The 144,179-nt window shown below is 44.5% G+C and overlaps 2 protein-coding genes across 2 annotated transcripts; one reads left to right on the top strand and one right to left on the bottom strand.

Annotated features, from left to right (window-relative positions):
* The first annotated feature begins 3,577 nt into the window (after nucleotides 1-3,577).
* rnaseh2b (ribonuclease H2, subunit B) lies at nucleotides 3,578-48,117 on the top strand. The gene is made up of 11 exons (XM_043700431.2): nucleotides 3,578-3,813; nucleotides 12,668-12,739; nucleotides 14,180-14,287; nucleotides 19,389-19,465; nucleotides 22,082-22,199; nucleotides 23,855-23,919; nucleotides 25,569-25,674; nucleotides 29,753-29,834; nucleotides 31,645-31,693; nucleotides 32,551-32,628; nucleotides 47,954-48,117. Exons 1-11 carry the CDS (start codon nucleotides 3,600-3,602, stop codon nucleotides 48,065-48,067), a joined length of 1,083 nt encoding a protein of 360 aa, XP_043556366.2. The 5' UTR covers nucleotides 3,578-3,599; the 3' UTR covers nucleotides 48,068-48,117.
* An 18,398-nt stretch (nucleotides 48,118-66,515) lies between these two features.
* Nucleotides 66,516-124,780, bottom strand: LOC122555485 (guanylate cyclase soluble subunit beta-2-like). The gene is made up of 17 exons (XM_087992315.1): nucleotides 124,745-124,780; nucleotides 123,976-124,104; nucleotides 114,029-114,102; nucleotides 103,150-103,244; nucleotides 100,657-100,817; nucleotides 93,887-93,986; nucleotides 92,546-92,742; nucleotides 90,722-90,833; nucleotides 85,484-85,587; nucleotides 82,927-83,143; nucleotides 81,830-82,150; nucleotides 79,136-79,284; nucleotides 77,029-77,175; nucleotides 73,313-73,467; nucleotides 70,743-70,948; nucleotides 68,755-68,844; nucleotides 66,516-66,718 (listed from the first exon to the last, which is right to left on the bottom strand). The coding sequence occupies exons 1-17, from the start codon at nucleotides 124,778-124,780 to the stop codon at nucleotides 66,516-66,518; spliced, it is 2,496 nt and encodes an 831-aa protein (XP_087848441.1).
* Nucleotides 124,781-144,179: the final 19,399 nt, after the last annotated feature.

Raw genomic sequence — 144,179 nt, 5'->3', positions numbered from 1 at the left:
CTCTTTATTAGATTTTTAGGCATCTGCTGCTGGTTCATAAAACTTCCCAATCCTCTGGCCTACCACTAGGTTTTTATCGATTTTTAAATCTTTGTTTTTGACTGGATACTCTCCTTGACCACCTGTGTTTAGAATGGGTGATTCTTCCTTCTCATCGAGTTTTTTTTTGATTGGAATAAATTTTTGCACAGCATAATAAATATCTGCTTAAATGTCTCTCAATGCTCATCCACTGAATTTCCCATTAGTCCATTTTCCCAGCCACTTTGGATAACATTTTCTTCATATCGATGTCAGTGTTCTTATTTAACTTGTGGATACTGGTTTGAGACCCATGTAACTCTCCCTCAAACTAAATTTTAAATTCTTCAATTTTTTGATTGCTATCCCCTCTAAGACCCTTAACTATGAGATCTGTTATTAATCTCACCTCATTATACATTGTTAGATCTAAAATGGCATGTTCCTAGACAGCTTCTGCAAGGTATTGTTCTGAGAAATAACCCCTGAGGCACTCTTCAAGTTCATCACAGAATTTTTACAGCACAGAAGGAGACCATTCAGCCCATTGTGCCTGCCCTGGCACTTCAAATGAGCTTAATTACCTTGTGTCAATCTCCTGCTTTTTCCCAATACCCTTGCAGATTGCTGCTACCCAAGTAATCAACCAAAGCCCTCTTGAGTACCTCAATTGAACCTGCCTTCATGCATTTCCAGACAGTGCATTCCGTAACTACTCGCAGTGAAAAAGGTATTTCTCACATAGCACTTGCTTCTTTTGTACATCACTTTTAATCTATGCCCACAGGTTCTTTTTCTTTTTATGAGCAGGAACAGCTTCTCTCTACCTAAACTAACCAGTCCACTCATGACTCTGCAAACCTCCATCAAATCTCCTCTCTGCCTTCTTCTCTCCAAGGCAAAAAGTCCCAATTTCTTCAGCCCATCCTCCTAACTGAAGTTCCTCATTCCTGGAAACATTCTTGTAAACCGCTTCTGGACTCTCTCCAATGTATTCGCTCTTTTTCTATAACATGGCACCTACAAATGTACCCAATACTCCAGCTGAGGTCTAACAAGTGTCTTAGACAAGTTCACCTCCTTGCTCTTGTAGTCTATGCCCCTATTATTACAGCTGAGAACACTGCATGCCTTATTAACTTCGCTCTCTACCTATCCTGACACTTTCAATGATCTGTGCTCATATACACCCAGGCCTCCTCTGCTCTTGCACCCTCATGAGAATTGTACGACCTCTTTATATTGTCTTTCAATACTCTTTCTACCAAAATGCCACACCTCACACTTCTCTGCATTAAACCCCATCTGTCACCTATCCACTCACTCCATCAACTTGTCAATGTCCTTTTGGAGTTCCACATTGTCCTCACAATTTACAATTCTCCCACGTTTGTGACATTTGCAAATTTTGAAATTGTTCCCTGCACACCACGATCCAGGTAATTAATATATATCAGAAAAAGCAAAGCTCCCAATGCTGATCCTTGGGCACCTCCACTACAAATCTCCCTCCAGTCCAATAAATATCCATTGGATGCTACTCTCTATTTACTATCACTCAGTCAATTTTGTATTGACCCTTTTATACCATGACATTTAATTTTTCTCAAATGTCTGTTGTGTGGCACTGTCAAACATCTTCTGGAAATCCATGCACATCACATCAATGTTATCCTCATCAAGCCTTTATGATACCTCTCAAAAAACTCCAGCAAGTTACTTAAATGCTCTTCCCCTTTAGAAATCTGTGCTGATTCTGCGTAATCAACCCATCCTTTCCATTATGACTGCTGACGTTATCCAAAATAATTGTTTCTAGAAGCTTCTTCCTCATTAGATTTGTAGCATGTATTTACTGGGATTACCTTTACAACCTTTCTTGAACAAATCTGTAATATTTGCTCTGAAAACAAAAAATGCTGGAAATCACAGTAGGTCAGGGACCATTCATGGAGAAAGAGCAAGCTCATATTTCCAATCCAGATAACTCTGAGTCAAAGCTGATATAGAACATAGAAGAATACAGCGCAGTACAGGCCCTTTGGCCCTCGATGTTGCGCCGATCCAAGCCCACCTAACCTATACTAACCCACTATCCTCCATATACCTATCCAATGCCCGCTTAAATGCCCATAAAGAGGGAGAGTCCACCACTGCTACTGGCAGGGCATTCCATGAACTTACGATATGAAGTGTGGAGGATCAGAATTTATGCAACATTGGGGAGGGGACCGGTGCAGGAGTGCTGTGGAGTGCTGGAGTAGAAAGGGTGTTGATAGAGTAGATTAAGTAATCAGAATATGAGAATGACAGAACAATGGTGTGTCTAACTGCCAGACTGTCCCACTGGAGTGGAGGGAGGGAGAGAAGACGTGGTGACATAGAATGTAACAAGTAAAGCTAAAAGGGGAAGGATTGGGAGTGAGATATTTTTAATATTTGCAATTCCCTAACCTTCTAGCACCTCCCCTGAATCCAGGAAAGACTGAAAAATTATTGCCAGTATTTATCATCAGTGTTACCTTTTCCCATCTAATTTTGGTTGTTAATATGACCCGTGCCAATTCTAGTGCCCTTGTCACACATCCCTACTGTGTTCCAATTTATACTTTGTCCTACAGTGGGTTAACTTCCACCTGTGATTTCTTTCCCCTGCTTTTCCTTATTTCCACTCAAACTGATTCCAATCTAGTGCACCCATACTACAGAGTTTTGAAGAAGATTCATACTGGATTAGAAACATTAACTCTGTTTCTCTGTCCAGAAATCCTACCACACCCACTGAGTTTCACCAGTAGTTTCTGTGTATGTTTTAGATTTCCAGTATCTGCAGTGTTTTGCTTTCATTCATTGATTTCCTTTTGTGCTGTCTCCTCACCTATGTTCGATAGGTGTATTCAGATAAAGACCTTTAAGCTTTTTAACCATTATTACTCACGCTAATTCTAGTTTATGCTACACTCTTCTGCCCATATTTTCTACCCCTCATCACTATCGCTGCATTTTCACTACCCCAGCACCTCTCCTCTCGTTTGTTTTTCCCCAGTTTTAAAACTCCCCTTCATATGAACCCTCCCACCTACTGATTGGTTTAAATCCCTATCTGCAACCTTAGTTCCGCGAATCGTCATGACATCTGCCCCATCACATCTCGACGTATGGAGGAGCTTTCATCAAGATTGGACTTCAGTAATGTAAAGGGAGAAGGATTGTTTAAAGTTCCGAGGCTTAAAGGTGCAAAACCGATGTAGCTACTAACTTTCACATTCCATAGATTAACAACTAGAATCATCAATTAATTAATACATAGTTTGTTGTCAATTGTCTTCTTGGACTGCTCCTTGAAAACCCAATGCTTTAACTGAGTTTTGCACTGGCGTGTGTTTTGGATGCAGGGTCCCTTTAATTAGGATTGTACCACCTCATGCACAGAAGAGGGTGTGTGGTTGGTTTCATTCAATTGCCGTCATTGCTGGCTCTTTGATTGTTTAACCCCTCGATATGACCAACTCGGTACTATAGTCATGTGAAGTCTCCCTGCATCTCTGCTGCCCAAGACTTTCCGGTTTTTCTTTTAAATGAATGTACTGGGTTCACTTTCCCCCTTTCTGCTGTTGTCCGCTGAGCTGGGTCTGGTTGGCGCCATTCAGAGTGAGGAAGGATTGTCACAATTTGGGAGCTGCAACATTGTATCACTGAGTAGATACTACATTGACATCAGGTCTGCCATGCCCAACAAGCGGAACACAAAGAAGGACTTGCACTCTAACCAGTGGGTCCTGTTGGCACAAGGTAATCAGAAAATGGCATTGGCCAAACATGAAGGTTTTAATCAGTTATTGGCGCTCTTTCCTCAGAGTCTGGTTCTGAGCTCAAGTCCCACAACAGAGTTTTGGGCACAAAATTCCAGAGTGGGTGCTGCATTCACCGTCAGAGGTGCAGTATTTTCAAGGTCCTGCCGGGGAACTTAAATAAAACTTCAGCGCCTCCAATTTGTAAAACAAAAGAAAGCAGGAACATTCTCCCCGGTGTCCTGTCCAATCTCTCTTAAAAACAGGTTTTCCGGTACTTCTCTCATTGCTGTGTATGGGATCTTGCTGTGTGGGAATTGGCTACCGAATTCTCTTCACTACAATAGTGACTACATTTCCAAAGTTGCTTCGTTAATCGTAAAGACCAGCTTGAGATGGGGAAGGGTCCTGTATTAATGCAAATACTATCAGTATTTTCATTTGGGAGATTTTTAGAAAGTGTGTTGGTTTGGTTTTCTCCTTTTTTTTGCTATATGCAGTTAAAAACTCCTCTTGTGCCTAGTCACTGCAGGTTACAGCATTAATTCTGACTGCTCGTCATAAAATATACAATCATAGACTCTGGAACAGTGTGAGGATCAAAGGGAGCGAATACCCCTTTTTCTCGTGATTAAGGAACTGAATGTCCAACCTTGATCCAATATTCTCTGCCAGTGACTCAGGCAGGATGTTGAGGAAAGGGTTCATTTCTTTGAAACCGGGGAACTGGGAATTCAGCAAAATTTAACATTTCGTATTAAGTTTCTTGTGTACACTAAAAAGCTCCAAAGTGTGTTAATATATCTGAATGACATTGATTTTACGCATTGTAATATAGTCCCTAATGTAGCTATTGAAATGTAGTTTCTCCTAAATATAGATCTACTCATAAATTCTAATGTATTTCAGAATTATAGAAATTAGATGTAAGTGCAACATGGGAAATGTATACAAATATAAGAAAGCGAATGTTTTCAGCAGAACAGAAATGTCTAAACAATAGTGGCAAAATCAAGTTTAACAACAGTAATGCTGTAAAGTATTGTATAAATTTAAAGTTTTACGGTGAGCAAAGGCCTTCATCAGTTCCTGTGCAAACATGTGCCTGTGGCAGACATCTGTCTTGTCAGATGATGGGGCAAAATTGAGAACTGCAAATGCTGGAAACCAGAGTTTAGATCAGAGTGGTGCTGGAAAAGCACAGCAGGTCAGGCAGCATCTGAGGAGCAGGAAAATAGACATTTCGGGCAAAAGCCCTTCATCAGGAATAGAGGCAGGAAGCCTCAAGGGTGGAGAGATAAAGGTCTGTACTGGTCAACTCCGTAAGCCTCTCCTAGTATACAGCCACGCACAGTTTGGAATAGCAAAGTGATGTATTTAATGGAGGTTGAAACTTACATTAGGGATGTGATTTTCAGAGGGAATGAATATTTAGTTCAGTTTGTTCTTGGGAGGACTGGAATTTATTGCCTTATCTTTAACTGCTCTTGAAGAGGTGTCGACCACCTTCAGTTGCTTCTTGGTGGAAGTTAATACCATATTACCAATATTGCTGCAATCATATATGTAAATTTTATTTTAATGTATATTTTACACAAAGTTGTAAAACCATCTTTGAGGAGCAACTGGCTGTTGTCAAATGTGAGCCGCTCTCATTTCCAAATCGGATTAATTCCTGCGTGGTAAGTTGAAGTTTTTGAGGAACGAACCAAGAAGATTGATGAGGGCAGAATGGTTGACATTGTTTACTTGTACTTTAGTAAAGCCTTTGACAAAGTTTGCATGATAGATTGATTAGTAAAGTTAGATCACATGGGATTCAGAATGAGCTTGCCAATTGGATTCAAAATTTGCTTAATGGCAGAAGACAATGATGGTACAGGGTTATTTTTCAGAGTGGAGGCCGATGACCAGCAGTGTTCCACAGGGATTGGTGCTATGTCCACCTTTTATCATTTATATAAATGATTTGGATGAGAATTTAGGAGTCATGGTTTGTAAGCTTGTGGATGACAACAAAATTGGTGCTATAGTTGACAGTGAAGGAAGTTATCTAAGATTACAAAGAGATCTCCATCAATTGGGTCAATGGGCTGAAGAGTGGCAGATGGAATTTAATTTGGATAAATTGGAGGTGTTGCATTTTGTTCGAACAAACAAGGACAGGATTTGTACAATCAAAAGTAGGTTTCTGGGTAGTGTTCCCAGCCAGTCCCAACCAGTACCCTTCCACTGACACCCTCATCCACCATGCTGAACTGGTCCTCACCCTTTAACAACTTCTCCTTCCAATCCTCCCACTTCCTCCAAACCAAAGGGCTGGCCGTGGGACCCAGCTCTGCCTGCCTCTTCGTTAGGTACGTGGAACAGTTCATCTTCCGTAGCTACACCAGCACCACTCCCCACCTTTTTCTCCGGTACATCGATGACTGTATCAGCACCACCTCATGCTCCCACGAGGAGGTTCATCAACTTCACTAACATCTTTCACTCCAACCTTAAATTCACCTGGACCATTTCAGACACCTCCCTCCCCTTCCTGGACCTCTCCATCTCCATGTCCAGCAACTGACTAACCACAGATATCTATTACAGACTCATGGACCAGCATGGCTATCTAGACTGTATCTCCTCTCGCCTTGCCTCTTGTAAAAATGCCATCACTTATTCCCAACTCCTCTGCTTCTGTTGCATCTGTTCCCAGGATGACCAATTCCACCATAGAAATTCCCAGATGGCCTCCTCCTTCAAAGACCACAATTTCCCCTCCCATGTATTCGTGATGGCCTCCAGCACATCTCCTCCACTTACCGAACCCCACCCCTCCTAACAAACAAAGACAGAGCCTCCCCCCCTCAGTCCTCATCTTCCACCCCACCAAACACCATATACATCGCATCATCCTCTGCTACTTCCGCCACCTACAAACAGACCCCACCACCACGGATATATTTCCCTCCCCACCCCTATCAGCATTCCAGAGAGACCATTCCCTCCGCCACTCCCTTGACAGATCCTCACCCCCCCCACCAGCTCTCAACCCACTCCCAGCACCTTCCCCTGCCACCAGAGAAAGTGCAAAAGCTGCGCCCAAATCCCCCCCCCCAACCTCACCTCTGTCCAAGTCCCCAACAGATCCTTCCACATCCTTTCGGTGGCTCAGTGGTTAGCTATGCTGCCTCACAGCGCCAGAGACCCGGGTTCAATTCCCGCCTCAGGCAACTGTCTGTGAAGTTTGCACATTCTCCCCTTGTCTGCGTGGGTTTCCTCTGGATGCTCCGGTTTCCTCCCACAGTCCAAAAATGTGCAGGTTAGGTGAATTGGCCATGCTAAATTGTCTGTAGTGTTGGGTAAAGGGGTAAATACAGGGGAATGGGTCTGGGTGGGTTGCTCTTCGGAGGGTCGGCGTGGACTTGTTGGGCCGAAGAGCTTGTTTCCACACTGTAAGTGATCTAATCTAATCTAATCCGACAGAAATTTACCTGTACCTCCACAACTATCATCTACTGTATCCGTTGCACCCAATGTGGTCCCCTCTACATCGGGACACAGGACACCAACTTGCGAATCATTCAGAGAACATTAATTGAATTGAATTTGTTGTCACGTGTACCAAGGCACAGTGTAAAGCTTTGTCTTGCAAGCGATACAGGCAGATCACATAGTTAAATAACATAGATAGTAAATAATAGGTAAACAGCGGGAAAAACAAAAACACAGGTACAGGCGAGTGTTAAGAGTTTGTGAGTCCATTCAGGATTCTAACAACAGTAGGGTAGAAACTATTTCGAAACCGGCTGGTGCATGTGTTCAGGCTTCTGTATCTTCTCCCTAATGATAAAGGTTGTAGAAAAATATTGCCAGGGTGGGATGGATCTTTGAGAATGCTGGCGGCCTTTCCTTGACAACGGGCCTGGTAGATGGATTCTATAGGTAGGAGGTTGGCCTTTGTGGTTGTCCAGGCCGAGTTCACCACTCTCTAACCCTCTCCGATCTTGAATAGTACAGTTACCATGCCAGGCAGTGATCTATCCAGACAGAATGCTCTCGAGGACGCACTTATAAAAATTGGCCAGGGTATTCGCCATCATGCCAAATTTTCTCAGCTGCCTGAGGAAGAAGAGACGTTGTTGGGCCTTTGTAACCAGTGCGTCCACATGAAGAGTCCAAGAAATCTTGTTGTGGGTGACCACACCCAGGAGCTTGACACTCTCCAATCGTTCTAACTCTGTGCTGTTAATGTGTAGGGGGGGGAAATGAGTAAAATCCCGTCAAAAGTCAATAGTGAGTTCCTTGGTTTTGCCGTCATTGAGAGCTAGGTTGTTCTCAGTGCACCATTTTTTCAGGTCTTCCACCTCCCACGTGTAGTCTGTTTTGTCGCCATCTGAGATTTGACCGACTATGATGGTGTCATCAGCGAACTTGCAAATGGCATTAGTCTGGTATTTGGTGATGCAGTCATGGGTATACAGTAGGGGGCTGAGTATGCATCCCTGGGGGTTCCAGTGTTGATTGTTAGTGAGGATGAACTATTGTCCCCAACCTTCACTGATTGTGGCCTGTGCGTCAGGAAACTGAGGATCCAGTTGAAAAGAGTGAGGCTGAGTCCGAGATTCTGGGACACCTGCACCAAGCAGCTCCACTGCCCTGTGGCTATACACTTCAATTCCCCCTCCCACTCTGCCAAGGACATGCAGGTCCTGGGCCTCCTCTCTTGCCAAACTCTAACCACCTGACACCTGGAGGAAGAATACCTCCTCTTCCACCTTGGGATTCTACAACCCCACGGGATTAATGTCGATTTCACTACTTTCCTCATTTCCCATCCCCCCAATTTATCCCAATCCCAAGCCTCTAACTCAGCACCACCCTCTTGACCTGTTCATGTCTTTCCCATCTATCCGCTCCACCCTTCCCTCCAACCTATCACCTTCTTCCCACCTTCATCTACATATCGCATTCTCAGTTACCTTCACCCCCACCCAACCCCACCACCCTCCCATTTATCTCTCAGCCCCCGGCCTACAAGCCTCATTCCTGATGAAGGGCTTTTGCCCAAAATGTCGATTCTGCTGCACCTCAGATGCTGCCTGACCATGCTATTGACTCTGGGTAGTGCTGTAGAGCAGAGAGACGTAGGGGGTGGTAAATAATTTTTTAAAGTTTGCATATAGATAGGGTGGTTAAGAAGGCATTTAGCACGCTTTCCTTCATTGCTCAGATCTTTGAATAAAGGAGCTGGGACATTACATTGAGGTTGTATAGGATGTTGGTTGGGCCTCTTCTGGAGTACTGTGTTCAGTTCTGGTCTCCAGTTATAAGAAGAATGTTAAGCTGAAGAAAGTTCAAAAAGGTTTTACCAGAGTATTGTGGGGAATGGGGGCTTTGAGTTATAAGAAGAGGCTGGATAGGCTGGGGCTTTTTTCAGTGGGGCAATAGTTGGTTAAGAGCTGACCTTAATGGAGGTTTATAAAATCATGAGTGGTTATAGATAAGACGAATGGCAGGTGTCTTTACCCTTGTGTGAAGGATTTCAAGATTAGAGGGTCATACTATTAAGGTGAGAGGAGAAAGATTTAAAAAGACATGAGGGACAACATTTTTACACAGAGTCGTTCATGTATAGAATGAACTTCCAAATGAAGCGATGGATGTGGGTACAGTTACAATGTTTAAAAGACATTTAGATAAGTTCATGAATAAGAGAGGTTTGGAGGGATATAGGCCAAGTGCAGGCAGGTAGGACGAGTTTAATTTGGGATTATGGTCGGCATGGATTGTTTGGACTGAAGGGTCTGTTTCCGTGCTGTATAACTATAAATCCACTCAATACATCTTTAGCAGGCGTGTCTCATTGTTTTCTGATCGTGCCGATTGTATTTTGATTTTGTTGCTCCTGCCTTGCTCTACAGGAAGCAACTGCCACTGTTTTAATTTCATAAATTCACATGCAGAGGGAGTGACGTACAACCAGTGAAAAGCTGGTACTGATATTTTGCCAGAATGGATGTCTCTATTCTGGGTTAGCCCACAAACTGACCTATGGAACAGATGGCTCCTGTGCATCAGTTGGAGACATTCTGGTGAGATTGTTTAACAATGGGTCTCTGCTGACTGTAAGAACACAGAAACCTGGCACTGTCTCCTATGAGGAATCCCATAATGTGCCACACTTGGGAGATCTTCAAATGGTTCACTCTGTTTGTCCCGAGTGAAGTTGAGCTGTGCATGCCAGCACGGTCACAGGTTTGACCTGTCATCTTTGGTTGGTCAGTTGAGGTTTGGATGCCAATGTGAGGTGACTGTCCCTAGATCCTTGTCCATGTGTTTTCCATTTTTGAATCTCTGTGGGGATTTGTTGAAGGTGGAGTTGACCTTGACTGCGATGACCTTTGTGGCAGATTGCCTGCTGACACATTGAGACTGTCACATGAACACAGTCACTGGGGCCTGATCCCAGACAGAGGCTGGGAGACTGTGCTTCTCAACATGACTTTGTGATTTGTGATGTTCTTTCTAATCGTAAATCTCACTTCTGCTATTCAGCCTCGTTAATAACTTAATTTAAAATCTAAAGTCATATAAACATCTCATCTTACAGAATCTTCCCTTACCACCTTTTCATTCGTTTGAATTCTGGTGGTTCACCTTTAGTACGTGAAATATGCACTATTGATGAACCACACTTGGTGAAATGTGCACCAACATGAGACCAGCTGTTTTACTCTGTTCATGCAAGTGCCGAACTTGAGGGAAAACATGAGCATTTCTCATTGTTAGGATGTTCTTGGATACTGTGGTATTCAAACCGTAGCTTCCTATTGCTCGGGAATCACCGAGCCAAACATCACCGGAGAGCACAGGATCCAAAATTGGCTTGGAGACAGTGGGTGGTGTTAGAAGGCTGAATGTGTGACTGGAGCCCTGTGTGCAGTGGCATGTAGTAGGGGTCATTGTAGGTCCGTGATTGTTTGTGATATTCATAAGTGATGTAGGTGAGAATGTGGAGGGTGGTGGTATATGATAAGTTTATGGATGACACAAAGATTAGCTGGATGGGTGACGGTGAGGTGGAAGGTGTTAGATCATAGGAAGATATAAATAGATTAGGCAGATAGTAGCAGATGGAGCTTAAACCTGATAGGTGTGAGGTGGAAGAGGGAGCAAGACAAAGGGGTACCCATGAATAGCAAGACATTAGGAAGCTCAGAGGGATCTTGGAGTGTTTGTCCACAAATGTCTGCAAGTGTTAGGACTGGTTGATAGTGTAGTTAGGAAGGCATACAGGACACTTGCCTTTATCAGTCATGGCATTGATTATAAGAGCAGGAAGGTCATGAGAGAGCTGTACAGAACTCTGGTTGAGCCACAGTTGGAGAACTGTGTGTTTTTGGCCCCTGCACTTTAGGAAGGATTTGATTTTATGCAGTGGGTGCTGAGGAGCTTCACCAGGATGTTGCCAGAGTGGAGCCTTTCAGCGATGAAGAGAGGCTGGATAAGCTCAGGTTGTTTTCCTTGGAGCAGGGAAGGTTGGAGGTGAACCTGATAGATGTGTATAAGATTACAAGGAAAAGGGGAATAGAAAGCAGCTGTTCCTCTTAGTTGAAGGGTCAGCAAGAAGGGGCCATGATTATAAAGTGAACGGCAGGAGGTTTAGAGGGTATTTCAGGAGAAGAAATTTCACCCAGAGGGTGGTATGAATCTTGAATATACTACGCAAGAGGGAAATTGAAGTGGGAAACCTCACAATGTTTTAAAAAGTACTTGGATGAACACTTAACATATCATAACATTCAAATCAGTGGGCCTAGAGTGAGAGAGTGGGGCCAGTGTAGGTAGTAGTATATTTTTGGCCATACAGACTTGATGAGCTGAAGGGCCTCTTCTGTATTGTATGATTCTATAACTATCTGACCTATAATGGCTATGCTTGTGTTTTTTTTTAGAAAAGCTATCCCATCAGTATCAGTTTCATTTCCCAGATCATTTCCTTTGGTCATGAAGTTATTTTCTCCCTGTCTACATTTATAACTCCCGTTTGAAATTTGCTGTTGCATCTCTTGCCACCACTTCTTCAGGCAGTTTGTTCTGGGTCTTAGTAAGTTGCGGTGTAAAAACAAGTTCCTCTCATCTTCCCTCTGGTCCTTTTTGCCATTCTGTGTCCGGTGACCCTGCAACCCGTCAGAAGTTTCTTCAGAATTTCTTCTGTCAAACCGACTTGGTAATTTTGAATGTCTTTATTTGATCTCCTTTCAATGTTCACTAATGTATGGAAAACAATTTTCAGCTTCTCCACTCTCTGCACAGAACTGGTCCCTCATCACTGGTGCCATCCTTGGGAGTCTCCTTTGCATTGTTTTTATCGCCCAAGACTTGGGATCAAGACTAATGGCAGTGCATCTTTCTTAGGTGGTCTAGTGGTTTCTGTGACATTTGTTTGCTGTGTTAAAGATGCTATGCAAATGCAATTATTGTGGTGAATTTAAACTGTAATTTGGGACACTCATACCATTGCAAGGTACCTTGCAGGAGGTATATGACCTACCTCAGAGGAGCTTTTGTGCACTGGGTCATTACCTGAGTGACAGGATTGTTTTATATTAAGGTGCAGTCCAAAGTGCTTTGCATCAACTCCGTGATAATAGAAATCCAATCCTGGGCAAGGTCATATCATGGTTTTCCCTGCACAGCAAAACAGGTTGAACATGCTGACCAATTAACTGTAGAGATCTGATCATTTTTCAGAGGTGAAGCCAAAGTGTGAAGATGGTGTGTATAGAAAGCTTTTGACACTTGTTCTGTTTACTGGACTGATTTCTATTAATTTCTTTTCTACCCCAACCTTCCTGTTTCAGAGTCTGTCATTGATGTACCAGACAAGGCTGCCTGTGGACCTGTTTTCACCCGGCTAAGGAATCCCAAAACAGGTAAGTGTGTTATTTACGTGATCAGGTGTCACCTATGATATATGTCAGATGTGCTGGTAATGGTTTGTTGGTACTAAGGATATGGAGTCCATGATTGAGCTAGATGGATGCTAAGTTACCTCTGATGAATAAGGAAACCCAGCCACCTGGTACATGCAGTGTAATTCGGTGCTGGGCATGTTGGAGCCAGTGTACTGTAGTACTGTCAGTTACTGACAATTTATTTGTAACTACACTTTAAACAGTTCTTTTTCCCAAAAGGCTGTGGATGGCAATTGTAGCTTTCAGTCTGAGATTGGTACATCTTTTGTTGGTTATGGGTAATGAGGGAAAAGGAGCCAAGTTGAGTAAATGGGGTAAGTTATAGATCAGCGATGATCTACGAGGTGAATGGTTGGCCTAGTCCTGTTCCTATTAGGCCATCATTGATTGCATAGAATTTACAGCACAGCGCAAGCCGTTCAGCTGAACTGGTCCTTAATGCGCCACACAGCCCTCCCATCCCTCTTCATCAAACCCTATCAGCATGTCTTTTGATTTCTTTCTCCCACACGTTTACCTAGCTTCCTTTAAATACTTCTATCAACAAATCATATTTGTGGGACTCTTACCTTTCAGAGTTTTCTGCCCAAAGGCAGGGACCAACCCCCAGTGCTACAACTACCACCATGACCAGGTTGAAGAGGCAGGTCTTGAATCCATGAGAACCCATTAGAGAGAGAGAGAGAGAGAGATTGAGAGTCCTTCATGCTAACCTTAACTGGAGTGGGAATAGCACCCATTCTGCATCACAAATCAACCAAACAGCCAAGTGGCCCCAAATTTACGGGTACAGGTTGGTTGTTTGGATAGTGAATCAAACAGATAACTGTCCAGTATAGAAGCAAAACACTGCAAATGCTGCAAATCTGATGAAACCTCATCAGCCTGAAATGTTAACCCTGTTTCTCTGGCTCTATATTCCTCAATAAATTTTACTAGTAAAGTATCTATTGACTTTGGGTTTAAAATTATTATTGAGTTCACGTTTGTGGTTATAAGAGAGTTCAATACAGCTACCGATCTTTATGTTAAGTGTATTTACTGATTTATCTCATGAATGGCCTGACTGATTTTTATCGGTCTATTACAATCCAGCATCACTCTTTCCTCCTAACCCTGCAAATTATCCCGTTACCTGTGGAAATCAAATTCCCTTTTGAAAGTTCCATTTGAATTATCTTCCCCTGCCCTTTCAGGCAGTGCATTTTAGAGCATAACAATTCTCTGTCTGAAAAGAATTCTCAATTGGCATTGGAACTAAGGCAGAGTTATCTTAAAACTGTATGTGGGTTGAATTACCTGTACATTAAAATTGCTTGGTATTTCTAATCTCTCACACTGTTCTGTATAATTGTAGAATGGACTTACATAATATTAATTATTCCCCCTCTTCTCCAGGCACTGCTGCTTTGTACCTTTTTAATAGTGGGGCCAGTCAAGTGTATGAAGTGAAAGCTTTTGATGAAGAGTATCGTTCATGGTTTATTGGTCAGTCGGTTCAGCATGGTGAGTACTCTGGTTATTTGAGTATCTGTGATACCATTCACTAATTTGTCACACTTGATAAACAGTGGCATGAAGTACGGGTACACAATCCTTTATCCAAAACCCTCGGGACCAGCTGGTTTTCGGAATTCGGAATTTTTCGGATTTCAGAATAAGTGACAGTTTAACGGTGAAATTAGAAAAAGAACCGAACAACAGACACACCTGTGAGTATTACGGGCGCCTGAGACAGAATTGACACCTGCCAGTACCGGGTCATGCCCCCACGTCGCATCTGAGTGATGTGGGTCAAGTGGATGTGGAATTGGATTAACTGTTTGCACACCAAACAATCTTGTTAATGAGGAAAAAATATTCCAGGAAGATATTTTCGGATTTCAGGACTTCGGGTGAAGAATTGTCTACCTGTACTTGTGAGATGCATTATTACAATTATTCACACTGACTGAATTTTTCTTCTTATAATATGTTTTTCAGTTCTGAAGAACAGCTTTCTTATTAAACTCAGTTAACTCTCTTTCTCTTGCCACTAACTCTGCTAGCCCACCTGAGCTTTTCCAGTACTTTGTTTTGATTTCAGATTTGTGTTTGAAGAATTTTGCTCTTATTTAAAAAATATGCTGACTCTGTTTTCTTATTGTTTGCTTATTCTTTCTGGCATGCTGCTTCGCTGTACTGCTGCCTCTCACTAGCCACATGGAATCATTTGAGATGTACAGCACGGAAACAGACCTTTCGGTCCAACTCGTCCATGCGCACCAGATACCCCAACCCAATCTAGTCCCACCTGCCAGCACCAGGCCCACATCCCTCCAAACCCTTCCAATTCATATACCCATCCAGATGCCTTTTAAATGTTGTAATTGTACCAGCCTCCACCACTTCCTCTGGCAACTCATTCCATACGCGCACCACCTTCTGCATGAAAAAGTTGCGCCTTCAGTCTCTTCTATATCTTTCCCCTCTCACCGTAAACCTATGCCCTCTAGTTCTGGAATCCCCCACCCCAGGGAAAAGCCTTTGTCTATTTATCCTATCCATGCCCCTCATGATTTTATAAATCTCTATAGGGTCACCTCAGCCTCCGACGCTCCAGGGAAAACAGCCCTCGCCTATTCAACCTCTCCCTACAGCTCAAATCCTCCAACCCTGGCAACGTCCTTATAAATCTTTTCTGAACCCTTTTTCAAGTTTCACAGCATCTTTCTCATAGAAAGGAGACCAGAATTGCATGCAGTATTCCAAAAGTGGCCTAAACATTGTCCTGTACAGCCGCAACATGACCTTCCAACTCCTGCACTCGATATTCTGACCGATAAAGGACAGCGTACCAAACACCTTCTTCACTATCCTATCTACCTGCGACTCCACTTTCAAGGAGCTATGAACCTGCACTCCATGGTCTGTCCCTTTTTCCCAGGGTGGAGGGGTCAAGTACTAGGGGACACATGTTCTAGGTGCGGCAGCGGGGGAAAGTTTAAAAGAGATGTGTGAGGCAGGTTTTTTCACACAAAGGGTGGTGAGAGCCTGGAAGGTACTGCCAGAGGAAGTGGTGGAAGCAGACACAATAGCGGTATTCAAGATGCCCCTGGATGAATACATGAATAGGAAGGAAATAGAGGGATACGGATCCTGTAAGTGAAGACCGTTTTAGTATGGAAGGGCAAAATGTGACAGCGCAGGCTTGGAGGGCCAAAGGGCCTGTTCCTGTGTTGTATTGTTGTTTGTTCTACTACCTTCCCCCAAACAAATCCTGTGAAAGAGGGCTTAAGATAAGGGTGCCAAGTGACAGAGAAACTGAGCAAGAATAACTACATGTGGAAGATTTGGGGCAGTTTGTAGTGAGCAGAATAAGCACGGAGATAGGCAATGGTGGAGTTGGCTCCAAAATGGCACTGATTGGGTCATGTTCAACTGCATTGACCCAATGCGAAATGGCATCAAAATGGAAATTCCAGTGCTGAGTCTTATCCTGACCTCCTCATAGCTGCAATGTTAAAGAGGAACAACTTAAAGCAAGGACTTACAGTAATGCCCTTCATGAAGAAAACCTGCTCCTCCCATTGGAGGCCTGTGACCAGTGCAGGGATCATTGCTGTGTCTAACTGCTGTTTGTTATTCATAGAAACAACTTGGATGAGAATTTAGGAGTTATGGTTAGTAAGTTTGCAAATGACACCAAAATTGGTGCTATAGCAGTCAGTGAAGAAGGTTATCTAAGATTACAAAGGAATCCTGATCATTTGGATGAATGGGCTGAGGAGTGACAGATGGAGTTTAGAGTCATGGAGACCTACTGCACAAAGACAGGCCCTTTGGCCTAAACTGGTCCATGCCGACCAAATTTAAATCCACACTAACCCCATTTCCCTGGCCTTGGCCTATATTTTTCTAAACCTTTCTTATCCATGTATTTGTCGACAAAACTTTTAAATGCCATTAATGTACTTGCTTGAACCACTTCCGCTGGCAGCTCATTCCATATGTGCATCACCCTCTGTGTAAAACAAAAAAGTTGCCCCTCAGGCTCCCCTTTATTATTTCCCCACTGACCTTAAACTGATGCACTGTAGTCCTCTCTTCCTAATCCTGGGAAAAATATTGAGTGTGTTCACCCTATCCATGCCTCTCATGATCTTATGCACTTCCATAAGATCCCCGTCAGTCTCCTAGGCTCAAAAGAAAAAAGTCCTAGCTTGTCTAACCTGTCCGGATAACTCAGACCATTGAATCCAAGCAACATCCTTGTAAATTTCTTCTGCACCCTTTCCAATTTAATAACATCCTTACTAACAAACTTACTAACTATGCCTTGTACATTTTCATCCAAAGCATTGATATACATAACAAATAACAATGAGCCCAGCACCAACACCTGAGGCACTCTGCTAGTCACAGGTCTCCAGTCTGACAAGCATCCTTCCACTATTACCCTCTGCTTCCTACCATCAAGCCAATTTTGTATCCAATTTGCCAGCTCAATCTGGGTTCCATGCAATCTAACCTTACAGAGCAGCCTATCATGTGGAATCTTATCAAAGGCCTTACTGAAATCCATATAGACTGTGATGAAGTGACGTGAAAGGTTGATGAAGGCAGGGCGGTAGACAAAGAACTCTTGACAAATTTGTGATGCATGATCTCCCACTCACAAAGCCACGCTAACTACTCCTTATCAAACCCTGCCTTTCCGAATGCATGTATATCCTTTCCCTCAGCATCTTCTCTAATACCTTACCCACCACAGTTGTTAAGCTTACTGGTCTGCAGTTCCCAGGCTTTTCTTTGCAGCCCTTCTTGAATAATGACGCAGCATTCGCTGCCCTCCAGTCTTCCAGGACCTCATCCGTGGCTAACGATGATGCAAAAATATCAGCCAGGGCCTCGCAATTTTTTCTCTAGCCTCTTGCAGTGTTCTTGGCTATATCCAGTCAGGACCAGGAAATTTATCCACCGTCATACATTCGACACCACCTCTACTGTGATATGGACTGTCCTCAAGATGTCACCAGTAACCTCCCCAAGTTCCCAAGTCTTCATGTCTTCCTCCATGATAAATACAGAGGAGAAGTATTCATTGAGGACCTCGCCCATCTCCTGTGGTTCTACACATACATGGCCACTTTGGTTCTTGAAGGGCTCTATTCTCTCTCTAGTTATTATTTTTCCTTTTAATATACTTACCAACCTCTTTGGATTCACTCCAACAATCTCAGCCAAAGCTCTCTCATGCCCCCTTTTCACCCTCCCGATTTCCTTCTTGACTAATTTGGATAAATATAGAGTAATGCATATTGGTAAAACAAACAAGGGCAGGACTTGCACAGTTAATGGTCAGGCCCTGGGTAGTGTTGACAAACAGAGAGACCTAGTGGTTCAGGTTCATCATTCTTTGAAATTTGTGTCACTGGTAGACAGAGTGATTAAGGAGGTGATTTACACGCTTGCCTTCATTGCTCAGATTGTTGAGTGCAGGAGTAGGGATGTCATGTTGATGTTGTACACTACGTTGGTGGAGCTACTTTTGTAAGACTGTGTACAATTCTGGTCACCCTGCTATAAGATTGATATTATTAAATCGGAGAGGGTTCAGAAAATATTTACCAGAATGTTGCTGGGAATAGAAGGTTTGAGTTGTAACAAGAGGCTAGATAGGCTGGGTCGTTTTTCACTGGAGCATAGGAGATTGAGGGGTGACCATATAGAGGTTTATAAAATCACAAGGGATGTAGATAAGGTGAATAGCAAAGGTATTTTCCCTGGTGTAGGGGAGTTCAAAACTAGGTAGCATATTCTCAAGTTGAGAGGCGAATGATTTAAAAAGAACCTGAGGGGCAACTTTTATTCACAGAAGGCGGTTCGTATGTGAAACGAACATTTAAAAGACATTTGGTCAGCTACATGAATAGGAAAGGTTTAAAGGGATATGGGCTAAACCCAGGCAAGTGGAACTGGTTTATTTTGGGAAACATGGTTGGCTTGGATGAGTTGGACCGTAGGGTCTGTTTCCATGCTGTATGACTCTGTGATTCCCGTGTCTTATTAAAATGGTTGATACTTCACTGACCCCTGAAATAGCTTGTTGTCAGGGCAGCTGAGTATGTACAATGAATATGAGCTTTGCCAGTGGCGCCAAAATCCAAAGAATGGATTTAAAAATTCCACAAACAGCAATAATTTGCTTTCAGTGGCTCTAATAGAGGGATAACTGAGGGCACCAAGAGATCTTCCCTGTGCCATCTGACAGGACGGGCAGTGCCTCTGTTTATTACCTAACCCATGAGGCATCACCTTTGATGTTAATGCACTTCCCCAGCACATGCTGCAGCCTGAGGAATGGGAGCACCACTTTTCATTTTGTGGGGCAGTGCATTGTGTGCCAGTTGCTTTTGCAGGCATGGTGAGGTTTTCAACGGGATATGCAAATGAGCAGCTCCCAGCCTCCACCCATACTCTCAGCATAACTTGGAGTGTTTGTACTTTTTCAAAAAGGTCTGGCATTTTTTTGTTTAAGTTATATTTAGCTGTAGCTGGGAATACTTGAAAAAGTAACTGTATGAGAACTTGCCTTAATTCCTAATCCCCCCTCTCTTTTATTAAGATGGAAGGCTTCTGTTTGTTACTCCCCTGGATCCATTATTTTTGATACTTCCATACCTTATACAGGCCAATGAGAAGGTGAGTGAAATGTTTTCCTGTAGTCAATGCTCAGTTTACATACACTTGGAACTTGAAATACTGAATTAACCTAAGCTTAATATGATATTCATTCCTTATACTTGTGCTGACTCCTGTCCAGCTTAGATTAGAGTGGTGCTGGAAAAGCACAGTAGGTCAGGCAGCATCCGAGGAGCAGGAAAATCGACATTTCAGGCAAAAGCCCTTCATCAGGAATGAAGGCCTTCAGTCCTGATGAAGGGCTTTTGCCTGAAACGTTGATTTTCCTGCTCGTTGGATGCTGCCTGACCTACTGTGCTTTTCCAGCACCACTCTAATCTGGACTCTGATTTCCAGCATCTGCAGTCCTCACTTTTGTCCTGTCCAGCTTAGCATATGCATTGATGGTGTGTCTTCTATTGCCAAATGTGTACCACAGACAATAATAAAAAGGCAACCCTGCCACACAAAGGCCATCTCAGATGTAGAGATAACCTGTTTTGACCAAAAAAACCTGGATGGCAGGTAACTTGCTGCATCGACGATGGTAACTGAGACCCAGGGAATGAGAAATGAGCAATTCTAATGATAACACCAGCGGATCTGAGCTACATACCGTGCAGATGTGTAGGGGACAGGTTGTTAGAGCTCACAAAGGCCAGCCCTGGATTGGTGGAGTTCAACACCTGAGTCACCACAGTGGAAACATTGGAACAATCTCAGAGCCGACAGTGTCAGAATGGGCAAGTTGATTTGGTCTTGACTGACTCATAGTTTATTTCCATTGAAGCAAAGTAAGAGATGTTGATGCTTCCATTGTCAGGATGGAGCATTAAGAATGCAACTTGTGTTTTATATAGCACCTTTAAGACAGTAATATGTTACAGGCACTTGATGAGAGCATAATCTAGCCAAAGTCTAGTACAGAATTGAAAAAGCTTAAGGGGGAGAGTGTAAAGCGTGTTGAACTCACTCCACCATTCAATATGATTGTGGTTCATCTTTAGCTTTAATTACATTTTCCGGCTTGCCCTCCCCCCACATCTCTTGATTTCCTCAGGGACTGAAATCCATCTGTCAAACATAAAAAACATCTTGCAACCATTAATACAGGTGATCAAAAGCTTGATCAAATAGACAGATTTTCAGGACCATCTTAAAGAAAGAGAGGGATGTAGGGAAGGATGTTGCAGAGGCTAGACAGCTGAAGGCGTGCTCACCAATGATGAGGCAGAGGGACTGGGGAAGGCTCAAGGCAGGAATTGGAGGTATTCAAGTTCCCTCAGAGTTGTCGATAGAAGGAGGTTACAGTGATAGGAGTGTGTGAGATCATGAAAGGATTCAAACACTGGGGTCAATATAGGAAGAGGAGTCAGCCATTCCACAAGACTATATATATATATATATATATATATATATATATATATAGGAGCAGAATTAGACTATTCAGCCCATCGTGTGTGCTCTGCCATTTGATTCTGACTGATATGTTTCTCAACCCCATTTTCCTGCCTTCTCCCTTGATCCCCCCTACTAATCAATAATATTGCTATCCCACTGTTAAATACGCTCAACGACCTGGCTGAAGAAATTCCCCCTTATCTCAGTTCTAAAGGGCTGTCCATTCTCTCTCAGGCTGTGCCTCAACTCCTTGTCCATCCTTCCAGTGGAAACATCTTCTCCACATCCACTCTATCTAGGTTTCCCAATATTGTGTAAGTTTCAATCAGACCTCCTTCATCTTTCTGAACTCTGAGTACAGACCCAGAGACCTCAACTGTTCTTCATATGGCAAGCCCTGCATTCCTGGGATTATTCTTCCAAAACTCTTCAGGACTACTTCTGGGGCCAGCATGTCCTTCCTTAGATACGGGGCCCAAACATTCAGGCCCTCAAACCTGATCTGTCATTTGTTTCAATTATAACTGATTTTTATTTTGACTATATTTACCCAACATTGTTTCATATTCCTTAACATCTTTACATAACAAAACAAATCATCAAGTTCACTCAAAGTTTTTAATTGACCCAGTCTTGGCAGTTCTTTGTTTTCACTGTCTTTTCGTATGAACGTGTTTCCTTATGTCACCCCTGAACAGCCTATTTCAAAGTGGATTCAATCTCCATCTGTTTATTTAATTCCTTTTCATTTTAAACTCAATAAAATTGCCTGTAATCTTCACAACCTTCAGTCTTCCATATTCAGGGTAATACTCAAAGATAAAGCTATTAAAGGCGCGAGGGACTAAATGGTACACCCTGTTCTGTATTTAAATGTTGGATAAACCATCGGTAAGAACAGCAAGATTTGAGATTCATCCAAATCTATGGGAAATCAATCTATAATTCATATCTGCAACTTCCCCAAAAGTAGCATGGTATACAGATATTCAGCTGAAAAAAGGAGATGGTTTGGAGACCATTGCACTAAGTTATTCCAAAATCTTCTGGAAGCTATGTGAAGCTGAAATATTGGTGAAAATGAAATCCAAATGCTGAGATTTAGCCAGAGTATGCATGCCATCTCCCAATTGATGGAAATTCAAAGTTAGCAGCTGTTAATTTCTTGGGGAATTTGTTGACTTGTTTAATTATTTTGTCACTTATAGTTTTTTGTTAAAACTCTTTCTTTCCCAGCAAGGAAAGTTTCAGCCAGTGGATCAGGTAATAAAGGATGAAGATTTTCCCGGGTGCAGCAACGTACTGAATTGTACAAGGACTTTGCAATCACTCCACCACATCACTGATGAAAAAGGTACCATGTTAGAGCTCAGGAACTGCTTATGAATCCCTAAGCTGTTCTCTTTCTTACCTTCACCACCCACAGAGGTGATTCTTAATCGGCAGTGGTGCCATCTTATCCCTCATTCCAAAACCAGCTTCACAAAGCTCAGTAAAAGGTTTATCTCATGGATCGAACTGCAGCAAACTGGATTTAAACTGGGCCTCAGTGATCAAAGGTTGAAAGTTCTCTTTGTGGGAATTTTAAATTTCTGATGCCTTCGGTACGATCAGAATGCTGTGACCTCTGTGAGCATGCCTTGGTTCAGTTTGTGTTTCAAGTCCAGCGCATCACGCAATTGGCAACACATGGTTTATATGTGATGCCGTATCTGGAAACTATATATGAAGTAAGGACACGAAGGATACACTCTGTTATCTTGACACAAAAATTATGGGCACCAATCCCACATCAAAGATTTGAGCTGCCATTTCAGTGCACTACTGACAGAGTGCTACACTGTCAGAGATGCTTCCTTTTCAGGTGAAATGTTGAGTAGAGGTCCTTTCTGCACTTGATGTAAAATATCCAATGGCAATACTTTGAAGAGTGCAGGGAGCACTTCTCTCCCCTCCCCAACATAGTGTTCTGTCCAATACCTATCCTCCACAAAAATCACTAATTCAGATGGTCTGTTGGGTATCATGTCTTTGTTCCTGGGACTTGTTTCTGTGAGGAAATTGACCATTGAGTGCAGTAACTGCACTCCAAAAATATGTGATGTAAAACAAGAGTCAAAGTGACAGAAAATGTTGAGAGCATGGTTAACAAAGCAGAGTATCTTAGACTATATTAATATGGGCACAGAATACAACAGCAACCAAGTTATCTTGCCTTGTATAAGATACTCATTCAACACCAACTGGAGTTATTCCTAGCTCTGGATATTGCACTATAGGATGGATGCAAAGGTATTGGAAAGAGCACAGAAGTTTGAGAGAATGGTTCCCCAGATGATGAACTTCAATATCTGAAGATAGATGAGAGATGCTAGGGCTATTTTCCTTAGAGAAAAGAAAGATGAGAGGAGGTTTAATAAAGGCATTCAAAATCTTGAGGAATTTGGACAGAATAAATAAGGAGAAACTTTTCTTGCTCACAAATGCATTGCGAACAAGAGGGCATGGTAATTGGCAAACCAAGCAAAAGTGGCATGAGAAATACCTCTTTCACAAAGTGAGAGGGTAAGGTCTGACAACTTCAACTGAAGCAGCCAAAACAAAATTAAACTGTTGTCCAAAAAGGAGGAATGTTCTCAGGGCAAGGGAGGGGAATAGCACAAACTGAACTACTCACTTAGAAAGCCAGTGCAGATATGATGGGCTGAATGGCCTCGTGTGCGGTGACAATTGAGATTCGGTACTCATGGGGAGGATCTATCTGTTGGCAAATAATTATTTCAGGCAGTTACAAACACCACATGGGTGCTGAACACGGGCAGGTACTCAACTTGTTCATGTTGTGTCCTGGACAAAATGGAGCAAGCTTTGTCCTGGACATGTTGATTTTTGTCACTGGAAATAGCTTTATTTCCAGCATTTATTTTGTTGACATATTTGCAATCGTCTTCTAATGGCATGGTACCCAATTACCAATTCATTTATAGCCTTTCTTCCTTCAACCTTCAGAAATTGGTAATCGGAAGTTTTATAAATATAATCAAGAGAAAACACTTGGGTGGCTAAAGAAAAAGGTAACTTTTTCATTATGTAAGTTAAATTTCTATAAAAATGGTCACATGCATTACTTTTGACCGGCTCAAGGCTAGAACTATCAGTTTTGATTTTTAATTTGTTCATGGGTCGGAGATGTTGGCATTCATTGTCCATCCCTAATTGTCCCGAAATACTGGTGGTGAGCTGCCTTCGTGAACAACTCTTATCTTTGAGGAGTAAATACACCCACTGTGCTGTAAGTTGGGGATTTTCAGGATTTTGATCCAGCGATAGAAAAGGGACACCAATAATCAGGATGATGAGTGGTTTGGAGGAGGAGGCGCAGGTAGTGCTACTCCCCTGTGGCTGCTGCTTTTGTTCTCTTTTGGCTTAGAGGTCATGACGGTTTGGAAGTTGCTATCAAAGGAGCCTTTGAGAGTTGCTGTAGTGCATTATATAGACAATATACATTGCTGACACTGTGGTGGTGAAAGGATTCAACGTTGAAGATTGTAGTTGGGGTGTCAATGAAGCAGACTGTGTTGTCCTGGATAATGTTGAAATCCTACAGTGTTGTCCAATTTGCAACCATTTAGTCAAATGGGCAGCATGTCATAATCCTTCCAAAACATGCACCTTGTAGAGTTAGACAGGCTTTGGTGAGGCTAGAGGTAACATATTTGCTGCAGGATTCCTGGCCATGGTATTTGTATGCCTGTTCTAGTTCTGTTTCTGGTTAGTGGTTACCCCCATGCTGTTGATAGTGGGGGATAAAATGACGATAATGCTATTTAATGTCAATGAACAATGGGTAGACTCTCTCCTGTTGGAAATGGTCAGTGTCTACCACTTTTGCAACATAAATGTTACTTGCTACAAATCAGCCAATTAGGGACGTTGTCCAAGTCTTCCTGTAAATGGGCACTGAAACAAACACAGAGAATGCTGGAGAAACTCAGCAGGTCTGGCAGAATTTGAGGAAAGAGAAAATCTGTTAATATTTTGAGTCCAGTCCCGACTGTTTGAAACTGTAGAAAAGTAATTGAATTGAAAAGTTAACACTGATTGCTTCTGGCTTACCATTTATCATTTCAAACTTGATCTCTGCATTTTTTTTTCGAGATTATTGTTACTACTTACTCTGCATGGCCAGAACCAGAAACAGCAACGCCTCCTTCCTTATAGAAATTCCAGGCATTGCACACCCTGAAAGGCACCAACTTTAGTATCTTGCTTGTTTGAAAGGTTTGCTTTAATATTAATTTCCTGTGTGTTCTGTGATTCCGCTGGTGCAGTTGGTTAAGTTTGTTTGGAAAAGTATTGACTGTATCCTATAGGTTGTATTGGGGATAGTGACCTGATTGTGTTCAATGGAGAAATGATTTTGGAATATTCTTTTATGGTGTAGGATTCAGTCTGCCAAGGTTAGCTTTTAAATATCTTTTATTCTCACAGCAGGGTATATGCAGAAGAATATTTTTCTCAGTCCAAGAATCTTTGTTATTGATTGCTTTTATTTCAGATGTTTATCATCTGCATAACTTTGTTGTTATTTGTGCTTTTCTTTGTTTTATTTGCAGTAGTGATTATACAGAGTTTAAGCATTTACGTTCGCTTGACCTTTAAGTTAGCCCACACTCTTCGTGGAACCTTACAATGCTTTGGTTGTGTTTCTTGTTCCAAACAGGCTGAGCAGACTGTCAAAGCACTGAAGAACACCAGTATTTCTGTTGGTGGAGGTGTGCAGTCCAGTATGCTGATCAGAAATAAACCAGTTACAGAAGTGACTGAAGGTTAGTACGTATATGTTGATTAATACACTAATTTATTTTTTTGGTTGAAATAATGGATGAAACAGTGCGTTAATCAAGTTATAGTTTTGCTGAATGAAGAATGAGTAATCGATACTGTTGTTGGTCGTGTGAGTTGAATACTCGTGTTCATGATGTATACCATGGAAATTTAGCTTTTTTTTGATTGTTGTGCTCTGCTATTCTGGTTGTTGGTTAGCTGCTAAAAATGGTGTGGAACACAGAAATCACTAGGTATAGAAAGGAGAGCTGTCTTCTTGGTCAGCTCAGTTAATCAGGATGACCAATCCAAGCCAGCAGATGAGAATCCAGCCAATGACTATGAGCTCCAACAAGACGAATGACACGTGGCAGAGAAGTGCACTGTGAAGGGAGAAGAGTGGGGTGTTGGGGGAGGGAGGGGGGGGAGAGGTGGTGGTGGTGGGGTGGGTAGAAGAATGGGCATTCACGTCGACAAACAGGAATCTTAGGGTGTGGGGAGGGGTCAATGGAAAGTTTTGATGGAAAGTAGAGATGAGCAGAAGGTAAAGATCTCTTGGGGTAGGGCTGTGGGGTGCACAACAATCATAGAGTTCCTACAGGATGACAAATTTGTTCTGATAGTTCTGCTCTTATACCCTCTTTGAAGATGTGCATACACTTAAGTGCCACAAGAGTTCCCCATACTTGTTTATTTCAATGTCAAATGCTTTCATTCAAGCCCAAATAAAGCCTTTAAATGTGCTATGGGAAGCCATATAAATTCAACTGTGTTTATTTACTTCCTAATTGTCCAGTTTGAACCATCCTTCTTGATTTTTTGCAAAGACAAGTACTGCATTTGTTGCCAGTCACACTAAGACTGAAAGCGGAGTTGTGTTGGTAGAAAATAATAGAAGGACTAGTTCTATTGATGTTTGGAAACTGAATGGTTTTAAACCTTCATTTGAGCTTGAAAATAGGCATTGATGTAGATGTTGTTTTAAATCATTGGATGGCTGTCAAGTTATCCAGTGACTGTGGCACAGATGACAGGAATGCAAAGTTAGTAGCTTGATTGAGAGGCCAAAAGGAATGATTTCGTATCTTTAGAAGCTGGTTAAAAATAGAGTCAAAAGCATGAGAATAATGTTAAAGGTTTTCAACATTTTCTCACGGGTATCTTTCTAGCTCCCCTTTTTTCCCTTACCATCATTGTGATGCCATATCCTACTCCAACTTCTTGTTTCATTTCAGGCACTTCCAATTTTTCTTATTCGCTTAAGGAATGCATGTAAACAATGTACATTTTTTTTGAGTGAGTGGGCAGTTTGTTTAAGTGCACTGCCTACTTTAAATATTTTTGCGTAGCTATACAAGTGGTAATGTAAAGCAACACAACTTTGAAACTGGCAAATGGCTCTGCAGCTGTGAGGAAACTAGGCCAATGTTCATTGCCATCCTAATTGTTCTTGCTAAGGTGGTGTCAAGTCACCTTGAACTGCTACAGTCTGTGTGGTGAGTGCTGTTGAGGAGGGAGATGCAGGGTTTTGACCCAGAGGCAATGTATAAACAGTGATGTGGATCAAGATCACAAGTGACTTTGAGGGGAAACCTGCAGATGACACTGTTCTGTGCATCTACTGTCCTTGTCCATCTGGATGGTGGAGATCATGGATTTGGAAGATGTCATGGCAAGTAAGTATATAGATTGTACACAATTCAGATGCACTGTTTTGTGGATAAATTTGCTTGCAGTACAAAGAAAATTAGGAAAGTGAGTTGTGATGAGGCCCACAACTGGTTCAATGAGTGGGAAAGAAGCTGGCAGATGGAGTGCGATAATGTGATATTTACCAGGAAGAATAGAGGAGTAGAATATTATTTTTAAATGGACAGAGTTTGCAGAGTGCTTCAGTATAAAGCAATCTGGGAGTCTCTAAATACTCCACAATAGGTTAGCACATAGGCACAGCATGAAATTAAAAAGAGAAATGGCATTTGGCCTTTTATCCACAAACAGTAACCAGTTAAAATTTGCAATTGTTGAGAAAGCATTGGAATTACTGTGCACAGAACTGATCCTTTTTACTTGGGGAGGGGCAGTTGGTATTATTGAAGGCAGTTGGTTTACTCCCCTGATTCCTGGGGTGAAGAGGTAATGAGGGAAGATTGAGCAGGTCAGTGGCTTCACTTGTTGAAACTTAGAAAAGTATGTGGTCATCTTATTGAAATACATAACATACTTGATGGGGGCTGGATCCAGATGATGGGAGAATGTTTCCTCTTGTGGGGAATTGCTGAACCAGGGAATACCATTTAAGGTGATGACACAGAGTTCCTTCTCAGGATTGTTACTTTGGATATCTCGAAAACAGAGAGCAGTGGTTTACTTTCTAACTTGGTCTTGGAAATATGTTCACACTTTTGATTAAGAGGGAAGTTTTGTTGTTTCTAGGAACAAGCAGCAAAGTGAATTCAAAGCTCTAATCAGATCTGCCATCATCTTCTCAAATGGCAAAGTGGGCTTTGTCCATTGAATGGCTTGCACACGTGATAGTTTGTGATCATATGATGCAATGATGGTGGATGGGTTGAATGTTTAAGATGGTAGTGTTGGAGCTGTGCTTAAAATAGTGTTCCATCTTGTTTCTCTCTTGTAGATGATGGACAGGCTTTGGGAAGTATGACTCATCACAGAATTACCAGCCTCTGAGCTGAGTCAGTGTCTAAGTCTCTGATCTAGTTAAATGTCTGGTCATTAGTAACCCAAGATATTGATGGTGAGGAATTCCGTGACAATAATGGCATTAAGTGTAAAGAGGAAGCAGGGAGAGCTCCCTCAGCTGGAAAAGGTCATTTTTATTATCTGAAACCTGAATGTTGCTAGGGTGTTATGCAGACAGACTGCTTTATTATCTGAAGAATTATGAATGAAACTGAACACTATACTCATCAGCAATATGATCACTTTTTTAAAAATTTTATGATGGAGGGAACAGCTGAAAATAGTTGGACCTTGGAAACTGCCCTTAGGAGCTACTGCAGTGTTATTCTGAAACTTAGATTATTAATGTCCAGTAAACACAACTGTTTTCCTTCATGTTAGAGTTTTTCCAATGGTTTGTGTTTGATATCGGCCAGACTTCTTGATGCCATATTCAGTCAAATGCTGTTTTGATGTCAATGTCTTTTGGAGCGCCGCTCCTTTGTCAGGATGGAGGAGCAGCGCTCTGAAAGCTGGTACTTCCAGATAAACCTGTTGGACTATAACCCTGTGTTGTGTGATTTTTAACTTTGTTCACCCCAGTCAGACACCGGCTCCTCCACATCATGGATGTCAATGGCAACAGTTTGCACTTGACTTCTCAAACCTCCCTCCTTTGTCCATGTTTGGTCAAGCCAGGATGTTGTTGATGTCTAGAACCCTAGCAGTCTCCAGTGCACGCACCATTTTTGCATATCATGTGGAATGAATGTAATTGGCTGCAGCCCGGCACCTAACATGATGGTGATTTCAGGAAGATGATCTCCTCTCGTCTGCCTGGGAATCAAACGCTATCTCCTCCTGAATTCTCAATAGCTGCTGCATTACCATCTTCTGATATACATTTCCCACCTAACTCTCACCTTCCCAAGTCCGCAGTAATGATGTCAGACACCTCTCATGCTCAGCAGTGCTAGGTTCCATTGCAATCGCTGGCAACACTTCATGTATGTCTAGTTTTTCAGGACACCAGTTCTGGAGTTCCTCCTTTGAACAGGATATGCACGATATTGGATTCGGTTTTCCTGCCATGTCAACGACTGGTTATTCCAACCCTGGTTTTCTTTGTTGTTATTTAGGCCTCTAGACTGTGTTACTTGTGCTGACAACAACTCAAAATCACAGACCTCTTTTAAAAATAGAACCCCTAACAACTACTGAATATGCTAATCAAGAATCAAAATAATCCACTAACCTAACGCTAACCACCAAAAACCCGATTAATGATTTAATTACCTGCTTGTAATTTGCTCCCATTGCTGCTCTGTGTGTTGTGACATCACCACCTTTTTTGAATATTTTGTCTGAATATTGATCTGATTTTGTTTTCTTCAGAGGATTACTTACGTTACGCGCATGGTTTGCTGTCAGATTATATTCCTGCAGATCTAAGCATAGAGCTACGTAAGTTCTTGGAGTAAGTATCAAAGAATAAAGCATTGATATATTGTTAAACATTATTCAGTCTTTACACCATGAATTTATTTCTTCAAAAACAAGTTGGTTGCTAATTTGATTGTTATGCTAATAGAAAACATTCACCACCACCTTCAATGTACACATTTGCTTGGGTAAATCATTGTCAATTATAAAGGCGCCACTTATAACTTATTGTACTGTTCTGGAAGGTACAGTAAGTGTTGGAACTACATGGTAGGTTTAAATAGCACCTTGGATGTTGAAATGTGTCTCATAGGGCTATGTCAACAAACTCTGACAAAGTCGACAGTAAGGCAGACGACCAAAGCTTGGTAAAGGGGTCAATTTTGAGCAGCATTTTGGAGGCAGTGATGAGCAGTGGAAAGATTTATAGAGAGAGTTCCTGAGCCTACAACACATACAGCTGAAGGACAGCTGCCAGTAGTGATATTATTGAAAAGAACAGAGATTTACTGGGGGCGGGGGGAGAGAGGAGCACAGAGATCTTGGAGTGGTTTAGGGCAGGGGAAAGTTAAAAAGGTGGGGATTGGGAAACCCTGGAGATAAGTGAAAACAAGGATGAAAATTTTCAGGCATTTGAGAACTGTGAAGTAGTATAGGCCAACAAACCTTGGTGATGGTGAGCAGAGCTTGGTATAAACTGGAAGGAAGGCAACATTGTTTTCGAGGAGCTCTAATTTATGGAGGAGGAAACCTCTCCAGTAGCAGTTAAAGTTAAGGGGCACAGTTAATATTTGCAGCAGCAGTTTTATTGAGACCATGATATAGCCAAGTAATGTTCCATTGGTCGAAGTAGACAGTCATTGTGATGGTGAAGTGTGTGGTCTGAGCCATTTTGGGATAGGACCGTGGCCTTCAAACAATTGCCAGGGCAAGGAATACAGTTTATTGGTTCGGAAATTGAGTTTCTCGCGGGAACCAAAGACTGTAGTTTTGATTCCTCAAAAGGAGGAAATTTCTGCTTATCCAACACTAGATGTCAGACAAGCTGTCTGGCAGACCCAGGACAGTGGAAGGATTGAGAATGGCAGTGGTGGGCTCATGCTAGGTACCATCAACCTACACTGAAAACTAAAATTATGTTTTTAGATGATTCTAAGGGACAACATGTAGATGAGAAATTGGTGACAGTAAGGATAAGTCCTTGGTGGACCCCCAAGAGTGGTAGTTTGGTAGCACAAAGAGAAGCTATTGAATAGTATGGCAATGATTACATTGAGAGAATGGATCTAAATGAGTGCAGTCTCGACTAATGGAAATTTATTGGAAAGAGGATGGTTGGATCAATGCCATTAAAGACTGTAAGCAGCTCATGAGTTATGAGGAGGGATATCTTGCTACATTCAGTCATGTTGGGTATCACTTGTGATGCAAAAACAGATGTTGTGGGTGATAGAATCTGAATTAGAGACAAATAGTGCCAGAAATACTCAGCAGGTCTGGCAGCGTCTGTAAATGCAGCAACAGATTTCATGTTTCAGCACTGTGGTGCATTCTGACGGAACATCACAGATGTGAAAAATGAACTCTCTTTCCATCTTCACAGATGCTACCAGGCCAGCTAAGTATTTCCAAAGTTTCCTGTTTTAGAACAATAACTGCACTAATGTCTTAAATTGACTGTGAAGCTCTTTGAGACATCCAGAAATCAGGAAAGATGGTTTGTTTAATTCTTGCTTTAACAAAACTGCTAAACCACCTTTGAACTACAGCTGCACACATGGTGTTAATATTTGCAACATCTGTGTATTTGCTTTTATATTAATATTTATATTTCTGTTTGTTAGGTTACCAGCTGTTCCAACAAAAACAGCAGTGGGTGAGCCACCATCAAAGGTTTGTTTCTGTTTTTTTAGTCACTGTTTTTACTGTTGAAGGCATTTTATAAAAATCCTACAGTAGTATCTTTTATTTTCTCACTCCTTCATTTCCTACCGTCATGACATCTGAACAAGTAAAGGCACCAATCCCAAATCTACCCCATGATACAAATACAGCTAAACTGGTAGTGAATTAACATACAATGGAAAAAGGCTGCAGAGAAGTGTGGTCTGGTCTCTTATTTCACTTGTTTGTGAAAATATCCATAAAAAGGATCTGTTTGCTACACTCATTTTCATGCGTATTAAAGATTGTGTTCCCCACTGTGTAACAAATTTACTTTCTGACTAGCATTAATAGAAAATGTGCCCAGTAGTATGTAAATGAGAAATCTCTGACTAGCACAAACACTAGAACTGTTCCCTATTTTTAAAAAACATTCATCCCTATACTGATGTAACTCTGACTTAAATGTTTGGTAATGACCATATTATGGTAAAATTTAGTGCTCAATATTTAAGTATTGAAGGATTTTTGTAAGCATTTGAAGAGGTTGCATGCGCACTGCTGATCTTATGTTCTTGTATAACACCAATTTGTGTTGTTTGGAGGAGGAAAAAGTGGTTTCCACAGCAGGAAAAAGCACTGCTTCATTGTAAGCTATTGCTGGTTGTGTAGACGAGACTTCTGTCTGTGAGACTGTTTCATTGAATATCTGCTCAGAGTTTGCTGAGGCATGAATTGTCTGAAATACAGCCATCGCATGTTTTAGAGATTGTTTTGGCAAAGAGCTTTTCTTTTCCTGAATTGAAGCTCGCATCATGTCAATGTGGCACAACTTGTTGAACAAAAACCTCAAACTGCCATTACAGAAAAGGAAAATATCTGACAAACCAGTGGAGGCTGAAGAGGACTATACCAAGTTCAACTCCGATTCCAAAGAGAAAAAGGTGAGGGGCTTCCTCATTTTGCACTCTCAGCTGTGTTATTGTTTTAACTGCATTTAACATCAGGATCTGAATGCAAGTTGAATCTCAAGTATTAGAATGTATTCTGTCTGTTTTGAGAAGCTAGTGTGCACTACTGAGCAACACAGTCCAAATTCCTAGATTCCTTTCCCTTAAAAAAAAAGTAGAAAATTGAATATTCAGCTCATCAAGTCTGCTACTTCCTGAGGTATGATTATTAGCTAATCCAGTTTCTCAACAACATATCCCATCTCTCTCCATATACCCGTAGATTTCGAGGCATTAGAGATGTCAATCATTTTCTTAAATATATTCAGTAACTTGACCTCCACAGTCTGTTGCAGTGGCAAATTCCACAGATTCACCACCATCTTCTGCATGAAGGTGTTTCTCCTCGTCTCAGTCAGAAATGGTCTACTGCGTAACCTAATAACATGGTAGATCACTACCACCACCCCCTACTCTCTCACAGCCAGGGAGAGGACATCAGCCCTGCAAGCAGTCAGTGGGATCACAGTGGGTCAGGCCGCATCCATGGAGAGAAAGCAAGCGAATGTTTTGAGTCTAGATGACTCTTCAGCTGCTTGATGTACCTGACTCTTGCTTCCAATGACCATTGAACAAAGGCACCCAGGTCCCTTTGTACATCAACATCTCCCAATCTCTGACCATTTAAATAATACTCTGCCATTTGTTTGCCCTACTGAAGTGGGCAATATTACACTTCTCCGTGTTATACTGCACCTGTCATATCTTCACCAACTCACACAATGTATCTAAGTCACCTTGAATTCTTTACTTCGCCTTCAACCTTCTCAATTTCACTAGTTCTGTGGCATTGTCAAACTTGTAAATATTACATTTGATTCCTTCTTCTGAATTGTGGTATAAATAATGACTAACTGGAGCCCAAGCACTGATTCTTGTGGTGTCCCACTAGTCACTACCTTCCATTCTAAAAGTTACCCATCTATTCTTTCTCTGTTATTTGCTAACTAATTATCAGTCCATGCCAGTATATTGCCCCCCAATTCCATGTGCTTTAAACCTGCACACTAACCTCTTACTAGGGCCTTTATCAGAAGTCTTTTGAGAATCCAAGAATGCCACATCCCATTGATTCTCACTTCTTTACTCTACTAGTGTCCTCTTTTTAAAAGAAAACTCCCAGTAGTCAGGCATGATGTCTCTTTCATAAATCGTTGTGGACTTTGTTGATATTTTCTAAGAATCCAGTGTTAGACAAAGATCCCAGGTTCCCTTTCCAGTCAGTGCTGAGGTAAACTCAGTCTGGAATCAATTAGTATGAGTACCTGAACCAATGAGGCCATTGGTCATTGACCAGTTTTAAATTCAAACTCTATTCAAATGGTTTGCAATCTCTTAAAGAATTTGTAAAACTCTTGATATTTAGGAGTAGAAGCTTATAAAGGAAAACAGCAGACTTTAAAAGTACAATACAATCCTCCATGAAGTTTTCTGCAAGCTAAATTGTAGCCGTGTTTTTTTTTGGTAAAACGATGATCTGCATAATCTCAGCTCTTGGACAATGATGGCTAACGAAAGTCGGAAATGCAATCTTTAGTTTAACTAAACATTAAGAGGTCACCCAGAACTGAATTGGCGTATCGACTAGAAATGTTCTAAATTTGAAACCTACTAATTATCTCTTTCAATGTGTCACAAGTTGTCTGCCGATACCCTTGTCTGAAGTTGCAAAAGGTGAAATAAATTGTGGAAAGCTTAGGCTAGGGAGTGTGTTGGCTGCGGGGTGGTGATGGTTAATGCCAGTAGATACTAAAGAGGATCTTCTCACCCACAAAGAGGAGAATGGCAGTGGAGCAGGTTTTGGAGGCTTTAGGAACTAGGTTACTAAAGCTAGCCAGATGGTGTGCAGCAACAAATAAGATATTGGGCTGTATTGCCAGAAGAAGAGTCTAAAAGTGGTGATAATTTGTATGGAGCCCCAACTGGAGTACCAGATAGAGTCCTGGACTCTACTTTAAATATTATTGGAGTGGCTGCAGTGAAGGGCAACTCAACTGATGAATGGGATTGAACATCTGATTAATGAGGCAGTACTATAGATGTTGGAGCTATTTCACTTTTATATGTTGATAGATTTTATTTCACTTTTCTTGCCTGTACGTTGAAGGTAACAGTTTTCATAGCCAAACAAAAACAATCTGCAATGCCCCCATGTGGGATGTTACACAATGACATTATTTCATCCCCTCAGGAAATATGAGCTTTCATGAAAAAAAGCAACTTCAGATGGATCGCATGTTTACTTGCAATCCTGGATTTTCTTTTTAAAATTAAGACAAAGTAAAAGAACACTACCCTCAGAAAGAGATACATTTTTATACATTAAATTCTACATGAGAGTTCCCTTCTGAAAGATGTCCTGAATACGATCATATAGTTGTCACCATGGTGGAAATGGTGAACTGCAGAAGAGTGAGGGTGCTTAAACATCATTTCCTCCTTGAGTATGTGATATCTGCACAATTTGCACATCCTTGGAGATGCAGGAGCAAGAAAATAATTTTCTGGAATTGCATCTGGGTACGCGACCTTCCTTTTGTGTGGATAACTTGGCACATTTAAACTAGTGTAAAGTGAAGCCGCAGTTCAAGAATATGTTCATAAACAAGTTGTAATCCACTGCTTTCAAAGTCAAGTCAATCATGCTGTCAAAATAAATGAAGAGATTCAAGTTTGCTCATGCTGCAACACAAATATTTAGAAGTGCTGCTTAAGTCACGAAGTACAGCAAAATGTTAAGTGCCCTGCACGGAGAACTTTGTTTGATTCTGTGATGGTGGAGAAGAGCTGGTGCTAACCATGCTGTCACTGGATCGTGGAAGAACTTCCAGAATTAGAAGTTGGGCCTATTGATCTTTGGTACCCTTCCACCTTTAGAAAAACTGTATGAGTTTCATACCTCTGTACATGAAACTAGGATCCCAAATATCTGCCAGATGATACAGAAATTCCTTATTTAGTTTGGCTTCACCTATGTGCACGATCAAACATTTTCTGTGCTGAAATACATCAAATCTCACTATAGATCCCAGATAGCTGACCAATGTCAAAGCTAATTTATTCCGTATTTTTACAACAAGAATTACATTGGTCCTTGAAGCCATTGTAAAGAGGGCTGACAATATGCATTGTTCATATTAAGCAAGAAGTGCATGAAATAGGGAGTAGGCTTGGTTTCATTATTGTAATGTGTCATTATGATGGTATGGTACAATAAGATTTTATGTTTATTTCTATGAAAACTTAATTTAGCACTTGGAATAAATTTTGATAATTGTCAGTCAAATGGAGAATTACTGATGAGTCAGCAAAGCTAATAATATTTAAATGCAAAGAAGTTATCTAGGAATTTATGTAAATGATTTGGATGTGAACATTAGGAGGTATAGTCAGTAAGTTTGCAGGTGACACCAGAATTGGAGGTATAATGGACAGCGAAGAACGGGATCTTGGTCAGTTGGGCCAGTGGGCCAAGGAGTGGAGATGGAGTTTAATTTAGATAAATGAGAGATGCTGCATTTTGGAAAGGCAAATCAGGGCAGGACATTTACACTTAATGGTAAGGTCCTGGGGAGTGTTGCTGAACACTCAGATCTTGGCGTGCAGCTTCATGGTTCTTTGAAAGTAAATTTGCAGGTAGATAGGATAGTGAAAAGGTGTTTGGTATGCTTTTCTTTACTGATCAGAGGATTCGGGAGGTCATGTTGCAGCTGTACAGGACATTGGTCAGGAATATTGTGTGCAATTATGGTCTCCCTGCTACAGGAAGGATGTCGTCAAACTTGAAGGGGTTCAGAAAATATTCACACGGATGTTGTCAGGGTTGGAGGGTTTGAGCTATAGGGTGAGGCTGAATAGGATGGGATTGTTTTCCCTGGAACATCAGAGGCTGAGGGGTGACCTTAGAGAGATTTATAAAATCATGAGGGGCATGGATAGGGTAAATAGACAAGATCTTTTCCCTGGGCTGGGGGAGGCCAGCACTACAGGGCATATGTTTAGGGTGAGAGGGGAAAGAAAGGGGCAACTTTTTCCTGCGGAGGGTGGTGCATGTATGGAATGAGCTGCCAGAGGGAGTGGTGGAGGTTAGTGCAATTGCAACATTTAAAATGCATCTTGATATATGAATCGGCATATGAATAGGAAGGGTTTGGAGGGCTATGGGCCAAGTGCTGGCAGGAGGGACTAGATTGGGTTGGAATATCTGGTCGACATGAACGAGTTGGAGCTAAGGGTGTTTCCGTGTTGTACATCTCTGACTCTAAATGAGCACATTTTTATATAGTGCAGTTCACCGAAAAGTTTTAGATATATAACTTTTTTCCAACGGAAACAACATATTCATTTGGTTAAAATCAACAAACACCCAATGCTGCAGTTTTCCCTCGGTGCTTGTTGAATGTGAAAAGTAAATTTGTCATCTTTGTTTGATCATGCATGCTTCAATTCGTGGCCATTTATGGCACCTTTGCCAGAGCTAGATGTGGGCCTCAAGCCAAAAAGGTGCGCCCTGCCGTGGATTAAAGAGACGATGGCGGTGTGACTGGAAGATTGGCTATGGGACAGAAAGCAGAACTTTGTAAACCAGAGTTCAACCTTCTTCAGAAGCTGAAAGCAGGGCCACTGGTCTTTTTGATGTATAGTAATGAAGTAGACATGGGTAAAAAGGAAATAAGTTCAAAGTTTGCAGTTGATACAGACCCTGGAAAATGTAGCAAGCAATGAAGAGGGTAGTAATAGATTTATAAGGATGTAGACAATCAAAATGAGAGGGCGGTGGGAGACCTGATTTAATAAAGGATTGTAAAGTGATAAAGTCTGAACAACAAGAGGCAATATAAACTAAATGGTACAGGCACAGACATGCTTGAGGATGTTTGCAAACAAATCTTTGAATGTAGCAGCAGACCTCTGTTACAAAAGCAAGTGGGATTCTTTGCATTATTAAAGAGGCATAAGAGTGAATAAAGTAAGAAAATGAGCGAAACTTTTTTTTTAAAAAAGAAAAGCTAAGAACTCTGGTCAGGCCTTACCTTTTGCTCTGTTCTGAACACAATACATTCAGGCTTTGGAGAAAATCTTCACTGAAATGGTACTGGGAAGGAGCCCTCAGTTATATACAGAGACTAGAGAATCTGGAGTTGTTCTCAACCTTCTGGACTTGGGAGGAAATTTGAAAGATGTATTGAAAATCCTGAATGGATTTGAGCAAACAGTGACAGATTGGTCAGATCCGAGACCGTTGGTTTTAAGGTGGTGGATTAAAAGAAGTGGAGGTGACATCAGTAAAACAAAACATTGCGTATGAAAATGTTGTGGTCTGGGATTATTGTTGCCTGAACAGGTGGAAGCAGGTTGTAATTTATTTTTATTCTATCTGTCGAGCCGCATTTTAACAGACCCCTCGGGCAAGTGGGACTTTAACCCAGACCTTCTGACCCAGAGGTATGGATTCTACCACTGTCGCAAGACATGCTGGAAGCATATTCAGTTTCAAAAGTTTCAAATATTCATTTCAAAAGTGAATAGTATATTTATATCAGTGAGACTGAAAGAATCAAGATATGTTGGGGTGGGGGAGAAATACAGGGATGTAAAAGTAATGAATAGCTCTTACAAAGAGCCAGCTTAAGCACAAAGGAGTGAATGGCCTCAGTGTCATCCAGCCACCTGCCTTTGCTCCTAAATATTACCATGAGGATATGATGCTTCAGGACTTTTCATTTTCATCCTCCTTAATTTCAAATTTCATTCTTGGACTGCTTTCATACCACATTAAAAATTGATAACACCCCTTGTTTTAAAAAATTCTCAAGGTCAAGGACCAGGCTCGCAGGAAAGTAGTCTGACACAGAACAAACAGCCAAGAGGCGAGTCTGCTAGAATATAAGTGTTTTATTCCCCGCAGTGTCCCCACAACCAGTCTCGTACTTACAACGGGTCTGGCTTATACTCACTCTACATGTTACCAAAACTGGGAGCCGTCAGTTCTCGTAGAGCGGTTGCCAACAACCCACGCTCGGCGGTTAAACGTAACCCCGGAGCAGACTCTACCGAACTGGAGACTTCTCCAGCTGATATACCCTTTTCCAGATATAAACATTCATGTGAACAGCAGAGCAAGGCTAAAAAACACATTCCATTCTGGTTACATACAGATAAGAAGATTCACACGGGAAGGTGTATAACAAGATTCACACGGGACTAAGCGACACCTTCCATTTTCGGTTAGATTCACACATGTATTGGGACACAATTTTAACCCTTTCACCACATTCCACTGCTTGGCCCAATACATGTGTTGCATAATGATTCACACATGTATTGGGACATAATTTTACACCACATTCCACTGCTTGACCCAATACATGTGTTACATTATGCCCATATGTATTCTTTCTAACAAGCGCCTACGTACACGCCAAATATACAAGCAAGTCAGGACATTACAGCATGTTAAAATCACCAGGACCGCTACCAGGATCGACAAGGGTGGGAACAGGAATGTCCCCGCAGTGGAGGACATACCACTCAATATGTCCCACCAATGATGAGCTGACTCCACGTCCACTACACGGGCAGCATGTACTACCTCCTGTCCATGTATAAAGGTAGACACCGTAACCTTGGTGACATTGGTTTGATGCTTTCGTAATATCTGCTTAAGCTCCTCGGATCGGTCCAATGCCCGCTTAAACCGATCCAGGGAAATGTTCCAGGGATTCCTCAGCACTTTCCACTGCACCTTGGTAAAGTGGCGAGCACTGCTATAAGTGGTCAACAAATAGGTGTGATTCTGCCAGTGCCACTGATAGACATTTGAGAGGCATCCCGAGAACGGTGCTGAGGGAAGCATAGGATGTGGATTATTGGTAGCCACACAGAGCGTGTGTGGCCCAATCTGCCACATCATGTCCCTTGGAGTCTCAACAGTCCATTCGCACAGGGCCGTTCCCTTAGTCAAGCAAGGGTCCCGATACCTGTCCATCAGTAGGCAAGTTTTCCCCTGATCAGTCTGTTCACAAGCGGACAGATCATAGGTAATATTGGTATCTGGGCTAAACCACTGTCCCCTTGTCTTCAGAAAATAATATCCAGAAGATGTAATCACTGGTAATACATAATATCGACAGACCGTAACAGTGTGGGTTACATTCATGGTAACAAAGTATCCGTTACACATAGTTGCGTTACACCATGTTCGCTCTGGATGGGTTATCATCCACAATTTCTCAGATACATTCCATAGTCCCCTCCACGCCTGTACATTGGGGGATGTTACCACACGCAAAAAGCGTTCTTTCTGTATTTGAGCATGCAACATTTGAATATGACAGGCAGTCCAATTTAACTGAGCCGTAATGTTCTCAAACAGTTCCTGAGTGGCGCCCCAGACATCCAGTTCCCATTGCAGAGATCGTATCATTATTTCAGCTGTCTCTCCTTGAGTCATCATTACGGATGGCATCCACCTTCCAATAGTATGTAGTCCTTGTGAGGTGGCCTGTCCCGTGTTAGATAATTTAGTACGGGTTACCTCAGAGTCAATGGCATTCGAGATACCCATAACAGTTCCTGCGCCTCCCAGCAGGGTGTCGTACCACGCTCGTCGCCGCCTCTTGGTATGACACTCGGGTATGAGGGGCAACTGTACCCGCCAATGAACATCAGTGTGCAGTACCGCCCGGGCCATCTGTTGACAAGTTGACATAATAGGGGCCAACTGTGTTCGATGCGACCGCACGCCCCCCGTGGCACCCCTCTTCGGTGCTGGCCCGCCCCGCGTGGGGTTTAATAACGCCTCAGACGGGCCGTTCGTCGAGGGCAGTACCATTATTAACCACATGAATCGATGACGATTCCGAATATCGGTGGCATTGCGCAGCCACAGATCTTCCCCCCCGAGCTGTGACGCTCCAATGAGTCCCCGTTGTCCCGCATGTCTGGGTGCGTCGGTCCCACAAACACGTCTTGACTTGGGCATTTACCACCAGGGTGCAATTAGGCGGTATGAACGATATGTCATATTTTTCCCCATCCCGGCGCATGTAGCACTGTGCACACGTGTACAATTGATAGTCGCTGGTGAGAGTCAGAACAACGCACTGCTGACCGGGTTCACATGTAAAGTCGTCCTGCGTCCGTCGCTGGCTACTGGCCTCCCACCGCACCTCATGGCGGGCGACCGGTACCAGCGTCCAGGCCGTGATACCGATGCCCTGGAGTGGCCATCCGATCGCGAACATCGCCAATAGGAGTCGCAATCCCCATGACCACCCCATGTTCAAGGCGGAGGGTCAGCCTGCGGGTGCATAGCAATTACAACATTATTTAGGTCTCACGTAAGTAGCACTGGTTCGCCGGGACGTTTGCCCAGGTCGGGTCTCCGGGGTACATAATGGTGACCAGACTGTCCTTCCCCTGTGCTATGATTTCGGCCGGCCTGGGGGGGCCGGTCGTCTGGCGCACCCATACCTTGGCCCCCTTAGTGTCAGTAGACCCAAATCCCCCCGTCCCACGCTCAGTAACCGTAACGGGAGCTCCCATCTCTTCCACCGTTGTAAGGTTACATGGCTTAATGACCAATTGCGCTATTCTGTCCCCCTTCTGTATCACGTAAGGTTCAGCGGTGATGTTGACCAGGATCACCCCCAACTCCCCTTGGTAGTCTGCGTCAATTACGCCTGCCATCACATCAATCCCCTTTAGTGACAGTCCCGACCGCGGGAGGATATGCCCATAGGTTCCAGGGGGACAAATCAACCCTAACCCGGTCTTAATCACCGTAGGTTTCTGTTGGATCAAAGTCTGGGCAGTTAGTGCTCGTAGGTCCAGTCCAGCCGAAGCCGGCGTGGCCCTTACGGGAATATCAGCTTCCTCAGCGAACTTCCACATTTTAATAGGCTGAGTCTTTGGGGTATCACATACTCGTATCATCCTATTCAAGGGTGTTACCCCATTTCCTAATGGGCGGTTATTAATTTGTTTCACCACCCGAATTAGTTGCTTCCTCCAACCCGTTAAGTCATTGCAACCTCCTGCTTTTCGTAGTGAGGACTTCAGAAGCCCATTCATTCGTTCTATAAGTCCCGCAGCTTGTGGGTGATAGGGTACATGATAAACCCATTCCACGTGGTTATCGTGACCCCACTGCTTTACCGCCCTTCCTGTGAAATGGGAGCCATTGTCACTCTGGACCTGTATGGGCAATCCATAAAATTGTTCAATCAAATCTAAACATCGCAAGGTAGCCTGTTGATTGTTGTGACGACAGGGATGGGCTACCAAAACCCCAGACATAGTGTCCACAGCTGTACATATGTGGTTACATCCTTGTGAGGAGGGTAAGGGACCCACAAAGTCCATTTGCCAGCTCTGTCCCGGACCATCCCCCCGATGGATATGTCCCATCATGTGTTGGGGCACTCCCTGCCGCTGATGTTGACACTGCTCACACTGGTTTACTGCAGTCTTAACATCATCTACCATAAGATCTATTCCTCGGTCTCGAGCCCAGTGCAAGGTTCCTTGCACTCCCCAGTGCCCAGCCTTAAGGTGTGCCCATCTAGCTAGGTCCACTGAGGTGCCCCTTTGCACCATCATGGTTCGGACGATACCATCCACATATCGGTTATGTAGAGCTTCCACATCATTTCGAGAGGTATGGGCATCTACGTGGGTGATGTATATGACCAGGTATTGAGCTTTCTCCCATATATCTTCCCATAACTGTTTACCCCACACTTCCCTATTCTGGATCATCCACTGATTGGCCTGCCAAGTTGGCATCCATTGTGTCATGCCGTTAACCACTGACCACGAGTCAGAGAACAAACAAACTCCCATGACCCCTGCTTGCATGACTACCATATGCACTGCCTTTAATTCTGCCCACTGACTACTTTTTCCCTCCCCTAATTCTTCTAGGGTAGTGCCTTGTTTTGGGTTAAAGGCGGCAGCTTTCCATCTACGCTGTCCCGCTTTCCATTGGGCTGACCCATCTACGAACCAAGCCGTGGCTTGTTCATCCGGGGTCAGTTCATCATACCGTTTTCCCATCTTAACGGGTGATTCCTTGTATTCAATCACCTCAAACCGCTTTTCCCCTTCCTCAGGGGCCTCCGCCACTTGCTCATGTAGGACTGACACTCCTTTCTGTCCAGTCCGCACTCTCTCCAACACATACCATTTCCATTTAATGATGCTGCTCTCTTGGGCAGTTCCTATTCGGTGGGTAGTGGGGTCACTAAGTACCCACGGAAGAATAGGGATAGCTGTTCTCATGATCACTTCATGTCCAATGGTCAGGGCTTCGGTTTCCACCAAGCCCCAGTAGCATGCTAATAACTGTTTCTCAAAGGGGGTATACCGTTCCCCTGCCGGGGGTAATTTTCGGGACCAAAATCCCAGTGGCTTACGGGTCCTTTCCTGTTTTTGCCATAAGCTCCAATTGGCATAATCCCCCTGTGCTGAGACTTGCAGTTCTACAGGTCCTGACTGTATCTTTCCCAAGGATACAGCTTGCTGCATCGCTTGCTTGGCCATTTCAAATGCAGTTTGATGGACCTCCGTCCATTCGAACGCTGCCTTTTTCCTCGTAACTCGATACAAAGGTTTTAAAATTTGTCCTAAATGGGGAATATGCTGTCTCCAGAATCCGAATAACCCAATAAATTGCTGCACGTCCTTCTGGGTGTGAGGGACGGCAAAGACCTGAATCTTATTTTTAGCTTTCGCAGTGATTTCCCTTTCCCCCTTGTTCCACACGATTCCTAAGAATTTTACCGTTTGTGAGGGACCCTGGATTTTGGCTGGGTTGATCTCCCACCCATATCCTCGCATATGTTGAACCAGTTGGTCCAGCAATTCCTGAACCTGCTTCTGACTTGTCCCCTGTATCATCATATCGTCAATATAGTGCGAGATCATCACTTCGTCAGGCACTTTAAAGGCAGCCAAGTGTTCTGCAACTATCCGGTGGCAGATAGTAGGGCTATGCAGATATCCTTGGGGCAGTCGTGTGAACGTGAATTGTCTACCCTCCCAAGTGAATGCGAACTGTTCCTGCCTATCTTCGGGAATAGGAATTGTGAAGAAGGCATTAGCCAAATCAATTACTCCGTACCACACCCCTGGATGATGTTGGATTCGTCCTATAATAGTGACGGCATCCGGGACCGCTGCCGTCAAGGCCGGAGTGTGACGGTTTAGTTGCCGATAATCTACCGTCATCCGCCATGACCCATCGGCTTTATGTACGGGCCATAAGGGGTTATTCCACGCCGTGGTGCATGTCCTAAGCACTCCCGCTTCCAAATAATCCTTAATTGTGGCGGATATTTCTTTATGTCCGCCGGGAATCCTATACTGTCTAAGACTTATTACGCGATCGGCGATCGGGATGGGGAAGGGGTCCATCTTAACCTTTCCCACTAACACCGTCCTACAGCGCAAAGCCATTTTCGTGATTCCAAATTCAAACTTCCCTTGTTGGAGGTGAAGTGTTAAACCGGCCAGAATGTCCATTCCCAGGATCCATTCTCTAACCGGTGTAATGATAATTGAATAAGTTTTAATGGGCATTGTACCTATCTTTAGGGGCAATTGTACTGTTCTTCCTTCAATCAGATTACCTCCCAGCCCAACCAGCGTGACTGGGGTTCCTTTAAACTTATGGGGCGTCCCATAGATTAAGGTGGCCTCCGCCCCTGTGTCCACTAGAGCCATAACGGTTTGGACGGATTTGCGCCAATAGATAGTCAATGATACATGAGGTCGAATGTCGTCTGCTGACCATTGGCTCGTTTGTGGGCAAACCCTTGGGGCTTGGCCCGATTCCTATTGTTCCTCCCATTCATCTTCCCCAGACAGCACTGGGTAAAGACGTTTGCCTCGCCCTTCTTTGTTCTTGCCTTTCTTACTAGGTTTCCGGCCACGCCTATCCACTTTATAACACTCTCGGAGGGGAGGCCGTACCTCCTCCTCCTCCTCGTCCTCCGAGGATTCCCACCGCTGGGAAGTGGAAGTTCTACCCCTTCGAGGCTCATTAACAACCGGACCCCGTGTCTGACATTTTTGTGTTAGTAATTCCACTAGGTCTTCCATAGTGGGTCGGGACTCCGTCTCTACCCGGGACACCTTCAGTCCCTTTCGTCTGCATAAGTCTTTTAATTCCGGTGTAGGTAGGCCATCAATCTCCGATGCTGGGACCTGCGCCCGTATCAAAGCTTGCCACAAAGCACGCCGTGAGGGGCCTTGGTTACTTCCTTGATTAGGGTTTACTTTTCCCCCTGCCCGAGCCTCAGGGCGACGCCCCTCCGTGCCCCCCTGAGAAGCACGGGTTGTGGGTCCCCAATCCCCCAAACCACCCATCTCCCTCATCATACTACGGGCATCTCCTAGGGTTTCTCCCCGTCCACTCAACATTATGGTTAATAACAGTGGTTTATAATGGGGGGGGGCAGTCTTCACTAGATGGTCTCTAGTCTGTCTACTAACATTTGTGTTATCTACCTCGTCCAGCACTCCCAGCAACAGGGCATCCCGCACACACAAACGGGTTAGCCTCTGAACCCCTTCCTTAATCGTTGTCCAAGTTCCTTCCAAGGGGGGCCAATCGGACGGGAAGGGATACTGTTCGGCCACTGCCCTGGCATACATCCCAAATAGGGTCCCCATACTGCGATCTATTACCATATCCTTGGCTTGGTTGCGGTACCCCAGGTCTATGGCAGCATCCTTTGCTAATCCACCGAACTTGGGAGCATCCTGATAGTCTACCTGCACTTGTTGCCCCCCTTCCTCGAGGAGCCGAATTAGCCATAGCTCTAACGGCTCCCCAGGATTACGTCGGGTTTTCTGGGTGATAAACAGCACCTCATCGGTAGTGAAGTCTTCCGTTAATTCAGAGAATTCTGCGGGAGGCTGAGCCCGCGGTAATTCATGCATAATTGCCTCCCCTTGTTCATTCCGTATAGGGTTTCCTTTCTCATCTAACATTACCTCCCGTTGCACTGGGAGACGTCTCTGAACCTGCTTTCTCCTAACCACTGGTTTAGCTTGGAGTACGGGTGGGTCCTCTTCGTACTGATCATCTAAATCTCCCCAAATGTTCCCATCCCAATGATCGATATCCCACCGATCCCCGTTATTTAACTGGGCTACAAACGCCCGTACTTGTACCGGGTCCGGGGTTCGAGGGACCTTCCTTTTCTCTTTCCGTTTCTTAGCAGACAAATACATAATAGTTCGTCCTGCTAGTTCAGTTAATGCTGTCAATTCAGCTTTTAACTTCATAATTTCCTGCCTCAACATAGAGGCATCTCCCGAACTGAGTCCCTGCTCATGTTTCAGGAGGGCTAATTCTGCTTCAGCTTTTTGGCGCTTGTCTGACTGTTGTCTACAAGCCGCCGCACAGGCCCACATCCTCCGCTGTACCCCAGGCAATGGGTTCTTCGGCAGGACTGGGATCCTCTCAAGGGTGGACAGCAGCGACCCTGGGGTTCCTACGCCCTCGGCCTCCCAGTCCTCCGGTCGCCCCCCACCATTTCTCAAACAAACTGCCACGCCATGCCACGGCCCATGCCATCCCGGGACGGTCAGGACCTCCACAGTTTGTTCCTCTGGTTTCTTAGCCTTTTTCCAAAACATTGTTCTGTATCAAAATCTTTCCTCAATTGCGATTGATCCTGCCGGCTACGCCAAAATGTTTTAAAAAATTCTCAAGGTCAAGGACCAGGCTCGCAGGAAAGTAGTCTGACACAGAACAAACAGCCAAGAGGCGAGTCTGCTAGAATATAAGTGTTTTATTCCCCGCAGTGTCCCCACAACCAGTCTCGTACTTACAACGGGTCTGGCTTATACTCACTCTACATGTTACCAAAACTGGGAGCCGTCAGTTCTCGTAGAGCGGTTGCCAACAACCCACGCTCGGCGGTTAAACGTAACCCCGGAGCAGACTCTACCGAACTGGAGACTTCTCCAGCTGATATACCCTTTTCCAGATATAAACATTCATGTGAACAGCAGAGCAAGGCTAAAAAACACATTCCATTCTGGTTACATACAGATAAGAAGATTCACACGGGAAGGTGTATAACAAGATTCACACGGGACTAAGCGACACCTTCCATTTTCGGTTAGATTCACACATGTATTGGGACACAATTTTAACCCTTTCACCACATTCCACTGCTTGGCCCAATACATGTGTTGCATAATGATTCACACATGTATTGGGACATAATTTTACACCACACCCCTGCAATAAATTACAGATTCTAAACCCTTTTGTTCAGTAAAGATCAGATCGTCAAGTTATGACTTGTATGATTGTGAGAGTTGTTTGAAACTATGATGGGGTATAACATGAACGGTCATCAGGAAAGAAATGAGATGATTGAGAGAATGGGTTTAGAAGGTATCTGTCATCTTTGATCAATTTCCTGGAAACCTGTACTGAAAAAGTAACGAGGTAAAATGGATGATGTATTGGCCATCACTTCCCAATGGTATAAAAGAACATGGAGTATGTTCAGTAGTATTGTACTGGAATGATAATATAGCTGAAAGGGTTAAATTGTGAAGGTAGGTTGCAGAAACTATGGTTGTGTTACAATGAGTTTAGAATATTAAGGTATAATATTGTAGGAATTTGTTAGAGTAGCTACACAGAACCCCTCTTCTATTGTGGGGAAATCTAGGAAATGATCGCCATAAAAAGATGACAGTGACGACTCACAAGAGTGAAAGTTTGAACAGAAGGGGGAAAAGTGGTTTTAAAAATTCCTTTGTAATAGAAAGTTAAAGGAGGTTAAATATAGTTTTTGAAAACTATGACAGATTTGAAGATGCCAAATATTGAATTATTTTCTTTGCCAAAATCTTAACCAAGAAGATAGAGACTAGGTTTATCAATGAGAATTTTCCTTTTGCAAACAGTGCAGGAAGAGTATTCAAAGCTTTCTCATCGTTAGCTATTATGGCAGATACCTTCCTGTAACTTTATAGAAGGAAGTTAAGTATTTGAAAGGGGAGAGTATAAAATGATGTCGAAAATGGATGGGGTGACCGGATTGGAATGGTCAGTTCTGCAGTACGTGCTATAGCAAATATTTCCAAGAGCTGTGTTATGCAGAATACTTCCACTGACCCAGAAAACCCAGCATCAGCTGTTTGGTGTAATTCGATAAATAAAATCAACATTATTCTGAGCAGTTTGTTTTTTATTGTAGTACTGACTGTTGCTTTTTCTCCTCAGCCCTCCAAGATGACAGCTGCACAAAAATCTTTGGCAAAGGTTGACAAGAGTGGAATGAAAAATATCTCGGCTTTCTTTGCTTCAAAGAACAAAGCAGCTACAAAATCTACATAATGTTTTAGTGTATATTTCTTGTACGTTTTAAATAAAATTTAAAAAATGTTTTTGTTAAGTGTTTTTTTGTAAATTATTGCAGTGCCTGGCATTTTTGTATTTGAAAATAATAGAGACTGGTTTATTATTATTACCTAAATTTTACGATATTCCAGCTCGGGCAGATTTGTATACACAAAGCCCCTTCTTAGTGATTTGATTATATAGTATTAAAATATTCATGCCTTTTGAAGTGTCTCACGTAATCTCATTGTAACTCTCTGATAGTCGTAGTGTATGATTATAAACTGGGTTTTCACCTTACCTTACTGTTTTGAAGTCAGACAACTGGAGCACTACCTTGATTTTGCTCCCAGGAACCACGCGCCCATTTTTGTGACAGTGAATTTACATAATTTCTGATAAATCTTCAGTTTTACTGCATTTTCAAGAATATCCTGATTATGATGGGTGGGTTCCATTACCAAATGATCCACTCCCATGCATTGAAGCTTTCCCAATGCATTGCCAATAGTCGCTCCCATCCCTTGTTTATGTTGAGCTGATACTCAGTTCTCCTCCTCTTAATGGTTGAATATTTATCCACCTGTTTGAGCTGCTGGTGTAATAGCATTTACCACTGATTGAGTACATTTTAAAAAAAAGTATTGATTATTGGAAAATTGGATAGAAGTGCCCCTGTTTTCAAAATAGCATGATATACCCACCACCACCCACATTCCTATATTCCCCATTTTCCAGATTACGAGGTAGTAGTTCTAGATTCTCACATGAGGAAACATCCTTTTTTTGATCTACCTTCTGAAGCCATCTTGTAGTTTTCAATCAAGTTGTGCCTTATTTTTCTAAACACAGTGGAGACAAACCTAGCCTGTGAAGCCTTTCATCATAAGGCAGCACATTCATTTTAGGATTAGTCTAACACCCCTTTTCTGAATTCCTTCCAATGCATGTGGTCACTCCTATTAAATGAGTTGACCAAAACTGTGTACGGGACTCTACCACTATCTGTATAACTGAAGTATAACCTCCCAATGTTTTCCGTCCAATTCATCTTGCAATAAGTGATAACATTATTCACTTTCCTAGTTACAAATTGTACTTGCATGGTAAACTTTTATAATTCCTTGTACACCTAGTTCCTCTGGCCATTGCATCTCGGAGCTTGACAATCTTGTATCCTTTAGATAATATTTTTTTAAATTTTTCCTGCCAGAATGGACAATCTCATGTTTTCCTGTGTTACACTCCATTTGCAGTCTCCTGGGCCTCTTGCTTTTTCTATTATAGACTCCCAGGCCTTTTGGCCATAATCATCCATGCTAACCAGGTTTCCTAAACTGAACTAGTCCTATTTGGTTTTGCCCATATCCCTCTGAACCTTTCCTGTCCATGTACTTGTCCAAATGCCTGAAATGTTAACCTGTCTATATTATTTTGTAACCTCCTTATGTACTCTTAGCCACTATTTATCTTTGTCATCAGCAAACCAAGCAACCATATATTGGTCCCCTTCATCCAAATTGTTCATATAAATCGTAAAATGTTTTAAAGTTTTGCAGTGATCCCTGCGGCAACTGCTTATTGCATCTTGCCAGTCGGGAAATGATGCATTTATGCTGACTGGCTAGCCAACAGGAAACAATCTTCTATCCACGTCAATATGTAAACCCCCTTTACTAAGAGCCCTTAAAAGTTCTGTAATAACCTTTGATGTGGTATCTGATAATGCCTTTTGGAAAACCATGTACAGTATATTTCCCAATTCTTCCTTATCCACAGCCCTGTGTTACTTATCCAAAGTAATGCAGCACATTAGGTTAAGTGTGATTTTCCTGTATTGCCTGATTACCATGAACTTTTCTAAGTGTTGTGGTATTAATTCTGTAACAATTGGATCTAACATTTTTAGCTTTCTCTTGTACTCTTAATATTTTTCTCATTAATTTTTTAATCATTCTGTATTCTTTTTATTCCATCCAGTCTTCTAACCTGCTACCTGTCATTGCACAAAGACGTGCTTTTTCTTTAAGTTTGATACTATCTTTAAGTGTTTTGGTTGACCATTGATGTTGTTGAACCCCTTCAAACGCTCCCTTCTCACTGGAATCCATATATTTTGGGTAGTCTGGCACTGAACCTCAAATTGCCAAATCCAGAGATTATTGCCTTTGAGTTCTCTTCTTAATTTGGTGCCTAGATCATTATTCTGACCAAGCAGAACCTCTTTGCTTATCCTGCCTATTCTGTCAGTGTTTACAGGGACCAAACAATCAAATTTTCCCTTGCGCACTTTCAATCTCTTTCACTTCCAAGAGAAAGCATATTTGATCATGGTGGCAAGAAATTAACCATCTCACACAATGACAGCGGAGACTTGATAAACTTACTGAAGAAAATATTTTCCACAAATGGGATTCCAGATGACATTGTTTCAGATAATAGTGTGGTGAATGAAAGCTTTAAAAAATTCATAACAGAATCTGGCATGGATTGTATAATTATTAGTTCTGCTTTTCATCCATATTCCAGTGAAGAAGCTGGTCAGACCAAATTACTGCAGATGTTGAAATCTGTACTGAAAACAAAAAGTGCTGGGGATCATAGCTGGTCAGGCAGCATCCATGGAGAGAGAGCAAAGTAACGTTTCAAATTTAAATGACCTTTCATCACAGCTCTGATGAAGAGTCATCTAGACTCCAACCGTTAGTTTGCTGTCTCTCTGAAGAAGCTGGTAGAGTAGTGAAAACCACAAAATGTTAGGGACTGAGAGGAGTGATCAGTTTCATTGATGTACAGCATAACACCCTTGGGTAATGTATATTTGCCAGCAGACAGATTTGTGCCCAAAGGCTAAAAACTCAAATTCCGTTTACAGCAAAACCTCAAACCAAATGCCACATCTCAAGACCACAAGGGAATAAGAATAATGGGAATGATCAAAAGAGAGGAACCGGTGTAATTCCAGGCATAAAACAAAGGCTTTTTATCAACTTTGGTAACAGTTCCAAAGGTGTGGATCAGGGATAAGTCTCAGTCCTCAAATGGAAGAGCAGCTATGTTTTTGTATTGTTGAACTGTATTAGAAACATTCAGAAGGAACAGAAAAACCTTATTATTACTCGATGCAGCAAGGGTGAGTAAGTTATAACAATGACAAACTTTAGGCTAGTGAAAAAAGGACTAGTTGACTTCCCCAATCTCCTCCGACACCATGCACACCATGATTGGCCCTAATCTTTCTCTAGTCATTCTTTTATTCCTGATATACCTATAGAAAGCTTGAGGATTTTCCTTGATCGTATCTCCCAATGACTTCTCATGTCCCCTCCTGGCTCTTCTTAGCTCTCTCTTTAGGTCTTTCCTGGCTAACTTGTAACTCTTAAGCGCCCTAACTGAGCCTTCACATCTCATCCTAACATAAGCCTCCTTCCTCTTGACAAGAAATTCAACTTCTTTAGTAAACCACAGCTCCCTCACTCGACCACTTCCTCCCTGCCTAACAGGTTGTCAAGGGCACATAGTAGCTGTTCCTTAAATAAGCTCCATATTTCAATTGTACCCATCCCCTACAGTTTCCTTCCCCATCCTATTCATACTAAATCTTGCGTAATCACACCATAATTACCTTTCCCCCAGCAATAACTCTTGCCCTGAGTTATATACTTATCCCTTTCCATTACTAAAGTAAACACAACCGAATTGTATTCACTATCACCAAAGTGCTCGCCTACCTCCAAATCTAACACTCAGCCAGGTTCATTACCCAGTACCAAGTCCATTGTGGCCTCGCCCCTTGTTGGCTTGTCCACATACTGTGTCATCCTGCACACATGGGACAAAAACTGACTCATCTAAAGTACTCGAACTATTATATTTCCAGTCAATATTTGGAAAGTTAAAGTCCCCCATAACAACTACCCTGTTACTCTCGCTCCTATTCAGAATAATCTTTGCTATCCTTTCCTCTACATCCCTGGAACTATTCAGAGGCCTATAGAAAACTCCTAACAGGATGATCTCTCCTTTCCTATTTCTAACCTCAGCCCATAATACCTCAGTAGATGAGTCCTTAAATATCCTTTCTGCCACCGTAATACTGTCCTTGACTAACAATGCCCCATCTCTCCCTCTTTTACCATCTTCTCTGTTCTTACTAAAACATCTAAATCCCAGAACCTGCAACAGCAATTCCTGTCCCTGCTCTATCCATGTCTCTGAAATGGCCACAACATCAAAGTCCCAGGTACCAACCCACGCTGCAAGTTCACTCACCTTATTCCAGATGCTCTTGATGTTGGAGTAGATACATTTCAAACAACTTTCCTGCTTGCTGGTGAACTCTTGCGACCTTGAAACCTCCTTTCGGACCTTACCACACTCAACCTCCAGAATACTGGAACAACAATTTAAGTTCCCATCCCCCTGCTGAATTAGTTTAAACCCTCCTGAAGAGCATTAGCAAATACCCTCGGGATATTGGTGCCACTCTGGTTCAGGTGTAGACTATCCTGTTTGTAAGTATATCAGGAATAAAAGAATGACTGGAGAAGGATTAGGGCCAATCAAGGATAGTAGTGGGAAGTTGTGTGTGGAGTCCGAGGAGGTAGGGTAGGCGCTAAATGAATATTATTTCATCAGTATTCACACTGGAAAAAGACAACATTGTCAAGGAGAATACTGAGATACAGGCTACTAGACTAGACAGGATTGAGGTTCACAAGGAAGAGGTGTTAGAAATTCTGGAGGGTGTGAAAATAGATAATTCCCCTGGGCCGGACGGGATTTATCCTAAGATTCTCTGGGAAGCCAGGGAGGAGATTTCAGAGCCTTTGGCTTTGATCTTCATGTCATCATTGTCTACAGGAATAGTGCCAGAAGACTGGAGGATAGCAAATGTTGTTCCCTTGTTCAAGAAGGGGAGTGGAGACAACCCTGGTAATTATAGACCAGTGAGCCTTACTTTGGTTGTAGGTAAAGTGTTGAAAAAGGTTGTAGGAGAAAGGATTTATAATCATCTAGCAAAGAATAAGTTGATTAGGGATAGTCAACAAGGTTTTGTGAAGGGTATGTCGTGCCTCACAAATCTTATTGAGTTCTTTGAGATGGTGACCAAACAAGTGAATGAGGGTAAAGGGTTGATGTGGTGTATATCTGCAGGCTCCCTGCCTCTATTCCTGATGAAGGGCTTTTGCCCGAAACGTCGATTTTCCTGCTCCTCGGGCGCTGCCTGACCTGCTGTGCTTTTCCAGCACCGCTCTAATCTAAACTCTGGTTTCCAGCATCTGCAGTCCTTGTTTTTACCTATAGATTTCAGTAAGGCATATGATAAGGTGCCCCACGATGGGCTATTGCATAAAACATGGAGGCGTGGCTTGAGGGTGATTTAGAAGCTTGGATCAGAAATTGGCTGTTTTGTTAGAGAGAAGGTTGAGAGGTGACTTAATTGAGACATTTAAGATAATCAGAGGGTTGGATAGGGTTGACAGTGAGAGCATTTTTATTCAGATGGTGATGACTAGCATGAGGAGACATAGCTTTAATTTGAGGGGCAATAGATATAGGACAGATGTCAGAGGTGGCTTCTTTACTCAGAGTAGTAGGTGCGTGGAATGCACTGCCCGCATCAGTAGTAGACTTGCCAAGTTTAAGGGTATTTAAATGGTCAATTGATAAACATATAGATGAAAATGAAAGAGTGTAGGTTAGATAGGCTTCAGATTGGTTCCACAGGTCGGTGCACCATTGAGGGCCTGTGCTGTGCTGTAATGTTCTATGGTCCAGTTCTGCATTTTTCCCTTCCATGTATCGAGACAATTCTGTTTTGAAAGACACTGAGCGATACAGGCAGCAAATTGTGCTCAGAGGTTTCCTCAATCCTTTCATTCCTAAGGATTAATTTAGAAGTTGCATTCTAAAAAGAGTCTATATTACTGTAAGCCTCCTCTACTTGAGTAGTAATACCAATTCTATGATCTTGTTGTGTTCCTACATCCCTTCAACCCCTAATCTTCAACTACCTTTCTAACCTTTTCTTAAATGTTGGCATGCCTTTTGGTTCAAGTACTATTTGTAGCAATGCGTTCCACAGCCTCTCAGTTCTTTTAAAAATGTATCTCCTGTGCTCAGATGATACCTCTTATAATAACCAAAAACTAACATACACGCTATTGGCTTTGCCTGTCTAGATTTGTCAGTTTTGCTGCAAACTAATTTTCTTGTAAGTATTGATTTACCATATTATGTGTTGCCCTTAGATGGTATTTGTGTTTTTAAATCTCAATACCTTGTGGTTTTATATTTTACCAGAACATCTGTCTAGAAGATTAGTGGTTGAAGGGATGTAGGAACACAACAAGATCATAGAATTAGTGTTACGACTCAAGTACAGGAGGACTACAGTAATATGGACTCTCTTTAGAATGCAACTTTTAAGCTCTGGAGTTACCTCCCTTATCCTCCATGTCTACATTTTCTAGTTTATAATGATCTTTTAAAACCTAATTAATTGGATAGTCATTTCATGCAAAAACTGAGTGAGAGGCAGTGGTTGTGAGTCGTGCATTCTGTTTTCGAGCTCTGATGAATGCCTGAGGATCTGAAATGATTTCTTTTCAGTCTCATTCAATCCTGTGTTCTTATGAAATTGAGAATTTAGAGCACCTTTGGACTCTCTGAAAGGAAACACCAGTTTTCCCAAGTAGTAGTATTTGGCAACTGTCTCTATCTGTTGCTCCATTGTACCAAGGTCTTTTCCCCAAGCTTTTGCCACCTGTCCTAATATCTCCTTATACAGCCATGTGGCAATTGTTGCCCTGAATGTGCTCCTATGAAGCTGTTTGGGTCATTATAATATCTTAAGGGAGTTATGCAATTATAAGTTGTTGCTGTAAAATAGTTTCGAAGGTCACCACAAAAATTCGTCAACACTAATTTTTTTTAAATTGGGCTGCTTTGAATCGTGGTCTCCAGCTAATTCTTCTTACATTTGTTGTGTTTCCCTCTAGATGGCAGTGCAGAGCCGTCTTCAAAAGAAAGTGCAATGCTGAGCTGGAGCATTGATTTTAATATGATGCAGGATCTGCATTAACAGACTTAAAGCAATGACAGAATCATTTCTCTGGTTACTCTTCACTTTCAGAGGGATTTCCTAAATTTCCTCTGGCTTGTTGACTGTCACGTTCCAGTTTTCATCTCAATGTTGAAACAATTCTGACTTTCTGAGTGATCTACCACCTGATGTGTGACAGTGCTGCATTGACTAACTATAGCAGTCGTGTCGTAGAGTCATAGAGATGTACTACACGGAAACAGACCCTTCGTTCTAACTTGTCCATGCCAACCAGATATCCCAACCCAATTTAGTCCCACCTGCCAGCACCCACCCCATATCCTTCCAAACCCTTCGTATTCATATACCCATCCAGATGCCTTTTAAATGTTGCAATTGTACCAGCCTCCACCACTTCCTCTGGCAGCTCATTCCATACATGCACCACCCTCTGCGTGAAAAAGTTGCCCCTTAGGTCTCTTTTATATCTTTTCCCTCTCACCCTAAACCTATGCCCTCTAGTTCTGCACTCCCCCACCCCAGAGAACAGACCTTGTCTAATTACCCTATCCATGCCCCTCATGACTTAATAAACTTCTATAAGGTCACCCCTCACCCTCCGACGCTCCAGGGAAAACAGCCCCAGCTTACTCAACCTCTCCCTATAACTCAAATCCTCCAACCCTGGCAACATCCTTGTAAATCTTTTCTGAACCCTTTCAAGTTTCACAACATCTTTCTGATAGGATGGAGACCAGAATTGCACACAATATTCCAACAGTGACCTAACCAACTCCTGTACTCAGTATTCTGACCAATAAAGGAAAGCATACCAAACGCCTTCTTCACTATCCTATCTACCTGTGACTCTTCTTTCAAGGAGCTATGAACCTGCACTCCAAGGTCTTTTTGTTCAGCAACACTCCTGCTTAAGAAGGGTGGTAAGGACAAGGCAGGGAATTATAGACCAGTGAGCCTGATGTCAGTGCTGGGCAACTTGTTGGAGGGAATCCTGAGGGACAGGATGTACATGTATTTGGAAAGGCAAGGACTGATTAGGGATAGTCAACATGGCTTGGTGCGTGGGAAATCATGTCTCACAAACTTGATTGAGTTTTTGAAGAAGTAACAAAGAGGATTGATGAGGGCAGAACGGTAGACGTAATCTATATAGACTTCAGTAAGATGTTCAGCAAGGCTCCCCATGGGAGACCAGTTAGCAAGGTTAGATCTCTCGGACTACAGGGAGAACTAGCCATTTGGTACATAACTGGCTCAAAGGTAGAAGACAGAGGGTGGTGGTGGAGAGTTGTTTTTCAGACTGGAGACCTGTGACCAGTGGAGTGCCACAAGGATCGGTACTGGGTCCGCTACTTTTCATCATTTATATAAATGATTTGGATGTGAGCATAAGAGATATAGTTAGTAAGATTGCAGATGACACCAAGATTGGAGCTGTAGTGGACAGTGAAGTGGGTTACCTCAGATTACAACGGGATTTTGATCAGATGGGCCAATGGACTGAGAAGTGGCAGATGGTGTTTAATTTAGATGAATGCGAGATACTGCATTTTGGAAAAGCAAATCTTAGCAGGACTTATACACTTAATGGTAAGGTCCTAGGGAGTGTTGCTGAACAAAGAGACCTTGGAGTGCAGGTTCATAGCTCCTTGAAAGTGGAGTCGCAGGTAGATAGGATAGTGAAGAAGGCGTTTGGTATGCTTTCCTTTATTGGTCAGAGTATTGAGTACAGGAGTTGGGAGGTCATGTTGCCATAGAGATGTACAGCATGGAAACAGACCCTTCGGTCCAACTCATCATGGTAAACATATATCCTAAGTTATTCTAGTCCCATTTGCCAGTAATTGCCCGATATCCCACTAAACCCTTCCTATTCATGTACCCATCCAGATGCCTTTAAATGTTGTAATTGTACCAGCCTTCATCACTTCCTCTGGCAGCTCATTCCATGCACATACCACCCTCTGCATGAAAACGTTGCCCCTTAGATCTCTTTTATATCTTTCCCCTGTCTCACCCTAAACTTATGCCCTCTGGATCTGGACTCCCAATCCAGGGAAAAGACCTTGTCTATTTATCCTTTCCATGCCCGTCATGATTTAATAAACCTCCATAAGGTCACCCCTCAGTCTCTGACGCTCCAGGGAAAATAGCCCCAGCTTATTCAGCCTCACCCTATAGGTCAAACCCTCCAACCCTGGCAGCATCCTTGTAAATCTTTTCTGAACCCTTTCAATTTTCACAGCATCCTTCCAATACGTTGCTAGGTTTATAGAAACTAAGACCAGGAGTAGGTAATTCAAGCCTGATCCACCATTCAATATGGTCTTAGCTGGTCCTTGTCTCAGTGGTATATTCTCACTTTCATCTCATACCCATTGACGCATTTAAAATCTAAATATTTATTGTTTCTCTTTCCTGAATATATTTAGTGACTTGGCCTCCACAGCCTTCTGTAGTACAGAGCTCTAGAGGTTCACCAACACTGAATAAATGTTTCCAGATCTCTGTCCAAAATGGCCTACCCTGTATCCTAAGACTATGTTCCCTGGTTGTAGACTCCCCAATCAGGGAAACATCCTCCCTGCATGTAGTCTATTCCAGCATTATTAGGGCTTTATACATTTCAATCGGATCCCCTTTCATCCTTCTAATCCCAGGCCCAGTCCATCTCCCCTCATCGGGCAGTCCTGCCATTCCCAATATGAGCCGAGTAAACCTATGCTCCACACAGTCCATAAGAAGTATATCCTTTAAGGGTGAGTTATAGTCTCTATCAATAGTCCTGCCTGAAACTGATAACATGTGGATGCAGTGTTGCAGTAGAATCCATATTAATTTTAATGAGGAACTGAATAAATATTTTTAAAAGAAAAATCACTTAGGGTGTACAGACAGAGGAAAGGAGCTGTGTTGGTATGGATTTAACAGTGACCCCTTTCTGTACTGTAAAATTGGATGATTAGTTTTGGAGAATATATTTTTGTTTCATACTTGCTTTAAATTTAAATAAAAGCTTTTAATGTTTTGATGACGATAACAAATGATAATATTTTTGTGTAGCTACTTGTTGTGATATAGAATACACTACCTCAAGGCTGATGGAAGCAGATTCAATCGATGTATTTAAAATGGAATGCGACCTGTATGGAAACAGGGAAGAATGGGCCCTGCTATAAGGAAAGAGTAGGGGGCGGAAGTAATTGAATAATTATCTCGAAGAATTGGTGTGAGCACTATGGGCTGATGGATTTATTCCTGTGATTTCATGGTAGTGTTTTTTATCTGCACAAGAAGATTGTTGGTGGAAACCCTTCAGTATAAATAATGAGTTAGTGAAGGTTATGAAACGGTAAAGGAGCTGGGGAAGAATTAGTCCCAATTTTCATAGAATCTTAGAATCCCTACAGTGTGGAAGCAGGCCATTCAGGTCATCGAATCCACACATTGACCCTCTGAAGAGCATCCCACCTAGAGCCAGCCCTCTACCCTATCCCTGTAACCCTGCATTTCCCAGGATTAATCCATGTGGCCTGTAAACCCCTGGACACTATGAGCAATTAAACATGGCCAATCCACCTAACGTGCATATCCTTGGACCGTGGAAGGAACCCAGAGGAAACCCATGCAGACACGGGGAGAACATGTGCATTCCACACAGACAGTCACCCAAAGCTGAAATCACACTAGGGCCCCTGATGCTGTGAGGTAGCAGTACTAACCACTGGGCCACCATGCCACCCAATTTTAAAACGTGATGACAGAGCTGGTTGGAAGATATTGAACAAAACCTGCTCCTTGCAGCCCATCTCAAATCACTTTACACGATAGGGATGGCTTGATTCATTCCCATGTACAGACAAAGCTGGACTGTGAAGACTATTTAGTCCATCTAGCCTAACCTATATAACTATGATACTTGGTACATTGAGATATATGAACTTCCAACTCCACCCAAAATTTGCGACTTCCTTGGAAAAGATAGGAAAAAAATACAGACCAATTTGGGGAAAATATTCTGGGAACTTGCGCTCCCTTCAGTGGTCAACAAGGCTAATCTGACGCAGTTTAACTTGGGGGCTAAGGTGAACTTGAGTTCACTGCATGAGCCAGCAGGATAACTGGTTGGCATTAATGAGTTGGACCGAAGGGTCTGTTTCCATGCTGTACATTCCATCCCATAGTTCAAGTGTCTGTTGCTAAAGAGCAACCTTCTGATATTTAATTGGAATCTGACCTCAGACATCTTGAAATTCTGACACCTGGTCCTCAGTAATTGATGGAATTGGAGCAAATTGCCAAATGGAGCATCAGCCTTCCTCACAATAAACCACAATGAGATTTCACTGATAACTGAAAAGTGTAGAACCTCAGCTCTTTTGAGCTACCTTGACAATTTAAGACGTTTTAAACTGGAAACAAATATAGTGGACTCCATCTTTTCTGAAGACTGTAAAGGAGTGATGAATGCAAAAAAAAAATCATCTTTTTCGTTAATCAAGAGGAATGGATATCGGATATTCAGCAGATTTGGATAGATGTTGTACTAGTGTGGAAAAGTTTCAGAAGATACACTTTGATTGGAATCATTCTAAGTGCAGTGTTTTTTGGTTGTCTGTGAGGGTGTAGTTAGTCTTACCTGAACAAATAATGGCATTTACAGCTCGGAGCTGCTGTGGAGAGTTATGACAATATGTTTGTGTGATTCCCAGCGGATATTTTGACAAAGAGATAAATTTTGCTGCACGGAACCCAAACACAGAAGGGTTTAATGAGCTCTACAGATGCCAATAAGTGCGAAGAAAATTAATTTCCTAGCGTTGGTGTTTTTACATTCTGTCAGGCTTTACAAAATGCTCTTCTACTGTGCAGGCATTTCAGGGCCTAAGTGCTCTGGGCTAATCAACCACGGAGCTATCACAGAATGATATTGATTCCCCTTAACCATCCACTTTCTGCAGGTGGGAGTGGACAGATCAATAGTCAGAGATTAGGATTGAGTTTCCTTTTCTGAACACGGAGACCTTCCCCAGCAGATACCTGGGAGCAGAACTGCCTGAAAGTTCCTCTGCTAGCCATTCACCATCCTGACTTTGAAATATATCGCCGTTCCTTCAGTGCCACTGGGTCAAAATCCTGGAATTGTGGGTCAACCCACATTGCACGGACCGCAGCAGTTCAAGAAGGCAGCTCACCACCACCTTTTCAAGGGTGACTAGAGGTGGGCAATAAATATGGGCCCAGCCAGTGGCACCCACATTCCTGAATAAATTTAAAAAAAGCTCCTCAGAAGTTCCAGCCCAGAAATATCCATTCACAGTTCAAGGGTGGATGTGAGAGTAAAGGGAGAACAAATTGGGTCAGTACTACCCTTCCTTTAAAATTTCATTAGTGGGTCTGTAGTCACTGGATCAACAGAACTTTTCAAGGCTAATACTGATAGCTTTGTGTAAGTTAAGAGTATTAAAGGATCTAGGGAAATAGTGGATAAGTTAATCAGAGGTATAGATCAACTTTGAATGGTGGAACAGGTTGGAGGGGCTGAACGAGCCGGATCTATTGCATAAAGGTTAGCCTAAAGTTAATGGTGAGAGCTTACCTTTGTTGAAATGTGGAGTGGAAGATTTTCTGTTACTCTTGTCCATACAGAATGTGTTTACAGATTTCATACCCCATTAATGGTGCACAGCCTCCCAGTACAAAGCATTAATAATTGGAAAACAAAAGAAAATAGAGCAAAGCTCCAGAGGAAACAGTGATAAGCACAGGAACAAGCCAGTATTGATTGCCCATTACAGAAGCGTCCCTGAAGACGTCTTGGAACTTTGTTCAATTTAGCTGCTGGTTTGAATAGTTGGGGTCGAATTGACCTCAATGCTGGGTTTGGACTTTGTTACCCTCAGTGTGGGTTTTAAATTCCTCACATAGAGTCACAGAGTCATAGAGATGTACAGCATGGAAACAGACCTTTCGGTTCAACCCGTCCATGCTGACCAGATATCCCAACCCAATCTAGTCCCACCTGCCAGCACCCGGCCCATATCCCTCCAAACCCTTCCTATTCACATAACATCCAAATGCCTCTTAAATGTAGCAATTGTACCAGCCTCCACCACTTCCTCTGGCAGCTCATTCCATACACATACCACCCTCTGCATGAAAATGTTGCCCCTTAGGTCCCTTTTTGTCTTTCTCCTCTCACTCTAAATCTATTCCCTCTAGTTCTGGACTGCCCCACCCCAGGGAAAAGACCTTGTCTATTCACCCTATCCATGCCCCTCATGATTTTATAAACCAACATAAGGTCAGCGCTCAGCCTCCGACGCTCCGGGGAAAACAGTCCCAGCCTAATCAGCCTCTCCATCTACCTCAAACCCATTAGCCCTGCCAACATCCTTGTAAATCTTTTGTGAATCCTTTTAAGTTTCCCAACATCCTTCCTAAAGGAGGGAGACCAGAATTGCACATAATTCCAAAAGTGGCCTAACCAATGTTCTGTACAGCCATTACCTCCCACCTCCTATACTCAATGCTCTGACCAATAAAGGAAAGCATACCAAACGCCTTCTTCACTACCTTATTTACCTGCGACTCCACGTTCAAGGAACTATGAACCTACATTCCAAGGTCTTTTTGTTCAGCAACACCCCCCAGGACCTTACCATTAAGTGTATAAGTCCTGCCCTGATTTGCTTTTCCAAAATGCGGCATCTCACATTTATCAAAATTAAGCCCCATCTGCCACTCCTCAGTCCATTGGCCCATCTGATCAAGATCCTGTTGTAATCTGAGGTAACCTTCTTCGCTGTCCACTGCACCTCCAATTTTGGTGTCATCTGCAAACTTGCTAACTATACCCTTTATGATCACATCCAAATCATTTATAGAAATGACAAAAAGCAGTGGACCCAGCACCGATCCTTATGGCACACCACTGGTCACAGGCCTCCAGTCTGAAAAACAGCCTTCCACCATCATCACCCTCTGTCTTCTACCATTTGGAGCCAGTTCTGTATCCAAATGGCTAGTTCTCCCTGTATTCCATGTGATCTAACCTTGCTAACCAGTCTCCCATGGGGAACCTTGTCGAACGCCTTACTGAAGCCCATATAGCTCGCCTCCACCAATCTGCCCTCATCAATCCTCTTCGTTTCTTCTTCAAAAGACTCAATCAAGTTTGTGAGACATGATTTCCCATGCACAAAGCCATGTTAACTATCCCTAATCAGTCCTTGCCTTTCCAAATACATGTACATCCTGTCCCTCAGGATTCCCTCCAACAACCTGCCCACCACCGGCGTCAGGATCACCGGTCTATAATTCTGTGATTTTTCCTTACCACCTTTCTTAAATAGTGGCACCATGTTAGTCAATCTCCAGTCTTCTGGCACCTCACCTGTGACTATCAATGATCCAAATATCTCAGCAAAGGGCCTAACAATCATTTCCCTAGCTTCCCAAAGAGATCTGGGGTACACCTGAACAGGTCCTGGGGATTTATCCACCTTTATGCGTTTTAAGACATCTAGACCTCCTCCTTTGTAATACAGATTTTTCAAGATGTCACCATCGATTTCCTTACATTCTATATCTTCCATGTCCTTCTCCACAGTAAGCAATGATACAAAATACTCATTTTGTATCTTCCCCATCTCCTACATTTCCAAACATAGGCTGCCTTGCTGATCTTTGAGGGGTCCAATTCTCTCCCTAGTTATCCTTTTGTCCTTAATGTATTCATAAAATCCCTTTGGATTCTCCTTGCCCCTATTTGCCAAAGCTATTTCATGTCCCCTTTTGGCCCTCCTGATTTCCCTCTTAAGTATACTCCTACTGCCTTTACACTCATCTAAAGATTCATTCGATCTATCCTGTCTATATCCGACATATGCTTCCTTCTTTTTCTTAATCAAGACCTCAATTTCTCTGGTCATCCAGCATTCCCTACACCTACCAGCCTTTCTAGATTTTTTTTTAGATTACTTACAGTGTGGAAACAGGCCCTTCGGCCCAACAAGTCCACACCGCCCCGCCGAAGCGCAACCCACCCATACCCCTGCATTTACCCCTTACCTAACACTACGGGCAATTTAGCGTGGCCAATTTACCTGGCCTGCACATCTTTGGACTGTGGGAGGAAACCGGAGCACCCGGAGGAAACCCACGCCGACACGGGAAGAATGTGCAAACTCCACACAGTCAGTCACCTGAGGCGGGAATTGAACCTGGGTCTCTGGCGATGTGCCACCGTGCCGCCCTTAACAAAAAATATACTGTCTTTGGACTCCCGTTATCTCATTGGGATGTTTACAGTCCTCCACTATGAAGATCAACTCAAATTATTGGTTGAACTTATCTGCCATTTCTCTGCTCCCTGTAATCAATTCCCCAAGTGCTTCCTCCAAGGGTCTCAAATGTTTTAGCTATTCTCTTTTCATATACTATAGGAAACGTTTGTTTATAATATTATTGACAGTTTTCTCTCCTTCAGCTTTTTTTTTCGGCCATCTGTTGATGGTTCCTAAAAAATTCCCAATCCTCTAGGCTCCTTATGTTCCTTAACTTTTGATCAGATATTGCCTTGATTGCCTTTGCTAACTATGGGTGGTTCATCCTCCTCACCAAGTCCTTTTGATTGGAATAAATTTATTGCTGAGCATTCTGAAATATTTGCTTGGATGTCTGCCACTGCTCATCTACTCACCTTACCCTTGGTCTATTTTCCCAGCCACCTTTTAGACAGCTCTGTAAGTGTTCTCAGATAAGTTGTCAACACCGGTGTGAGAGCCACGCTGTTCTCCTTCGAGCTATGTGTGAAGTTCTGCCATGTTGTGATTGCTATCCTCTCTAGGAGCCGTAACTATGAAATCCCTTATTAATCTTACCTGATTACACATGACTAACTCTAAATAGCATGGTATTAGGTAGTTCTGCAATGTACCCCTCCAAGAAACAATCCCTGATGCACTCTACAAATGTGTCTTCCATTATTATTCTTGCCCATTTGATTTGTCCAGTCAATATGCACATTCAAATCACTCATGACAATTGAAGCACCCTTCATAAACCCTCACATTATTTTTCAATTTATACTTTGTATACTTCATACTACAGTGAGGCAACTCTTCTGGAGCCCACCCGTGACCTCTTTCCCTTCTTATCCCATTCAAACTACTTCCACATCACAATCTATTGCACCTATAATTATTACTCACCACCACACTGATGCTTTATTATCAAAGCTACCATTCCTCTTTTTCATTTTTGCCGATTCATCCAGAACATTAAATACCTTCAATATCGAGTTCCCAGTCTTGGTCACCCTACAGCCATATCTCTGCAGTAGTTCTGAAGTCACATTCATTTATTTTTATGGTATGCCATCATTTATTTACTCATCAGCATTACAAATGTGGGCATTCAGATTTTTAAAAATTGATTGATTGTTGTTACATGTACCGAGATACAGTGAAAAGTGTTACTGTGTGCTATACAAGTAGATCATACCTTACAAAGTGCATCATTGTGGCAGAACAGAGTGCAGAATACAGTGTTACAGCCACAGAGAAGGTGCACAGAGACAGAAAGGGAGAGATCAGCATTAACATTTGAGAGGTCCATTCAAAGTCTGATAATAGCCGGGAAGAAGCTGTACTTGAATCTATTTGTACATGAATACAAACTTTTATACCCTCTGCCTGCCAGACAAGTGTGGAAGGGAGTATAACTGGGGTGAGAAGGGCCATTGATTGTGTTGGTTACTTTCCCAAGACAGCAGCAAGTATAGTTGGAGTCAGTGGATCGAAGGCTGGTTTGTGTGATGGACTGGGCTGTGTTCATGACTCTCTGTAGTTTCTTGTGGTCTTCGAAAGAGCAGCTACCAAACCACACTGTGATGCATCCAGACAAGATGCTTTCTATGGTGCATCTATAAAAATTGGTAAGAGTCCTTGTGAATATGCTGAATTTCCTGAGCTTCCTGAGGAAGTAGAGACGCTGTTGTGCTTTCTTGACCATAGTGTCGATGTGGGTGGACCAGGACAGATTATAGGTGAACTTGACATTCTCGACCATCTCCACCTTCACACCAGTGATGCAGACAGGGGCATGTCCTCTGCTTCCTGGGGGCAATGACCTGCTACTTTGATTTGCTTACGTTGATGGAGAAATTGTTGTCTTTACACCATGCCGCTAAACACTCAACCTCTTTCCTGTATTCTGTTTTGTCCTTAATCCTATTACTTATTCTGGATCTAATTTTTGCTACACTCTTCTGTTTACATTTTATGCCCCTCCCTGTCACGTCTGGATTATCATTCAACTCTTCACTGTCCTACATCTCTGTTCTCTCATTGATTTTTTAAAATTTCCCTTCAACTGAACCTTCCCCCCACCCACACTTCAGGACCAGCACTCACATTACTTAGGTGAAAGTGAGGACTGCAAATGTTAGAGATTAAAGTCGAAAGTGTGATGCTGGAAAAGCACAGCGGGTCAGGCAGCATCCCAACCTGCTGTGCTTTTCCTGAAACTACTGCCCGAAACGTGGATTCTTCTGCTCCTCGGATGCTATGCTTTTCCAGCACCACATTCTTGACTCACATTACTTACCCTTTTCCTTTTCAAATACTTGTAGAAATTCTTGCTATCCATTTTTTGCATTTCTAGCTATCTTCCTTTCACCCCTTTAATGCTTCATGCTAATTTACCTTTTGTTAGTATCTGCCTTTCTTTATACTTTGACAAATCATCTGAGCTTCCACTCATCTTTGCACAGTTATATGTTTTTTTGTTAAGTTTGATGTTTCCCCCAACTTTAATTAGCCATGGACAGTGGATGCAACATTGCAGAAATTTATGAATATTTTGAAAGTAGAATTTTTAGAATAGAATCCCTACAATGGGGAAACAGGCCCTTCAGCCCAACAAGTCCACACCAACCCCTCAAAGAGTGTCCCTCCCAGACCTATTACTTTACCTTTACCCCTGACTAATGCACCTAACCTACACATCCCTGAACAGTATGGGCAATTTAACAAGGCCAATCCACCTTAACCTGCACATCTTTGGATTGTGGGAGGAAACCAGAGCACCCGGAGGAAACCCATGCAGACACGGGGAGAATGTGCAATTTCCACACAGACAGTCGCCCGAGGCTGGAATCGAACCCGGGTCCCTGATGCTGTGAGGCAGCAGTGCTAACCACTGAGCCACCGTGCCACAAAAAAGTATTTGAAGAAATACAGTAGAAATGTTTCTGAGGGAAACTCATTCAAAAGTGGCAACATTTCAAACAATGTAAAACTAATGTTTGTCTTTTCAAGAAAATATAGCTAACTCAGGTGCAGCTTGAGTTGGTTATACACAGCACTCTGTTTACAATAGAATACAAAATTCTGACTTTCCATCTTCATTACTGAGAGGCTTATTATTCAGGTCCAGTCTTGACTTTGTTCTATCTTCCTCCTTGGAGATCATTGTACTCTCTGGACACTTGGAGATCATTGGTCTCTCTGGACACTTGGAGATCATTGTTCTCTCTGGACACTTGTTAAGCTCAGCTCTGTTGATTTCCCTGTCTTCGTGGCAAAGAAAGAGCTAGTATTAATACAGTCAACTGATTAAGTTATGCAGTCAAAATTTAAAATCAATAGCCATGTGTTACATGCACTGAATTGCTTAATCACTGTGCATCAATGATGTATTATATCCCACCAAAACCAATGTATAAGTTACACAAGACTAAACAATTAGAATAAATGGAATAAACTCCATTATATTTAAATGTGACAATGTTTATTATTTGTTTTATACCGATGTGTCTACGAGCTGAGGATTGGAAATACGTGTAAAGTAGTGAAGTGATAAAATATATAAAATTTCATTTCAATGTCAAGCAACAGTAATTTGCATTTATATAAAACTTGTGGTCTCAGCCCAACTCCCCAGTTGTCCAACGCTCTGCTGTACGGATGTTCATCCTCCCTCTCTCCTCTGTAAACTTCAGTTCATCAAAAAGGTTGCTGGCTGCACCGAAGCCTCATCGGCTAATAATCTACACCTAAGCCTCATCGGCCATTCATCGACACCTCAGCCTCATTGGCCATTACCCCTGCTCTGGTTGACCTGCAGGTATGTCTTTTAGTCTTGCTTAAAAATTTCCTCAAGTCTTCAATCTTTAAGGAAAGTAATTGATTAAGTATCCAAACTGATCAATCCAATGTAATACTAATTTCAGTGGCAGGGTGATGCAGATATGTACACCATGCAGTTCCACGTCTGATGCATCATATCAAACAGGAGGTCTCTTTCAATTGTCCACACCAGGCAAACTGCAGACCATTCTCAAAAAGCTCACGCCTGCAAGCACAAATCATCGGGTTCATAGTTAGATGTCATTCTGCAAGTGGGCATCACTTACTGAACAATCTGGAGTGTGTCAAGGTTGATGCTGAATGACACATATCACAGAGTTAAATAGATTTTACAGCATAGAAAGATGATCTTTGGCCCATCTTGTCACACTGGTCATCAAACATCTATTGGAATCTGTGATAGTATTTAAGAGGCTCAATTGTTGAAATGGGATTCACAGCTATTCCCTGATCCTAAAGGTACTCAGATTGTATCCTGCTTTGAAATCATAGACCCTACAAGCATAAAGATCAATAAGTCAGATTCCAGCCTCCTCTCTGGAAGCCTTGACTTTCCAAGCTTTTTGACTTCTCTCAGTAAATTGTGGACATTGCATCCTAAAAGCAGGTTACCAACCAGTCAAGCTTCCTTACGGGATCATCCTCATGACTATGATTAGATTTTTCATCTTCAATGTGCACCTCATTACATTTCTTTGAAGCTGGTATCACAACACTGGAGTATTAAATCTCATCTAACAGCACAATTCATTTCTGGGCAGAACAGATTTATGGTTGTAAACTCTCCGAGAAGTGACCTGGATTCCCCAAGAATTGCTTTCTAACCTCCAGGTCACTGCTGAGGGTGACCCTGGAGAAAAGTCAGCAGAAAATATAAAAGAAGTGTTTTTTTTTAAAATAATTAAACATTCTGGAGGTAGGCAAAGGCTTTTCATGGTCTTTGCACTTCTCACTTGGAATGGAAACAATGATCTGAGAGAATAACCTCCCACCCCATTTATAGAATCCCCATAGTGAGATACAGGCTATTCCACCCATTGAGTCTACACCGACCCTCAGAAGAGCATCCCACCCTATCCCTGTAACTCTGCATTTCCCGTGGCTAATCCACCTAACCTGCACACCGCTGGACACTACGGGCAATCTAGCATGGCCATTCCACCTAACCTGCACATCTTTGGACTGTGGGAGAAAACCAGAGCAAATCCACACACAGGAGAACGTGCAAATCCAGACGGTCACCTGAGGCTGGAATCAAACCCAGGTCCCTGGCACTGTGAGGTGCCATGTTAACATCGCAATGTTAACCACTGAGCCACCGTACCACCCACAAAGGACCACTTGTGGGAAAATGCAGTTGGGGACATACAGTCATGTGACATAACCTCCAGAAATACATTCAACAACTTCGGGAATATGTATTAACCGTGAGCAGATCCTAAAGTATTCATCCAACTTACCAGAGGAGTTGTCCGAGGGTGTCTGTTCCCTATCAACATATTTCATGGCAACCACAGGCTTGTAATCCTGATCTTCATCATTATTTTGCTCTGCAAATTGAAGAGCAGATTAGCCATCTATTGAGGAATGATTTGCCGAAGATCTGCATTAACTCTGAGATTAGAGCAGGACACATTTGCAAATAATATTTCATCTCAGTTAACTAGTGATTCAGGACAATCAAACCTTTATCTCAATATCTCAAGTATTCATTTGGTAAATTGAATTTTTAATAATTAGTTACAATTATTGGATGAAATTGTGTTGTACTATCTGAGTAACAAAGGTGTTAAAATGTTAATAAAACTATGTTGCCTTTGCTTTACATGAAAGTATACTAACCATTTCTTTTGACTGGCACCAGTAAGGTTGATTACATAGAGAATTGCAAAGGAAATTGCAAATGGATGCATCAACACAATCTTTAACAATACTGCAGAATAACATTAGGCTGTTAAAGGTGTCCTTTGATCAGTGATATTTCTTGAACAAAATTGACAAGGCCTGCTCTCATCTGAATATAGTCAATATGAATATGGATCTATGCATGCTACCTTTGGGCCTAAGAAATGCCCAGTGTATCTCAGGTTACTCTGGAAGGGGTATGGTGTCGCCAGCATTTGAATAATAGGTGAAGGTAGCTACTCTTGTGTCATTCCCCACCAATAAGTTGTCACTCAAGTCAAATAACATGCTGAGTACCACACCTATAAGCAATGTAATACTAATTTCAGTGGCAGGGTGATGCTAGGTATGTACACCATGCAGTTCCACGTCTGATGCACCATATCAAACAGGAAGTCTCTTTCAATTGTCCACACCAGGCAAACTGCAGACCATTCTCAAAAAGCTCACGCCTGCAAACACAAATCATCGGGTTCAAGGTTAGATGTCATTCTGCAAGTGGGCGTCACTTACTGAACAATCTGGAGTGTGTCAAGGTTCATCAATTGGGCTCACTTGTGATTACTATAAGCTAGATGTATTCATATGCAGGGGACAGGTCCTTTGCAGGAAAATGGAATTTGATCAGTTATTGCACCTTTACAATTCACCAAAAACTTTGGGACAGTACTTCATGGTGCATTCCCCATGGCATGTTATCATCAACCTGTCTTTCTTGAATTTAAATAAAAGCTTTAGGGTAACTGTTCCAATGGCACATTTCCTGTGGCAATATCTCAGACCACTCAGAAACCACTTTGCAGCCAACCAGTGCACTGTTTCACGTTCAATATAAATAGTTGCACCCTCAGAAATTTGGTACTCTTGCACCTGTCCTGATGAGTCCATGATAAATTGTTTGACAGTATGCCTCTTAGATTAACTATGCTCAGGTTCTGTGCTATCAAGTTCACTACATTGACAATGTTAACTGCAATTATCACCTTTGAACTTGGGTTACAGACAATTCCATATTGAGTGAATTACAGAATTGCAGAATTACATTTTATTTTGCTCAAAAACTGCATAAATCCATATAAGATTCTGTAATTCCCACTTTAGAAATTAAATCAGTCTGACCTAACATTGGGACACAGACAGACTTTAATTCACACTTTCAATGCATAACCTGAGCTGAGATGGCATCTATTGTTCAAGCTATCTTGAGAATGTAACTTAAAAAAAGTTTGGAATTTACATATGAAGGAACTGAAACTAACATGATCATTCTAAAAGGTGAAAGTCTTAAGCTAAACCTGTTTAATATTACATTCCATGACACTGCAATCCTGTTGCTATAAATTCTGTGTCTTATGGTCCTGCTCCACAACCACCTGATGAAGGAGCAGCACTCCGAAAGCTAGTGCTTCCAAATAAACCTGTTGGACTATAACCTGGTGTTGTGTGATTTTTAACTTTGTCCACCCCAGTCCAACACCGGCACCTCCACATCATGACAATTCCATGTAATTGTCAGAGTTGTATTCCGTGCTGTAAAACTCACCGTGTTGCTTACACTGGTCACTTTTCCCCTTGCTGCCATCATTGTCCTGGTTGGGATCTCTCCCACTTCCTTGTGACGACCTACCAAAGATGTCATCTTCAGTGGCATGCAGGTTCTGAACAAGAAAGTAGGTGACCATTTGCCCTTTGCCTTTCACGTTGATTGCTCCCCTCTCCACAATTTCGAAACCTTTGTTCTGTAGGGCTCTGTATGATGAGAAGATGATTCTATTGGAATATACTTCTAAATCATATTGAAAGAGACTGCAGCCCTTGTTAATATTGCCGCATATTTAGTGCCTTAGTGTTTTAAATGCACTCAGTAGGTTTGATATCTAGTCACTCAGATAATGTAGGAATTGCAACAGGGAATTTGTGTACTGTAAGGTCCCAGAAACTGTTAAACCAGGTAATCTGTTTCAATAATATGTTCACTTAGGACAGTAGACTCGTCCTTGCTTTAATGCTTCATCTGAAAGCTAGCATTTCCAACAGTCCAACATTCCCTCAGTATACACTTCAACGCCAGCCTGGAATATCTGTGTTCAAGTCAATGCAATGGAATTTCAAACCAAAAGCTTCTAGCTCAGAGGTATGTGCTACCATTGAGTCGCAGTTGACATACTTAAGAGTTCTGACCAGCAGGAATCGAATACTTGCAGGTTCGTTAAGGGCTGAGTAAACGCAAATCCTCAGAGTGGATGGTGAGAATACAAAGAATGCCTAAAAGAACATATGTTGCAGCTTCTTCAGCTCAACCTTCGAGATCATGTCCCTATAGCGAAAAGACTTTGCATGGACACTGGCAAAGTGAGAACTGTAGCCAACAGCTGTGAAAACAGTGAGGGGCTTTGTTCAACTTGTGAACTTCTTCCCTACTTTATCATCAGAACGTTGAACATCTCTGCACACTCACTGCTGTAGCTGTGCAGTAGTGTTGTGGTGTAGAACAAGAAACTAGCAAGAACAGCTTTGTTCTGTAATTCATCAATCTCATAGAAGCAAGTGTCTTGCTCTGATCCAGCATTCAGCACATGAACGCCACTCCCCAGGGGAGGACCATCATCCTAGGAACAAGCGGATACCAATTCAACTGACAACTCATTCAAAGATCTGAATGCCTCTGAAACAATGGGTGAAACGCATGTTCAGAGACTGATGAAAGTGGGACAGACTAGAACGATCAAATGAATCATCATTCTCATTATTGATCACTTACATTGGGTGACCTGGGTGACCTGCAACTTTTATTTTGTGTTTAATGAGAAGGGGGATGGTTGGACAAATGCATCTGTACATGGTGTACCAACTAGCTTGCCGTAATCAGATTACCTCTACCTCTGCTGTAACATGCTTTCCCTTTAGCATGAGTGACCATTACACACTTTACCTGAAAGAGGCATCTAGTGAAAAAGAGTTAAGACAGGTAAACTGAAATCCTGGCCAAAGAGATAGGTGTTAAGGAGCATCTTAAAAGGTGGAGAGCGAGATGGTGGGTCAGAGAGAGGAGGGAATTCCAGAAGCTAGGACACATTGGCGGACAATGTAGTGGTAGTGATTGGAATGAGGTGAGCCAGGTGGATCTTATAGAATATGAGTTCCCAGATTGGGGCTGTTATTTTGGTCCAATCTGGGAACCCTGGCTGACAGATGAAAAGAGGAGTGTCCCATAAACAGGTCCAGGCAGCGGGCTGTGGAGGGGCTCGTTAGGGCCGACTGCCTGCCCTTCTTCCGCGGTTATGTTAGAGCCCGGGTGTCCTTGGAGAAGGAGCACGCGGTGTCGACCAACACCCTGGAGTTGTTCAGGGAGAGGTGGGTGCCGCAGGGAGTGGAATGCATTATTTCCCCCTTCAACTCTATTTTGATTTAACCCCTGCTCTCCCCTTCACTGTCTGATCACACAGCATTACCCTTTGATGTGAAGGGCACTGCTTGTCATTGGCCACTCGGGTGTTTCCTTTCTTCCTGGTGGTGGAAATTTGAATAAAGATTTGTGCACCTTGTATCTTTCACTGTGTCTCACACCTGCACACACACAACATGGGTGCTGGGGGAAAAAATAAGCAGTTAGGTAGTAGTGTGAGGGTAATTAGAAAAAAAAGAAAAAATAAATAAACAGGAGTGTCAGGGGCTCTGCTTACTCTTGGAGGTGGCTCTGAGCCAGCTGGATCAGTGTCATGCACTTTGCATGTGTAAATAAAGGGTGGACTTGGTGACAGGATACCAGCCTCTGTGAAGTTATTTCTGAGGTGTGCAACAGGTTAGCATTAGAGGAGTACGCCAATCTTGGACAGTCGCAGGGGTGGAGGTGATGACAGAGATCGGGAGAGCTAGGCCGGTGGGATTTGAGAACCAGCACGGGAATCTTAAAACGAGACGTTGGCAAATCTGGAGATTTTGTAGGTCAGCGAGCACAGGAGTGATGGGTGAGTAGAATTCCGTGTGAGTTAGGATATAGACGGCAGAGTTTTCACTGGGTCTAAAGGAGAGGCATCAAAATACTCAACTCCAATGTAGCAAAAGCATGAGGTAGCAGTTTAGCACAGGTAGAGTCAGGTCAGATTTACCTACCTGTTTGCTGTTGGACTGAGATGGATCTTGCCTGGTACTCCATGGCTCTCCATCCTTGAGGCAGTATTAACAGTGTCTCCAAATAGACAGTATCTTGGCATCTTCTCACCAACCACTCCAGCCAACACTGGACCAGAGTGTATGCCAACTCGGATCTGATTGTGGAAAAGAATTGACATTCTTTAATCGCAAGAACCCACCTTCTCAAAGGTCAGGTGCTGGGTGAAGAATGATCTTTTGCAGGGCCCGCACACTAAGCATGGATTGTCCTGGCAATTTCCACGTGCGATTGGAGGATCTCCACTATCTCATATCTCACCCCCTCATGCCCAAAATTACTGTGTGAAAAATGGAAACAGCCATCTAAACTGGTTCCACAGTGGGCTCTGCAGTTGAATTTTAAGTCGGGAGATTGTGAGAACCTCCTGGAGCCTCAGAGCTAACTTTTTATCATCTTACTGTAAAATTGGTGGTAGATATTTCTATTAAAATTAGTGGAGCCAAGGGAAGCAACCAATCAAAGCTCAGAATTTGAACGGCTTGAGTGTCTCATATTTATCTGGGTGATGCTACTGCTCCATCACGTTTTCCAATGTAATATTAATCACATTCGGGGGCAAATATTCCTGAGTGATCATGATTTGAAAGAACCACTAGGCTCAGATCAGATTAACTCAAGCAAGACCCATTCTCAGTTATTGAACCTATACTCCACTTAGAACCTCTAATTTAGTTATGGGGCTATCATTTCAATTGCAACATTATAGAGGCATTTGGATGGGTATATGAATAGGAAGGAGAAAGTGAGGTCTGCAGATGCTGGAGATCAGAGCTGGAAATGTGTTGCTGGAAAAGCGCAGCAGGTCAGGCAGCATCCAGGGAACAGGAGAATCGACGAAGGGCTTATGCCCGAAACGTCGATTCTCCTGTTCCCTGGATGCTGCCTGACCTGCTGCGCTTTTTCAGCAACACATATGAATAGGAAGGGTTAGGAGGGATATGGGCCGGGTGTTGGCACGTGGGACTTGATTGGGTTGGGATATCTGGTCGGTATGGACGGGTTGGACCGAAGAGTCTGTTTCCATGCTGTACATCTCTATGACTCTATCTAGAAGTTGGCCCTGATCACCCAGAATCCCTCTCTCAATGACTTTCAAAGCTCCTTGTCAGAACGCAGGCATCATAAGCAGGGTCAGCATTAATTGGCCATTTTGAGTCAATCAGAGAAGATTCTGCTAGTCCTCCTCTTGAGACTGATTGGAGAACTTCCTCCAGGGTTACCATGGCAACAAATGATTGTTAGTCCAATGAAAATAACTGAGCTTGTGACTCATGCCCGTATTTCTTTTTGCAATCAAAAAAGCTTCATTACGTTGAATAATATACCATGAGATTATATTACTGCTCTCCAGTCACATAGTCACGAAATCATACCTTACTGATAATGTCCTACACTCCTCTATCACCAGGAGGGCAGTTGATTGGGAATACTCAATACAGACTGCAGACCCCATAATGTCTCATGACATCGGGTCAAACATGGGTAAGGATAACCTCGAGCAGATTACTACCTACCACCCCTCCTCAACTGATGAATTGTCACTCCTCCACATTGAACTTCATTTGGAAAGAGCACTAAGGGAGGCAAGGGCCCTGAATGTACCTGGATGGGGGATTGCAATACCCATCACTGAGACTGGCTCAGTTATGCCACTACTGATTGAACTGGCCATGCCCTGTAGGCTAGGTCTGTCATACTGGGCTTGCTGCAAGTTGTAATGGAAAAGAGGGAAAAACTTACTTGATCTCACCGTCATCATGGACAGATGTGATGCATCCATCCATGACAGTAGTGGCAAGAGTGACCAGCACATAGTCTCTGTGGAGGTTAAGTTTTCACAATGAGGAGAGCATTCATTGTGTTGTGTGACGCCATCACCATGCTAACTGGGAACATATCAGAACAGACATGGTATATCAACCATGGCATTCATCCAGCACACTGGGCTATGTTTTATATTACACAAAAAAATGATTAAACTCATGGCCCAGTATATCCCCTACTCTACCATTGCAAACCTGGTGATCAATACTGGTTTAATGGCCACTGCAGGAGGGCATGCCAGGAGCAGACATACCAGGCATACCGAGAAATGAGGTGCTCTATACTAAACTACCCAGGCGGCATGCTATACACAGAAGTCCTCAACTCCACAGCCAATGAGTTCAATCTTTGCTCTGCAGTTTACCACATATATCGGTAAAGCTGACAGACAATTCAGCAACTCACAGGAGAAGGATTCTCCATGAATATGCCCATCACCAGGTGATGGGGAGCCCAGTTCACCAGTGCAAATGACAATGCTGCAGGATATGTACCAATCGTCAGTCTCTTCCTGAGGACCCCCACATCTCAGATGCCAGCCTTCAACTAATTCAATTCATTCGGTGAAATTTCAAGAAATGGCTGAAGCCACTTGCTATTGCAAAGGCTGTAGGTCCTGAAAACCTAGCTGAGCCATTCAAGTGCAATACAACATTGGCATTCATTCAAAAATATAGTTAGGTCCTGATCCACAGAAAGTAGAGGTCCTATCTGGTCAGTTACTGCCCCATTTCAATCATCAGCAAAATGATGATGATGGCGTCATCAACAGTGCAGTCAAGATGCACTTATTCAGTAATGAACTTGCTCACTGATGCTCAGTTTGAGAGCTGCCAAGGTCACACTGCTCCAGACCTCTGCACACCCATGACCCAAACAAGAGCTGAACTCCAGGGGTGAGGTGAGAGTGACTACCCGAGAAATCAAAGCTGCATTACAACTGAGTGCAGCAACAAGAAGTCCGAGCAAAGATGGAGTTTATGGGAAGCAGGGGGCAAATTCTCCACTGGTCATAGTCGTCCCTGGCACATAGGAAGATGGCTATCACGTTGGAAGCCAATCATGTCAGCAGTTAGTGCCCACCAACTTTGGGCATGGTTCCCCAGCTGAAAGTCTATGCTAGGGACACTGAAATGGTAACACAATGTCTAAAAGCGATCTCCTGTGAGTAGGGAAGGGTAAATTGAATTCTTGATTGGGAGAGCCATCTCAGCGAGCAGGTGACCAACCCAGAACAATTGAAGGCGCTATTGGCCTCAACGGCTGGGCTCATTCGCATGTGCCTGGCTGCTTTACCAACCGCAAACTCGAGAAACAAATGCAGGAGTCCTAGTAGCCATTGAAATCTGGCACTTTTATCAGGAGACCCCAGCAGGAACTAGAGACAGTGGAGACAGTGAATTCTGCAAGGGCCTGTGGTCGGGAAGGATGTGAAGTCTAGGCAGGAGCCCTTCCCATCTGGGACCTCTAGGAACAGCCTTTCTCTCCCCCCCCATAAAGGAAACAAAAATGAGACTGCTTTTTCCCTGCCCCTCTTCTCACCAGCTACCTCCCATCAGGCAAGACGCACCTGTCTCAACTTAAAACAACTCCTCAATCCCACTGGTGTTTATAGGCCCAGGTCTAAAAATCTGAAGGACCCTACACCCACCATCCCTGCCTTTGACGGAGTGTACTATTTGCCTGCGATTTAGGCCGGGGTTAAGGCTTCAGCCTATATGATCAACCTCAACTATTCCTTACTCATCAACCTTATGCCTTCTGGATGTAATTATGGTAGGCAATCATAACCCCAGTATTCTGTCTGTGGGGAATCAGAGAGAAGCTGTACCTGAATAGGATCTCCGGTCACTGGATTCTTCACACTTCTTGCAGCCATCCTCATTCCCAAGGCAAAGTTGGCGACTCTCTCCGCATGGCTTGCAACAGGAATGGGCACACCTCCAACAACCATGTAGGCATCTCCAATAGTCTCAACCTGCACACGGTCCAAACCAGAAACAAGAGGTCTGTATCATAATCCTTATGAAACCGGATCTCATGGACACTGCCAGCTTGACCCAATTTCCTGGTCCTGATCGTGCTCCTGCCAAGGATTTGCTTTTGCCACAATCAAAACCTTTTCCCAAACTTGTGGACCGCTCTGATACTGGGCTGAAAACAAAACTTAATGGTACCAAATACTGGCATCGTTAGCGTGATGGAGGTGTATGCATTTAAAATTTCTCATTTTATTTCAATTATTATTAAGTTGGTGTCAAACACACAGACATAATCTCATGCAAAGACCAGTTCACCGACTGCTAAGGGGTCAACTCTTAACAATATGCCACATCCTTTCACTGGAGTCACTTGTCACCCTTCATTGCCATGGGTTGATGGCACCCTTGTGCCCACCCTGACAGCTAACACTCCATTCATCAAATTAAATAACAAGACTATAGATGCTGAAAGCTCAGAGGAAAGGCTAGAGAATCACATCAGGAGAAAGTGAGGTCTGCAGATGCTGGAGATCAGAGCTGGAAATGTGTTGCTGGAAAAGCGCAGCAGGTCAGGCAGCATCCAGGGAACAGGAGAATCGACGTTTCGGGCATAAGCCCTTCTTCAGGAATGGGGAAAGTTTGTCCAGCAGGCTAAGATAAAAGGTAGGGAGGAGGGACTTGGGGGAGGGGCGTCGGAAATGTGATAGGTGGAAAGAGGTCAAGGTGAGGGTGATAGGTCAGACTGGGGTGGGTGCGGAGAGGTCGGGAAGAAGATCTCAGGTTAGGAAGGCGGTGCTGAATTTGATGGATTTGACTGAGATAGGGTGGGGGGAGGGGAAATGAGGAATGTGGCTGAAGAGCTTCTGTGCAGAGGAGATGACCTGGGGGGTGCAGTGAGAGAGGGACTCACTGAAATCTTTGTAGAGGGAGGAAGAGAGCTTCTTCAAGGAAGGCATCCTTGTAAGAGGATTCGCAGTAGGTTGAAATCTTTGAGGAGAAAGTGAAGTCTGCAGATGCTGGAGATCAGAGCTGGAAATGTGTTGCTGGAAAAGCGCAGCAGGTCAGGCAGCATCCAGGGAACAGGAGAATCGACGTTTCGGGCATAAGCCCTTCTTCAGGAATGGGGAAGGTTTGTCCAGCAGGCTAAGATAAAAGGTAGGGAGGAGGGACTTGGGGGAGGGGCGTCGGAAATGTGATAGGTGGAAAGAGAATCACACCAGGTCAGTCTGCGTGAAGGAACTCACAACTGGCGCTTAACCGGTGGCTAAGCAGAGATTTAAACATGGTACCTAGGGACTGGATTTTCCTCTGGGACACAGTAACGTGGCATTTCGAAGAGAAATCAGGCAGCGAGATCCACTTCGAAAGCTGTCAGGAATTTCACACAGGGGGTAAGTAGGGTGGCAGATAAGTGGGTGAGAAGGTGGAGTGGGTCACGATGGTTCCAGGAGGTGAGGCACAGCTGGGGATGGGGGAGGTGGGTCAGAAGGGGCCGGAGGCCGTGGGTGAGATTGGGTTATGGAAGAATCAGGAATGGTGAGGAAATGATTTCAGGCGCAATGTTGTTAGTGTCTGAAACCTCCTGCCTCAAAGGACGGTGGAAGTAGACTCAATCTTAACTTTCAAAAGATAAGTGAAGGGAAGGAATCATTTGCCAGACTGTGGAGAAAGACAGGGGGTGAGTGACAGGAATTGTACACTCTCCCAAAAAGCCAGCACATGGAGATGATAGGCTGAATGGTCTACTTCCATGCTGTAATTGTCTACAGTTTCAACAGGTTTCCAATTCTACGTGGAGATCTTGGCTTTTACTTTTGAATGTCGTTTTGTTTTTACATTTCTGTAACAGCACGTTTCCTGCCCAATCTGTTATCTCCATTGTTTACAGAGATGGATTGATAGTTTCCACGCTGTGACCCGCAGTTTTGTTGAATGTTCCTGGTGCACATGACCCACCTTGTAAACATCGTGGACTGTAGTTAGACGATCAAAGCGGGAGTACATGGAGTTGAGCATGTGGACAATCTGGATAGGCTCACAGGCTGCACAGATGTTGGTAAAAGTCACTACATCACTGAAGAGGATGGTGCAATCTTCGAATTCCCCTTTGGGAGAACACAGAAATGTGTCACCATATTATTCACCATTCATCCCGCAGACGGCTCAGAGACTGACGGGCAATTATTATTTGAAAAATAATAAACCATCCGTTCAAGAGCGCCATCTTGAAGAGTGGTTAGAACTCACTAACACATGGAGCACTGGAGGCAGATAGTGCAGATATTTTGAAGAGTATATGAGAGATGCAAATGAGGGAGAAATGCATTGATGGTTATGTTAATAGATGTGGTGAAGAGGAGCTGGAGGAAGTTCATCTGAGCCTAGACACTGGCCTGGACTAACTGGGCCAAATAGCCTCTGTGCTGTAAGTGCTATGCAATAATATGAAATTCAGATTCTCCTCTGTTCAACCAGTCAATGTTCCTCCATCACCCAATCTCACTCACGACCTCCTACCGGCCCCTTCTGACCCACCTCCCCCATCCCCAGCTGTCCCTCACCTCCTGGAACCATCGTGACCCACTCCACCTTCTCACCCACTTATCTGCCACCCTACTTACCCCCTCACCTATCAACCGATCCCTCTCAATAAACCAACTACCTGACCCCCTCACCCACCTAGCACCCGATCCCTCTCACCCACCTGCCACCCGAACCCCCTCATCCACCTACCATTTGATCCCCCCACCCACCTACACCCGAACCCTCTCATCCAGCAGCCACCCGAACCCTCTCACCCACCTACCACCCGATCCCCCTCACCCACCTACACCCGAACCCTCTCACCCACCTACCACCCGATCCCCCTCACCCACCTACACCCGAACCCTCTCACCCACCTACCACCCAATCCCCCTCACTCACCTACACCTGAACCCTCTCACCCACCTACCACCTGATCCCCTCACCCACCGACACCCGAACCCTCTCACCCACCTACCACCTGATCCCCCCACCCACCTACCACCTGATCCCCTCACCTACCAGCCACCCAAACCCCCTCACCCACCTGCCATTCGATCCCTTTACTCACCTGCTACTCGATCCCTTTACTCATGTCCCTATCTCCTCACCCACTACTTTCACCCTTAGTTTCTCTCTGAAGCTGTTTAGTGCAATATTGGAACCCTTAACGCCTTCACTTACCTGAATGTGGCAGGTGATGCCATGAAAAGGAAGGTGCGGATTGGCGTCCCCCTACACTATAAGAAACTGTCAGGTACCAGAAAAGGGCAGGGACAGCTCGGAATGGAAAATATTCCACTATCCATCACCAGAATCCCAAACAAGTGCATAATAATATTCAAAGAAATATTAAAACCATGGCCCTGATAGGAACCTACCAAAAATGCTACACAGCTAATGAAGCAGCATCACTGAAGGAAACATGGCAGCAAGTGTGACACAGCAATGTCTCACCAACAACAATGTGTCTACTGAGTGGACAATCTGTCTCAGTGATGTTCGTTGAGCAGCACGTTAAGGGGCACTGATTTAAAGACTGAGATGAGGAGGATTCTCTTCTCTCAAAGAGTAGTGAGTCTTTGAAACTCCACAGGGAGCTGTCGGACAGAGTCCTTGTGTACATTTAAGGCTGAGATCGATAGATCCTCGATCAGCCGGGAATCAAAGGTTATGGGAGGAGGGCAGGAGAGTGGACCATGAGGAGTACTGGGTCAGCCATGAATGGTGGAGCAGGGGGCCAAATGGCCTACTCCTGCTCCTATTTCTAAAAGAAAAATAAAGAAAACAAACATGAGTTAGAACCCCAAGACTGTAAAGTGCTTTAGAATAGTGAATGGTTATGAGAGGTAGATGAAGTCATGTTCTTTTCTTTTCATGTCAAAGGCCCATTCAGTTTTATTCTGCAGTTTAACACATTCATAATGAACATCCAAAATAATTAAATACAGATTTCTTGCCCATCGATTCCCACTGGATGAAAACTGGATCGCTGTTTGTTTTTCATCAGATGTGAGGGCAGCAGCAGGAGAAGGGGTCAGCGTATGGATTAACCCTACACTATGTTATTCCGAGATACCAAAAATTCAGAATTAAAGGATCCACCCCATTCTTTCAATAATGCCTTATGGAACGAGGAAATGAATTAAAAATGGCACACAGGGATAGGGAAAGTTGAAGTGCCAAGGCTCCAAGGCTAAGCACACTGAACAAATGCAAATTTCAAAGGAGCAGTACTTAGCAGTGACCAGTCTGGTTAGCCATAACTCAATATGCTGACACCCTCAGCCTCGTGTGAAGGAGTGCTGCACTGTCAAAGGTACCATCTTTTAACTGAGATCGTAACCCAAGGTCTTGCCTGTTCTGACAGGTGGATGTAACAGATTCAATGATACCACTTCAAGAATTGTAGGGGGTGTCAGGATCAACACTTGTCACCAGGTGAGTAACTCAGCTCATTACAGTGTGTGGAATGTTATAGTGTGAATTGTTTGCAGTTCATTTTTACATGACAACAGTGACGACTGTGCTTGAGTGACCTTGAAGTGATGTGGGATCTCCTGAAGACAAGTGCCCTGGTCATGGTGCAGAAGGTCTGGTGTCAAAGTTGGAAGAGATAGTACTTACCTGCTTCAACCTGCTTGCCTTCCTTGAGCTGATTGGCCACGTGTTTAGGTAGCATGGCATATAGTAGCACCTCAGTTTTCTGCTTTTCCACCTCCAGGTTCTTGGACAGGATTCTCAGCTCCTCCTTCTTGCGTTCGAGCTGATTGGACAGCTCAATCTCCGCTAGCCTTTGCTGATTGAGGAGAATGAGGTCTCGCGTTGTGTCATGCTGGGCTATGTCGGCGATGTACATCCCCGCCTCTTCCAGTTCTTCGAGACAGTGCAACTGTGGCGAGCACAGGTAAATCATACATTGGATCGATCCCATCCACAGCATCTGCCCTGGGAAAAAGACAGCAAAATGTAAACTGCGTCAGAAATCTCCCAACTGTCAAAATAACTAAATGATGCATGCAAAACGTAACTTGTAATGCTTCTATATTGAAAGGTATATGATTTATTTTACTATCACTTTTTGAGATTAGTATTCAAAATACTGGCATATGAGTATTGGTTACTTTTGTGAAGAGTTTCCTTTCAAAAAGTAAAAGTCAGACAGTCCTTTTAGAACAATGACGTGATCGGTGTGGCTCAGAAAACAAGTGCCTGTAGATCCCTGTGATGTATTAATGGAAGATTGTTCATACTCTGGTGGTTTATGACAGTAGGGTAAACATAGAGGCCCATTAGTTGGCTTCCAGTTCAGAATAATACAAGTTCGATTTTAGTTTAGAAAACCCAGCAATTAAAAGTTTTTTTAGGGCAATTCAGAGAAGACTGGACTGAAGTCAGAAGTAACTTTCATTTTCTTACAGTAATATGGGACGGTTCAGGGAAAGCACAGTTACCTCAGTGGAACTATTTAGTTTGTGAAGCTTCCAAACTGAGGCGCTGGAGAGAGCATGCAAACCTCCAGAAAACTCATCCCTCCTACCCTCCCAGTATCACCTGCCTGAATGTGGTATACTGGCAGCCTTAGCCATCTCACTGAACCAGAGTGGGAGTGGATAATTCCCATAACCTGTACAAGGTGGGAGATGTTACTTCAGCAGTCTCTGAACAGGCTGAAGCACAATATTTGGGAAGTTAAGTCAAATTTCCACTCTGAACATCTGTACCTCGGAGTTTCAGGATTGGTTGAGTTTGCCAAGACCGTGGCATCATTTCTGTCCGTGTTTTCAGTACAAACTGACTGTTGATAAACTTTCGAATGCTGGAGATAGTAAAAGACACTGCTGGATGGGTGATTGTGAAGTAGTCATCAAATCGAATGTTCATTGCCTGTAGTCCCGGTACATGCTTCTGTATATTCACTCCCGCCTGCTTGACCTTTAGCTACAGCAAAAAGAAATTCACATTAATTGGTACTTTTCAATATGAAGATAGTGTCACAACGTTTTGCTCAAGTAAGCAAGACCATCACAATGAGGGCTATCGGGATAGCTCAGCAACAACAAAACCACAGATCAACATGTTAATCGAGCATCATACAATTTAAACAAGCCATTTCTCAGTGGAAGTACTCTCATCACTGACCCAGGAGGTCACAGATTCAAGCCCCACTCAAGGAGGATAAAAGTGTAATGTAGGCTGACACTCCAGCCAGCACATCTGCATAGTCAGAGGGGCTGTCCTTTCAATGTGGTGTTAAACCAAGCTCCGGCCTGCCCTCTCAACCGCTGTGAGAGCTCCCAGGGTGGCACTGTTTCAAACAAGAACAGTGTAGACCTCTCTGTGTCATGACAACATGGTCACTTCTCTGATTACCATTTGTGGGGCAACTGCACAGGCAAATTGTCTGGCACATTTCCCTCCATTACAACAACAACCACATTTCAACAAAGTATTTCACACATTGTGAAATGATTCTGGACACATTGAGGTTGAGCAAGGTGCAATATAAATGCAATTCTATCCTTCCTTCTTTTCTATAACTCTCTTCTCTGGTGCAATGTATTTGAGTCAAGTTTAGAGTGGTGCTGGAAAAGCACAGCAGGTCAGGCAGCATCCCGGGAGCAGGAAAATCATTGTTTTGGGCAAAATCCCTTCATCAGGAAAATGTTTTTGACAACAACAGTATAACTTGAGTGTTAGATTGCCTCACGTAAGCGGCTATGTTTTTTTTAACGGAGACGTGATAATGTCTGAATGTTCCTTTAACTATCCAATGGTTTCCAAATGATAAGATAACATTTAGATACCAACCTGTATGCATGCTCACAGAGAATATTCATCAAAATCAAGTCTCACAATCAACACTCATATCATTCACTTCAGGAGAAATAAAAACTTGCTCTTATTTGCTGCTTTTCCCCACCTTAAAATATCCCAAAGTGCTTTACAATGAAGGAAGCTTTGTCTTGCTGTAATTATCGCTGTAATGTAAGAAATACAGCAGCCAATTTGCTCAACTGCACTGTGGTCATTTTGTGATGCTGGTTGAGGATTAATAATGACCAGGACAATGTGGAGAGCTCCCCTCTTCTCATTCAAAATCACTGAATATTAATCTAAAACAATTTTCTTTTTCAATCTGGCCGATACAAGAGATTAAGTCTCAGTTTTACACCTTATCCAACAGATAGTACCTCCAACTGTGCAGATGTTCCCTGACTATCACACAGTAAAGTCAGCCTTGGTTGTTATAAAAGAGAAAGTTCAACAGTTGGTGAGAGAAAGAAAGAAATGAACATGCAAAATAGGAATGGAGGGAGACCACTCGGCCCCTCAAGCCTGCTCTGCTGTTCAATAAAGTCAGAGCTGATCTATATGTGCTTCGAATTCCACAGTCCCATCCTGCCTAGCTAACCCTTGTTTCCTTGATCCCTCTGCCTAACGAGAATCTATCTTGAATCTTGGTCCTGAGGAATGCAATGTACCTTTAAAATAGAGTTGTAATCAGCAACCTCAAGGTCAAGTATAATACAGACCCAAAGCACGTCCTGGTTTACATAAGTAAAAATGTATTGCCATTGTTGAGCATAAAAGTACAAACTGACCAAATGAGTGGCATTTGGGACTAACCCGTTTTCATCCATGACAAATTCCCAACCTTGCTTTAGTTCAATGAAGGCCTAACAAATTTAATGTCAGTGAGAGTTCTTTACTGGTCATTCAGAGTTTCCTATGCAACAATATGAAGTCTGAACATGCACCAGATGAAATGCTACCTGTTATTGGGCATGGTGGGTCCAGACTCTCTACTCATTGTGAAATGACTTGATTTTCTCAATGCCTCCTTCGCCACATTTCTGATCATCACCCATAGCAAATTCACCATACATCATTTCTGCTGCCCTTGTCCTTCTAAGTAGTAAAGGGTTGGAAGGCACTGTGAGAGGCCACTTGGCAAGTGGATGGTATGCATCTCACAGATGACATAATGTGTGGTGGGGGCAGTAGGGGTTTCAGTTAGAGGATGTGTACTATGACACATTTGCATGAACTGTCTCCCACAACCGCCATGCTGACTATCCCAAATCAGTCCCTGCCTTTCCAAATGCATGAGAATCCTGTAATTCATCTATATACTCAACCAGACTGTTTCCATGGATTCCAGCCCTCTTCTCCAACTCCATGCCAATTATATCCCCCCTACATTATAATATTCTAAGGAATTTCAATTTCTGAATCTCAGGCAATAATCTTGGTCAGGAACGGCAAAGAAATTCTTACCTCCTCATCAAAGACAATGTGAAAAGGAAATGCATCACAGAAAGCTTTTGTGTCCATCCAGAGTCTCTCTGGGTAAACTGGCTCGAAAGAACATAGCAAGTTACCTAGTAATAGGAATGCATGAACAATTATTGCACCCTTCTGTACAATTCCATTTTTTATATATAGAAAATAATTAATTACAAGTGAAAAGCTTAACTTTTCAATAAGCAATGACTGTAGTGGGACAGTTTGCAGATGGAGAGACAGCCAGTTTTGTAAATCAGAATCGAATTCTCAGGTCAGAGCTCAAAATGGCCTTTTGACCTAACAACAAACTGAATCGCAGTTGGGCTTCCCATTGCGATGGTAACCGAAGGATCATTCTAAATTCCACGACATCACACAAACAAGGGAAGGAATTCTCCCGGTTTACCATTAATATTTCAGCCTGATTGATCACACCAAAAATATAGATTTATAGCCATTGCTTCATCTCAGGACTGTGGTCAAAATAGTACTGTCCTTCTTATGTGCCAGTGGCTGCACTTTAACAAGTTATTGACTGGATTTAAAGTGCCACTATCAGCCATTATAGGGAGATAGAGGCATGAAATATAAAGGCATGAAAAATAGGGTCATTTTCATTGGAACATATCAGCTTAAAGGATAAAATAACTGATATGTTATAAGGGTGAAAGGATTGGACAGCAGTTTGCTTCCAATAATTAATACTGAAGAATGAAAGAGTGTGGGTTGTTTTAGAGAGTTGTGAGACTGGAATTTACTGAATTAGTGCTCAACGCAAGGACTACACCAACATTGGATAGGAACGTTCAATAGAACTAGTTGAAATTATCAACTGGAAGGGTGTGAATTGACTGGTATTTCTACCTGGTCAGCAGAAAAGTAATTGGGATTCTCAGTTGGCACCAATATCCTTCAGCTCACTTTAACAAGGACCCATTAACTGATCAAACAGTGACCAGCTGTCACTTGCATTACTTGAACCAGAGGCAGCTGGAAATAAATAGAACCCTAGAGTCATAGAGTCATGGAGATGTGCAGCACCGAAACAGACCCTTAACTCCAACTCATCCATGCTGACCTGATAACTTAACCTAATCTAATCCCATTTTCCAGCACTTGGCCCATATCCCTCTAAACCCTTCCTATTCATATACCATCCAGATGCTTTTTAGATGCTGTAATTGTACCAGCCTCCACCACTTCCTCTGGCAGCTCATTTCATACATGTACCACCTTCTGTGTGAAAATGTTGCCCCTTCAGCTGCTTTCAGATCTTCCCCTCTCACCCTAAAGCTATGCCGTTTAGTTCTGGACTTCCCCCATCCCAGAGAAAAGCCCTTGTCTGTTTATCCTATACATGCCCCTCATGATTTTATAAACCTCTATAGCCTCTGACACTCCAGGGAAAACAGTCTTAGCCTATTCAATCTTTCCCTATAGCTCAAACCCACCAACCCTGGCAAGATTTCCATGAATCTTTTCTGAACCCTTTCAAGTTTCAGAGCATTCTTCCGATAGGATGGAGACCAGAATTGCACACAATATTCCAAAAGTGGCCTAACCAATGTCCTATACAACTGCAACATGACCTCACAACTCCTATACTCAATGTTCTGACCAATAAAGGAAAGCATACCAAATGCCTTCTTCACTATCCTATCTACCTGCGACTCCACTTTCAAGGAGATACAAACCTGCATTCCAAGGTCTCTTTGTTCAGCAACACTCCCCAGGACCTTACCATTAAGTGTATAAGTCCTGCTCTGATTTGCTTTTCCAAAATGCAGCACCTCACATTTACCTAAATTAAATTCCATCTGCCAATCCTTAGCCCATTGGCCCATCTGATCAAGATCCCATTGAACACTGAAGTAACCTTCTTCACTGTCCACTATGCCTCCAATTTTGGTGTCATCTGCAAACTAACTATACTTCCTATGTTCATATTCAAATCATTCATACATATGATGACAAGCAGTGGACCCATCATCGATCTTTGTGGCAACCACTGGTCCCAACTGGAAAAGCAACCGTCCACCACCACCCTCAGTCTTCTGCCTTTGAGCCATTCTGTATCCAAATGGTTAGTTCTCCCTGTATTCCATGAGATCTAACCTTGCTAATCAATCTCCCATGGGGAACCTTGTCGAACACCTTACTGAAGTCCATATAGATCACATCTACTGCTCTGCCCTCATCAATCTTCTTTGTTACTTCTTCAAAAAACTCAATTAACTTTATGAGACATGATTTCCCATACACAAAGCCATGCTGACTATCCTGAATCTGTCTTTGCCTTTCCAAGTACATGTACATCCTGTCCCTCAGGATTCCTTCTAGCAACTTGCCCACCACTGATGTCAGGCTCATCGGTCTACAGTTCCCTGGCTTTTCTTTACTACCTTTTTTCAATAGTGACACCACATTAGCCAACCTCCAGTCTTCTGGCACCTCATCAGTGACTATTGATGTTACAATACTGCTATCAATGAGGTGGCATGGTGGCTCAGTGGTTAGCACTGTTGCCTCACAGCACCAGGGACCTGGGTTCTATTCCAGCCTCAGGCAACTGTCTGTGTGGGGTTTTCATATTCTCCCCATGTCTCAGTGGGTTTCTTCTAGGTGCTCCATTTTCCTCCCACAATCCAAATTATGGGCAGGTCAGGTAAATTGTCCATAGTGTTCAGGGATATATAGGTTAGATGCATTAGCCTGGGGTAAATGTAGACTAGTGGGGGAGTGGGTCTGGGTGGATTACTCTTTGGAGGATTGGTTTGGACTTGTTGGGCTGAAGGGCCTGTTTCCACACTGTAGAGATTCTAGGCAATATCTCAGCAAGGGGACCATCAATCACTTCCCTAGCTTCCCACAGAGCTCTATGGTACACCTGATCAGGTCCTCGGGATTTATCTACTTTTATGCATTTCAAGACATCCAGCATCTCCTCCTCTATAATATCGATATTTTTCAAGATGTCACCACCTATTTCCCCACATTCTATTTCTTCCATATCCTTCTCCACAGAAAACACAGATACAAAATGCTCATTTAGTATCTCCCCCATCTCCTGTGGTTTCACACATTAGCTGTCATGCTGATCTTTGAGGGGCCCTATTCTATCTCTCGTTCCTTTCTTGTCCTTAATGTATTTATAAATTCCCTTTGGATTTTCCGTCACCCTATTTGCCAAAGCTATCTCATGTCCCCTTTTTGCCCTCCTGATTTCCCTTTTAAGTATAATCCTACTGCTTTTATACTCTTCTAAGGATTCACTTGATCTATCCTGTCTATACCTGACATATGCTTCCTTCTTTTTTTTAACCAAAACCTCAATTTCTCTACTCATCCCTTCACCTACCAGCCTTTTCTTTCACCCTAACAAGAATATACTGTTTCTGGACTCTCGCTATTACATTTTTAAAGGCTTCCCATTTTCTAGCCGTTCCTTTGCCTACAAACATCTGCCCCCAAACCAGTAGACACATCAACTGTTTTAACTGAAAACAGGTTAATCCAACAGGTCTAACTTGTTAGTTGTAAACCAGTACAGCAGTGAAAGGCATTTTATATCTAGAATTATTTAGTTATCGCCCTCCTTTTTACTGTCCCCAGTTATTTCTCTCTGTTTATCTTCATTGTCCATGTCCAGTCTCAATCTCTATCTATCCCCACAGTCTTTGTCCATTGCTTATCCCCCACTCTCTGTTTCTTTCTCTTACCCTCACAGTCTCTCCCTTTTCCTATTCCTCTCCAACCCATCTCTCACCTCTGTTCCTTCCCCAAGATCTCCCTCTGCATTCCTTCCTCCGCACGCAGTATTTGCCCCAGTCTCTCTCCCTGAGACTACCTCTCTCCCCGCCGCCAACTACAACTCTCACTCTCTCACTCCCAGTTTCTCATTCCCCACCACCAAGACTGCCTCTCCTTCTCCCAGTATCTCTCTTTCTGCTCAGTATATCTTTCTCCCTCTCCCAATCTCTCCATTGAGTCTAACCTCAATTCATTCCCCCTGCAGTCTCTCCCCACCTCAGTCTCTCTTTTCCACTCCAATCATTCCTCATCCAGGAATCCCTAAAACCAATCTCTCTTGCCCTCCCAAACACCCCCCACCTCTCTCTCTCCCCTCCCCCCTGCCACCCCCACTGAGTTTCTTCCTCAGTTTGAAGTTAAAAAGGATAAAGAGTTGTGGAAGTAGGGTTGAGTAGGTAGAAGTCTGTTATCTAGACCAGGCCCCTTCAAGGTACATTGAAAAAGTAGTCTAGACTCTATCCTTTTCTTATTTTAAAGGTGCTGTGTTCCCGATGCAACGCAATTGGTCAAACAAATTGACACGAAGCAAAACGTGATTTATTCATACACTGTAGTTCAAATACACCAAAAGAAATGAAAAATAGAAGAAAAGAATTGGCTTAGCTGTTACTCTACTGGAAAACTTACAGAGTAATAGATTAGTTAGCTACTAAACCGTAACTGGTCTGATATAGTAACACCACATAAACACATAATTGGTAAAAGGCAAATTCAGAAAACAGATTAGTTTACACATACATCTCTAGGCCAGGAGGAAAAACATCAAGAGAACATTTTGAGAGACAGAGTAGCAGGGAGAGATATACTGCAGCTTCCAAACCCAGCTTCAAGATCCCAGAAACAGATACTGAAAAGCTAAAACTAAAAAATCCTGGTCCTGTTGGAGCTTCACCCCACCCATTCAGGCTGCTTCTATTGTTCCAACTGAAAAAAAAAAACCCAAGACCCCACAAGCTGTTAATTTTACGGATTTTCAATAGACATCTTGGCACCTCTGTCTTAAACTGAAAATGTGTTGCTGAAAAAGCGCAGCAGGTCAGGCAGCATTCAAGGAGCAGGAGAATCGACATTTCGGGCATAATGCCCGAAATGTCGATTCTCCTGCTCCTTGAATGCTGCCTGACCTGCTGCGCTTTTCCAGCAACACATTTTCAGTTCTGATCTCCAGCATCTGCAGTCCTCACTTTCTCCTACCTCTGTCTTAAAACCTTTCTTTATAAAAAAAAGTCAACATAGGCCTCTTAAAGCCATAGTAATATCAAATATGTTGCCAGAGGTTTCTTTAACAAAATAACTTGAACCATAAAAGTAGGGAAATATGAGTAATTCAGAGAAAGGAAGGACTTCCCATGGGAATTCCTCTGAAAGTTCTCCGTCAATGGTCAATTATACACAGCTATGATACATAAGGTAACCTACCTTGGTCAAATGTCACAACCCTTCTGAGAATGTCCCAGTGTGACTTCTTCACTGAGCAGTGAGACAGTGCCTGATATTTCTGCTTCATCTTATTCAAATACTTCTCAATCTCCTGGGTACACAATAAGAAAATGGAATCAGTTTCTGCAACGATGATTTGGAATGCTTTTATGTTTCCTGGGAATGATTTTCAACTTAACCAGAGGTCAATGTGACAGATGCTGGGTGGCTCTACAATGAATAAGTGAATTTCTCAGTCAGGTTATTCCATAGCCCGAGGATAACTGAGAGAATACTACCAGAATTTCCAGGAATAAGGATTCAAAACCCTGGTATTGTACGTTTCAGTAATATTTCTTAACTCAAAGTGAAACTACAATAATCAGATAAATACTCAGAGGCAATATCTGTTATATGACACTATTTTATTACAGTCATAAATGTCCAGGCCTTACTTCTTGCACAGAATTGCCCCAGTAAAAAGCAAAGGAGATCAGGCTCTGGCCGAGAGAATACCGTTCGCTAGGTCCCTGAGAACTGTTCCCAGATACTCACTGTCTTCTCTGACTCCCTGACTAAGGGTCATCCATTTTACGAGTGTTGGTTCTAGATTCTAGTTATCATTATGCCAACTCTTTCCTCTCTTATACCATCAGAGTCTCCTTATACATCTGTGTGTGTGTGTCTCTGGTCACCTTTTACTATTAGCTCTGTGAATAATTTGGTCAAGATATTTCTTGTTCTAATCACCGACCTGTCTGGAGCATGGTATCAGGTTATCTTCTCTTGTATGGTTGCAGCTGGAAGCTTGGCTTCCGGTATCTGTCTACATGGCAATTTCTCATGCTATTACCTTTAAACTCTTGCCACCCCTATTGCATGCTGGTTAATCTGGTCAAGTTAGTGCTAGCTATTTGTATTAGCACCCTACACTGGATACTGTGGTGAACAAGCTGAGAGAAAATGATCAGGGCTTGAAGAATATTTGGATGTTTAAACTTTCTTTTGATTTTTATTTATTGATAATAGTGGAAGGGGGAGGAGCAGGGAAGGGCAAATTTACAGCAGTTGCCAGTTATCTAATCAGGTTTTAAAAAATTGGTTCACTTTCTGACTTGTAAAGGAAGGTGGGTGTCACTGTGATTGATATATTAGATGGCCAATGGCAGGATTAGGGGACAAGGTTGTTGAAGGTGGAAGGATGAGTGATACAGCTTTTAAGAGAACACCCACACAGAGTCAGAAACTCTATTTGTTGGAGAAGCATAAAATCTCTTTCCATCGGATGCACATTAATAAAGGATTCACAGCGTTAAGTCAGGTTTAGATGGTACTGGACTTAGTTTGTTACAGTCAACATCTCAAAATCATATTGTTCGGTCATTTCCATTAGTCACTGGACAATTAGTCTCCATTTAAAGGTTATCAGTCTCTATGGGAATTTATACACAGACCTTTAATGCACTCATAACAAATTCCTCTCTGCTATTTTTAAGGAACTGTTACACTATGTGAGCAATTATAATGATGTGTGATTCATTTCTGTGAAGGTTCTTGGAAACAGATCCAATTGTAACCTTCAAAAGTAACTTGTAAAAGGACCACTTTCAGACCTGTGGGGCAAGACAGTGAATGGGACCAATGGAGTAGCTTTACAAAAGAGGTCATACAGGAATAATAGGCAGGATGACCTCTCTTTATCCGCATCACTGTATGATTTTAAAAAGCTCGAGGATTTTACAAAGCTAAGCAATTGCTTCTGTGTGCAGTCTCTAAAACTTTGAAGATTTGCTGCAGTTTTGCTGCACAATTTGTAAAACCTACCTGTTTATCCAGCTTGATTTCCTCAGACTGTGTGCTTCTTCCTTGTCTGTCCCTCCATCGCTCTGGCAGCCTCTTCTGGACAACGAGAAAAACCACATGTTCCATTCTCTCCATGCCTTCATCCTCTTCTGACTGTTTAAGGATTTCCATCTCCACCTCCGTGTCAAAGAAGTCTTTAGCTACAGCCTGTATGATCCCTGGAGTACAGAGGTCCAAAACAAAAAGTGATATGATTTAATTCGACGTTACTGTGGTAGTTATGGAACTTTCCTCCCCTTGGCACAATGGGTCATTGGGCTGAGTATGGACAGAAAAGCTGAACAAGGAGATAGGTATGTTTGCTACAGAGCCAGTCTGAGTTTTCTTCCAGCTACTTGAATACACAAACTTGACCAACACTCCAGCACCAGGAAATCAATTCTCTATCTGGCCGTCTTTCTTTCTGTCTGTGTACAGTAAGGGAGATGCACTGCTCCTCACTCTCTGAGCAGTATCCAGGCAACATCTGACAGAGAAGTGTACAGATGACAATCTACCCCACGGTAAGTAGTTGGTTTCATAAAGGGTGGCATGGTGGCTCAGTGTTTAGCACTGCTGCCTCACAGCGTCACGAACCCGGGTTCGCTTCCAGCCTCAGGTGACTGTGCGGAGTTTACACATTCTCCCCGTGCCTGCGTGGGTTTCCTCCCACAGTCCAAAGATGTGCCAGTCAGATGGATTGGCCATGTTAAATTGCCATGGTGTTAGGTACATTAGTCAGAGGGAAATGGGTCTGAGTGGGTTACTCTTCGGAGGGTCGGTGTGGATTTGTTGGGTCAAAGGGCCTGTTTCCACACTGTATGGAAGCTAAAGCTAAAGCATAATGACGTCCAGACAGTGCACATTATCATAAGGGCAAAAATATTAGCACAAACCATCCAGCATCCCCACCACGTCTGATTATAAAAATTCTTCAAAAGGCTTGACCTGTGGCTCAGTTTCCCGCTGTGAAGCAAAATGCGGTCAGTTGAAAAAACCCGTGTGAATTAACAAACAAACAGGGATTTTGTCTCTCTTCTGCTGAAGTTACATTATGGGAAGCCAAAGCAGCCCTGAGAAAACTTTGAACCAGAAGTAACATGAAGAGTGAGTGGAAAACACAGCAAGCAACTGCTCTGGGAACTATCTGTCGATCACGGCAGATTAGACACAGTCTGATTGAAGAGCGGAAGAGGCTCGAAGGGCTGAATGGCCTACTTCTGTTCCAATCTGCACATAATCGTTAACTACCCAACACATAGGAAGTATTTACAATCTTACTGACAATTGAAAGCTGGGTTGCCTGTGAATAACAGCTTTTACCTGGAACTATATGACAGAGCCCTCTTCTCTCAGAATAGTAATGAAGCCACATCTCTCCATCTTCCCTCCTTTCCACTCGAAAAGATGGTGCTTTCATCTCCTGGTAATCAAACGGAACTGAAACTTTTATCGGTCGATTTATTCATTCTGACAGACAATATTTGTTTTTCAGAGCAGAAACAAAAAGACCAATGTTTTGACTCTGGATTCATGGGGATGTTGCTGTGGAGCGGGGCTAACTCAATGGCTCATTCAGAGAGTCAGTCCAGGCAAAATGGGATGCATGGCTTTTGACTTGGCAGTGAAAAAATACAGGAGAAAGTGAGGACTGCCAATACTGGAGATCAGCGTCAAAAAGTGTGGCGCTGGAAAAGCACAGCCAGTCAGGCAACATCCGAGGAGCAGGAGAGTCGACTTTCGGGCATAAGTTCTTCACCAGGAATGTTGGGGGAGGGGTGGGGTGCCAAGGGGGCTAAGAAATAAATGGGAGGGGGCTGGGACTGAGGGGAAGGTAGCTTGAAAGATGATAGGTAGATGAAGGTGGGGGGTGATGGGGATAGGTCAGAGTGGAGGGTGGAGCAGATAGGTGGGAAGGAAAATGGACAGGTAGGACAGTTCAAGAGAGAGGTGTCGAATTGGAGGGTTGGATCTGGGATGAGGTGGGGGGGGGGGGAGGAGAGGTGAGGAAACTGGTGAAATCAACATTGATGGAAAAATACCGACAATCAATTTTCAACGACTGTCACATGATTTTAAAACCTGGGACCTTTCTTGGTTAAAATGGCTTGGAGAGAGCTATTAACATTGACTGAAAATTGCTGCATGATAAGTGTAGCTAACTTTGTCAAACCAATGTGGAATAAACAAATAAATAGAAAGTACTGGAGAATCTTGAAGAAGAGTCATACTAGACTCGAAACATTAACTTTGTTTCTCTCTCCATGGATGCTGCCAGACCTGCTGAGTTTCTCCAGTACTATTTTGGTTTTATTTCAGATTTCTGTCAGTATTTTACTGTTATCTGGGATAAACAAGGACAACTTGAGTCAAAATTAATGTTTTCAATGAACATTGAAACTTAAATCGTTTACCTTCTGTTTGATTAATACCTTTATGGAAAAGATTCATATTTTGGAGATAAAACCCACAGATTATCCAGCTTAGATAAAACAATGATCGCAGACACAGTGATTCATGATTGAAGTATATTTTAAGCAGTTGCTTTGGCAGAGCAACAGGGAGAAAGATAGATGTGTAACTGAAATGGGGGTAGGCTATAGTGTGCATGTGCGCATGCTTGTACATGTGTATATGCATGTGTCTCCCTCTCTTACTCTCCCTGTTTTCCCTCAGTATCTCTTGAAGAACTCAACGCAACAAAAAAGCAAATTGGGGAGATACCCATTCATCAAGAATTCATAGATATTTGCAATATTTGCCACTGATGAGTATCCAAAATGTCAATTAAATAACCATGGTGTCAGGTTAAAATCTAAAATAGCTAGGACACTTTAAGGCCTTAAAATGCTCGTTTTTAATTTTCCTATCTGGCCCTGGCATTCTCTCCCTTTTAAAGTTTATACCTGTGTTTGTGTGAGTGTTTTTGTGTCATGTGTTTATATTTCTTGGTGTAAGCCAATGGTGAAATTGTTCTTCCATTCACTCAAGAAAATTTCATAATCGCCTCCTTATTTGTTTCCGGTCAACTAGCAAGCTGCATTTTCAATGGAATGAGATATTCAGCTGCATGCTACAGAGGGGATTAAAAAGAAGGGAATTGTTTTCCTGTAAGATATGATAGTTCTGTCTGCACTACAACTAAACGAGGCTTTAAACTGACCTTATGAAGTCCTTATGAGAGTCACAAACCAAATAGGATGCTAGTCTTTAAATTAGGATACATGGTATTAGGATACATGGCAGTATGTCAGACTCACAGAATTCAAAGCAGAATTCAAAGTAGAAGTCATATTTCAAATATTTGGTGAGCTGGTCAGAGGAAAGTGACCAGATTCCCAAAAGTCAAACCTGGAACAGGTTGAAAAGTCCAGGAAAGGATGATTGACATGTTGGGTGACCAATGGCAGCAGTCTGGGGGGAGGTAGTTGAAGGTGAGACATAATGTGATGCCATCACCCAGAATAAGTCAAGCTATTTGTCAGCCCTTTAAGTGCCCCAGTTATTGAAGGGAACAGTTACCAACCACATCATTTTGTTTTGACATCACCCCACTTCATTTTCTTTAAAATTCGTCATGGGATCCAGAACCCTCTATTCTGTTTTAACTTTACTGAGCAACACACAACGTTAAACCCATCTTCTATTTAAACACCTCAGTTATTTTCACTTGTACACATGCTCCAATAAGAGACATTTCCACCAGCTAAGCTGGGTTTTAAATGAGCGAGTGTGCTTCATCCATGGGATACCTTATTCGCACTCAAAGCCACATGAGTTAGGTACGCCATCTTTCTCCAAGACGTTCGGTTGAACATACCATGGCTCCAGCAAATGTGCCTGCCATCTTCCTCAGCACTGATTGGTGGTTTACTGATGGGCAGTGACTGACTACCTCTTCAATGTGGTTTGAGATTGGTGGATATCACTGTCAATCATCTGCCATCACTTAGATGCTGAATGCTGCCCAGTTCCCAAGAGGCCCTGGTGTGAGTTTATAGGAGTTGATGTTGGCAATTATCCCCATGACCCCCTAAACCATTCCTCCCATTGCTTCCTTTTAGCCAGTACCATCCCTGCCTCATCCTGCACCCCCTCCCTCACTGACCTCATTCTCTCACTCTCCCTCACTTACCTCATTTTCTTCCCTCCCTCACTGGGCTTATTCATGCTTCTATCACCCACACTGGTTTGTAAGAACAGAAGGAATAAGAGCAGGAGTGGGTCATCAGGCCCCGAAAACCTGTTCCACCATTCAATAAGATCATGGCTGATCTTTTTGTGGACTGAGTTCCACTTACTCGCCCTCTCACAATAACCCTTAATTCCTTTACTGTTCAAAAATCTATCTATCTTTGCCTTAAAAACATCCAATGAGGCAGCCACAACTGCCTCACTGGGCAGGGAATTCCACAGATTCACAACCCTTTGGGTGAATAATTTCCTCCTGCACTCAAACCTAAATCTCTTTCCGTTTATTTTGAGGTAGACAAACAGAAGTCTGGAAGAACACAGCATCAGGAGGTGAAGAAGTCGACACTTTGGGTATAATCCATCCCCTTATTTTGAGACTGTGCCCCCTAGTTCTAGTTTCACCCAGTCCGACTCAAGGTTGGGATACAGACAGACACTAACCTCACAGCTTTAATGCAGTATCTAAGCTGAGATGTCACCTTTTTTATATAAAACCTTATCTTGGGAATATGACTTGAAAGAAGTTCTGGGATTTACATATTAATAAATCGAAACCTGCATCCCTATTCTAAGTGATTAAAGACTTAACAGCAATCTAGATTTGTTCAATATATTGCATCAGTTGAATGACACTTTGATCTTTTACTATAAATTCTGTTTCTTATGATCCTGCTCCACTAGCTACCTGATGAAGGAGCTGTGGTCCAAAACCTTGTGCTTCCAAATAAACCTGTTGGACTATAACCTGGTGATGTGTGATTTTTACCTTTGTCCGTCCCAGTCCAACACTGGCACCTCCACATCTTAGTTTTGCCTGTCAGTGGAAACAATGTCCCTGCTTCTATCTTATTTATTCCCTTCATAATTTTATACGTGTCTATAAGATTCCCCCTCATACTTCTAAATTCCAGTCTATGCAATCCCTCTTCATAAGCCAATCATCTCACCTCTGGAATCAACCTAATGAAGCTCCTCTGCACCCCCTCCAGTGCCAGTACAGTCTTTCTCAAGTAAGGAGACTGAAACTGTACACATTACTCCAGGTGTGATCTCACCAGCACCCTATACAGCATAAGCATGACCTCCTTATTTTCAAACTCCATGCCTCTAGCAATGAAGGACACCATTCCATTTGCCTTCTTAATTACCAGCTACACTTGCAAGCAAACGTTTAGTGATTCATGCACTGGGACACCCAGGTCCCCCTGCACAGCAGCATGCTGCAATTTTTCACCATTTAAGTAACAGTCCATTTTGCTGTTATTCCTACCAAAACGGATGACCTCACATTTACCAACATTGTACTCCATCTCACAGACCCTTGCCCTCTCACTAGCTTATCCAAATGCCTCTGCAGACTTTCTGTTTCCTCTGCACACTTTGCTCTACCATTCATTTTAGTGTCATCTGCCAACTTGGACAGACTACACTTGGTCCCCAACTCTAAATCATCTTTGTAAATTGCAAACATTTGCAGTCCCAACACTGATCCCAAAACCAGTTACTGATTGCCAACCAAAAAAAAATCCATTTATCCCCACTCTTTGTTTTCCGTTAGTTAATCAATCTTCTATTCATGCTAATACATTACCCATAACACTGAGCATCTTTATCTTATGCAGCAGCCTTTTGTGCGGCACCTTGTTGAATGCCTTCTGGAAATCCAGATACACCACATCCACTAGTCCCCCATTGTCCACCACCCTCATAATGTCCTCAGAGAATTCCAATAAAATAGTTAAACATGTCCTGCCTTTTACAAACCCGTGCTGCGTCTGCCTGCTGGGAAAATTTCAATGCAGATGACTCGCTATTTCTTCCTTGATTATAATTTTAAGCATTTTCCCCACTATAGAAATTAAACTAACGGGCCAATAAGTTCACGTAAGAGGGAACGTTTGAGCTATTTTGTACAAATGTTTGAAACAGCTGCACATTTAGTGAAAAACCCGGCTACCCCACCAAAATCAAGAAACAAAGAGATTGAAGAGGCTGAAGAGACAGTAATTGAAACAGGTTGTGAAGGCGCAACAAATATATTGAAACAACAGAGAGATATCACTTTGAGTGAATTCAAAGAATCCAGGGTACGAAACCTGGCTGAAGTGCATCAGGGTGAACAACCTTTGGACTCCCGTCCATGGAAGGAGAGATTGACATTTGGAAACAGGAAAGATGGACAGTTTCGCTGAGGGCTGTGGAAACCAAAGCACCTCTAGATAAACTCACCATAATGAGATCTGGATCGATGGGTAAATGACCTAAGTGATATAGAAACATATTGGCTCACTTTTTATTGTACATGGTTAAGCCTTCTTTTGGAAAAAGGGGGATATTGTAAGTTTACCCTGCTTTTGAATGAGTTCCCCTTTATGGGCTCCGTGTGTATACAATATTGCGACTTTGCCTGGCAGTTAATCTATTGTGGTTTTGCAAGTTCGCACCCAGAAATGAGTTGGTTCCTACAATGTCTCCTTCATAACTTATAATACATCTTGTTGTCTTACAGAGTTAATCACACCCTCACAAGAAATTGATTTTTAGACCATTACCATTTCTGGGGTACGTTACTCCCTTTAGTCCCTTTGTCAGTCAAGAATCTATCTATCTATCTTTGCCCTAAGAATAATCAATGATTCAGTTTCCATTGCTCTCTGGGAAAGAGAGCTCCACAGAGCAACGACCCTCAGTGAGGAAGATTTCCCTTTTTCTCCTTCTTACTTGGGAGATTAATTTTTAAATACTGTTCTCTAGTTCTAATGTCTCCCACAAAGAGAAACTTCCTCTCAGCATCCACCCTGTCAATCCCTCTCAGGGCCTAAGACATTTCAATAAGGTCACCTCTCAGTCTTCTAAACCCCAATGGAAACAAACCAAGCTGGAAAGGCAACCCTTTCCTCATAAAGACAACATCTTTATCCCAGGAATCAGTTGAGTGAACATTCACTGAATTGACTTTAATGCTATTATTGTATGTCCTTCCTCAAATAAGGATGCCAAAATGCCTCAGATGTGTCTCACCAACAACCTCTACAATTATTCCAATCTCTTTGAAACAAATAACAACATTCCATATGACATCCTAATCACGTAATGTCACTGCACACCCACCTTTTGCGATTCACCTACCACAACCACTATCAAGAAGAACAAAGGTAGTGGATACATAGAACATCATTCCCTGCAAGTTCCCCTCCAAGCCATATATCATCCTGGCTTGGAGAAATCTCACTTTCCTTCAGTGTCACCAGGTCAAAATCTTGGAACTCTCTCGAACAGCATTGTGTGTGCACGTAGACCAGCTTTTTAACCCAGTTTAGTGGTGAGGGAGTGCTGCATTATCAGAGGTGTTGTCTTTGAATTGGACGCTAAATCAAGCCCTCATTTGCCCCCTCTGGAGTAGATAAAAAAAACCCTTGACCATATTCAGAAGACATTATGGTCAATATTTAATGCTCAAATAATGGTGCTAAAATGGATCATCTAGTTAGATAGTTATTGCTGTTTGTGGTATACAAGTGACTAATGTGAAGAAGGTCACTGGACCCAAAATGTTAACTCTGCTTTCTCTCTACAGATGCTGCGAGATCTGCAGAGTTTTCCCAGCAATTTCTGATTTTGTTTCTGATTCCCAGCATCCACAGATCTCTTTTTTGGCAAATGTGTATCCAATCTCACAACAGTGACCACTCTCAAGAAACACACTTAGGTGATGTCTTGAAGTTGTGAGAGGCTTTATAAAAATCCGGCTGGCACAGTTTCATAATTCAAACATAGTTATTTCAAACCTAAAAATATCCTAGCAAAGATTAAGCCAGTCCAATGAATTACTGGTCAAATTGTATACAATTAGCATTGCTTAGCTCAAACTTTAGAAAGCACTGTGAGAACTGGATTACCTGATATGACAGAGCAAGGTAACTGTGAAGGGCATCTAAATTTTCAATAAATTCCATCAACGATCCTCCCAATGTCCGCAGCATTCGGTCGTACCCAGACACCTTGCAGAAGGTGAAAAAGTGTCCTCCAAAGAGTTTCAAGACAGCCTCAGCAGACAGATCTGAGCAACAGCAGAACAAGTTTCAGTTTTTCATGTTGATTCAAGCTCTGTTACAGTGTGTCTCTTGTCAAATGGACCAAGGGAGCACTTAACACTTAAAAATTTCAAGAAAATCATCGAAGGAAGCTAACACATCTCAATGGGGTTGAATCTCAGTGAGAGAATTGTTATGTGACTAATTGATAGGACATTTGAACAGTGAACTGTTCTTTACCACAGTGACTTTTTATTTCGCCCCAACAGGCTGCAGTTAGTTCCAAGACATCTGTTCTCCCAACTGTAGCTGAACAATGTCAGTATCTACCAGGGCGGCTAAAATGATTGGAGTGCTAAACTAATGGATGTGAAATTGTAGGCATTCACATGGATATATATTGATACAAAATGAGCAGATGGAGAAATTATTGTGCAGTGCAAATATGCAGAAGAGATAAAGAAATACGTAAATGAATAGATAAATGCATGTTCATAAATGAATAGGTAACATTTGTATGTAGAACAGTAGTCAGTAGCCCACATGTTTATTAGTTACAGATAAGCCATAAGCACTAAACTGGTTGGTAACATTCATGTATGTCTGTTTGTTTGGCCTTTCAGGCATGAATGACTATGTCACCAGATGAAGCACTGCTTAGGGTTCCAGTGGGTATGTAGACAATTGCTAAGACTGATCAGTACCCAGAAGGCTCTGCTGCAAATCAGACAAGATATTGCGGAGGGATGAGTTTTGGATGAACTGCTTCCTCTGAATTTCCTCTCACTGTCTTTCAGAGAAAGCCCTTTTATTCAGTTGTACCAGGTACAGCCATCCTTCCCTCACAACTTGAAGCTGATGTCGAAACTCCTGAATCAAATCTTCAAAGTGTCCTTATAGCACTTACCATGAGGTCACACCCGCACACCCCTGGGTAAGCAAGGATCAAACATTCTGGTTACATGGTCAGGCCAATTCATCATGTTGTATACAACAGCCAGTACCTGAAAGGGCGAACTCCATTACAGGATAAGCTCCACTCGCCAGGATATTTACAACTGGTCCTGAGAGGAGCTTTCCTTGTGTGTTCACCAAAGTCTGTATTAGTACATCAGTGATTTTTCTTAGAGTTCACAGTATGCAGTTAGAGTTGAATTGTGTATTCAATCTGAGCTTGAACCTGACAGTCTCACGATGTATCTCAGATGTAATGAAACTAGTTACTGAATAATATGTAGTAGTCCCATTTATTGTTTATCAAGTTGGAGTCTATTTTCTACTGAAGAGTTTGTCTGTGTTGCCTTCCCCACATGATATCAGTAGCTTAGACTGATATTAGTGAGAAGGATTGATCCAAGTGAATCTACCTAGTTGCTTCCAGCAGGAATCAACACTTAAGATAGCCTGTGGCTGTGACTGTCTCGATATGGTATGGATGCTTGCTCAGACGAACACCTCAGAGTCTGGTATTTTGTCCTCCCACTTTACCTTCAGAAGATTCTGAAAGCAACCCTGATGAGCTTCCTGGCATGATGCTGGTTTACAGATATCTCAGTCCACCACCAACAGTTCCTTAGCAGAATGACAATATGATAGATCGCGTCTCAAACTTGTTCAGTCCACTTCTGTACTCTGCAGAAACGCCAGACAGTGTTTGTTACGTTGCATTCCTGAGATGCAATGACTCGAATTGGACACAATATTCCAATTATAACCTACCCAGAGCTTTCTAAAAGGTACACCAAACTTGCTTATTATTGCACTGAATACCTTTATTAATAAAACCGAAGATCCCGTATGTTTTTCTAATGGATTTCTCGATATGTCCTGTATCCTTCCAATACCTATGCATGTGAACTGTCTGTCTCCACACAACCTTCAAACCTGTGGCATTATGCCTGTATTCTCTTTCATAGCCTATTGAATTTTCACTTAACATCACAAAATGTTCCAACATAGTAATAGGTTATAGTATTTCTCGAATATCCAAACAAGTATTTTGTTCGGATAACTGATTGTTCGGATAATGGATAATGTTTTTTCGGGGCCTTGAGATCTTGTTTGGATAACCTGAAATCCAGATAATTGACGTTCAGATAACCGAAGTTGTTGTATATGTTTGGATGAGTAACTGAGAGGAAATGAAGCTTGGTCAAGGATTGGAATCAATTTAAATCATCACATTTTGCAAATGTTTAGTTTTGCTAGATTTTCTTGAATTCTATCTCTGCACTATTTTACAGTTTAAATAGCCTTCTGTGAACCTGACATAGATCGCATTGTATTGTCCATGTGAATGTGTCAATGCATGCAAGAAAGTTGTACTCTGTGTTTTAAACCAAGAAATGTCATACTTACGCAGCATTTTCGAAGCTTCTTGGACAAGTCTGAGTGTGATAGCATCATCATAAATCTGATATGTCATGAACATGTCCTGTACTTCAGCTTGCACTCTGAGAACAGAAATGGTTTTGTGAATAGGTTCTGGAGGAGGGGTTCTGAACAAGAGTCAGACTGGACTTAAAACATTAATTCTGTTTCCCTTGCCTCAGATGCTGCCAGATCTGCTGTGTTTCTCCCACGATCTCTGCGTTTGTTTCAGATTTCCAGCATTCATAGTACCTTGCTTTTATTCAAAGGTTTTTAATTTGGTCACGAGAAAGGGAAGTGAACAGAAAGACCAAAAGATCCAGCAGAACAGTGGAAATTAAAAAAAACAGTGGAATTTTGGAATCAGAGATAAAACAAGGGAATAATGGCAGCACACAGCAGGTTGGTTCAAGACTAAAGTAGCTCACATAATGATGCCTGATGAATGGTTTAAACCCAAAATATTACTCTTTACCTTTCCAATGCTGTCTGTTGTACAGCCCACCATTTCTAGTTGCATTTCAGCCCAGCAGCTAATTTGGACCAGTTTGAACCAGTTTGCTCTAAATAGTTTCAGGTTCAGCACAATCACAGTGTTGATTGGAAGGAAGTGTGAGTGGCAATGGTACAATTATAACAATGCCAAGCGGCCAGAATACACAGCTCCAGCTCATCATGAAGTAGAAACTTTAAAGATGGTTTTAGCCGTCAGTTGTGGGTCAACAACAGTACTTCTCACCCCCTAAGCCAGTGATTCTGTCGTCATGTCCTGTTCTGGAGATTTCAGTACACAACTGAGGCTGCCATATCAATGCAGTACCAAGAGTAAACTGCAGCACTGGAGGCTGGAGGAGGTGGAGGGGTGTCCCTACAAAGTTTATAATATCATGAGGGCCACAGGTAAGGTGAATGACATGGTCTTTTCCCTAAGGTGAGAGGAGAAAGATTTAAAAAGGACATGAGGGGCAATTTATTTACACAGAAGAGCGGTTTGTGTATGGAATGAACTTCCAGAGGAAGTGATGGATACAGATACTGTTCCAAGTTTTAAAAGACATTGGATACATTCATGAATAGGAAAGGTTTGGATGGACATGGGCCATGTGCAGGCAAATGGGACTAATGTAGTTTGGGAACATGTTCGGCATGGACTAATTGGACCGAAGGGTCTGTTTCCAGTCTGTATGACTCTATAGTTGTGATACAGTGAGCACTTGGTCGTGTCCCAGCTGATGATAATGTCCCAGAACTGACAACTTAATTCTCCGGCTGGGAAGAAACCTTTCTTCCTTCTGAACTGATCTCAGAAGTCAAACCAATCCATTAACACCACGATGGACAACTAAACACTTAACTGGATCACTTGACTTCTTGGAAATAATACATTTAAGTCATTGTTATAAATCCATTTCTGACCTTTTCTAAAAAAAGGCTTTACAAAACTGATGAAGATCCATCAGCCTATTTTTAAATATCCAAGTCCCACATATTAATGGTTACATATTATATGCTCTTTATCACATTTGGCACAATCTGCATTTCTGGTTCAGCTGGGCTCAAAAGACCCAATGAGAAAGGGGTGGCACGGTGGATCCATGGTTAGCACTGCTGCCTCACAGTGCCAGGGACCCAGGTAATATCTCAGCCTTGGGCACTCTCTATGGCTGAGGGGTTTGCATGTTCTCCCTGTGTCTGTGTGGGTTGCCTCTAGGTGTTCGAGTTTCCTCCTTCAGTCCAAAGATGTGGAAGTTGGGTGAATTGGCCATGGGAAATACAGGGAGAGTGTGGGTCTGGGTGGGATAATGTTTGGAGGGTCGATGTCGACTTGATGGGCCCAATGGCCTGCTTCCACACTATAGAGATTCCAGATTATGTTACCTACAGTGTGGAAACAGGCCATTCGACCCAACAAGTCCACACTGACCCTCTGAAGAGTTACCCACCCAGACCCATTCCCTCTGTTTACCCCAACTAATGTATCTAAAATTATGGGCAATTTAGCATGGCCAATTCACCTGACCTACACATCTTTGGATTGTGGGAGAAACCGGAGCACCCGGAGGAAACCCACACAGACACGGGGAGAATGTGCAAACTCCACACAGACAGTCACCCGAGGCTGGAATTGAACCTGGGACCCAGGTGCTGTGAGGCCACTGTGCCTCCCACTGTTCCATGAAATGCAGAGCAATGTTGAGTCTGGGGAAGGCCAGGCAGAGATGGACTTTTTGTTGAAAAGGCAGGGAGTGATCTGGATGTTTTCTTTTGACTGTTGCTTTTATTTCAGCTTCTGTTATTAACCCTGACCTTTGTGGAGACTGGAGAAGAGCAACTTTGTACACTTTTCACTGTACTCCAGTAGGAGAAAGTGAGGACTGCAGATGCTGGAGATCAGAGCTGAAAAATGTGTTGCTGGAAAAGCGCAGCAGGTCAGGCAGCATCCAAGGAGCAGGAGAATCGACGTTTCGGGCATAAGCCCTTCTTCAGGAATGAGGAGGGTGTGCCAAGCGGGCTAAGATAGAAGGTAGGGAGGAGGGACTTGGGGGACAGGCGTTGGGAATACGATAGGTGGAAGGAGGTTAACGTGAGGGTGATAGGCTGGAGAGGGGGTAGGGGCAGAGAGGTCGGGAAGAAGATTGCAGGTCAAGAGGGCGGTGCTGAGTCCGAGGGTTGGGACTGAGATAAGGTGGGGTGGAGGGGAAATGAGAAAGCTGGAGTAATCTGCATTCATCCCTTGTCGTTGGAGGGTTCCTAGGCGGAAGATGAGGCGCTCTTCCTCCAGGCGTCGTGTTGCCATGGTCTGGTGATGGAGGAGGCCAAGGACCTGCATGTCCTTGGTGGAGTGGGAGGGGGAGTTGAAGTGTTGAGCCACATGGTGGTTGGGTTGGTTGGTGCGGGTGTCCCAGAGGTGTTCTCTGAAACGTTCCGCAAGTAGGCGGCCAGTCTCCCCAATGTATAGGAGGCCACATCGGGTGCAGCGGATGCAGTAAATGATGTGTGTGGAGGTGCAGGTGAATTTCTGACGGATATGGATGGAGGGAAGTGAGGGGGGAGGTGTGGGCACAAGTTTTGCATTTTTTTGCGGATGCAGGGAAAGGTGCCGGGAGTGGAGGTTGGGGGGTGTGTATCTGACGAGGGAGTCGCGGAATGAGTGGTCTTTCCGGAATGCTAATAGGGGTGGGGAGGGAAATATATCCTTGGTGGTGGGGTCTGTTTAGATGTGGCGGAAATGACGAAGGATGATACGATGTATCTGGAGGTTGGTGGGGTGGTAGGTGATGACCAGTGGGGTTCTGTCCTGGTGGCAATTGGAGGGGCAGGGTTCAAGGGCAGAGGAGCAGGAAGTGGAGGAGATGCGGTGGAGAGCTTCATCAAGCATGTCTGAGGGGAAATTGCGGTCTTTGAAGAAGGAGGCCATCTGGGTTGTTCGGTATTGGAATTGGTCCTCCTGGGAGCAGTTGCGACGAAGGAATTGGGAATATGGGATGGCGTTTTTACAGGGGGCAGGTTGGGAGGAGGTGTAGTCTAGGTAGCTGTGGGAGTCGGTCGGTTTACAGTAAATGTCCGTGTTGAGTCGGTCGTCCGAGATAGAAATGGAGAGGTCCAGGAAGGGAAGGGAGGAGTCTGAGACGCTCCAGGTAAATTTAAAGTCGGGATGGAAGGAGTTAGTAAAGTGGATGAACTGTTCAACCTCCTTGTGGGAACACGAGGTAGCGCCAATACAGTCACCGATGAAGCGGAGGAAAAGGTGGGGTTGGTGCCAGTGTAACTGCGGAAGATGGACTGTTCCACATATCCAACGAAGAGGCAGGCATAGCTGGGGCCCATGCGGGTGCCCATGGCTACTCCTTTGGTTTGCAGGAAGTGGGAGGATTGGAAAGAGAAATTGTTCAGAGTGAGGACCAATTCAGTCAGTCGAAGGAGGGTGTCAGTGGAAGGGTACTGGTTGGTTCGGCAGGAAAGGAAAAAGCGGAGGGCTTTGAGTCCTTCGTAATGGGGGATGGAGGTGTATAGGGACTGGATGTCCATGGTGAAGATAAGGCGTTGGGGGCCGGGGCAGCGAAAATCATGGAGGAGGTGGAGGGCGTGGGTGGTCTCCCGAACGTAGGTGGGGAGTTCTTGGACTAGGGGGCAGGACCGTGTCAAGGTATGGAGAGATGAGTTCGGTGGGGCAGGAGCAGGCGGAGACAATGGGTCGGCCGGGGCAGTCAGGTTTGTGGATTTTGGGTAGGAAGTAGAAACAGGTGGTGCGGGGTTGTGGGACTATGAGGTTGGAGGCGGTGGATGGGAGATCCCCTGAGGTGATGAGGTTATGGATGGTCTGGGAGATGATGGTTTGGTGGTGGGAGGTGGGGTCATGGTCAAGGGGGCAGTAGGAGGAGGTGTCCGCAAGCTGGCGTTTAGCCTCAGCAATATAGAGATCGGTGCACCAAACTACCACCACGCCTCCCTGGTCTGCCGGGTTGATGGTGAGGTTGGGGTTGGAGCGGAGGGAGTGGAGGGCTGCATGTTGCGAGGGTGAGAGGTTGGAGTGGGTGAGAGGGGTGGACAGGTTGAGGCGGTCAATGTCGCGGTGGCAGTTGGCTATGAAGAGATCGAGGGCGGGTAAGAGGTCAGCACGGGGTGTCCAGGTGGATGGGGTGTGTTGGAGGTGGAAGAAGGGGTCGTCAGAGGGTGGATGGGAGTACTGGTTGAAGAAGTAGGCGCGGAGGCGAAGGCGGTGGAAAAAATCTCAATGTCTAGTCGGGTGTTGAATTCGTTAATCTGGGAGCGTAGGGGGATGAAGGTGAGGGCTCTGCTGAGGACTGATCTTTCATCCTCAGAGAGGGGGAGGTCTGGAGGGATGGTGAAAATACGGCTGGGCTGGGAGCTAAGACCTGGTGTGGGACTGGAGCTGGGTGTGGGGGCGGGGTTAGGCGGGGGGGCGGGGTTAGGCATGGGGGGCAGAGATCGGCATGGCGGCGGGGTTAGGTGTGGGGGCGGGGATCGGCATGGCGGCGGGGTTAGGCGTGGGGCGGGGATCGGCGTGGGGACGGGGAACAGCATAGGGGCGGAGATCAGTGTGGGGGCGGAGACGCATGCGGCATTGTCGTTGTGCAGGCGAGTGACATCACTGTGGGTGGAAGTAGATGCGGCGCCCAGACAACCACCTCCACGATCGCCAGGAAGACCATCACCGACAGATTCGCGGCCTCCGCGGGGTCCACAACCACCAGGAACAACACCGTTTCTGCATTTGCCACAGCCACTTCTGCCCCCGGAGTTGCCGTCGCTCCCAGTCCTGCCATATTTTCACCATCCCTCCAGACCTCCCCCTCTCTGAGGATGAAAGATCAGTCCTCAGCAGAGGCCTCACCCTCATCCCCCCACGCTCCCGGATTAACAAATTCAACACGCAACGAGACATCGAGCATTTCTTCCACCGCCTTCACCTCCGTGCCTACTTCTTCAACCAGGACTCCCACCCACCCTCTGACGACCCCTTCTCCCGCCTCCAACACACCCCATCCACCTAGACACCCCGTGCTGGCCTCTTACCCGCCCTCAATCTCTTCATAGTCAACTGCCGCCACGACATTGACCGCCTCAACCTGTCCACCCCTCTCACCCACTCCAATCTCTCATCCTCGCAACGTGCAGCTCTCCACTCCCTCCGCTCCAACCCCAACCTCACCATCAACCCGGCAGACAAGGGAGGTGTGGTGGTAGTTTGGTGCACCAATCTTTACATTGCTGAGGCTAAACGCCAGCTCGCGGACACCTCCTCCTACTGCCCCCTTGACCATGACCCCACCTCCCACCACCAAACCATCATCTCCCAGACCATCCATAACCTTATCACCTCAGGGGATCTCCCATCCACCGCCTCCAACCTCATAGTCCCACAACCCCGCACCACTCGTTTTTACCTCCTGCCCAAAATCCACAAACCTGACTGCCCCGGCCGACCCATTGTCTCAGCCTGCTCCTGCCCCACCGAACTTAGTTCTGCATACCTTGTCATGGTCCTGCCCCACTTAGTCCAAGAACGTCCCACCTACGTTCGGGGCACCGCCCACGCCCTCCAGCTCCTCCATGATTTTCGCTTCCCCGGCCCCCAACGCCTTATCTTCACCATGGACATCCTCCATCCCCCATCACGAAGGTCTCAAAGCCCTCCGCTTCTTCCTTTCCCTCCGAACCAACCAGTACCCTTCCACTGACACCCTCCTTCGACTGACTGAACTCACCCTGAACAACTTCTCTTTCCAATCCTCCCACTTCCTCCAAACCAAAGGAGTAGCCATGGGCATCCGCATGGGCCCCAGCTATGCCCGCCTCTTCATTGGATATGTGGAATAGTCCATCTTCCGCAGCTACACTGGCACCAACCCCACCTTTTCCTCCGCTTCATCGATGACTGTATCAGCGCTGCCTCGTGCTCCCATGAGGAGGTTGAACAGTTCATCCACTTTACTAACACCTTCCACCCCGACTTCAAATTTACCTGGAGCATCTCAGACTCCTCCCTCCCCTTCCTAGACCTCTCCATTTCTATCTCGGACGACCGACTCAACACAGACGATTACTATAAATCGACTGACTCCCACAGCTACCTAGATTACACCTCCTCCCACCCTGCCCCCTGTAAAAACGCCATCCCATATTCCCAATTCCTTTGCCTTCGCCGCAACTGTTCCCAGGAGGACCAATTCCAATACCGAACAACCCAGATGGCCTCCTTCTTCAAAGACCGCAATTTCCCCTCAGACATGCTTGATGAAGCTCTCCACCGCATCTCCTCCACTTCCCGCTCCTCTGCCCTTGAACCTTGCCCCTCCAATCGCCACCAGGACAGAACCCCACTGGTCCTCACCTACCACCCCACCAACCTCCAGATACATCGGATCATCCTTCGTCATTTCCGCCACCTCCAAACAGACCCCACCACCAGGGATATATTACCCTCTCCACCCCTATCAGGGTTCCGAAAAGACCACTCCCTCCGTGACTCCCTCGTCAGATCCACACCCCCCACCAACCCAACCTCCACTCCCTGTACCTTCCCCTGCAACCGCAAAAAATGCAAAACTTGTGCCCACACCTCCCCCCTCACTTCCCTCCAAGGGCCCAAGGGATCCTTCCATATCCGTCAGAAATTCACCTGCACCTCCACACACATCATTTACTGCATCCGCTGCACCCGATGTGGCCTCCTATACATTGGGGAGACAGGCCGCCTACTTGCGGAATGTTTCAGAGAACATCTCTGGGACATCCAGACCAACCAACCCAACTGCCCAGTGGCTGAACACTTAATTCCCCCTCCCACTCCGCCAAGGACATGCAGGTCCTTGGCCTCCTCCATCGTCAGACCATGGCAACACGACGCCTGGAGGAAGAGCGCCTCATCTTCCGCCTAGTATCCCTCCAACGACAAGGGATGAATGCAGATTTCTCCAGTTTCCTCATTTCCCCTCCCCCCACCTTTTCTCAGTCCCAAACCTCGGACTCAGCACCGCCTTCTTGACCTACAATCTTCTTCCCGACCTCTCCGCCCCACCCCCTCTCCAGCCTATCACCCTCACGTTAAACTCCTTCCACCTATCGTATTCCCAACGCCTGTCCCCCAAGTCCCTCGTCCCTACCTTTTATCTTAGCCTGCTTGGCACACCCTCCTCATTCCTGAAGAAGGGCTTATGCCCGAAACGTCGATTCCTTTGATGCTGCCTGACCTGCTGCGCTTTTCCAGCACTGTACTCCTGTATCCCTGTACTCCAGTACGTGTGACAATGAAAATCTAAATCAAACACTCCAACATGTTTTACTCGGTTCATAGCTCTCTGCAGACATTTAGAAAAATAGCCACTTTGGGATAGTGCCTGAACTTACCTTGAAAGTGCAGTGTGCTGTCTCGGTTGACATTGCTTCACAACTTTTTGTCTCCGAACTGACATTGTTGGAGTTGATTTGTATAAAAACCCCTCGCTCTTTCCTGACCCAAGGGAATCAGAATGTTTCTCCAACTCCAAAGTGGCAATGGTCTTCCAGATGTAGCTACTGTTGCAATCCTCATAGAATCCCAAAGTGTGGAAGCAGACCTGTTGGCCCATCGAGTCTACACTGACCCTCTGAACAGTATCCCACCCAGATCCAATCCCCTATCCTAAACCTGGAACCCTGCATTCCCCAAAGCTAATCCACTAGTCTGCACATTCCTAGACACTATAGGACAATTCAGCGTGGCCAATCCACCTAACCTGCACATCGTTTGAGTTGTGGGAGGAAACCAAAGCACACAGAGGAAACCCACACAGACACAGGGAGAATGTATAAACCCCACACAGACAGTCGCCCGAGGCTGGAATTGAACTCAGGTCTCTGGCACTCTGAGGCAGTGGTGCTAACCACTGAGCCACCGTGTCACCCCATGCACCAATCTGTACAAAGCAACTATCTGTCCCACTCTGAAAGCATGTCTCCTTCTCTGTGGATAACTAGCTAATTCTGAAGCTGCTTGGGAACAAGATTCCCTTAATGCAGGATTTGGAGGTACCAGTGTTGGGCTGGGTGGACAAAGTTAAAAATCAGACACCAACAGATTATTGTCCAAAGGTTTATTGGAAGCACTAGCTTTCGGAGCGCTGCTCCTTCATCAGGTGGTTGTGGAGTATAAGATCATAAGACACAGAATTTATTGCAAAAGTTTAGAGTGTGATGTAACTGCAATTATATATTGAAAAAGACCCAGATTGTTTGTCATCTTTTAGAATGAACATTTTGGTTTCAGTTCTTTCATGCAAATCACAGAACTTTTTCAAAGTTATATTCTCAAGTGAACTTTAACAATTGGTATCGTATTGGCCTGCAACACATTATCAATGAGGATGAGCACCTTGCTAAGACCTTCCACAGGCCTCCACTTCTCGCCTTTAAACAGCCACCAAACCTCAAACAGATCATTGTTCGTAGCAAACTGCTGCTTTCAGGACAACTCCATACAACCCTGTCATGATAGGCGCTGCAAGACGTGTCAGAGTGTGGACACGGATACCACCATTACACGTGGGGACACCTCCCACCATGTAAGTGGTAGGTATTCATGTGACTCAGCCAACATTGTCTATCTCATACGCTGCAGGCAAGGATAGCCTGAGGCATGCTGTACTGGTGAGACCGAGCAGATGCTACGGCAACGGATGAATGGACACCACACAACAATCAACAGATAGGAGTGTTCCCTCCCAGTCGGAGAACACTTCAGCGGTCCAGGACATTCGACCTCGGACCTTTGGGTGACCATCCTCCAAGGCGGACTTTAAGATGGACAACAATGCACAGTGGCTGAGCAGAGGCCGATAGCCAAGTTCAGCACCCATGGGGATGGCTTCAACCGGGACCTTGGGTTCATGTCACCCTACAGGTGACCCCACTGCGCTATACACTCTCACACACGCACAGACACAGACAGACAGACACATACTCATAGACAGACATACACACATGCAGACACAGACACACAGACACTCCTACACACACACTCCTACACAAACACTCCTACAGACACACACACCCTCCTACAGACATACACAAGCTCTCTCTCATACGCTCACACATACACTCCCACACTCACATGCACACCCGCACCCTCTCACAGACTTAGACCCCTTTATGCTCACATTCACACACTTACACACACTTTCTCACAGACACTTATAAACCTCCCGCCCACACACGCAAACAAACACACACATACACATATATGTTTGTTGGGTGAATGTGTACTTGCAGAAATACATTTTATTTTGCTCAAAAACTGCATGAATCCATGTAAGATTCTGTAAATTCATTTTTTAGATTAGAATCAGTCTGACCATTGTGACACAGACAGTCTCACACTGGTCACCTCATACCTTCAATGCAATGCATTACCTGAGAATGTAACTTTATTAAAGTTCTGCAATTTACATATGAAAGAACTGAAACCAACATGGTCATTATAAAAGATGAGAGACTTAACAAACAATCCAGGTATTTTTCAATATATAATTACAGTTACATCACACTGTAAAGTTTTGCTATAAATTCTGTGTCTTACAATCTTATACTCCACAACCACCTCATGAAGGAGCAGCGCTCCAAGAGCTAGTGCTTCCAATTAAACCTGTTGGACTATAACCTGGTGTTGTGTGATTTTTAACCCTTTTATGCAGGTTTCCAGCCCAAAATGCAACTTTGTTATTTATGCCTAATGGTTTCTCCTAAGAAAGCTGACCAATAATTCCAAATGATAAAGGATGACTATCATTTCTGGCAGTGCGCTAATTTCCAACAAGCGAAACAGAATGCTGCAAATGCTGGGAATCTGAATTGAAGCAGAAAATGTTGGAAGAGCTTGGTAGGTCTGGTAGCTCTGGTGGTAAAACAAACAGTTAATGGCTCAGCTCAATCACTTCTCGTCAGAGCCCAGAAAGGATCATTCTCACTGCCTTGGGAAGGCAGGCAACATCATCAAAACCCCTCCCAACCCAGCTTTAATCTCTTTCAACCTCTTCCTTCAGGCTAAAGATTCAAACGCTTAAACACACATACCAACACATTCAGAACAGCTTCTTCTCTGCTGTTATCAGACTGCTGGACGGACATCTCAAATTTTACATTTTAATGTTGATCTCGCTCTTTGTGCAACCTCTCTGCAGCCCTAACACTGTATTCCTCGCTCTGTTCTGTTACCTGTAATGCACTTTGTACGGTATGATCTGCCTGTACTGCATGCAAAACAAAACTTTTCACCGTACCTAGGTACATGCGACAATAATAAATCAAATCAAATCAAATGGACACCGATGAAAACTAAAAAGCAGTTAACGGAATCATTAACACACACCTCAGGGCCTCCCACGTATCTTCACCAAAGTTTTCCACCACCAATGATTTCAGACAGGTATTGATGAACCCGTACTGTAAAATGAAAACATACTGAAGTGGTGATCTATTACTCTTCTTATGAAATGGGATTGAGAGAAAGCACAAACTGACAAGCATTTTATGTTCCTGAAGTTTCAGGCATCAGTCACCCCACATGCGACAGATCTGCTGATCTCACAGTGAACTTACCAATGACCTTGCAATCCATTGAACTGGAATGAAGAAAAACATCCTTCTAATTGATGGTTTGCTGCAGAAGGAAAGGGGTTTCTGCTCGGGGAATATGTGTATTGCGGAACTAAATTAAACATAAAACCGTAAGGTGACCAAGGCAGAAAATTCAAAGTTAGCAAACATTCTGGGAGTGGAGGGGGTTAGGAAAAGGGTGGTGAGTTAGCTCTGTTCATTAATGATGACATCAGTTATAATGATTTGTTCTAATGACCAAGATGCAGAATCAGTTTGGGTAGAAGCCAGAAATAGCAAAGGTTAGAGCTCCCGGTGAACGTATGGGTCCCCTACCAGCAAACGGAATGTGCAGGAGGACGTAATGGGGCCTGACAGAAATTTACAATGATGATCCATACGTCTGTACCTTGGCTGTGTCACCTTTGGCATGCTGTGATCCAATAGGCTAATCCAAGCATTGGCTTATCTACCTGCCGATGGTGATGGTTGTCCCATCAGCCTCCTTCATCACCAATGCTGCAAATGGCCCTCCTGTCCTTTATACATTTCAAACAATGGATTAGACTGCCCTTTTCCAAATTTGACTTGGATTATTTTCTTTACCCACGGACAAGGTAGTGGAATTCTGAAATTGGGGGCTGCAGACGCTGGAGGTTTAGTTGGAGTTTTGAAGATGAGGGTTGACTGACTGTAGCCGACACTGACTGACACTTCAACCCCAGGGCAACAATGTGGACTTCTCCAGTTTCCTCATTTCCCCTTCCCCCACCTCACCCCAGTTCCAAACTTCCAGCTCAGCACTGTCCCCATGACTTGTCCTACCTGCCTATCTTCCTTTCCACCTATCCACTCCACCCTCCTCTCTGGCCTATCACCTTCATCCCACCCCCATTCACCCATTGTACTCTTTGCTACCTTCCCCCACCCTCCTCTCTGACCTATCACCCCCATCCCCATTCACCTTTTGTACTCTATTCTACTTTCTCCCCACCCCCATCCTCCTCTCATTTATCTCTCCACCCTGCAGGCACCCTGCCTGTATTCCTGATGAAGGGCTTTTGCCCAAAACGTTGATTTTCCTGCTCCTCGGATGCTGCCTGACCTGCTGTGCTTTTCCAGCACCCCTCCAATCTAGAATCTGGTTTCCAGCATCTGCAATCCTTGTTTTTACCTGACTGTAGCTGGATAACGGCATCATTGGATATGAAGGTAAGGCAGGTAACCCAAGGCTGAACAGCCTCCTCCTGGTTTTGCCTACTGGTAACTTTTATCCTGGCATACCAGTGATAAGCAGCCTCTCTGTTAGGGGCCACCTCCCAGATTGTCAGCCAGAATTCTGGCTCCTTCACCTGGAAACGCTGGATACCAGAATCATCCCACATGCTGCGGTTTGATGTTTAACAGTAAAAAGTGGGAGCCACACATAAGTGTTCGAGGAAAGGCGATTACAGTCAGCAGGGGGAATGCTGTTCTTGAGAGAACGTTTGGGACGCCTGAAACAAAATCAAAGAGTTTGCCCTCTTTAGCTAATAGTGCAAAGTATTTATCATTCTTTCCACAGGTTGCTTGAAACTGTCCAAGTCTAAAATTTCTCCCTCGACTGACCCATGCCAGGCTAAATATTCATACGAAGGAAGCAGGAGAGGAAATATCCTGGCTGTCACTATGCAACTAAATGAAAATGGTTTGCTTAGAGACACTGCACTTCAATTTTCGACATTTCACCCAGATGTCTTTCCAAACCCAGATTTAAGACAGATGTGACCTCTTATAAATCTCTGGAATCTTTTTGTTCCCCTTAAATCAAAATGTTGCAATTTTTAAACTCCCATCCAGAGATGACTTCCCTCCCAGGACCTGCTTTTAAAAACCTCAAACATTTCTGGTGACCGCTGCACAGTGAGAGCTGTTTCCTCTCTGCCCTGTAAGTTCACACATTTCCTATCTCCTGGTTGAAAGGATTTGAAACCATTGGCTGTGGGTGTAGAAAGACTGTAGGTTGGAAAGAGGGAGAAGGTGAGGGGAAAGGGAAAAACACAGCAATGTTATGAGAGAGAGGGGGTCTATCAGCATTGGGGAAAGGATCAGATCAGATGGGGTGGGAGCGGGCAAGTTCACTGAGTCTGGGAGTCACCATTCACTTACCATGTCCACAGTTCTGGCAGCCTATGATCCCAGTCTCAATGATGTGAGCTCAGCACAGTTCCTGTCTAATACCGACTCCTCCTCAGTCTAGACCCTCTGGATGGCCACTTCCAGGCGGGGGACAAGTTAGCTCAGGGAGAACTGTCTTACAGCAGAAATTAAACGGGGAGCACCTCGTTATGTTAAGAAGGAACAGTTCCCTCAATTCACACGTCCTTCCTCAAGTTGTTCAGATTGTCCCTCGCAGATCACCATCATCCCCGCGCTCCTCGTTAACAAATCCGTGCCAAAGTCAGCCCTGTCACTGCATGGACATCTGCTGTTACAGTGGGGCGGGAGGGAGGCTGGAAATGACTGTGGAGTTTGCTCCCAGGTCGACAGAGATATTTCCAGCCTGAAACTTCCTGTAACAGCCAAAACCAAACTACACGAGATCTTCAGTTCTTGTCAAAATTGTTGCGTAAAACCATACAACGTTAATCAAATTCTGCAACTCTTGTGACCATGTTATATTACAATAAAATGTTCTTATTGCATGTGACCATACAATAATGCAGTTACACTACCGTGCTATAATAATATAGTAGCATTCTACAAAAGGCCAACATTATAATGCTCATACTCACAGTATTCAAACAACGCTACGGTAAAAATACAAAGAAAAATGTTACAGTTAAATAGGCAATTAAGTGACTCTTCATTTGTGTCATGCTATCGAAAAGCCATAGGTATTAAAAATATTAGAAATAAAATATTAAATTATGCTACGTGAAAAATGTCAGCGCTCATCCAATGTCTACAAAACCACAACTATAAAATATTATAGTGATATATTGCAGTTTCTAATAATATATAAATGATATTGAAGTAATACAATTTGGTGTATTTATATAGAACAAATTGCAACTACTTTTAATATTAATTGTTATTAAATCGTACTTAATGGGATTGGTAGTTATGTAAGTCTTGTGAACTGATATATTGCTCCAGCTGTGAGCAACACCATTTTTTTTGTTATATTGTGATCAGGTTAGATTTTCCCCAGGTGACAAAAAAAGGTCTCTTATCTGCAGAAGAGCTTTCGGATGTGCTGTCATCGTGTGTTCAATGTGTGGAGGTGCAGGCTTTTCTCTACGGAATTACTCTTTGTGAAAGCGGTTACTTCACCATCCGTACACAAACAGAAACTGCTGGAAAAGCGCAGGAGGTCTGGCAGCATCTGTGGGCAATGTTTCGGGTCCGACTCTAAATTGCTGGATTGCTTTGAAATGTAACAGGGAGAATTGAAGGAGATAATGTTGCAAGTGTGACGGACCTGGACTTTGAAAGGCACCTATTGAGTGGCACACAACAGATTTGTGAGAAACGTTATTTAATGGGATAAACGGGACAGAGGCAACATGGATATAAAATTGGCGGAAAGTGATAGGAAACAGAGGGTAATGGTTAAAGCTTTGTCATGGAGTTCTCCAGGGTTGGCATCAAGATTCTTTACTTTTCCTGGTCTATATTAATGAGAGAGATCTTGGAGTGCAGGGGACATTTCCAAGTTTCCAGATGATTCAGAACTTGAAAGCATAAAAAACTGTGAAGGCAACAATGTCGAGCTTCAAATGGATATAGAGGCATTGGTGGAGTGGGCGGATAGGTGGCAGGTGAGGCTCAATGTACCTCAGTGTGAGGTGATGCCCTTTGGTAGAAAGGATATGAAAAGACAATATAAATAGGGAGTACATTCTAAAGGGGGTCTAGGAGCAGAGGGATCTGTGTGTATAAGTGCATAAGTCATTAAAGGTGACAGGACTGGTAGAGAGAGCATTAATAATGTACCTGTGTGTTTTTCCATGCAAGTAGTCCTGTTTTGTAGCTTCAACAGTGGGTTGGCACCCTCTAATTTAACACACCTGGTGCTGTTCCTGGCAGACATTATTGACCTATATTGAAATCTTCGGACTGTTCTATATTAAATAACCATAAGCAGGGTGCCCTCCCCTGAATGCGAATACTGAAATGAAGCCATCTGTAGAATCCACACTTTCTATTTCCTATTGGGAACTTAAGCAAGTTCAACCCAATGGATTGCCACAAGCACTGTGTTTAAATTTGAGACATAACTAAGAGAGGTGTAGGGATACCCATTCCTCAAGGTGGGTGGGAATGGAAGGTGATCCATTCCCTCTATTTACTCCCCAATACTGCAAAGGTGTGTGCTTGTGTCTGTGTCTGTGAGTGTGTGTCTGTGAGTGTGTGTTTGTCTGTCTGTGTATGAGAGTGTGTGTGTGTCTGTGTGTGTATGTGTGCTTGGGTGTGACCGAGTGTCTGTGAGTGTGTGTGTGTGTGAGTGCGTGTGTGTGTGGTTATGTGTGTGAATATGTGCGTGTGTCTATATGTGTATCCCTGTGTATAGGTCTGTACCTTTTGTGTGTGTGTGTGAGTATGTGTGTGTGTGATTATGTGTGTGAATATGTGCATGTGGCTATATGTGTATCCCTGTGTATATGTGTGTGTCTTTTGTGTGTGCATGTGTGTGTGAGTATGTGTATATGTGTGTGTCTGTGTGTGTGTGCTTGTGTGTATATATATGTGTGTGTATGTGTGCTTGTGTGTGTGTGGGTGTACGTGTGCTTGTGTGTATGTGTGCTTGTATATGTGTGTGTATGTGTGTGTATGTGTGCTTGTGTGTATGTGTGCGTGTGTGTGCATGCTTGTGTGTGTGTATGTGTGCTTATGTGTGTGTATGTGTGCTTGTGTGTGTATATGTGTGCGTGTGTGTGTATGTGTGCGTGTGTGTGTATGTGTGCATGTCTGTATGTGTGCATGTGTGCTTGTGTGTGTGTGCATATGTGTGTATGTGTGCTTGTGTGTGTATGTGTGCTTGTGTGTGTGTATGTGTGTTTGTGTATGTGTGTGTATGTGTGATTGGTGTATGTGTGTGTATGTGGGCTTGTGTATGTGTACGTGTGTATGTGTGCTTGTGTGTGTATGTGTGCTTGTGTATGCGTGTGTGTGTGTGCGTATGTGTGTGTGTATGTGTGCTTGTGTATGTGTGTGTGTATGTGTGCTTGTATGTGTATGCGTGCTTGTGTATGTGTGAGTATGTGTGTGTGTATGTGTTTGTATGTATGTGAGTATGTGTATGTGTGCTTGTGTGTGTATGTGTGCTTGTGTATGTGTGTGTATGTGTGCTTGTGTGTGTGTATGTGTGATTGTGTACGTGTGTGCATGTGTGTGTATGTGTATGTGTGCTTGTGTATGTGTGTGTATGTGTGTGTATGTGTGCATGTGTATGTGTGCTTGTGTGTGTATGTGTGCTTGTGTATGTGTGTGTATGTGTGTGTGCTTGTGTGTGTGTATGTGTGTGTATGTGTTTGTATGTATGTGAGTATGTGCATGTGTGCTTGTGTGTGTATGTGTGCTTGTGTATGTGTGTATGTGTGTGTATCTGTGTGTGCATGTATGCTTGTGTATGTGTGTGTATGTGTGTGTATGTGTTTGTGTGTATGTGAGTATGTGTCTGTGTGCTTGTGTGTGTATGTGTGCTTGTGTATGTGTGTGTATGTGTGTATGTATGTGTCTGTGTGCTTGTGTGTGTATGTGTGTGTGTGTATGTGTGTCTGTGTGTGTGAATGTGTGTGTATGTGTGTGTCTGTGTGTGTGTGTGTGCCTGTGTGTGTGAATGTGCGTCTATGTGTGTGTCTTTGTGTGTGTCTGTGTGTGTATGTGTGTATATGTGTGTGTGTGTATGGGTATATGTGTGTGTGAGTATGTGTATGTGTGCTTGTGTATGTGTGCTTGTGTATGTGTGTGTATGTGTGATTGTGTATGTGTGTGTATGTGTGTGTGTATGTGTTTGTGTGTATGTATGTGTATGTGTGCATGTGTGCTTGTGTGTGTGTTTATGTGTGTGTGTATGTGTCTGTGTGTGTGCATGCTTGTGTATGTGTGCTTATGTGTGTGTGTGTATGTGTGCTTGTGTGTGTATGTGTGTGTGTAAGTGTGCATGTCTGTGTGTGTATGTGTGCTTGTGTGTGTGTATGTGTACTTGTGTGTGTATGTGTGCTTATGTATGTGTGTATGTGTGCTTGTGTATATGTGTGTATGTGTTTGTGTGTATGTGTGCTTGTGTGTGTATGTGTGCTTGTGTATGTGTGTATGTGTGTGTAAGCGTGCTTGTGTGTGTGTGTCTGTGTGTCTGTGTGTGTCTGTGTGTGTCTGTGTGTGTATGTGTGTGTATCTGTGTGTGTATCTGTGTGTGTGTCTGTGTGTATGTGTGTGTGTATATGTGTGTATGTGTGTGTGAATGTGTGTGTCTTTGTGTGTATGTGTGTCTGTGTGTATGTGTGTGTGTCCGTGTGTGTATGTGTGTGTCTCTGTGTGTGTATGTGTGTGTGTGAATGTGTGTGTATGTGTGTGCGTATATGTGTGTGTATGGGTGTATGTGTCAGTGTGTCTGTGTGTATGTGTGTGTGTATGTGTGTATGTGTGTGTCTCTGTGTGTGTATGTGTGTGTGTATGTGTGTGTGTCAGTGTGTGTGTGTCTGTGTGTGTCAGTGTGTGTATGTGTGTGTGTGAATGTGTGTGTGTATGTGTGTGTGTATGTGTGTTTGTGTATGTGTGTGTGTATGTGTGTGTATGTGTGTGTATATGTGTGTGTATGTGTGTATGTGTGCTTGTGTATGTGTGTATGTGTGCTTGTGTGTGTATGTGTGTGTGTGTGCGTGCTTCTGTGTGTATGGGTGTGTATGTGTGTGTATGTGTGTGTATGTGTGCTTGTGTATGTGTGTGTATGTGTACGTGTGTATGTGTGCTTGTGTGTGTATGTGTGCTTGTGTATGCGTGTGTGTGTACGTATGTGTGTGTGTATGTGTGCTTGTGTATGTGTGTGTGTGTATATGTGTGTGTGTATGTGTGTGTGTGTATATGTGTGTGTGTATGTGTGCTTGTATGTGTGTATGTGTAATTGTGTATGTGTGTGTATGTGTGCTTGTGTATGTGTGTGTGTATGTGTGCTTGTGTGTGTATGTGTGCTTGTGTATGTGTGTGTATGTGTGCTTGTGTGTGTGTATGTGTGATTGTGTATGTGTGTGCATGTGTGTGTATGTGTATGTGTGCTTGTGTATGTGTCTGTATGTGTGTGTATGTGTGTGCATGTGTATGTGTGCTTGTGTGTGTATGTGTGCTTGTGTATGTGTGTGTTTGTGTGTGTGCATGTGTGCTTGTGTGTGTGTGTGTATGTGTGTGTGTATGTGTGCTTGTGTATGTGTTTGTGTGTATGTGAGTATGTGCATGTGTGCTTGTGTGTGCATGTGTGCTTGTGTATGTGTGTATGTGTGCGTGTGTATGTGTGTGTATATGTGATTGTGTATGTGCGTATGTGTGCTTGTGTATGTGTGTGTATCTGTGTGTGCATGTGTGCTTGTGTATGTGTGTGTATGTGTGTGTATGTGTTTGTGTGTATGTGAGTATGTGTCTGTGTGCTTGTGTGTGTATGTGTGCTTGTGTATGTGTGTGTCTGTGTGTATGTATGTGTGCTTGTGCTTGTGTGTGTATGTGTGTGTGTGTATGTGTGTCTGTGTGTGTGAATGTGTGTCTATTTGTGTGTCTTTGTGTGTGTCTGTGTGTGTATGCGTGTGTGTGTATGGGTGTATGTGTGTGTGTGTGAGTATGTGTGCTTGTGTGTTATTGTGTATGTGTGTGTATGTGTTTGTGTGTATGTATGTGTATGTGTGCTTGTGTGTGCATGTGTGCTTGTGTATGTGTGTGTGTATGTGTGTGTATGTGTCTCTGTGTGTGCATGCTTGTGTATGTGTGCTTATGTGTGTGTGTGTGTGTGTGCTTGTCTGTGTATGTGTGTGTGTAAGTGTGCATGTCTGTGTGCTTGTGTGTGTGTATGTGTACTTGTGTGTGTATGTGTCCTTATGTATGTGTGTATGTGTGCTTGTGTATGTGTGTGTATGTGTGCTTGTGTATGTGTGTGTATGTGCGTGTGTGTATGTGTGTATGTGTGTGTGTGTGTATGTGTGTGTATGTGTGCTTGTGTGTGTATGTGTGCTTGTGTGTGTATGTGTGCTTGTGTATGTGTGTGTGTGTTTGTGTGTATGTGTGCTTGTGTGTGTATGTGTGCTTGTGTATGTGTGTCTGTGTGTGTAAGCGTGCTTGTGTGTGTGTATGTGTGTGTATGTGTGTCTGTGTGTGTATGTGTGTGTGTGTATGTGTGTGTATCTGTGCGTGTGTCTGTGTGTGTATGTGTGTGTGTATATGTGTGTATGTGTGTGTCTTTGTGTGTATATGTGTGTATGTGTGTGTGTATGTGTGTGTGTCTGTGTGTGTATGTGTGTGTCTCTGTGTGTGTATGTGTGTGTGTGAATGTGTGTGTATGTGTGTGTATGTGTGTGTGTATATGTGTGTGTATGGGTGTATGTGTCAGTGTGTCTGTGTATGTGTGTGTGTATCTGTGTGTGTATGTGTGTATGTGTGTGTCTCTGTGTGTGTATGTGTGTGTGTCAGTGTGTGTGTGTCTGTGTGTGTCAGTGTGTATATGTGTGTGTGTGAATGTGTGTGTGTGAATGTGTGTGTGTATGTGTGTGTGTATGTGTGTTTGTGTATGTGTGTGTGTATATGTGTGTGTGTATGGGTGTATGTGTGTGTGTATGTGTGTGCGTGTGTGTGTATGTATGTGTGTGTGTATGTGTGTGTGTATATGTGTGTATGTATGTGTCTGTGTCTGTATCTGTGTTTGTGTATGTGTGTGTGATTGTGTGTTTGTGAGTGTGTATGTGTCTGTGTGTGTGTATGTGTGTGTGTATATGTGTGAATGCATGTGTCTGTGTATGTGTGTTTGTGTATGTGTGTGTGTGTGTGTGTATGTGTGTTTGTGTGTGTGTGTGTCTGTGTGTGTGTGTATGTGTGTGTGTATGTGTCTGTGTGTGTGTGTCTCCCTGTGTGCATTTCAAAACTGCCCTAATCTACGGTTTCAGGGTCCCCTGAGCAAAGGCTATCCCTTGACGTGATAAAGGTCTGTTGACGACCAGGACGAGTACCTTTCCATTAAACAGAGTGGAAGGACAGAAGCATTATGAGCCTGTTATCTCTGGCTGGGGTGGGGGAGTGCAAACACAAAAAGGCAAGACAAGGCAGTGCAAGACGGAGATACTGTGAGTAACCAGCTAGGCTCAGAGTAAGGGGGCACTCTGACAGAAAGTAAGGGGCTGGAGAGACAGCCTGCTCCAGCCAATGGGCTCGATCCCTGAGCACACAATATCCTTGCTGCAGGGTTACAATGAAGATTACCAGTGCAGCTCCAGGTGCTGGGCTGAAGTGTGGGAAGTGTCCTGTAAGTGTGTGTGTGTGTGTATGTGTGTACACAGGGGACAAAACGTCTGCAACACAAATTCCCAGCTCTGCGAACAGAACCACAGCAACGAGCACCCGAGCTACAAACCTTCTCCCAAACTTTGTCCTGTAAGTGGATTGGGGATGTGCCTTGATTCTTAAAGGGTGGCACACGTTGGATGCCATGCTTGTGGATGTATGTGTGGAAGGTAACACAGCATCTGCAGTCATTGTTTTTACCTCTGTGGAAGGTACCCACTGAGTGTACCCAAGGTGATGGTGCCTAATGTCCAGTGTGGAGGTCTCTTGGAGCCAGCGGTCGAGTTTGTGTGGTGGGTTTGGTAAGATGGCAACCCGTGTAGAGGGAGACTGTTAACAAAGTAATAACGGGTATCCAGTGAGAACACAACCCTGCCTAGAGAGAATCTCACCACAATACTTGAGAAAAGTGGACCTGATGTAGCAAGGTGGTTCTGAAGAAAAGATTTACAAGCATGTTGCCAGGGTTGGAGGATTTGAGCTATAGGGAGAGGCTGAACAAGCTGGGGCTGTTTTCCCTGGAACGTCGGAGGCTGAGGGGTGACCTTATAGAGGTTTATTAAATCATGAGGGGCATGGATAGGATAAATAGACAAAGTATTTTCCCTGAGGTCCGGGGCTCCAGAACTAAAGGGCATAGGTTTAGGGTGAGAGGGGAAAGATATAAAAGAGACCTAAGGGGCAACTTTTTCACACAGAGGGTGGTACGTATATGGAATGAGCTGCCAGAGGAAGTGGTGGATGCTGGTACAATTACAACATTTAAAAGGCATTTGGATGGGTATATGAATAGGAAGCATTTGGAGGGATATGGGCCAGGTACTGGCAGGTGGCACTAGATTGGGTTGGGATACCTGGTCGGCATGGACGGGTTGGACCGAAGGGTCTGTTTCCATGCTGTACATCTCTATGACTCTATGACTCTATACACCTGGCCAACAATCTCGCCCAATTCTGCCACCCAACTCACCACAACACTCAGAGCCTGGTACGATTTTTTGTCCATTATTTATCCTCCATTAACCTATTTTTCCAAGCGCCACTGATGTGTCGAGATTTGGGGGAATGTGGATTGCTACCAATTGCCCTCTACACACTGTGTGTTCCCAACTTTGACCACACACATTTGAGCTTTGGTGGTTTCTCCCAAATAGGCATATCCTCCTCAGGAGTCTGGTCAGGAGGGGGTAATGGGCACAGGGCATCTGATTGCCCTCTCAGGTTCGTGGAGTGAAAATAGATGGAAAAGGATTACGGAAAATGCCCAGGGGAGCGTAATCCAGTGGAATCAATCATTACAGGAAGTCTTTTCACATGTGACTGACCTCAACACCAGAGACTTGCTGAAGAGTAAAGGAGCAATTCTGTGTGTCTGTACCTGCTGCACATGCCGACAGACAGTAACAAATACTGGAGGGCTGGGGTGGCCTGTCTGGAATCCTGATGAAGGGCTGATGCCCGAAATGTCGATTTTCCTGCTCCTCGGATGCTGCCTGACCGGCTGTGCTTTTCCAGCACCACTCTAACCTAACCTCTGGCTTCCAGCATCTGCAGTCCTTACTTTTGCCCTGTCTGGAATCCTTCTTCCGTAAAGGAAAATCTGTCAAATTAAATAGAACAGCACATATCCTCAACCATCCAAATCTCCGCTATGCCCAGATGATCGAATTCAGTGGAGGTGAACTTCAGAATACCTCCACTCAACCTGTCAAACCGAAAGAATAATGTAACTTAATTCCCATGCATATATTGTCTCAGTTGAATCAACATAATCTAATTATTTGCTGTAATAAAAATCCAAACGATTTTATTGTTGTTTATGTCTTTAAAGGAAGGAATAATGTGCATTTTATGGCACCTTCCATGACCTCAGGCTGTTGACAAGCATTTGAAAGTCAATTAAGCTTTTATAAAGAAAAGAACAAGTGAGGGGTGACCAGAACAGAGCAGCAAGGGGAAACAGGGAATGGGGCAGTGAGGGGAACAGGGAATGGGGCAGTGAGGGGAACAGGGAATGGGACAGTGAGGGGAAGAGGGAATGGGACAGTGTGGAGAACAGGGAATGGGACAGTGCGGGAAAAGGGAGCAGGATAGTGTGGAGGACAGGGAATGGGACAGTGAGGAGAACAGGGAATGGGACAGTGTGGAGAACAGGGAATGGGACAGTGTGGGAAAAGGGAACGGGATAGTAAGGGAAAAGAGCATGGGGCAGTGAGGGGAACAGGGAATGGGACTGTGAGGAGACAGGGAATGGCACAGTGTGGGGAATAGGGAATGGGACAGTGAGGGGAACAGGGAATGGGACTGTGAGGAGACAGGGAATGGCACAGTGTGGGGAATAGGGAATGGGACAGTGAGGGGAAAGGGAACAGGGAATGGGATAGTGTGGGGAACAGGGAATGGGACAGTGAGGGGAACAGGGAATGGGCCAGTGTGGAGAACAGGGAATGGGACAGTGCGGGAAAAGGGAGCAGGATAGTGTGGAGGACAGGGAATGGGACAGTGAGGAGAACAGGGAATGGGACAGTGTGGAGAACAGGGAATGGGACAGTGTGGGAAAAGGGAACGGGATAGTAAGGGAAAAGAGCATGGGGCAGTGAGGGAGCAGAGAATAGGTAGTGCGGGGAACAGGGAATGGGGTAGTGAGGATAATAGGGAATGTGGTTGTGAGGGGAACAGGGAATGGGGTAGAGAGGGTAACAGGGAATGGGGCAGTGAGGAGAACAGGGAATAGGACAGTGTGGAGAACAGGGAATGGGACAGTGTGGGAAAAGTGAATGGGATAGTATGGGAACAGAGCATGGGGCAGGGAGGGAGCAGAGAATAGGTAATGAGGGAACAGGGAATGGAGTCGTGAGGGGAATAGGGAATGGCACAGTAAGGAGAACAGGGAATGGGACAGTGTGGAGAACAGGGAATGGGACAGTGTGGGAAAAGGGAATGGGATAGTAAGGGAAAAGAGCATGGGGCAGTGAGGGAGCAGAGAATAGGTAGTGAGGGGAACAGGGAATGGGGTAGAGAGGGGAACAGGGAATGGGGTAGTGAAGGGAACAGGGAATAGGATAGAGAGGGGAACAGGGAATGGGGTAGTGTGGGGAACAGGGAATTGGGTAATGAGGGAAACAGGGAATGGGGTAGGAAGGGGAACAGGGAATGGGGTAGTGAGAGGAACAAGGAATGGGGTAGTGAGAGGAACAAGGAATGGGGTAGTGAGGGGAACAGAGAATGGGGTATTGAGAGGAACAGGGATTGGGGCAGTAAGGGGAACAGGGAATGTGGTAATGAGTGGAACAGAGAATTAGGATGGCGGAGGGAACAGGGAATGGGATAGTGAGAGGAACAGGGAATGGGGCAGTAAGGGGAACAGGGAAAGTGGTAATGAGTGGAACAGCGAATTAGGATGGCGGAGGGAACAGAGTATGGGGTAGTGATGAGAACAGGGAATGGGACAGTGTTGGGAACAGGGAATGGGACAGTGAGGGGAACAGGGAATGGGACAGTGTGGGGAACAGGGAATGGGACAGTGTGGAGAACAGGGAAAGGGACAGTGAGGAGAACAGGGAATGGGACAGTGTGGGGGACAGGGAATGGGACAGTGAGGGGAACAGGGTATGGGACAGTGTGGGGAACAGGGAATGGGACAGTGTGGAGAACAGGGAATGGGACAGTGAGGGGAATAGGGAATGGGACAGTGAGGAGAACAAAGAATGGGACAGTGTGGAGAACAGGGAATGGGACAGTGTGGGGAACAGGGAATGGAACAGTGTGGAGAACAGAGAATGGGACAGTGAGGAGAACAGAGAATGGGACAGTGAGGGGAACAGGGAATGGGACAGTGTGGGGAACAGGGAATGGGAAAGTGAGGAGAACAGGGAATGGGACAGTGTGGGGAACAGGGAATGGGACAGTGAGGAGAACAGGGAATGGGACAGTGTGGGGAACAGGGAATGGGACAGTGTAGGGAACTGGGAATGGAACAGTGTGGAGAACAGAGAATGGGACAGTGAGGAGAACAGAGAATGGGACAGTGAGGGGAACAGGGAATGGGACAGTGTGGGGAACAGGGAATGGAACAGTGTGGAGAACAGAGAATGGGACAGTGAGGAGAACAGAGAATGGGACAGTGAGGGGAACAGGGAATGGGACAGTGTGGGGAACAGGGAATGGGACAGTGAGGAGAACAGGGAATGGGACAGTGTTGGGAACAGGGAATGGGACAGTGAGGAGAACAGGGAATGGGACAGTGTGGGGAACAGGGAATGGGACAGTGTAGGGAACTGGGAATGGGACAGTGAGGAGACAGGGAATGGCACAGTGAGGAGAACAGGGAATGGGACAGTGTGGGGAACAGGGAGTGGGACAGTGATGGGAACAGGGAATGGGACAGTGAGGGGAACAGGGAATGGGACTGTGAGGAGACAGGGAATGGCACAGTGTGGGGAATAGGGAATGGGACAGTGAGGGGAACAGGGAATGGGACTGTGAGGAGACAGGGAATGGCACAGTGTGGGGAATAGGGAATGGGACAGTGAGGGGAAAGGGAACAGGGAATGGGGTAGTGTGGGGAACAGGGAATGGGACAGTGAGGGGAACAGGGAATGGGCCAGTGTGGAGAACAGGGAATGGGACAGTGCGGGAAAAGGGAGCAGGATAGTGTGGAGGACAGGGAATGGGACAGTGAGGAGAACAGGGAATGGGACAGTGTGGAGAACAGGGAATGGGACAGTGTGGGAAAAGGGAACGGGATAGTAAGGGAAAAGAGCATGGGGCAGTGAGGGAGCAGAGAATAGGTAGTGCGGGGAACAGGGAATGGGGTAGTGAGGATAATAGGGAATGTGGTTGTGAGGGGAACAGGGAATGGGGTAGAGAGGGTAACAGGGAATGGGGCAGTGAGGAGAACAGGGAATAGGACAGTGTGGAGAACAGGGAATGGGACAGTGTGGGAAAAGTGAATGGGATAGTATGGGAACAGAGCATGGGGCAGGGAGGGAGCAGAGAATAGGTAATGAGGGAACAGGGAATGGAGTCGTGAGGGGAATAGGGAATGGCACAGTAAGGAGAACAGGGAATGGGACAGTGTGGAGAACAGGGAATGGGACAGTGTGGGAAAAGGGAATGGGATAGTAAGGGAAAAGAGCATGGGGCAGTGAGGGAGCAGAGAATAGGTAGTGAGGGGAACAGGGAATGGGGTAGAGAGGGGAACAGGGAATGGGGTAGTGAAGGGAACAGGGAATAGGATAGAGAGGGGAACAGGGAATGGGGTAGTGTGGGGAACAGGGAATTGGGTAATGAGGGAAACAGGGAATGGGGTAGGAAGGGGAACAGGGAATGGGGTAGTGAGAGGAACAAGGAATGGGGTAGTGAGAGGAACAAGGAATGGGGTAGTGAGGGGAACAGAGAATGGGGTATTGAGAGGAACAGGGATTGGGGCAGTAAGGGGAACAGGGAATGTGGTAATGAGTGGAACAGAGAATTAGGATGGCGGAGGGAACAGGGAATGGGATAGTGAGAGGAACAGGGAATGGGGCAGTAAGGGGAACAGGGAAAGTGGTAATGAGTGGAACAGCGAATTAGGATGGCGGAGGGAACAGAGTATGGGGTAGTGATGAGAACAGGGAATGGTGCAGTGAGGGGAACAGGGAATGGGGTAGTGAGGGGAACAGAAACTGTGGTAGTGGGGGAACAGAGAATGGGGCAATGAGGGAAACACAAAATGGTGCATGGAAGGGAACAAGGAATGGAACAGTGAGAGGAACAGAGAATGGGATAGTGAGGGGAACAGAGAATGAGGTCATGATTGAAACAGAGAATGGGGTATATTGGGAACAGAGAATGGAGTAGTATGGAGAATAGGGAAAGGGGTAGTGAGGGGAACAGAGAATGGGGTAGTGAGGGGAACAGGGAATGGGACCATAAGGGGAACAGAGAATGGGGTAGTGAGGGGAACAGGGAACGGGGCATTGAGGGAAATAGAGAATGGGGTAATGAGGGGAACAGGGTATGGTGCAGTGAGGGGTATGGAATGGGACAGTGTGGGGAATAGGGAATTGGGTAGTGAGCAGAACAGGGAATGGGACAGTGAGAGGAACAGAGAATGGGGTAGTGAGGAGAACAAGGAATGGGGCATTGAGGGAAACAGGGAATGGGGTAATGAGGGAAACACGGAACAAGATAATTATAGTAACAGAGAATGGGACAGAGGGGGACTAGGAAATGGGGTAGTGAGGAAAACATGGAATGGTGCTGGGAGGGGAACAGAGAATGGAGCAGTGACGGCAACAGAGAGTGGGGTAGTGTGGGGAACTGGGAACAGGAAAGTGAGGGGAACAGGGATTGGTGTAGTGAGGGGAACAGAGAATGGGGGAGTGAGAGGAACAGAGAATGGGGGAGTGAGGGGACAGAGAATGGGGCAGTGAGAGGAACAGGGAATGGGACAGTGAGGGGAACAGGAATGGGACAGTGAGGGGAACAGAGAATGGGACACTGAATGGGGTAATGAGGGGAACAGGGAATGGTGTAATGACAGGAACAGAGAATGGGACAGACGGGCGAACAGGAAACGGGGTATTGAGGAAAACATGGAATGGTGTAGTGAGGGAAACAGGGAATGGGGCAATGAGGGGAACAGAGAATGGAGTAATGAGGGGAACAGAGTATGGTGCAGTGAGGGGAACGGAATGGAACAGTGTGGGGAATAGGAAATGTGGTAGTGGGAGGAACAGGGAATGACTCAGAAAAGGAATGGGGTAGTGAGGGGATCATGGAATGATGCAGAAAAGGAAAGAGAGAATGGGGTAGTGAAGGGAACAGAGAACGGGACAGTGGAGGGAACAGGGAATGGTATAGTGAGGGGAACAGGGAACAGAATAGTGAGGGGAACAGGTAATGGGGCAGTAAGGGGAACATGAAATGTGGTAATGAGTGGAACAGAGAATTAGGATGGCGAAGGGAACAGGGAATGGGGTAGTGACGGGAACAGAAACTGTGGTAGAGGGGGAACAGAGAATGGGGCAATGAGGGGAACTCAGAATGGTGCATGGAAGGGAACAAGGAATGGGACATTGAGAAGAACAGAGAATAGGATAGTGAGGGGAGCAGGGAATGAGGTAATGATTGGAACAGAGAATGGGACAGATGGGGGAACAGGAAATGGGGTAGTGAGGAAAACACAGAATGATACTGTGAGGGGAACAGAGAATGGGGTATTATGGGGAACAGGGAATGGGGTAGTGAGGGGAACAGAGAATGGGGTAGTGAGGGGAACAGGGAATGGAACCATAAGGGGAACTGGGAATGGCATAGTGAGGGGAATAGGGAATGGGGCATTGAGGGAAACAGAGAATGGGGTAACGAGGGGAACAGAGTATGGTGCAGTGAGGGGTATGGAATGGGACAGTGTGGGAATAGGGAATGGGGTAGTGAGAATAGGGAATGGGACAGTGAGCAGAACAGGGAATGGGACAGTGAGAGGAACAGAGAATGGGGTAGTGTGGGGAACAAGGAATGGGGATTGAGGGAAACAGGGAATGGGGTAATGAGGGGAACACAAAACAAGATAATTATAGTAACAGAATGGGACGGGGGGACTAGGAAATGGGGTAGTGAGGAAAACATGGAATGGTGCTGGGAGGGGAACAGAGAATGGAGTAGTGATGGAATGGAGAGTGGGGGGTAGTGTGGGGAACTGGGAACAGGAAAGTGAGGGGAACAGGGATTGGTGTAGTGAGAGGAACAGAGAATGGGGGAGTGAGGGGAACAGAGAATGGGGGAGTGAGGGGAACAGTGAATGGTGCAGTGAGGGGAACAGGGAATGGGGCAGTGAGGGGACAGAGAATGGGGGAGTAAGGGGAACAGGGAATGGGTTAATGATAGGAACAGAGAATGGGACAGAGAGGGAACTGGAAATGGGGTAGTGAGGAAAACACAGAATGGTGCTGTGAGGAGAACAGAGAATGGGGAAATGATGGGAACAGGGAGTGGGGTAGTGAGGGGAGCAAGGAATGGGACAGTGCGGTGAACAGGGAATGGGACAGTGATGGGAACAGAGAATGGGACAGTGAATGGGGTAGTGAGGGGAACAGGGAATGGGTTAATGATAGGAACAGAGAATGGGACAGAGAGGGAACTGGAAATGGGGTAGTGAGGAAAACACAGAATGGTGCTGTGAGGAGAACAGAGAATGGGGAAATGATGGGAACAGGGAGTGGGGTAGTGAGGGGAGCAAGGAATGGGACAGTGCGGTGAACAGGGAATGGTGCAGTGAGGGGAACAGAGAATGGGGAAGTGAGGGGAACAGAGAATGGTGCAGTGAGGGGAACATAGAATGGGGTAGTGAGGGGAACAGAGAATGGTGCAGTGAGGGGAACATAGAATGGGTTAGTGAGGGGAACAGAGAATGGTGCAGTGAAGGGAATACAGAATGGGGTAGTGGGGGGAACAGAGAATGGGGTAGTGAGGGGAACAGGGAATTGGTGTTGCGGAGGGAATGAGGTAATGATAGGAACAGAGAATGGGACAGAGAGGGGATCAGGAAATGGGGTAGTGAGGAAAACTCAGAATAATGCTGTGAGGGGAACAGAGAATGGGGTAGTGAGGGGAACAGGGAATGGGACAGAGAGGGGAACAGGGAATGGGGCATTGAGGGAAACAGAGAATGGGGTAGTGAGGGGAACACGGAATGACGTAATGATAGGAACAGAGAATGGGACAGAGGAGCAGGATATGGGGTAGTGAGGAAAACAAGGAATGGTGCTGTGAGGGGAACAGAGAATGGGGTAGTGATGGGAACAGGGAGTGGGGTTGCTGGGGGAACAGAGAATGGTGTAGTGAGTGGAACAGAGAATGGGGTAATGAGGGGAACAGGGAATGGAGTAGTGAGGGGAACAGAGAATGGGGTAGTGAGGGGAACAGAGAATGGTATAGTGAGTGGAACAGAAAATGGGGTAGTGAGGGGAACAGAGAATGGTATAGTGAGTGGAACAGAGAATGGGGTAGTGACGGGAACAGGGAGTGGGGTAGTGAGGGGAACTGGGAACAGGACAGTGAGGGGAACAGGGATTGGTGTAGTGAGGGGAACAGAGAATGGGGGAGTGAGGGGAACAGGGAATGGTCTAGTGTGGGGAACCAAGAATGGGGTAATGAGGGGAACAGAGATGGGGTAGTGAGGGGAACAGAGAATGGTGCAATGAGGGGAACAGAGAATGGGGTAGTGAGGGGAACATAGAATGGTGTTGTTGGAGGAACACAGAATGAGGTCGTGAGGGTAACACGGAATGGGACATTGAGGGAAACAGAGAATGGGGTAATGAGGGAAACACGGAATGGTGCTGTGAAGGGAACAGAGAATGGGGTGGTGCGAGGAACAGAGAATGGGACAGTGTGGGGAACAGAGAATGGTGCAGTGAGGGGAACAGAGAATGGGGTAGTGCGAGGAACAGAGAATGGGACAGTGAGGGGAACAGAGAATGGGGTAGTGAAAGGGAACAGGGAATGGAGTAGTGAGGGGAACAGATAATGCGGCATTGAGAGAAACAGAGAATGGGGTAATGAGGGGAACACAGAATGAGATAATGGTAGGAACACAGAATGGGACAGAGGTGGGAACAGGAAATGGGATAGTGAGGAAAACAAGGAATGGTGCTGGGACGGGAACAGGGAATGGGGTAGTGAGGGGAACTGGGAAAAGGACAGTGGGGGGAACAGAGAATGGGGTAGTGTAGGGAACAGAGAATGGGTTAGTGAGGGGAACAGAGAATGGGGTAATGAGGGGAAAGGGAATGGGGTAGTGAGAGGAACAGGGAATGGGGTAGTGAGGGGTACAGGGAATGGGGTAGTGAGGGGAACAGAATGGGGTAGTGAGGGGAAAGGGAATGGGATAGTGAGAGGAACAGGGAATGGGGTAGTGAGGGTAACAGAGAATGGGGTAGTGAGAGGAACAGGGAATGGGACAGTGTGGGGAACAGAGAATGGGGTAGTGAGAGGAACAGGGAATGGGACAGTGAGGGGAACAGGGAATGGAGCAGTAAGGGGAACAGGGAATGGGACAGTGTGGGGAACAGAGATTGGGGTAGTAAGAGGAACAGGGAATGGGACAGTGAGGGGAACAGAGAATGGGGCAGTGAGGGGAAAAGGGAATGGGACAGTGAGGGGAACAGGGAATGGGACAGTGAGTGGAACAGGGAATGGGACAGTGAGGGGAACAGGGAATGGGGCAGTGAGGGGAACAGGGAATGAGACAGTGTGGGGAACAGAGAATGGGACAGTGTGGGGAACAGAGAGTGGGGCAGTGAGGGGAACAGAGAATGGGGCAGTGAGGGGAACAGAGAATGGGGTAGTGTGGGAAACAGAGAATGGGATAGTGTGGGGAACAGAAAATGGGGTAGTATGGGGAACAGAGAATGGGTAGTGTGGGAAACAGAGAATGGGATAGTGTGGGGAAAAGAGAATGGGAAAGTGTGGGAAACAGAGAATGGGGTAGTGAGGGGAACAGAGAATGGGGTAGTGTGGGAAACAGAGAATGGGGTAGTGTGGGAAACAGAGAATGGGGTAGTGTGGGAAACAGAGAATGGGGTAGTGTGGGATACAGAGAATGGGGTAGTGTGGGAAACAGAGAATGGGGTAGTGTGGGATACAGAGAATGGGGTAGTGTGGGAAACAGAGAATGGGGTAGTGTGGGAAACAGAGAATGGGGTAGTGTGGGAAACAGAATGGGGTAGTTTGGGAAACAGAGAATGGGGTAGTGTGGGGAACAAAGATTAGGGTAGTGTGGGAAACAAAGAATGGGGTAGTGTGGGGAATAGAGAATGGGGTAGTGTGGGGAACATAGAATGGGGTAGAGTGGGATACAGAGAATGGGGTAGTGTGGGATAGAGAGAATGGGGTAGTGTGGGAAACAGAGAATGGGGTAGTGTGGGAAACAGAGAATGGGGTAGTATGGGATACAGAGAATGGGGTAGTGCGGGAAACAGAGAATGGGGTAGTGTGGGAAACAGAGAATGGGTTAGTGTGGGAAACAGAGAATGGGGTAGTGTGGGGAACAGAGAATGGGGTAGTGTGGGGAACAGAGAATGGGTTAGTGTGGGAAACAGAGAATGGGGTAGTGTGGGGAACAGAGAATGGGGTAGTGTGGGAAACAGAGAATGGGGTAGTGTGGGAAACAGAGAATGGGTTAGTGTGGGAAACAGAGAATGGGGTAGGGTGGGGAACAGAGAATGGGGTAGTGTGGGAAACAGAGAATGGGGTAGTGTGGGGAACAGAGAATGGGGTAGTGTGGGAAACAGAGAATGGGGTAGTGTGGGAAACAGAGAATGGGGTAGTGTGGGAAACAGAGAATAGGTAGTATGGGGAACAGAGAATGGGGTAGTGTGGGAAACAGAGAATGGGGTAGTGTGGGATACAGAGAATGGGGTAGTGCGGGAAACAGAGAATGGGGTAGTGTGGGAAACAGAGAATGGGGTAGTGTGGGAAACAGAATGGGGTAGTGTGGGGAACAGAGAATGGGGTAGTGTGGGAAACAGAGAATGGGTTAGTGTGGGAAACAGAATGGGGTAGTGTGGGGAACAGAGAATGGGGTAGTGTGAGATACAAAGAATGGGGTAGTGTGGGAAACAGAGAATGGGGTAGTGTGGGAAACAGAGAATGGGGTAGTGTGGGGAACAGAGAATGGGGTAGTGTGGGAAACAGAGAATGGGGTAGTGTGGGAAACAGAATGGGGTAGTGTGGGGAACAGAGAATGGGGTAGTGTGGGAAACAGAGAATGGGGTAGTGTGGGAAACAGAATGGGGTAGTGTGGGGAACAGAGAATGGGGTAGTGTGGGAAACAGAGATTGGGGTAGTGTGGGGAACAGAGAATGGGGTAGTGTGAGATACAAAGAATGGGGTAGTGTGGGAAACAGAGAATGGGTTAGTGTGGGAACAGAGAATGGGGTAGTGTGGGATACAGAGAATGGGGTAGTGTGGGAAACAGAGAATGGGTTAGTGTGGGGAACAAAGATTAGGGTAGTGTGGGAAACAAAGAATGGGGTAGTGTGGGGAATAGAGAATGGGGTAGTGTGGGGAACATAGAATGGGGTAGAGTGGGATACAGAGAATGGGGTAGTGTGGGATAGAGAGAATGGGGTAGTGTGGGAAACAGAGAATGGGGTAGTGTGGGAAACAGAGAATGGGTTAGTGTGGGAAACAGAGAATGGGGTAGTATGGGATACAGAGAATGGGGTAGTGCGGGAAACAGAGAATGGGGTAGTGTGGGAAACAGAGAATGGGTTAGTGTGGGAAACAGAGAATGGGGTAGTGTGGGGAACAGAGAATGGGGTAGTGTGGGGAACAGAGAATGGGTTAGTGTGGGAAACAGAGAATGGGGTAGCGTGGGGAACAGAGAATGGGGTAGTGTGGGAAACAGAGAATGGGGTAGTGTGGGGAACAGAGAATGGGGTAGTGTGGGAAACAGAGAATGGGTTAGTGTGGGAAACAGAGAATGGGGTAGTGTGGGGAACAGAGAATGGGGTAGTGTGGGAAACAGAGAATGGGGTAGTGTGGGGAACAGAGAATGGGGTAGTGTGGGAAACAGAGAATGGGGTAGTGTGGGAAACAGAGAATGGGGTAGTGTGGGAAACAGAGAATGGGTTAGTGTGGGAAACAGAATGGGGTAGTGTGGGGAACAGAGAATGGGGTAGTGTGAGATACAAAGAATGGGGTAGTGTGGGGAACAGAGAATGGGGTAGTGTGGGAAACAGAGAATGGGTTAGTGTGGGAAACAGAATGGGGTAGTGTGGGGAACAGAGAATGGGGTAGTGTGGGAAACAGAGAATGGGGTAGTGTGGGGAACAGAGAATGGGGTAGTGTGGGAAACAGAGAATGGGGTAGTGTGGGAAACAGAGAATGGGGTAGTGTGGGAAACAGAGAATGGGGTAGTATGGGGAACAGAGAATGGGGTAGTGTGGGAAACAGAGAATGGGGTAGTGTGGGATACAGAGAATGGGGTAGTGCGGGAAACAGAGAATGGGGTAGTGTGGGAAACAGAGAATGGGGTAGTGTGGGAAACAGAATGGGGTAGTGTGGGGAACAGAGAATGGGGTAGTGTGGGAAACAGAGAATGGGTTAGTGTGGGAAACAGAATGGGGTGGTGTGGGGAACAGAGAATGGGGTAGTGTGAGATACAAAGAATGGGGTAGTGTGGGAAACAGAGAATGGGGTAGTGTGGGAAACAGAGAATGGGGTAGTGTGGGGAACAGAGAATGGGGTAGTGTGAGATACAAAGAATGGGGTAGTGTGGGGAACAGAGAATGGGGTAGTGTGGGAAACAGAGAATGGGTTAGTGTGGGAAACAGAGAATGGGGTAGTGTGGGGAACAGAGAATGGGGTAGTGTGGGAAACAGAGAATGGGGTAGTGTGGGGAACAGAGAATGGGGTAGTGTGGGAAACAGAGAATGGGGTAGTGTGGGAAACAGAGAATGGGGTAGTGTGGGAAACAGAGAATGGGGTAGTATGGGGAACAGAGAATGGGGTAGTGTGGGAGACAGAGAATGGGGTAGTGTGGGATACAGAGAATGGGGTAGTGCGGGAAACAGAGAATGGGGTAGTGTGGGAAACAGAGAATGGGGTAGTGTGGGAAACAGAATGGGGTAGTGTGGGGAACAGAGAATGGGGTAGTGTGGGAAACAGAGAATGGGTTAGTGTGGGAAACAGAATGGGGTGGTGTGGGGAACAGAGAATGGGGTAGTGTGAGATACAAAGAATGGGGTAGTGTGGGAAACAGAGAATGGGGTAGTGTGGGAAACAGAGAATGGGGTAGTGTGGGGAACAGAGAATGGGGTAGTGTGGGAAACAGAGAATGGGGTAGTGTGGGAAACAGAATGGGGTAGTGTGGGGAACAGAGAATGGGGTAGTGTGGGAAACAGAGAATGGGGTAGTGTGGGAAACAGAATGGGGTAGTGTGGGGAACAGAGAATGGGGTAGTGTGGGAAACAGAGATTGGGGTAGTGTGGGGAACAGAGAATGGGGTAGTGTGAGATACAAAGAATGGGGTAGTGTGGGAAACAGAGAATGGGGTAGTGTGGGAACAGAGAATGGGTTAGTGTGGGATACAGAGAATGGGGTAGTGTGGGAAACAGAGAATGGGTTAGTGTGGGATACAGAGAATGGGGTAGTGAGGGAAACAGAGAATGGGTTAGTGTGGGGAACAGAGAATGGGGTAGTGTGGGGAACAGAGAATGGGGTAGTGTGGGATACAGAGAATGGGGTAGTGTGGGGAATAGAGAATGGGGTAGTGTGGGTAACAGAGAATGGGGTAGTGTGGGAAACAGAGAATGGGGTAGTGTGGGAAACAGAGAATGGGGTAGTGTGGGATACAGAGAATGGGGTAGTGTGGGATACAGAGAATGGGGTAGTGTGGGGAATAGAGAATGGGGTAGTGTGGGGAACAGAGAATGGGGTAGTGTGGGAAACAGAGAATGGGGTAGTGTGGGAAACAGAGAATGGGTTAGTGTGGGAAACAGAGAATGGGGTAGTGTGGGGAACAGAGAATGGGGTAGTGTGGGAAACAGAGAATGGGGTAGTGTGGGAAACAGAGAATGGGGTAGTGTGGGAACAGAGAATGGGGTAGTGTGGGAAACAGAGAATGGGTTAGTGTGGGATACAGAGAATGGGGTAGTGAGGGAAACAGAGAATGGGGTAGTGTGGGAAACAGAATGGGGTAGTGTGGGGAACAGAGAATGGGGTAGTGTGGGGAATAGAGAATGGGTTAGTGTGGGAAACAGAGAATGGGGTAGTGTGGGAAACAGAATGGGGTAGTGTGGGGATCAGAGAATGGGGTCGTGTGGGAAACAGAGAATGGGGTAGTGTGGGAAACAGAATGGGGTAGTATGGGGAACAGAGAATGGGGTAGTGTGGGAAACAGAGAATGGGGTAGTGTGGGGAACAGAGAATGGGGTAGTGTGGGATACAGAGAATGGGGTAGTGTGGGAAACAGAATGGGGTAGTGTGGGGAACAGAGAATGGGGTAGTGTGGGGAACAGAGAATGGGGTAGTGTGGGAAACAGAATGGGGTAGTGTGGGGAACAGACAATGGTGTCGTGTGGGAAACAGAGAATGGGGTAGTGTGGGAAACAGAATGGGGTAGTGTGGGAAACAGAGAATGGGGTAGTGTGGGGAACAAAGAATAGGGTAGTGTGGGAAACAAAGAATGGGGTAGTGTGGGGAATAGAGAATGGGGTACTGTGGGGAACATAGAATGGGGTAGTGTGGGACTAAGAGAATGGGGTAGTGTGGGATACAGAGAATGGGGTAGTGTGGGGAACATAGAATGGGGTAGTGTGGGAAACAGAGAATGGGGTAGTGTGGGGAACAGAGAATGGGGTAGTGTGGGGAACAGAGAATGGGGTAGTGTGAGATACAAAGAATGGGGTAGTGTGGGAAACAGAGAATGGGGTAGTGTGGGAACAGAGAATGGGGTAGTGTGGGATACAGAGAATGGGTTAGTGTGGGGAACAGAGAATGGGGTAGTGTGGGAAACAGAGAATGGGGTCGTGTGGGAAACAGAATGGGGTAGTGTCGGGAACAGAGAATGGGGTAGTGTGGGAAACAGAGAATGGATTAGTGTGGGGAACAGAGAATGGGGTAGTGTGGGAAACAGAGAATGGGGTAGTGTGGGGAACAGAGAATGGGGTAGTGTGGGAAACAGAGAATGGGGTAGTGTGGGAAACAGAGAATGGGTTAGTGTGGGATACAGAGAATGGGGTAGTGAGGGAAACAGAGAATGGGTTAATGTGGGAAACAGAGAATGGGTTAGTGTGGGGAACAGAGAATGGGGTAGTGTGGGGAACAGAGAATGGGGTAGTGTGGGATACAGAGAATGGGGTAGTGTGGGAAACAGAGAATGGGGTAGTGTGGGGAACAGAGAATGGGGTAGTGTGGGAAACAGAGAATGGGGTAGTGTGGGAAACAGAGAATGGGGTAGTGTGGGAACAGAGAATGGGGTAGTGTGGGAAACAGAGAATGGGTTAGTGTGGGATACAGAGAATGGGGTAGTGAGGGAAACAGAGAATGGGGTAGTGTGGGAAACAGAGAATGGGGTAGTGTGGGGAACAGAGAATGGGGTAGTGTGGGATACAGAGAATGGGGTAGTGTGGGAAACAGAATGGGGTAGTGTGGGGAACAGAGAATGGGGTAGTGTGGGGAACAGAGAATGGGGTAGTGTGGGAAACAGAATGGGGTAGTGTGGGGAACAGAGAATGGGGTCGTGTGGGAAACAGAGAATGGGGTAGTGTGGGAAACAGAATGGGGTAGTGTGGGGAACAAAGAATAGGGTAGTGTGGGAAACAAAGAATGGGGTAGTGTGGGGAATAGAGAATGGGGTAGTGTGGGGAACATAGAATGGGGTAGTGTGGGAAACAGAGAATGGGGTAGTGTGGGATACAGAGAATGGGGTAGTGTGGGGAACATAGAATGGGGTAGTGTGGGAAACAGAGAATGGGGTAGTGTGGGGAACAGAGAATGGGGTAGTGTGGGGAACAGAGAATGGGGTAGTGTGAGATACAAAGAATGGGGTAGTGTGGGAAACAGAGAATGGGGTAGTGTGGGAACAGAGAATGGGGTAGTGTGGGATACAGAGAATGGGTTAGTGTGGGAAACAGAGAATGGGTTAGTGTGGGGAACAGAGAATGGGGTAGTGTGGGAAACAGAGAATGGGGTCGTGTGGGAAACAGAATGGGGTAGTGTCGGGAACAGAGAATGGGGTAGTGTGGGAAACAGAGAATGGGTTAGTGTGGGAAACAGAGAATGGGGTAGTGTGGGAAACAGAGAATGGGTTAGTGTGGGAAACAGAGAATGGGGTAGTGTGGGAAACAGAATGGGGTAGTGTGGGGATCAGAGAATGGGGTCGTGTGGGAAACAGAGAATGGGGTAGTGTGGGAAACAGAATGGGGTAGTATGGGGAACAGAGAATGGGGTAGTGTGGGAAACAGAGAATGGGGTAGTGTGGGGAACAGAGAATGGGGTAGTGTGGGATACAGAGAATGGGGTAGTGTGGGAAACAGAATGGGGTAGTGTGGGGAACAGAGAATGGGGTAGTGTGGGGAACAGAGAATGGGGTAGTGTGGGAAACAGAATGGGGTAGTGTGGGGAACAGAGAATGGGGTCGTGTGGGAAACAGAGAATGGGGTAGTGTGGGAAACAGAATGGGGTAGTGTGGGAAACAGAGAATGGGGTTGTGTGGGGAACAAAGAATAGGGTAGTGTGGGAAACAAAGAATGGGGTAGTGTGGGGAATAGAGAATGGGGTACTGTGGGGAACATAGAATGGGGTAGTGTGGGACTAAGAGAATGGGGTAGTGTGGGATACAGAGAATGGGGTAGTGTGGGGAACATAGAATGGGGTAGTGTGGGAAACAGAGAATGGGGTAGTGTGGGGAACAGAGAATGGGGTAGTGTGGGGAACAGAGAATGGGGTAGTGTGAGATACAAAGAATGGGGTAGTGTGGGAAACAGAGAATGGGGTAGTGTGGGAACAGAGAATGGGGTAGTGTGGGATACAGAGAATGGGTTAGTGTGGGGAACAGAGAATGGGGTAGTGTGGGAAACAGAGAATGGGGTCGTGTGGGAAACAGAATGGGGTAGTGTCGGGAACAGAGAATGGGGTAGTGTGGGAAACAGAGAATGGATTAGTGTGGGGAACAGAGAATGGGGTAGTGTGGGAAACAGAGAATGGGGTAGTGTGGGGAACAGAGAATGGGGTAGTGTGGGAAACAGAGAATGGGGTAGTGTGGGAAACAGAGAATGGGTTAGTGTGGGATACAGAGAATGGGGTAGTGAGGGAAACAGAGAATGGGTTAGTGTGGGAAACAGAGAATGGGTTAGTGTGGGGAACAGAGAATGGGGTAGTGTGGGGAACAGAGAATGGGGTAGTGTGGGATACAGAGAATGGGGTAGTGTGGGAAACAGAGAATGGGGTAGTGTGGGGAACAGAGAATGGGGTAGTGTGGGAAACAGAGAATGGGGTAGTGTGGGAAACAGAGAATGGGGTAGTGTGGGAACAGAGAATGGGGTAGTGTGGGAAACAGAGAATGGGTTAGTGTGGGATACAGAGAATGGGGTAGTGAGGGAAACAGAGAATGGGGTAGTGTGGGAAACAGAGAATGGGGTAGTGTGGGGAACAGAGAATGGGGTAGTGTGGGATACAGAGAATGGGGTAGTGTGGGAAACAGAATGGGGTAGTGTGGGGAACAGAGAATGGGGTAGTGTGGGGAACAGAGAATGGGGTAGTGTGGGAAACAGAATGGGGTAGTGTGGGGAACAGAGAATGGTGTCGTGTGGGAAACAGAGAATGGGGTAGTGTGGGAAACAGAATGGGGTAGTGTGGGGAACAAAGAATAGGGTAGTGTGGGAAACAAAGAATGGGGTAGTGTGGGGAATAGAGAATGGGGTAGTGTGGGGAACATAGAATGGGGTAGTGTCGGGAACAGAGAATGGGGTAGTGTGGGATACAGAGAATGGGGTAGTGTGGGGAACATAGAATGGGGTAGTGTGGGAAACAGAGAATGGGGTAGTGTGGGGAACAGAGAATGGGGTAGTGTGGGGAACAGAGAATGGGGTAGTGTGAGATACAAAGAATGGGGTAGTGTGGGAAACAGAGAATGGGGTAGTGTGGGAACAGAGAATGGGGTAGTGTGGGATACAGAGAATGGGTTAGTGTGGGAAACAGAGAATGGGTTAGTGTGGGGAACAGAGAATGGGGTAGTGTGGGAAACAGAGAATGGGGTCGTGTGGGAAACAGAATGGGGTAGTGTCGGGAACAGAGAATGGGGTAGTGTGGGAAACAGAGAATGGGTTAGTGTGGGAAACAGAGAATGGGGTAGTGTGGGAAACAGAGAATGGGTTAGTGTGGGAAACAGAGAATGGGGTAGTGTTGTAAACAGAGAATGGGGTAGTGTGGGGAACAGAGAATGGGGTAGTGTGGGAAACAGAGAATGGGGTAGTGTGGGAAACAGAGAATGGGTTAGTGTGGGAAACAGAGAATGGGGTAGTGTGGGAAACAGAGAATGGGGTAGTGTGGGGAATAGAGAATGGGGTAGTGTGGGGAACAGAGAATGGGGTAGTGTGGGAAACAGAGAATGGGGTAGTGTGGGAAACAGAGAAAGAGTTAGTGTGGGAAACAGAGAATGGGTTAGTGTGGGGAACAGAGAATGGGGTAGTGTGGGGAACAGAGAATGGGGTAGTGTGGGAAACAGAATGGGGTAGTGTGGGGAACAGAGAATGGGGTAGTGTGGGATACAGAGAATGGGGTAGTGTGGGATACAGAGAATGGGGTAGTGAGGGAAACAGAGAATGGGTTAGTGTGGGAAACAGAGATTGGGTTAGTGTGGGGAACAGAGAATGGGGTAGTGTGGGAAACAGAGAATGGGTTGTTGTGGGGAACAGAGAATGGGGTAGTGTGGGGAACAGAGAATGGGGTAGTGCGGGAAACAGAGAATGGGTTAGTGTGGGAAACAGAGAATGGGGTAGTGTGGGAAACAGAGAATGGGGTAGTGTGGGATACAGAGGATGGGGTAGTGTGGGGAATAGAGAATGGGGTAGTGTGGTAAACAGAGAATGGGGTAGTGTGGGAAACAGAGAATGGGGTAGTGTGGGAAACAGAGAATGGGTTAGTGTGGGAAACAGAGAATGGGATACTGTGGGAAACAGAGAATGGGTTAGTGTGGGGAACAGAGAATGGGGTAGTGTGGGAAACAGAGAATGGGGTAGTGTGGGAAACAGAGAATGGGGTAGTGTGGGATACAGAGAATGGGGTAGTGTGGGGAACAGAGAATGGGGTAGTGTGGGAAACAGAGAATGGGTTAGTGTGGGGAACAGAGAATGGGGTAGTGTGGGAAACAGAGAATGGGGTAGTGTGAGAAACAGAGAATGGGTTAGTGTGGGAAACAGAGAATGGGGTAGTGTGGGAAACAGAGAATGGGGTCGTGTGGGGAACAGAGAATGGGGTAGTGCGGGGAACAGAGAATGGGGTAGTGCGGGAAACAGAGATTGGGGTAGTATGGAAACAGAATGGGGTAGTGTGGGGAACCGAGAATGGGGTAGTGTGGGGAACAGAGAATGGGGTAGTGTGGGAAACAGAGAATGGGGTAGTGTGGGAAACAGAGAATGGGGTAGTGTGGGGAACAGAGAATGGGGTAGTGTGGGAAACAGAGATTGGGGTAGTGTGGGAAACAGAGAATGGGTTAGTGTGGGGAACAGAGAATGGGGTAGTGTGGGAAACAGAGAATGGGGTAGTGTGGGAAACAGAATGGGGTAGTGTGGGAAACAGAGAATGGGGTAGTGTGGGGAACAGAGAATGGGGTAGTGCGGGAAACAGAGATTGGGGTAGTGTGGGAAACAGAGAATGGGGTAGTGTGGGAAACAGAGAATCGGGTAGTGTGG

Source organism: Chiloscyllium plagiosum, unplaced genomic scaffold (assembly GCF_037043375.1).
Source record: "Chiloscyllium plagiosum isolate Xiang-an unplaced genomic scaffold, Cpla_swu_hap1 HiC_scaffold_12, whole genome shotgun sequence".
Lineage (NCBI taxonomy): Eukaryota > Metazoa > Chordata > Chondrichthyes > Orectolobiformes > Hemiscylliidae > Chiloscyllium > Chiloscyllium plagiosum.
The sequence above is the reverse complement of the archived record's forward strand: the minus strand, read 5'-3'. Positions and strand labels throughout refer to the sequence as shown.

Coding starts and splice junctions, on each gene's coding strand:
- rnaseh2b (XM_043700431.2), top strand. CDS start 3,600: ATGAATGTACTGGGTTCACTTTCCCCCTTTCTGCTGTTGTCCGCTGAG. Junction 22,200..23,854: donor CCACATCACTGATGAAAAAG/GTACCATGTTAG, acceptor TTCAACCTTCAG/AAATTGGTAATCGGAAGTTT. Junction 31,694..32,550: donor TGGGTGAGCCACCATCAAAG/GTTTGTTTCTGT, acceptor CTGCCATTACAG/AAAAGGAAAATATCTGACAA.
- LOC122555485 (XM_087992315.1), bottom strand. CDS start 124,780: ATGGACAAAAAATCGTACCAGGCTCTGAGTGTTGTG. Junction 70,949..73,312: donor CTCAGTCCAACAGCAAACAG/GTAGGTAAATCT, acceptor CTCATCATACAG/AGCCCTACAGAACAAAGGTT. Junction 68,845..70,742: donor TGACCAGTGTAAGCAACACG/GTGAGTTTTACA, acceptor TTCAATTTGCAG/AGCAAAATAATGATGAAGAT.